The sequence below is a fragment of the Ascaphus truei genome, chromosome 11 (genome assembly GCF_040206685.1).
Source record: "Ascaphus truei isolate aAscTru1 chromosome 11, aAscTru1.hap1, whole genome shotgun sequence".
Taxonomy (NCBI): Eukaryota; Metazoa; Chordata; class Amphibia; order Anura; family Ascaphidae; genus Ascaphus; species Ascaphus truei.
The window spans coordinates 55,719,953-55,841,186 of NC_134493.1; the positions used below are offsets into that span (position 1 = coordinate 55,719,953).

A 121,234-nucleotide genomic window follows, 5' to 3' on the forward strand; every position below is an offset into this window, starting at 1 on the left:
CTGGCGTAGTGCTACAAAGGATCTCTTTCTCTGGTGTAGTGCTACAAAGGATCTCTCTCTCTGGTGTAGCGTTACAAAGGATCTCTCTCTCTCTGGTGTAGTGCTACAAAGGATCTCTCTGGTGGAGTGCTACAAAGGATCTCTCTGGTGTAGCGCTACAAAGGATCTCTCTCTCTGGTGTAGCGCTACAAAGGATCTCTCTGGCGTAGTGCTACAAAGGATCTCTCTGGTGTAGCGCTACAAAGGATCTCTCTGGTGTAGAGCTACAAAGGATCTCTCTCTCTGGCATAGCACTACAAAGGATCTCTCTGGCGGGCTCGACCCACAGATCCCTCCCCTCTACATACATTTTACCACAAGATCCTAAGCAGCACCCAGTATCACCGCTACAAACAGGTGAGCAAGACACGTCCGGCCTATCACTGGACATCGCTCTTTTTTGATCTATATTTACTTATTTATTTATAAAAATGTTTTACCAGGAAGTAAACAATAGATGAAATGCTGCGGACCAAATAGGAAAGTAAGTAATACCCCCGGTTACCGGTGCTCCTGGCTCGGGGAAGTAAGTAATACCCCCAGTTACCGGTGCTCCTGGCTCGGGGAAGTAAGTAATACCCCCAGTTACCGGTGCTCCTGGCTCGGGGAAGTAAGTAATACCCCCAGTTACCGGTGCTCCTGGCTCGGGGAAGTAAGTAATACCCCCAGTTACCGGTGCTCCTGGCTCGGGGAAGTAAGTAATACCCCCAGTTACCGGTGCTCCCGGCTCGGGGAAGTAAGTAATACCCCCAGTTACCGGTGCTCCTGGCTCGGGGAAGTAAGTAATACCCCCAGTTACCGGTGCTCCTGGCTCGGGGAAGTAAGTAATACCCCCAGTTACCGGTGCTCCTGGCTCGGGGAAGTAAGTAATACCCCCAGTTACCGGTGCTCCCGGCTCGGGGAAGTAAGTAATACCCCCAGTTACCGGTGCTCCTAGCTCGGGGAAGTAAGTAATACCCCCAGTTACCGCTGCTCCTGGCTCGGGGAAGTAAGTAATACCCCCAGTTACCGGTGCTCCCGGCTCGGGGAAGTAAGTAATACCCCCGGTTACCGGTGCTCCCGGCTCGGGGAAGTAAGTAATACCCCCAGTTACCGGTGCTCCCGGCTCGGGGAAGTAAGTAATACCCCCAGTTACCGGTGCTCCCGGCTCGGGGAAGTAAGTACTACCCCCAGTTACCGGTGCTCCCGGCTCGGGGAAGTAAGTACAACCCCCAGTTACCGGTGCTCCCGGCTCGGGGAAGTAAGTACTACCCCCAGTTACCGGTGCTCCTGGCTCGGGGAAGTAAGTAATACCCCCGGTTACCGGTGTTCCTGGCTCAGGGAAGTAAGAAATACCCCCAGTTACCGGTGCTCCCGGCTCGGGGAAGTAAGTAATACCCCCGGTTACCGGTGCTCCTGGCTCGGGGAAGTAAGTAATACCCCCAGTTACCGGTGCTCCCGGCTCGGGGAAGTAAGTAATACTCCAAGTTAGCGGTGCTCCTGGCTCGGGGAAGTAAGTAATACCCCCAGTTACCGGTGCTCCTAGCTCGGGGAAGTAAGTAATACCCCCAGTTACCGCTGCTCCTAGCTCGGGGAAGTAAGTACTACCCCCGGTTACCGCTGCTCCTAGCTCGGGGAAGTAAGTACTACCCCCGGTTACCGGTGCTCCCGGCTCGGGGAAGTAAGTAATACCCCCAGTTACCGGTGCTCCCGGCTCGGGGAAGTAAGTACTACCCCCAGTTACCGGTGCTCCCGGCTCGGGGAAGTAAGTACTACCCCCAGTTACCGGTGCTCCCGGCTCGGGGAAGTAAGTACTACCCCCAGTTACCGGTGCTCCCGGCTCGGGGAAGTAAGTACTACCCCCAGTTACCGGTGCTCCCGGCTCGGGGAAGTAAGTACAACCCCCAGTTACCGGTGCTCCCGGCTCGGGGAAGTAAGTACTACCCCCAGTTACCGGTGCTCCTGGCTCGGGGAAGTAAGTAATACCCCCGGTTACCGGTGTTCCTGGCTCAGGGAAGTAAGAAATACCCCCAGTTACCGGTGCTCCCGGCTCGGGGAAGTAAGTAATACCCCCGGTTACCGGTGCTCCTGGCTCGGGGAAGTAAGTAATACCCCCAGTTACCGGTGCTCCCGGCTCGGGGAAGTAAGTACTACCCCCAGTTACCGGTGTTCCTGGCTCGGGGAAGTAAGTAATATCCCCGGTTACCGGTGCTCCCGGCTCGGGGAAGTAAGTACTACCCCCAGTTACCGGTGCTCCCGGCTCGGGGAAGTAAGTACTACCCCCAGTTACCGGTGCTCCCGGCTCGGGGAAGTAAGTAATACCCCCAGTTACCGGTGCTCCCGGCTCAGGGAAGTAAGTAATACCCCCGGATACCGGTGTTCCTGGCTCGGGGAAGTAAGTAATACCCCCAGTTACCGCTGCTCCCGGCTTGGGGAAGTAAGTAATACCCCCAGTTACCGCTGCTCCTAGCTCGGGGAAGTAAGTACTACCCCCAGTTACCGGTGCTCCTGGCTCGGGGAAGTAAGTAATACCCCCAGTTACCGGTGCTCCTGGCTCGGGGAAGTAAGTACTACCCCCAGTTACCGGTGCTCCCGGCTCGGGGACGTAAGTAATACCCCCAGTTACCGGTGCTCCTGGCTCGGGGAAGTAAGTAATACCCCCAGTTACCGGTGCTCCTGGCTTGGGGAAGTAAGTAATACCCCCGGTTACCGCTGCTCCTGGCTCGGGGAAGTAAGTAATACCCCTGGTTACCGGTGCTCCTGGCTCAGGGAAGTAAGTAATACCCCCAGTTACCGGTGCTCCTGGCTCGGGGAAGTAAGTAATACCCCTGGTTACCGGTGCTCCTGGCTCGGGGAAGTAAGTAATACCCCCGGTTACCGGTGCTCCTGGCTCTGGGAAGTAAGTACTACCCCCAGTTACCGGTGCTCCTGGCTCGGGGAAGTAGTAGTACCCCCAGTTACCGGTGTTCCTGGCTCGGGGAAGTAAGTAATACCCCCAGTTACCGGTGCTCCCGGCTCGGGGAAGTAAGTACTACCCCCAGTTACCGGTGTTCCTGGCTCAGGGAAGTAAGTACTACCCCCAGTTACCGGTGCTCCTGGCTCGGGGAAGTAAGTAATACCCCCGGTTACTGGTGCTCCTGGCTCGGGGAAGTAAGTAATACCCCCAGTTACCGGTGCTCCCGGCTCGGGGAAGTAAGTACTACCCCCAGTTACCGGTGTTCCTGGCTCGGGGAAGTAAGTAATACCCCCGGTTACCGCTGCTCCTAGCTCGGGGAAGTAAGTAATACCCCCAGTTACCGGTGCTCCCGGCTCGGGGAAGTAAGTAATACCCCCAGTTACCGCTGCTCCTAGCTCGGGGAAGTAAGTAATACCCCCAGTTACCGGTGCTCCCGGCTCGGGGAAGTAAGTAATACCCCCGGTTACCGGTGTTCCTGGCTCGGGGAAGTAAGTACAACCCCCAGTTACCGGTGCTCCCGGCTCGGGGAAGTAAGTAATACCCCCGGTTACCGGTGCTCCTGGCTCGGGGAAGTAAGTAATACCCCCGGTTACCGGTGCTCCCGGCTCGGGGAAGTAAGTACTACCCCCAGTTACCGGTGTTCCTGGCTCGGGGAAGTAAGTAATACCCCCGGTTACCGCTGCTCCTAGCTCGGGGAAGTAAGTAATACCCCCAGTTACCGGTGCTCCCGGCTCGGGGAAGTAAGTAATACCCCCACTTACCGCTGCTCCTAGCTCGGGGAAGTAAGTAATACCCCCAGTTACCGGTGCTCCCGGCTCGGGGAAGTAAGTAATACCCCCAGTTACCGGTGCTCCTGGCTTGGGGAAGTAAGTTATACCCCCGGTTACTGCTGCTCCTGGCTCGGGGAAGTAAGTAATACCCCCGGTTACCAGTGCTCCTGGCTCGGGGAAGTAAGTAATACCCCCAGTTACCGGTGCTCCTGGCTCGGGGAAGTAAGTAATACCCCTGGTTACCGGTGCTCCTGGCTCAGGGAAGTAAGTAATACCCCCGGTTACCGGTGCTCCTGGCTCTGGGAAGTAAGTAGCACCCCCAGTTACCGGTGCTCCCGGCTCGGGGAAGTAAGTACTACCCCCAGTTACCGGTGCTCCTGGCTCGGGGAAGTAAGTAATACCCCCAGTACCGGTGCTCCTGGCTCGGGGAAGTAAGTAATACCCCCGGTTACTGGTGCTCCTGGCTCGGGGAAGTAAGTAATACCCCCGGTTACCGGTGCTCCTGGCTCGGGGAAGTAAGTAATACCCCCAGTTACCGGTGTTCCTGGCTCAGGGAAGTAAGTAATACCCCCGGTTACCGGTGCTCCTGGCTCGGGGAAGTAAGTAATACCCCCAGTTACCGGTGCTCCTGGCTTGGGGAAGTAAGTACTACCCCCAGTTACCGGTGTTCCTGGCTCAGGGAAGTAAGTAATACCCCTGGTTACCGGTGCTCCTGGCTCGGGGAAGTAAGTAATACCCCCGGTTACCGGTGTTCCTGGCTCAGGGAAGTAAGTAATACCCCCGGTTACCGGTGCTCCCGGCTCGGGGACGTAAGTAATACCCCTGGTTACCGGTGCTCCTGGTTCGGGGAAGTAAGTAATACCCCTGGTTACCGGTGCTCCTGGCTCGGGGAAGTAAGTAATACCCCCGGTTACCGGTGCTCCTGGCTCGGGGAAGTAAGTAATACCCCCAGTTACCGGTGCTCCTTGCTTGGGGAAGTAAGTAATACCCCCGGTTACTGCTGCTCCTGGCTCGGGGAAGTAAGTAATACCCCCAGTTACCGGTGCTCCTGGCTCGGGGAAGTAAGTAATACCCCCAGTTACCGGTGCTCCCGGCTCGGGGAAGTAAGTACTACCCCCAGTTACCGGTGTTCCTGGCTCAGGGAAGTAAGTAATACCCCCAGTTACCGGTGCTCCTGGCTCGGGGAAGTAAGTAATACCCCTGGTTACCGGTGCTCCTGGCTCGGGGAAGTAAGTAATACCCCCGGTTACCGGTGCTCCTGGCTCGGGGAAGTAAGTAATACCCCTGGTTACCGGTGCTCCTGGCTCGGGGAAGTAAGTAATACCCCCAGTACCGGTGCTCCCGGCTCGGGGAAGTAAGTAATACCCCTGGTTACCGGTGCTCCTGGCTCGGGGAAGTAAGTAATACCCCCGGTTACCGGTGCTCCTGGCTCTGGGAAGTAAGTACTACCCCCAGTTACCGGTGCTCCTGGCTTGGGGAAGTAAGTAATACCCCCAGTTACCGGTGCTCCCGGCTCGGGGAAGTAAGTACTACCCCCAGTTACCGGTGTTCCTGGCTCAGGGAAGTAAGTAATACCCCCGGTTACCGGTGCTCCTGGCTCGGGGAAGTAAGTAATACCCCCGGTTACTGGTGCTCCTGGCTCGGGGAAGTAAGTAATACCCCCAGTTACCGGTGCTCCTGGCTTGGGGAAGTAAGTAATACCCCCAGTTACCGGTGCTCCTGGCTCGGGGAAGTAAGTAATACCCCCGGTTACCGGTGCTCCTGGCTCGGGGAAGTAAGTAATACCCCCGGTTACCGGTGTTCCTGGCTCGGGGAAGTAAGTACTACCCCCAGTTACCGGTGTTCCTGGCTCAGGGAAGTAAGTAATACCCCCGGTTACCGGTGCTCCTGGCTCGGGGAAGTAAGTAATACCCCCGGTTACCGGTGTTCCTGGCTCAGGGAAGTAAGTAATACCCCCTGTTACCGGTGCTCCTGGCTCGGGGAAGTAAGTAATACCCCCAGTTACCGGTGCTCCTGGCTCGGGGAAGTAAGTAATACCCCCAGTTACCGGTGCTCCTGGCTTGGGGAAGTAAGTAATACCCCCAGTTACCGGTGCTCCCGGCTCGGGGAAGTAAGTACTACCCCCGGTTACCGGTGTTCCTGGCTCAGGGAAGTAAGTAATACCCCCAGTTACCGGTGCTCCTGGCTTGGGGAAGTAAGTAATACCCCCGGTTACCGGTGCTCCTGGCTCGGGGAAGTAAGTAATACCCCCAGTTACCGGTGCTCCTGGCTCGGGGAAGTAAGTAATACCCCCGGTTACCGCTGCTCCTGGCTCAGGGAAGTAAGTAATACCCCCGGTTACCGGTGTTCCTGGCTCAGGGAAGTAAGTAATACCCCCTGTTACCGGTGCTCCCGGCTCGGGGAAGTAAGTACTACCCCCAGTTACCGGTGCTCCCGGCTCGGGGAAGTAAGTACTACCCCCAGTTACCGGTGCTCCCGGCTCGGGGAAGTAAGTACTACCCCCAGTTACCGGTGCTCCCGGCTCGGGGAAGTAAGTACTACCCCCAGTTACCGGTGCTCCCGGCTCGGGGAAGTAAGTACAACCCCCAGTTACCGGTGCTCCCGGCTCGGGGAAGTAAGTACTACCCCCAGTTACCGGTGCTCCTGGCTCGGGGAAGTAAGTAATACCCCCGGTTACCGGTGTTCCTGGCTCAGGGAAGTAAGAAATACCCCCAGTTACCGGTGCTCCCGGCTCGGGGAAGTAAGTAATACCCCCGGTTACCGGTGCTCCTGGCTCGGGGAAGTAAGTAATACCCCCAGTTACCGGTGCTCCCGGCTCGGGGAAGTAAGTACTACCCCCAGTTACCGGTGTTCCTGGCTCGGGGAAGTAAGTAATATCCCCGGTTACCGGTGCTCCCGGCTCGGGGAAGTAAGTACTACCCCCAGTTACCGGTGCTCCCGGCTCGGGGAAGTAAGTACTACCCCCAGTTACCGGTGCTCCCGGCTCGGGGAAGTAAGTAATACCCCCAGTTACCGGTGCTCCCGGCTCAGGGAAGTAAGTAATACCCCCGGATACCGGTGTTCCTGGCTCGGGGAAGTAAGTAATACCCCCAGTTACCGCTGCTCCCGGCTTGGGGAAGTAAGTAATACCCCCAGTTACCGCTGCTCCTAGCTCGGGGAAGTAAGTACTACCCCCAGTTACCGGTGCTCCTGGCTCGGGGAAGTAAGTAATACCCCCAGTTACCGGTGCTCCTGGCTCGGGGAAGTAAGTACTACCCCCAGTTACCGGTGCTCCCGGCTCGGGGACGTAAGTAATACCCCCAGTTACCGGTGCTCCTGGCTCGGGGAAGTAAGTAATACCCCCAGTTACCGGTGCTCCTGGCTTGGGGAAGTAAGTAATACCCCCGGTTACCGCTGCTCCTGGCTCGGGGAAGTAAGTAATACCCCTGGTTACCGGTGCTCCTGGCTCAGGGAAGTAAGTAATACCCCCAGTTACCGGTGCTCCTGGCTCGGGGAAGTAAGTAATACCCCTGGTTACCGGTGCTCCTGGCTCGGGGAAGTAAGTAATACCCCCGGTTACCGGTGCTCCTGGCTCTGGGAAGTAAGTACTACCCCCAGTTACCGGTGCTCCTGGCTCGGGGAAGTAGTAGTACCCCCAGTTACCGGTGTTCCTGGCTCGGGGAAGTAAGTAATACCCCCAGTTACCGGTGCTCCCGGCTCGGGGAAGTAAGTACTACCCCCAGTTACCGGTGTTCCTGGCTCAGGGAAGTAAGTACTACCCCCAGTTACCGGTGCTCCTGGCTCGGGGAAGTAAGTAATACCCCCGGTTACTGGTGCTCCTGGCTCGGGGAAGTAAGTAATACCCCCAGTTACCGGTGCTCCCGGCTCGGGGAAGTAAGTACTACCCCCAGTTACCGGTGTTCCTGGCTCGGGGAAGTAAGTAATACCCCCGGTTACCGCTGCTCCTAGCTCGGGGAAGTAAGTAATACCCCCAGTTACCGGTGCTCCCGGCTCGGGGAAGTAAGTAATACCCCCAGTTACCGCTGCTCCTAGCTCGGGGAAGTAAGTAATACCCCCAGTTACCGGTGCTCCCGGCTCGGGGAAGTAAGTAATACCCCCGGTTACCGGTGTTCCTGGCTCGGGGAAGTAAGTACTACCCCCAGTTACCGGTGCTCCCGGCTCGGGGAAGTAAGTAATACCCCCGGTTACCGGTGCTCCTGGCTCGGGGAAGTAAGTAATACCCCCGGTTACCGGTGCTCCCGGCTCGGGGAAGTAAGTACTACCCCCAGTTACCGGTGTTCGTGGCTCGGGGAAGTAAGTAATACCCCCGGTTACCGCTGCTCCTAGCTCGGGGAAGTAAGTAATACCCCCAGTTACCGGTGCTCCCGGCTCGGGGAAGTAAGTAATACCCCCACTTACCGCTGCTCCTAGCTCGGGGAAGTAAGTAATACCCCCAGTTACCGGTGCTCCCGGCTCGGGGAAGTAAGTAATACCCCCAGTTACCGGTGCTCCTGGCTTGGGGAAGTAAGTTATACCCCCGGTTACTGCTGCTCCTGGCTCGGGGAAGTAAGTAATACCCCCGGTTACCAGTGCTCCTGGCTCGGGGAAGTAAGTAATACCCCCAGTTACCGGTGCTCCTGGCTCGGGGAAGTAAGTAATACCCCTGGTTACCGGTGCTCCTGGCTCAGGGAAGTAAGTAATACCCCCGGTTACCGGTGCTCCTGGCTCTGGGAAGTAAGTAGCACCCCCAGTTACCGGTGCTCCCGGCTCGGGGAAGTAAGTACTACCCCCAGTTACCGGTGCTCCTGGCTCGGGGAAGTAAGTAATACCCCCAGTACCGGTGCTCCTGGCTCGGGGAAGTAAGTAATACCCCCGGTTACTGGTGCTCCTGGCTCGGGGAAGTAAGTAATACCCCCGGTTACCGGTGCTCCTGGCTCGGGGAAGTAAGTAATACCCCCAGTTACCGGTGTTCCTGGCTCAGGGAAGTAAGTAATACCCCCGGTTACCGGTGCTCCTGGCTCGGGGAAGTAAGTAATACCCCCAGTTACCGGTGCTCCTGGCTTGGGGAAGTAAGTACTACCCCCAGTTACCGGTGTTCCTGGCTCAGGGAAGTAAGTAATACCCCTGGTTACCGGTGCTCCTGGCTCGGGGAAGTAAGTAATACCCCCGGTTACCGGTGTTCCTGGCTCAGGGAAGTAAGTAATACCCCCGGTTACCGGTGCTCCCGGCTCGGGGACGTAAGTAATACCCCTGGTTACCGGTGCTCCTGGTTCGGGGAAGTAAGTAATACCCCTGGTTACCGGTGCTCCTGGCTCGGGGAAGTAAGTAATACCCCCGGTTACCGGTGCTCCTGGCTCGGGGAAGTAAGTAATACCCCCAGTTACCGGTGCTCCTGGCTTGGGGAAGTAAGTAATACCCCCGGTTACTGCTGCTCCTGGCTCGGGGAAGTAAGTAATACCCCCAGTTACCGGTGCTCCTGGCTCGGGGAAGTAAGTAATACCCCCAGTTACCGGTGCTCCCGGCTCGGGGAAGTAAGTACTACCCCCAGTTACCGGTGTTCCTGGCTCAGGGAAGTAAGTAATACCCCCAGTTACCGGTGCTCCTGGCTCGGGGAAGTAAGTAATACCCCTGGTTACCGGTGCTCCTGGCTCGGGGAAGTAAGTAATACCCCCGGTTACCGGTGCTCCTGGCTCGGGGAAGTAAGTAATACCCCTGGTTACCGGTGCTCCTGGCTCGGGGAAGTAAGTAATACCCCCAGTACCGGTGCTCCTGGCTCGGGGAAGTAAGTAATACCCCCAGTTACCGGTGTTCCTGGCTCAGGGAAGTAAGTAATACCCCCGGTTACCGGTGCTCCTGGCTCGGGGAAGTAAGTAATACCCCCAGTTACCGGTGCTCCTGGCTTGGGGAAGTAAGTACTACCCCCAGTTACCGGTGTTCCTGGCTCAGGGAAGTAAGTAATACCCCTGGTTACCGGTGCTCCTGGCTCGGGGAAGTAAGTAATACCCCCGGTTACCGGTGTTCCTGGCTCAGGGAAGTAAGTAATACCCCCGGTTACCGGTGCTCCCGGCTCGGGGACGTAAGTAATACCCCTGGTTACCGGTGCTCCTGGTTCGGGGAAGTAAGTAATACCCCTGGTTACCGGTGCTCCTGGCTCGGGGAAGTAAGTAATACCCCCGGTTACCGGTGCTCCTGGCTCGGGGAAGTAAGTAATACCCCCAGTTACCGGTGCTCCTGGCTTGGGGAAGTAAGTAATACCCCCGGTTACTGCTGCTCCTGGCTCGGGGAAGTAAGTAATACCCCCAGTTACCGGTGCTCCTGGCTCGGGGAAGTAAGTAATACCCCCAGTTACCGGTGCTCCCGGCTCGGGGAAGTAAGTACTACCCCCAGTTACCGGTGTTCCTGGCTCAGGGAAGTAAGTAATACCCCCAGTTACCGGTGCTCCTGGCTCGGGGAAGTAAGTAATACCCCTGGTTACCGGTGCTCCTGGCTCGGGGAAGTAAGTAATACCCCCGGTTACCGGTGCTCCTGGCTCGGGGAAGTAAGTAATACCCCTGGTTACCGGTGCTCCTGGCTCGGGGAAGTAAGTAATACCCCCAGTACCGGTGCTCCCGGCTCGGGGAAGTAAGTAATACCCCTGGTTACCGGTGCTCCTGGCTCGGGGAAGTAAGTAATACCCCCGGTTACCGGTGCTCCTGGCTCTGGGAAGTAAGTACTACCCCCAGTTACCGGTGCTCCTGGCTTGGGGAAGTAAGTAATACCCCCAGTTACCGGTGCTCCCGGCTCGGGGAAGTAAGTACTACCCCCAGTTACCGGTGTTCCTGGCTCAGGGAAGTAAGTAATACCCCCGGTTACCGGTGCTCCTGGCTCGGGGAAGTAAGTAATACCCCCGGTTACTGGTGCTCCTGGCTCGGGGAAGTAAGTAATACCCCCAGTTACCGGTGCTCCTGGCTTGGGGAAGTAAGTAATACCCCCAGTTACCGGTGCTCCTGGCTCGGGGAAGTAAGTAATACCCCCGGTTACCGGTGCTCCTGGCTCGGGGAAGTAAGTAATACCCCCGGTTACCGGTGTTCCTGGCTCGGGGAAGTAAGTACTACCCCCAGTTACCGGTGTTCCTGGCTCAGGGAAGTAAGTAATACCCCCGGTTACCGGTGCTCCTGGCTCGGGGAAGTAAGTAATACCCCCGGTTACCGGTGTTCCTGGCTCAGGGAAGTAAGTAATACCCCCTGTTACCGGTGCTCCTGGCTCGGGGAAGTAAGTAATACCCCCAGTTACCGGTGCTCCTGGCTCGGGGAAGTAAGTAATACCCCCAGTTACCGGTGCTCCTGGCTTGGGGAAGTAAGTAATACCCCCAGTTACCGGTGCTCCCGGCTCGGGGAAGTAAGTACTACCCCCGGTTACCGGTGTTCCTGGCTCAGGGAAGTAAGTAATACCCCCAGTTACCGGTGCTCCTGGCTTGGGGAAGTAAGTAATACCCCCGGTTACCGGTGCTCCTGGCTCGGGGAAGTAAGTAATACCCCCAGTTACCGGTGCTCCTGGCTCGGGGAAGTAAGTAATACCCCCGGTTACCGCTGCTCCTGGCTCAGGGAAGTAAGTAATACCCCCGGTTACCGGTGTTCCTGGCTCAGGGAAGTAAGTAATACCCCCTGTTACCGGTGCTCCTGGCTCGGGGAAGTAAGTAATACCCCCAGTTACCGGTGCTCCTGGCTCGGGGAAGTAAGTAATACCCCCAGTTACCGGTGCTCCTGGCTCGGGGAAGTAAGTAATACCCCCAGTTACCGGTGCTCCCGGCTCGGGGAAGTAAGTACTACCCCCGGTTACCGGTGTTCCTGGCTCGGGGAAGTAAGTAATACCCCCAGTTACTGGTGCTCCTGGCTCGGGGAAGTAAGTAATACCCCTGGTTACCGGTGCTCCTGGCTCGGGGAAGTAAGTAATACCCCCGGTTACCGGTGCTCCTGGCTCTGGGAAGTAAGTAATACCCCCGGTTACCGGTGCTCCTGGCTCGGGGAAGTAAGTAATACCCCCAGTTACCGGTGCTCCCGGCTCGGGGAAGTAAGTACTACCCCCAGTTACCGGTGTTCCTGGCTCAGGGAAGTAAGTAATACCCCCAGTTACCGGTGCTCCTGGCTCGGGGAAGTAAGTAATACCCCCGGTTACCGGTGCTCCTGGCTCGGGGCAGTAAGTAATACCCCCAGTTACCGGTGTTCCTGGCTCGGGGAAGTAAGTAAAACCCCCAGTTACCGGTGCTCCTGGCTCGGGGAAGTAAGTAATACCCCCAGTTACCGGTGATCCTGGCTCGGGGAAGTAAGTAATACCCCCAGTTACCGGTGCTCCTGGCTCGGGGATGTAAGTAATACCCCCAGTTACCGGTGCTCCTGGCTTGGGGAAGTAAGTACTACCCCCAGTTACCGGTGTTCCTGGCTCAGGGAAGTAAGTAATACCCCCGGTTACCGGTGCTCCCGGCTCGGGGAAGTAAGTAATACCCCCAGTTACCGGTGCTCCTGGCTCAGGGAAGTAAGTAATACCCCCAGTTACCGCTGCTCCTGGCTCGGGAAAGTAAGTAATACTCCAAGTTACCGCTGCTCCCGGCTCGGGGAAGTAAGTAATACCCCCAGTTACCGCTGCTCCCGGCTCGGGGAAATAAGTAATACCCCCAGTTACCGGTGCTCCCGGCTCGGGGAAGTAAGTAATACCCCCAGTTACCACTGCTCCTGGCTCGGGAAAGTAAGTAATACCCCCAGTTACCGGTGCTCCTGGCTCGGGGAAGTAAGTAATACCCCCGGTTACCGGTGCTCCTGGCTCGGGGAAGTAGGTAATACCCCCGGTTACCGGTGCTCCTGGCTCGGGGAAGTAAGTAATAACCCCAGTACCGGTGCTCCTGGCTCGGGGAAGTAAGTAATACCCCCGGTTACCGGTGCTCCTGGCTCGGGGAAGTAAGTAATACCCCCGGTTACCGGTGCTCCTGGCTCGGGGAAGTAAGTAATACCCCCAGTACCGGTGCTCCTGGCTCGGGGAAGTAAGTAATACCCCCGGTTACCGGTGCTCCTGGCTCGGGGAAGTAAGTAATACCCCCAGTTACCGGTGTTCCTGGCTCGGGGAAGTAAGTAATACCCCCGGTTACCGGTGCTCCTGGCTCGGGGAAGTAAGTAATACCCCCGGTTACCGGTGCTCCTGGCTCGGGGAAGTAAGTAATACCCCCAGTACCGGTGCTCCTGGCTCGGGGAAGTAAGTAATACCCCCGGTTACCGGTGCTCCTGGCTCGGGGAAGTAAGTAATACCCCCAGTTACCGGTGTTCCTGGCTCGGGGAAGTAAGTAATACCCCCGGTTACCGGTGCTCCTGGCTCGGGGAAGTAAGTAATACCCCCGGTTACCGGTGCTCCTGGCTCGGGGAAGTAAGTAATACCCCCAGTACTGGTGCTCCTGGCTCGGGGAAGTAAGTAATACCCCCGGTTACCGGTGCTCCTGGCTCGGGGAAGTAAGTAATACCCCCAGTTACCGGTGTTCCTGGCTCGGGGAAGTAAGTAATACCCCCGGTTACCGGTGCTCCTGGCTCGGGGAAGTAAGTAATACCCCCGGTTACCGGTGCTCCTGGCTCGGGGAAGTAAGTAATACCCCCAGTACCGGTGCTCCTGGCTCGGGGAAGTAAGTAATACCCCCGGTTACCGCTGCTCCTGGCTCGGGGAAGTAAGTAATACCCCCAGTTACCGGTGTTCCTGGCTCGGGGAAGTAAGTAATACCCCCGGTTACCGGTGTTCCTGGCTCGGGGAAGTAAGTAATACCCCCGGTTACCGGTGCTCCTGGCTCGGGGAAGTAAGTAATACTCCAAGTTAGCGGTGTTCCTGGCTCGGGGAAGTAAGTAATACCCCCAGTACCGGTGCTTCTGGCTCGGGGAAGTAAGTAATACCCCCAGTACCGGTGCTCCTGGCTCGGGGAAGTAAGTAATACCCCCAGTTACCGGTGTTCCTGGCTCGGGGAAGTAAGTAATACCCCCGGTTACCGGTGCTCCTGGCTCGGGGAAGTAAGTAATACCCCCAGTTACCGGTGTTCCTGGCTCGGGGAAGTAAGTAATACCCCCGGTTACCGGTGCTCCTGGCTCGGGGAATACCTGTCTAAACAATCCAAGACCTGAATAAAATAAATGCTCCACTGCGGATTTTTCAAAAGTAGAATTTATTTTTAACGGCACAACGTTTCCACCGTCTGCGGGGTCTTCTTCATGCCGGTCACACGTTGAAACATCCGCAGCGCCCTGGATCATCCATTTTATTTACCAGGAAGTAATACATTGAGCGTTACCCCTAGTTTTCATGTATGTCCTGGGCACAGCGTTAAGGTGACAAAGAATACATGGTTACATTAAGTGAGCAGAGTAATACATAATATATAAATACATCACATGCACAGTTACAGATAATAATATATGTTATAGGCGTATGTAACAGTTACAGATAATAATATATGTTATAGGCGTATGTAACAGTTACAGATAATAATATATGTTATAGGCGTATGTAACAGTTACAGATAATATATGTTATAGGCGTGTGTAACAGTTACAGATAATAATATATGTTATAGGCGTGTGCAACAGTTACAGATAATATATGTTATAGGCATATGTAACAGTTACAGATAATAATATATGTTATAGGCGTATGTAACAGTTACAGATAATAATATATGTTATAGGCGTGTGAAACAGTTACAGATAATATATGTTATAGGCATATGTAACAGTTACAGATAATATATGTTATAGGCATATGTAACAGTTACAGATAATATATGTTATAGGCGTATGTAACAGTTACAGATAATATATGTTATAGGCGTATGTAACAGTTACAGATAATATATGTTATAGGCGTATGTAACAGTTACAGATAATATATGTTATAGGCGTATGTAACAGTTACAGATAATATATGTTATAGGCATATGTAACAGTTACAGATAATATATGTTATAGGCGTATGTAACAGTTACAGATAATATATGTTATAGACGTATGTAACAGTTACAGATAATAATATATGTTATAGGCGTATGTAACAGTTACAGATAATATATGTTATAGGCGTATGTAACAGTTACAGATAATATATGTTATAGGCGTATGTAACAGTTACAGATAATATATGTTATAGGCCTATGTAACAGTTACAGATAATATATGTTATAGGCGTATGTAACAGTTACAGATAATATATGTTATAGGCGTATGTAACAGTTACAGATAATATATGTTATAGGCGTATGTAACAGTTACAGATAATATATGTTATAGGCGTATGTAACAGTTACAGACCAGATTAAGATGTGAGACAGCCTTAGTTATGAAAGCAAGAAATCCAAAAACGAAAAGGACAAATGGAGCAAAAAATGGAGAGCTACAATACTGGGGCTAAATGAAAACCAAATTAATTGAAGAGTGACAACATGGCAAAAGGTATGGTAAGTAACTCCAACGCGTTCCACGCACGTTTCAGCGCTCCAGCAGAGAGTTTCTAGAAATGACACTAAAGTTAGGCCTAATTTACAGAGATTTATCCAACACTTGAGTGACCTGAACCCCGAGAAATCTCCCCTAAAATGGTTAAAAAAGATTGTTTTCACAAAGCAAATGTCACCGCCTATTCTAGCAACAATGGGGTTAATGGAAATGTCACCTGCTAACTGGGATTCAAAACAAATGGTGCAGGTGATTAACTTAATTAGCGCAAATTGGCAGATCTTACATTCCCTCAGCGCAAAGCCGGAATGTTTCATAACAGCGTAGACGTTCCTTTTCTAATGAGGCGCTGAAGGCTAAATGTGAAGCCTTTGTTATCATCTCTCAGAGGGTTTACGGAGATGTACAGTGTACACGTTATCTGTCCCCTGGATATAGATCCCCACAGACTGACGCAAAGCGAGAAACATACGCACAGATCTGATGCAAAGTGGCGATTTGTTACAAACCAAAAAAAACCAACCTGATCTTGGTCAGTTTCCAAACAAGTATTAAATAATGCAGTGACCCCTGATTCTGAGCTAGAAGGTCATACATGGACAACAAGCAGGCATGCTTACCTGATGCTCTAAGCACCATGTGGCATATCAGTCTTTCAAAATGTAATACTTGTTTGAGATATCAACAATTACCAATTATTTACCTTCTGGGTTATTTTCAATGAGACAGATTGGTGCTGCCATCTTTACACCCAAGACCATTGTTGTCTCAACTGGAAGGGAACATTACCAGTCTTCAGTCTTCGGGGGTTGAGAAGGGAAGGTATAACTGCTTAGTATACTAAACACACACTCATAGTAGATATGTCACGCTGATCAGTGCATAATGTAATAATAGTGATACATATCTAGGGTTGCCAGGCGGCTTCTCCGAAAATACTAGCCACAATGGTGAAAGGTGCGACACACTCGAGACACACATACACCTCTCTCCATTCCAAGCTGTTTCCTTCTCTCCTTGGCCCCACCCCCAGGCTCCTGACACTGCCTCCTGACTGTCTGTATTACCCAGAAGCAGCCAATCAGGAATGGCGAAGCTGCCCATCCCCCTAGCAACAGCCCTGCTCTGGGAAATCCCGCGGCCCCCCATGCCGGTCAGGTCATTATTTCCATAGAGGTAATACCGGACACATACATGTCCAGAGAGGTAATACCGGTCACATACATGTCCAGAGAGGTAATACCGGTCACATACATGTCCAGAGAGGTAATACCGAACACATACATGTCCAGAGAGGTAATACCGGTCACATACATGTCCAGAGAGGTAATACCGGACACATACATGTCCAGAGAGGTAATACCGGTCACATACATGTCCAGAGAGGTAATACCGAACACATACATGTCCAGAGAGGTAATACCGGTCACATACATGTCCAAAGAGGTAATACCGAACACATACATGTCCAGAGAGGTAATACCGGTCACATACATGTCCAGAGAGGTAATACCGAGCACATACATGTCCAGAGAGGTAATACCGGACACATACATGTCCAAAGAGGTAATACCAGACCCATACATGTCCAGAGAGGTAATACCGGACACATACATGTCCAGAGAGGTAATACCGGACACATACATGTCTAGAGAGGTAATACCGGACACATACATGTCCAGAGAGGTAATACCGGACACATACATGTCCAGAGAGGTAATACCGGACCCATACATGCCCAGAGAGATAATACCGGACCCATACATGTCCAGAGAGGTAATACCGGACCCATACATGTCCAGAGAGGTAATACCGGACACATACATGTCCAGAGAGGTAATAACGGACTCATACGTGTCCAGAGAGGTAATACCAGACCCATACATGTCCAGAGAGGTAATACCAGACCCATACATGTCCAGAGAGGTAATACCGGATACATACATGTCCAGAGAGGTAATACCGGACACCTACATGTCCAGAGAGGTAATACCGGACCCATACATGTCCAGAGAGGTAATACCGGGCACATACATGTCCAGAGAGGTAATACCGCACACATACATGTCCAGAGAGGTAATACATGTCCAGAGAGGTAATACCGGGCACATACATGTCCAGAGAGGTAATACCGGGCACATACATGTCCAGAGCGATAATACCAATACAAAAACAGGAAGACATTTCCCATGTGGCCATGGGTAGTGTGTACTAGGCCACAGAAAATACAAGAGGTATGAGAAGATGCTGACTAAAAATATGGTAAAGTGACAGTGGTAAAGTTAACATTCTTCATAGTTGTGAATTTCCCGATAGGCCCGGGCCTAGCGCTGCAAAATTTTTGGGCGGCAAACGTTCTGGGTTTTTTCCCCCCCATATACAGAGACCCCGCTCTCTTCTCCACTGAATGCCGTGGGGCCTCTGTAAAGGTCTCTTACCATCTCCTTCTGCTGCCTTTGACGCCGTAACATCACATGGTGGCTCGTTGCCATGACAATGTGATGTCACATGGCTTTGTGCTGTCACAGAAACGCATCGTCACGCGATGTTGCCGCGTCATTTGACTCCGCGACGTTGCAGGAGGCAGCGGCCCGGGGCGTCAAAAAGGTAAGTGCCCATGGGTGGCGACATTTTGAATCCACCACCACTTCTTCCCCATGTGTATAACAGACCTGCACGATTCTGTCTGACGCCAAAATGCATTAGAAGTAGAGGTGTGTTAAGATGGCGCCCACGGTCACGTTTGTTGAGTACTGGACATTCGTGCGCAAGGGGGGGAGATCCCGACAATGGCAGAAGTTGGTGAAATCCGGCAGATAATTCCATTCTGTTATCTCTGAAAGCAAGGCCATGAGATATTAACCCTTTCACTGCCTGAGGGGCAGATGCATTGCAGACATCTCCGGCAGCCGAAGGAATAATAAGGGGAGTCGTGAAAAAATTAGATTTCTGAACAAAAAGAAATAGACAATTGGGGAAATGACAGTAAAATGTGTTGCAGGCGGCAGGGGACTTTAATCACTCGGTATTTACTAGATCTGGTTAATCAAGAAATACCAAAGATTCTTTTCCTGATCAATGTTTGGCTTTGTTGGGTGAACGTATTGGGAATGACAGAGGAGAGGGGTCCCTTACACGTCAGACCTTCACCCAGGAATAATTTGTGTTATTCATGAGCAAGGGAATGGGCCCCCAGTGGCATTACATCTATATATAGGTAACATCCCACTCTCCAGCCGGGCTGCATTATTCAGCGTGTAAGGTAAGCTGCTGGGTATTTGTGTCTGTGGGAACGCTGTGTGGGGTTTGCATTGAATGTATAACATGGACATTCTGCTGGCCATGCGGTTTATTGGGTGTGCCACATAATGTATACATTCCGGCAGCCTGCGGACACTGCCTGCTTTCTAGCAACTCCCCAGGCAATCTGCGACCTTTTATATATGTCTATATTAAACCTGGACTGTCCGTTCTGTAGCCACCAAGATCATGAAGTCTGGAGCGTGTCTTGTGCTAATGCTTCGCCACTACTTCAACCAGTTTTCAGGTGCAAATATTTCTATCAAGTCTAATTTAATTTATTTTGTACATTAATCTCTTGTGTGGCACAGTATCTTGTGTGGCACAGTATCTTGTGTGGCACAGTATCACAGTATTTGTAAAATCTAAGTAGACCACATCCACTGCATTACCCTGATCTAAATTCCTACTTACCTCCTCAAAGAAACTAATAAGGTTAGTTTGGCACAACCTATCCTTCATAAAACCATGCTGACTATTACTAATAATTTTGTTTACCATTCAGGTATTCCTGAATATTATCCTGTATTAAACCTTTAAGTAGCTTCCTCACTATTGATGTCCGGCTTACAGGTCTGTAATTCCCCGGTTGCGATCTAGCTCCCTTTTTAAATATAGGCACCACATCTGCTTTACAACAATCTTGTGGTGCTGAGCCTGTGGAAATGGAGTCCTTGAATATTCAATGTAAGGGTTTGGCTATTACTGAGCTTAACTCCTTGAGAACTCTTGGATGTATGCCATCGGGGCCAGGTGCCTTATTTACTTCAGTTTTATCAAGCTGCTTATGAACTTCTTCCTCAGTTAACCAATTGTTCATTAATATAGAGGTTGTGGCTTCCTCTTGCGGCACTACTATTGCAATTGATTCCTCCCTGGTAAATACAGAAGCAAAGAATTTGTTTAATACCTCTGCTTTTTCCTTATCTCTAATAATTTACCTGCCCATCTCACACTGAAATGGTCCTATATTTTCTTTTCTAATCTTTTTGTTATTAAGGTACTTAAAGAACTTTTTAGGGTTGCTCTTACTTTCTATTGCAATCCTTTTTTCATTATTCATTTTTGCTAATCTGATTGCCCTTTTGCAAGTTTTGTTACATTCCTTATAATTCTGATACGATGTCTCTGTCCCTTCTGACTTAAAGAATCTAAACGCCTTCCTCTTCTTGTCCATTTCCTCCCCTACCTGTTTATTTAGCCACATTGGTTTAGACTTATTTATTTTATACTTATTACCCAAAAGGTTTACACTGATTAGTGTGCTTTTCTAACAATATTTTAAATACTGCCCATTTATCTTCCAAATTTAGTTTCCTGCAAAAATGTCATCCCAATGTATTTTTTGTAGATTATTCCTCAATTTAATCAAATCTGCCTTTCTAAGATGTAAAGACTTTGTTGCACCTGTATAATATCGGTTTTGATGATTTATTTCAAATGAGACCATCTTATGATCACTGTTTCCCAAATGTTCCAGGACTTGAATATTTGTTATTACTTCTACATTGTTTGATATTACCAAATCCAGTACTGCCCCCCTCTCCTGGTTGGCTCCTCAATAATTTAGGTCATATAATTGTCTTTTAGCACTTCCATCTCATTGCCCCAGTCTAGGTCTGGATAATTAAAATCCCCCATTATGCAAACATGACCCAGTTTTGATGCCTTCTCCATTTGCAAAAGTATTTTAGCTTCCTCAATCTCACAGATATTTGGTGGTTTATAGCATATCCCCACAAACATTTTCTTTGTAAGTTTACCTGCACTGCTAATTTCTATCCACAAGGTCTCTACATTTTCATCATTCCCTTCATTAACATCTTCCCATATACAGGCATACCCTGCATTAATGTACGCAATGGGACCGGAGCATGTATATAAAGTGAAAATGTACTTAAAGTGAAGCACTCCCTTTTTCCCACTTATCGATGCATGTACTGTACTGCAATCGTCATATACGTGCATAACTGATGTAAATAACACATTTGTAACAGCCTCTATAGTCTCCCCGCTTGCGCACAGCTTCGGTACAGGTAGGGAGCCGGTATTGCTGTTCAGGACGTGCTGACAGGCGCATGCGCGAGCTGCCATTTGCCTATTGGGTGATATGTCCTTACTCGCGAGTGTACTTAAAGTGAGTGTCTTTAAACCGGGGTATGCCTGTAATAGGTTTTAGATCCGGTTTAACATATAAACATGCTCCACCTCCCCTTCTATTTGCTCGATCCTTCCAAAAAAGGGAATAACCCTCTAAATTAACTGCCCAGTCATGAGTTTCAGCCCACCATGTTTCAGTAATGCCTATGATATCATACTGCTCCCTTGCAGCTATTAATTCAAGATCCCCCATTTTATCTGCCAGGCTTCTTGCATTAGCAGGCATGTTTTTTATTTGCTCTTGCCTTTCTACTCCAATATGATTTAGTTTTTAGTTTTGTATTATCTGTATTTAATACGGGTGCCTCCCTGCTTGCCAGACCACCACTTCCGTCCACTCCACTTCCATGACCCACAGTTATTTCTCCATTCCTATCTATTCTGTCTAGTTAATTGCTTGTCTCTTGTCCCTCCCCCCTCCTTCCTAGTTTAAAATTTCACCCAATCTTGTTAACATCATCCCCCCTAGAACAGAAGATCTCTCTGTTGAGGTGCAATCCATCCCTACCATAAAGATAGCCCCTCTCAAGGCACTGGTAGTATTTCAGAAAACACTGCCTTGGAGATCCTTGCCTTAGGCTTGCGGCCTTGATCCCTGAAATTATTATTTTTAGGACCCTCCATCTTTCAGCTTAAAAGAATGTGCAAACTGTGAGTGAGACTATCGGATGTTTTACTATATACTAAAACCTTTGGAACATATTGCGCTATTGTTTCTCTTTGTTTTCTTCTTGTCCCATTTTTCATATTCGTCCCACCCTATCTGTTACATGTAAGCCTGTCTGTGAGTTACATTCATTCAGCAGGGAGGGCGCCATGTTGAACTTTCTTGGACCTTTGGACTTGCCCCCAGTGGAGGGTGGAATTTAAGTGCTGCCCCAGCTGTGATTCTCCCGCTGCCTGTATATTGCTGAGATTTTTACCTTTGTTGGTAGATCCTATGCAGGACTAAGAGTGTTACACGTCTTACACGTTGTACATGACACGATTAGTAATTAGACACTGGTATAACTTATTTTAGCACTGTAAGTGTTGCACGTTTTACACCGGTCACTAACAGTTTTATTTTCTTTACATATTTTGCTCACACTGTGGAGTAGATCTACGAATAGTATTTTTTTGTTGGTTAAACTAAGAAAAGTGTGTGTGTTTGTTATGTGTTAGTACTGTACGTCTAAAGTACTGTTTAAATATAAATCATATTGTGAAAATATAACCTATATAATGAAAAGTCCGCGCTGTGTCGAATACATTTTTTATTTGATACGTAACCACTTCATTTTGAGCTATTAACAATCTTTTAAGAGTTGAATTCGGTGGAAGATTTTGACTCCGTCTCTCTTATTTGTAAGTACATACCATGAACTTCTATACACAAAGTACAGTCCCGTTCTGCGCCCCCAATATAGCCCTCTTTGATACTGCGGGTACAGATGGTTACATTTTAGGGTAACAGTTAATCGGCGCACACAAGCACAGTATGAGCCATGTGCCATGCTTAGTATACAGGCTCCTAAAGGTTTCCGTGGGTGGGTTGAACCTGATTCTATGATATGAAGCCAGGTGGCAAACGCATCTCCATCTGAACAGGACTCTTCAGTACAGGTATCTGGAATAATAAATGTGTAGGTTTGACGGGTTGTGTTTGTTGAATAAAGTTGAGATTAGGGAAGCCACTTGGCTCTGTGCCCATGAACGTCGTCACATCGAATGTGTTTTTTTGTATTTCCCCCCCCAGGCTGTGGATTGCACACTGGATTTGCCACTGGTCCCCTCTATCTTTGTGCCGCATTGTGAGAGGATAAGTGAAGTCACCCCACGTCTGCAGGTCATCGGCAGAGTTTGAGCAATTCCTGTTTCGCCCTAATCGTCTTATTCCACCGGGTTACACCCTTTCCTGTTCATCATCACGCCCCAAACCTGGATCTTTTCCTGACAACATTTCCTCGTGTTTTTGTTCTCTAAGTGGAATCTACTTTGCGCCTGCGCTTCATACACCTAAACGGGGAACTCTCATGACAAAGTCTCATTCATCTAACATACAGTAACTGAATTGAGCTGTGGCTATATACAGCAGTTATTTGTATCGTAATATTAATGTGCATTTTATTTTCTAAAAGCTGTATTATTTATTGTCTTTGAACACTATTATTGCAAATGACATATAGAATCAACCCATCTCTGATACCTCGCCGGCTTTTCTACCTCGGGTTATTTTAGCAATCGAGGTGTTCTCAAACGTATAAATACCGTGGTTTATTTGCATTATTTATCTAGCATGTGGATGTGTTTCTCAGACAGTTTTACAGTCATGGGGTAGAGAGTGAAGAGAGAGAATATTTATTCAAATATTTATTTGTGTAATTTGTGTTCACACAAAGAAGAGTCTTGACAAATGTTGGCAGGTCTCTACACACTTCTGTGAATAATTCCCTAAAAAATGTCAGGACCTACAATGTGCCTGTACATTTCTCCAGTACCAATACGGCTACTATAACTTTGAGAATAGAGAGAATCCCCTGAGACATGGGCAGAGAGAGTCACACCAATGTAACAGAGTTCTTTCTCCTTGGTTTTTCTGACTTATCACCCTCACTTCAGGCTGCCCTCTTCACTTCTCTCCTCTCGGCCTACGTTCTCACATTGTTAGGCAATGGCCTTATCATTCTGGCGGTGACTCTTGATCCTCTTCTGCACCACCCCATGTACTTCTTCCTGAGGAACCTGTCATTACTGGAGCTCTGCTTCACCACTGCCACTGTCCCCAAGACACTGGAGAACTTCCTGTCGGCGGAGAAGTCCATCTCCTTCCTGGGTTGTGCTGTCCAGATGTATGTTTTCTTCGCCATTGGGGTATGTGAGTGCATTTTTCTTGGGGTGATGGCCTTTGACCGTTATATGGCCATATGCTACCCTCTCAGATACATGTCTGTTGTGACCAGAAAGCTGTGTTATCAGCTGACTATCGGCTCATGGGTGGGAGGATCCCTAGTATCCTTGGGGCAAACCAGCTTCATCTTCAGCTTGCCCTATTGTGGTTCTAACCACATTGACCATTTCTTCTGTGACATCCCCCCCCTGCTCAGCCTGGCCTGTGCCGACACCTTCAACAATGAACTCTCTGTTTTTGTTGCTTGTGCCTTGGGGGCTGGGATCCCATTCCTGCTCATCCTCTGCTCCTATATCAACATCCTGGCCTCCATATTCCGCATGCACTCCTCTGAGGTGAGGCGCAAAGCATTGTCTACATGTGGCTCCCACCTTGTGTCTGTCACCCTATTCTATGGCACAGCCATGTTTGTGCACCTGCGCATACGGACACGTGGTTCTTCTGGCAAAGATAGGATGGTGGCCCTCTTCTACTGCATTGTAATACCCACCATTAACCCTCTGATCTACACCCTGAGGAACACCGACATGAAAACTGCGCTAAGAAAACTTATCTCGCGGACTTTGAAGAGTTATTCTGACATGTAAAAAGGATCAGTTATTAAAGAGCGTGTCTCTGCTTATCAGCGGCTACTGTTATTCTGGGTGTTAAAAGGTTTGGATCTGATTCCAATCGTTAAATCCGATTAAATGATCTTCCGCTCATTATAATATAACATTTGGTCAGTGATATAACTCATAGTGGCTGCTTAGACGTAATGTCTTCCCCTGGGATGCCGTGAAGTGGCGTGTAAATAAAAAGCAGCGTTACTGTGGGTGTGTAAATAAAAAGCAGCGGTACTGTGGGTGTGTAAATAAAAAGCAGCGGTTCTGTGGGTGTGTAAATAAAAAGCAGCGGTACTTTGGGTGTGTAAATAAAAAGCAGCGGTACTGTGGGTGTGTAAATAAATAGCAGCGTTACTGTGGGTGTGTAAATAAAAAGCAGCGGTACTTTGGGTGTGTAAATAAAAAGCAGCGGTACTGTGGGTGTGTAAATAAATAGCAGCGTTACTGTGGGTGTGTAAATAAAAAGCAGCGGTACTGTGGGTGTGTAAATAAAAAGCAGCGGTGCTGTGGGTGTGTAAATAAAAAGCAGCGTTAATGTGGGTGTGTAAATAAAAAGCAGCGTTACTGTGGGTGTGTAAATACAAAGCAGCGGTACTGTGGGTGTGTAAATAAAAAGCAGCGGTGCTGTGGGTGTGTAAATAACAATGTAGTTTTGGGGTAAGGGAGAGAGAGGGGGGGACTCTTGCTACAGTCTATAGTTTTTAGGTGGTGCCAGTGTATAGATAAAGGAGCAACAGAAACTTGCCAAAGCAAGTAAAAAAGACCCCTTTAGGTACAGCACTCGCCAAAGAATGTGGGTAGATGAGGAAATTAAAACGTAACCTTTAATGGTCTTGATAGTTAAAATAATATTGGACAAAACACTACTAAACAAACAGCACGAACACCCCCACGATCTCGAACGTAATGATACAAAAAATTAAATTAGTTCTCTCTTGTCTGGTCTCTGTAAATAGAACTAAGGGCCAGACAATAGGGTTATGCGGGTGAAAATTGAGCAATAGCGCCACCTAGCTAGTGACTCTCTTTATCTAATGTATATACATTAAGGCTGCGTCCCCACTGAGCTCGCTGAGCGGGCGGCGCTTGGCGAGGTGACTTGCATATATATATATATGCAAGTCCCTGCTCACGCATTGCGCGCGCGGGTATGCGCGTGCACACACGCTCACCGGCGCTTAGGTAAATACATTTTTCGTACTTACCAGAGCGCTCAGCGTCCCCCTCGCCCTCCCCCCCCCACCCGCGAGCGCTTGCAAAAATTTAAAGGCCACCTGGCGTTCATGCTTGGAGATCTCTCCAAGCATGAGCGCGCTCAGCGCCAGCGGGGACAAAGCGTAAGGAGTAAATGCCATACATAAATAAATGTTTGGAAATTTGTACGGAAACTCCAGCATATGATTGATATAGGTGGTGGAATCGGGCCCCTTATGACCCAGCTATGGGGTTAATTAGCCCCTCTAGAGAGAATAGTGATAATTAAAATGGGCAACGCAAGTGATGTGTCCTGATATGACTCAGGGCTGGCTACAATGTAGCTCAAAAAACTTTTTAGAGGTTTAATAACCACAGATTGAGACATCTAACTAAACACCTGATGTCCCTAGGCACCTTGATTAAACAGTTGTTGTTTGTACACAAAAAACTGAATCTCTAGAGTGCTAGTTGTGTGATCAGTTTGGTGTATTCCTGAACACCTCTTAGTAATGCTGAATCACATTTAAAATATATTGTCATTAATACTCTATTGAGAACTGATTGCGTTTTCAGCTGGTGTATTCATGAACACCTCTTGAAAATGAAACCACATATATAATTGTTCAATTAGCACAAAGGGAGGGTTTAAATGCAGAAACAAAAATTCCCAGGCCTGTGTATATAGAGCACTGCTAAGTAAATGTTCAATACACTATCCTACTCAGTAAGGTGTATGGGTAAACGCTGCAGGCCTTTGCCATAAGCCGAGAGGGTAGAAGTGTGTGAATACTTTACACTATATACAAAAGCAGTGCTAACAATGTATCTAAAGTTACTAGTTTGTAGTAAATGCTCTCTCCTGCTCAGCTTGGTGTATTCATGAACACCACAGAATTTAACAAAAGATGAGCAGGGTGTTTGCAATGGTAAGTGTGTATATTGAAATGATTCTGCATGGAGGAGCTGGCACTTAGTAATGCACCCAAATGTATGCTTCGTGAATGTGGCAAGTGGGTATACTAAGTAACAAGCATACAGTAGGTAATTGCTTGATTTCAGTCAGAGCTAATTCTCCCTCCTCCCACCTCTAAAGACTATTGGAGTGACGTCACAAGGCAGCGCCCACCGACGATCGTTTCGTGTCTCTTTGGACACTTTCTCAAGGTGGGTGTATAATAAAAAGCAGCGGAACTGTGGGTGTGTAAATAACAAGCAGTGATGCTGTGGGTGTGTATATAACAAGCAGCGGTACTGTGGGTGTGTAAATAAAAAGCAGCAGTACTGTGGGTGTGTAAATAACAAGCAGTGATACTGTGGGTGTGTATATAACAAGCAGCGGTACTGTGGGTGTGTAAATAAAAAGCAGCAGTACTGTGGGTGTGTAAATAACAAGCAGCTGTACTGTAGGTGTGTAAATAACAAACAGCGGTACTCTGGGTGTGTAAAGACCAAGCAGCTATACTGTGGGTGTGGAAATAACAAGCAGCGGTACTCTGGGTGTGTAAATAACAAGCAGCTGTACTCTGGGTGTGTAAATAACAAGCAGCGGTACTGTAGGTGTGTAAATAACAAGCAGCGGTACTGTGGGTGTGTAAATAAAACATAAAATGGTCACGGGAAATGTTACAGGGCAGTAGAGGCTTTTTCTCTAATATCTCAGGAGATAATATACACATTAAATCATGAGGCAGAAACCCCATTATTTCCTATGAACAGGACAGGTTTTTATCCCTATGAAACGTAAATGTTTGGCAGATATCCCCACTACATATTGTATGCTGCAGCATAACAAGAAAGGCAGGAATCACTGCACACAGCAGAATAACAGGAACAGAATAAACGCTCATTGGGAGGTGTCGAGATTAATAAGACTATCAGATATTATATTATTATCCCACGCGCCTTTAAAGATGCCGTCCCACCTAGGGCCAAAATAAATCAGCGGCAGAGTTATATCTGGGGAACAGACACATTTCTTTATAGTATCACACGCCGAGAAATATTGTGATAACATTTATTAGATGAGATGAGAGACGCGGTGAGATAAACACTTGTCTGACAAACATTCTCATGGAGAAGCAGGAATATGTTATTCTGCATAATACAATTCTTATATTATAAAGCATTTCCATTTACTGACACAGCACAAAACATATATGTGTAATGGGTATACGCTTCTATATTACTTCTATACACTCGCTCCCAGAACAGGAATTAAACAAAGATTAAACAATCAGATATCCCCAGGACAGGTATATGAGATAATATATTTATACATTACATTGCAGTAGTGAAGGGGCCCCCCTGGGTAACTGATTTCCCCCCCCTTTCTCTCCCTCGCTCATTGAATCCCCTCCCAGTATATTCTTATTTCCATGTACTATATTATATATACTATTTCTATGTACTATATTATATATATACTATTTCTATGGGTTTCCCCTGCTGGGCCGGGATCAGTACTCCTAGCTCCGGATTCTGACCCAGCCATTCTTACATACAAAGAACGCAGCATGAAGAGGCTCAGTGAAGGTGGCAGTGAAAGTGTGTAAGTGTTTGATCGGGTCACACAGCTGATAAAAGGACAGCCGCCCAGCATCATAGTCCAGGTATATTCCTAATCTCTGCAAGGGAGACTCAAAACATACATGATTTTGTTCTGAGCCATGTACCGCGAAATTAATGTCACCCCACATTCGCAAACACCAGGACTTCTTATTAGATCCGAACCAGGACTGACGTCCTTTCCTGTCTATACTGGGATAGGAAATCCCTACCCTGCAGCTCCCGGATTCACTGATCTCCACTTCCCAGTAATGTTGTCCTGAGGAAAAACTCCTGGTGCTTAAAACCTGAGAAGACACAAATCTCTCTGGTGTATTTGGGCGTAACTGGTTTCTTACTGAGCAGGATACAGTTTTTAGGTCGCCTGATACAGATACATTATTAGCAGCTGTATTTACATCCAGTAATATGTCTGAAGCCTCCTGCATATAGAACCCGCTCTTTACTTTTAGATCAGTCACAATATCAGCAAATCTCTGTAAAGGCAGTGAGATTAGAAACTCATTCAAATCCCCTACATCAGGGACCTTATTATCCTCTCTCTCTCCCTCCTCAGCATCACAGAAGTCAGCATTGTCTGATTCCCGTCCTTGTAAGACAGTTAATGGATCAGTGATGTTGCACAGCTCCTCAATGTGAAGCATCTTCCTGGACAGCTCGTCCTTCTTTATTTCCAGCTGCTGGATTAGATCAGAGACTCGGAGAGAAACCTGCTCTTCCTGCCTGGTGATCTCACTCAGGATTCGCTTCTCTAGGACTTCCAGCTGTTCCCTGATGTCCCTAATCAGGGCAGTGACTCGGTCTGTTACCCCAGCTGCTTTTTCTTGTGTTTCTCTCCTGCGTTCCTGCAGACTCTGGGCCCTTTTCTCAGTCTCCTCTCTCACTGAGGTCAGTTTCTCCAGAACATTTCTCAGTTTCTCCTTCTCCTTCTCCGAGGCCTCATTCAGCGACTCCACGTGGTGTCCCCTGTGCTCCCCAAACACACAGCAGGACACGCAGATACAGGCAGCGTCCTCAGTGCAGTAATACTTCAGGATCTCCTTGTGGACGGAGCATTTCCTGTTCTTTAAGGAAGTGGTTGGCTCAGTTAAGACGTGTTCCTCTGACTTGCTGTGTTTCTTTAGGTGTTTATCACACAGGGAGGCGTCACACAGCAGACATGTTTTAGCAGCAGGTACAGAGAAGTCACAATAAGTGCAGAAGATCACACCCTCCTCCTGCTCTGTCTGAGTAGAAAGGAAACGCTCCGCTATGTTACACAGCTTCAGGTTCCTCTGCAGTGCAGGACGCTCCTGAAACTCTGCTCTGCATTCAGGACAGGTATAAAGTCCAGATCCCCCCTGGGAATCCCACACACTCACAATACAGTCCTGGCAGAAGTTATGCCCACATCTCAGCATTACAGGCTGGGTATAAATGCTCAGGCAGATGGAGCAGTTTAGCTCCTCTCTCAGATCAGCAGACGCCATGCTTGGAAGCAGCAACAGGAAACAAAACTCTTATTATTCAGCACACAGGGGGCGGAGATTATTACTCAGCCCAGCTATGTGGCTGTTAACCCTGTACGTTCCTGGCTGCAGTATCATGTAATACAGGGGTGCATAAACTTTTTGCGCTCCCCCGCCTGCTGCCCCCGGTGCTCACGCCCCCCTTACCTCCATTCCCTGCATGAAATGACGCCGCGGGGTCGTGACGTCACGTCTGAATCTCGGTAAGTAATAAGTTGCAGAGGCCTCACGCGATCCTCCGCCATTTAATTTAAAAGCCGTGGGGAAGAACGGGGGGCCTCTGCAACTACCGCGCCCCCCTACAAAAATCTCGTGCCCCCCAGTTTGCGCACCGCTGATGTAAGCCCTGGAGCCACAGGGGCGACATGGCTGCGGGTCCGTATGACCTGTAGCCCGGCCAAATGGATTATGTTTAAGGGCAAATAAATTCTCGATCAGATGTGGCTGGAGAAGAGGACAGCGAGGGGTTAAGTGATGAGAAGGCTGTGTGAGGGAGGGGAGAACAAGGGGGGAATGAGATGGGAGGAAGGGAAATATTTTAGTGGTTCGGGATCTGAGCAGGTGGTAACAGATTGTTGGCTTTAGAAAATGCAGGGACCTGTGTTATTTATTTCCAAATACACTTTCGTGCTTTACATCTGAGTGCTGTCGTCTTTTCTGTCATTATCGCGTGTGGTAAAGTGTGTGTATATATATATATATATGTATATATATATATATATATATATATATATATATATATATATATATTAGCCCTGTCTCCCCCTCTCCCCCACTCCCAAAATATCTGGGAAATTCCAGCAGAACGGATTTGGATGGTTCCGCCCATCTCTTAGTTATTGATTTATAAAGTGTGTTACCAGGAAGTAATACATTAAGAGTTACCTCTCGTTTTCATGTATGTCCTGGGCATAGAGTTATGATGACAGATACATGGTTACAAATACACAGTTACATCAAATGAGCAGGGTTATACATTATATACAAGACATTGCATGCACAGTAAGAGATAATCATAACAAGAATCACTGTACAGAGTGATATACAAGTAAAATAGCAAAAGTGCATTAAAAGGTGAGAAGAATAAAAAGGCAGATCGTTTGAAATTCTTTGATTTCTATTCCTTCTTTGAGAGTTTGAAGTATGAAACAGATGCCACATACAGTAAGACTCATTCTGACAGTAAAAGAATGTTCTGTAGATATTGTTACGTGGGAAGAGTATTTTAAGTAAAGTGGGTGTGTTCGGATTTATAGTTATGTCTAATAACTCTCCTTCTAGAGGAGAAAAGAGGTCTAATGTCAAAAATAGAAAAGTGGTTATTTAGACAAAATCGACGTTTTGATCCATAACGTGGATCTTATCAAGATGTGATGTTAGCCCATAGCCTGATATACATGATATGGGATAAAACACCTGTGTGGTGCACAACTTTACATAATCCCCAAATCAAGCGTCATTGTATTTTCAATCCATGATTTTTGCATCAGTATGTGAATTTAACTATTTAGATGCTGTGCAAAAAGATAGACTACAAGGAGAAAAAGGGGGAAAACTAAGGGAAAGGGAATTGTGTGTGTTAAAGCAAAAATCAAAACCCTAAATAAACTATCTACACATAGACACAAACAAAACCTTGAAACTGTTAATATATATATATAGCTAAATAATGTGAATTGGTGAAAATCTCTTAAATCATTAACCTAAAAGTAACTTAACAGAGAACTTATAAACACAAACAATTGCAAACTCTTAAAGAACCAGGCTAACAACATCACTCCGTGCAACGACAGTAGTATAAGTTAAAGGCTCCTGTCTGGCAACAGTGTAGTCACATACTTTGTCAATGTTCCACAGATATTTATCAGCAGAATATGTACTTGTTAAACAAGAAATTCTACTTCTGTTTTTCGCAGGATGCATCTTCACAAGGAGTATAAAGTAGTTAACCCTTTAATTTATATACACAAAGCATAGCCATATCAAGGTCAGAAATAAAGACACAAGTCTTGTGAAGAGACCTAATGCCCACATTTTAATTTAGTGTATAATTTATTATAGTATTCTGTTTATATTACCCCTTTGTAGCCCTTTTTAGTCAGCTAGTCATAGAAACCATTTTAATTACCCTTTAATCATCTAGTTTAGCTTGTTTTGGCTTATCTTGCCTATGTGTATAACATGGCCAACATGTTGACCATTCTATACTGTACATAACACCATCCTGGACCAGGTGATAAAATATCAAACTTTTTTCCTAACAGGTGTGAAGCCGGGGTTCCCCAGAGCTGAACCCCCTTAATATCAGCTCCAGGGACCCCAGCTTCCTGAGATACACACCTCCATAAGGGGTGCATTTATCTCTCTGCAGTTTAAATTCCCAGTCACGGCCCCCGTCACCGGGACATTTAAACTGAAGAGAGATACCAGCACCCCCTACGGAGATAAGTATCTCTGGAAGCCGGGTGTCCCAGAGCTGAAATGAATGGGGTTCAAACCAGCTTCAAACCTATTTTGTTTTTCCGCCCATCCCTAGTAACTGACACATTTCTTTACAATATTCACACACCTAGAAATATTGTGATAACATTTATTAAATGAGATGAGAGACACGGTGAGATAAACACTTGTCTGACAAACATCCTCAGGGAGAAGCAGGAATATGTTATTCTTCATAATACAATTATTATATTATAAAGCATTTCCATTTACTGACACAGCACAAAACATATACAGGCGGTGCTCGGTTATCCGTCGCAATCCGTCCCGCAAACCGCCGTCGGATAGAAAAACGTTGCATTGCAAACCCAATGTTAATCCGTGGCAGCGAGCGTCGGATAACGAGTTCCGACGGCGGATAATGCGTTCCGCGGAATGCATTATTTGGCGTCGGATAATCCGCTCGTTGTATTGCGGACCGACGGATAGCGAGGATAATATATGTAATTGGTTAATGCTTCTATATTACTATATTCTTTATTATATCTATACGCTTGTTCCAAGAACAGTCATTTACGACAAATCAGATGTCTCCAGGACATGTATGTAGGATAATATACTGTACTTTATGTATACATTGCATTGCAAAGATTTACCCTCTGGGTAACGAATTAATATATAAGTATATAAACTGGTTATTTTCCCCTTTTCTCTCTGTCGCTCACTGAATCCCTCCCAGTGTATTCTTATTTCTCTGTACTATATTATATATACTATTTCTATGGGTTTCCCTGCTGGGCCAGGATCAGTGTTCCTAGCTCCTGATTCTGACCCAGCCATTCTTATATACACAGAATGCAGCATGAAGAGGCTCAGTGAAGGTGGCAGTGAAGGTGTGTAAGTGTCTGATCGGGTCACACAGCTGATAAAATGACAGCCGCCCAGCATCATACTCCAGGTATATTCCTAATCTCTGTAAGGGAGACTCGGGATATATCTGTTTTCGTTCTGAGTCATGTATCACTGAATGATTTTGAACCGACATGCGCAAACACCAGGACTTCTTATTATTTCCAATGATGGACTGATTTCTTTCCCTCTCTATACTGGGATAGGAAATCCCTACTCTCCAGAGCCCTGATTCACTGATCTCCACTTCCCAGTAATGTTGTCCTGAGGAAAAACTCCTGCTGCTTAAAACCTGAGCAGACTCAAATCTCTCTGGTGTATTTGGGCGTAACTGGTTTCTTACTGAGCAGGAAGCAGTTTTCAGGTTACCTGATACAGATACATTATTAGAAGCTGTATTTACATCCAGTAATATGTCTGAAGCCTCCTGCACAAAGAACCCGCTCTTTGCTTTTAGATCAGTCACGATATCAGCTAATCTCTGTAAAGTCAGTGGGATCAGAACCTCATACAAATCCCCTACAGCAGGGAACTTATTATCCCCTCTCTCTCTGTCCTCATTATCTCCCTCCTCAGCATCACAGAAGTCAGCATTGTCTGATTCCCGTCCCTGTAAGACAGTTAATGGATCAGTGATGTTGCAGAGCTCCTCAATGTGAAGCATCTTCCTGGACAGCTCGTCCTTCTTTATTTCCAGCTGCTGGATTAGATCAGAGACTCGGAGAGAAACCTGCTCTTCCTGCCTGGTGATCTCACTCAGGAGTCGCTTCTCTAGGACTTCCAGCTGTTTCCTGATGTCCCTAAACAGGGCAGTGACTCGGGCTGTCTCCCCAGCTGCTTTTTCTTGCGCTTCCCTCATGTGTTCCTGCAGACTCTGGGCTCTTTTCTCAGTCTCCTCTCTCACTGAGGTCAGTTTCTCCAGAACATGTCTCAGTTTCTCCTTCTCCTTCTCCTTGGCCTCATTCAGCATCTCCACCTGGTGTCTCCTGTGCTCTCCGGTCAGACAGCAGGACACACAGACACAGACAGCATCCTCAGCGCAGTAAAATTCCAGGACCTTCTTGTGGATGGGACATTTCCTGTTCTTTAAGGAAGTGGTTGGGTCAATTAAGACGTGTTCCTCTGACTTGCTGTGTTTCTTTAGGTGTTTATAACACAAGGAGGCGTCACACAGCAGACAGGTTTTAGCAGCAGGTACAGAGGAGTCACAGTAAGTGCAGAAGATCACAGCCTCCTCCTGCTCTGGCTGAGTAGAAAGGAAACGCTCCACTATGTTACACAGCTTCAGGTTCCTCTGCAGTGCAGGACGCTCCTGAAACCTTTTTCTGCATTCAGGACAGGTATAAACTCCAGATCCCTCCTGGGAATCCCACACACTCACAATACAGCCCTGGCAGAAGTTATGGCCACATCTCAGCATTACAGGCTGGGTATAGATTCTCAGGCAGACGGAGCAGGTTAGCTCCTCTCTCAGATCAGCAGACGCCATCATTGAAAGCGTAACAAGAAATGAAACTTAAATTCTCTTTCCACTGATACAACCGGTGGGACGTGTTACTTTTATTCAACACACAGGGTGCGTTTATTACTCAGACAAACTATGCTACTGATAACTTTGTAAATTCCTAGCTGCAATATCCAGTATGTGGAATGAGATTATGTATAAGAATTCGCAGCATCTCACCTTTCTGTGCTCACATGAGGTGTTTAGTCCCATGTGACAGAGGTGTAGCACCTCAGGCGATAAGTAACCTTTTAAGTGACCTGTGTGTTATAAAACTAAGAATTGTCCTACAGTTCTTCCTGGCAGACACAGGGTTAAGCTTCCTGCTCACTAGCAAATGTCTCATAGAAAATCTAATTTAGACCCTGGAGCTGTGAAACCCCTCAGATAAATGTGATCTTCAAAGGTCTAGTGAGTCTGAGCACCTAGCCTCCAACCCAGCATCCAAAGGGTTAATAACCACACTCTCACTCCCCTGCCGGTAACCCTAAGACGTTTCCACTGGCCTCCGGCAGGCCCCTCCACCCTCTGAGCCTTCAGGCAGGCAGACAGCCAGACACACACACACCTCTCTATTGTGGCCCTCAGGCCCATAACTATAGCCTCAGGCCCATACCTCTTCCTCCTCCCCCCAGGCCCATAACTACACCTCAGGCCCATAACTGCCCTTCTAATTTTTTTTGCAAGTAAGATATTATTTTATCCTGAATGTCAGCTGCCTTCTCTACAGGCAAGTTATATAATTCAGAGTTAAAGGGTCTACATTATTCCCTTATCTGCCTTGGATCATACATAGTCAGCTCACATTTTTATTTCAGTGAGTAATATGAACTTGACTCCGTTCCTTTTTAATCTCATGCTAGCAGTTTATCTGCCTTGTCCCCTTTCTCATAATACCTGTGCTTGGTCCATAACATCTTATTTTCTATTTGTTATATTTAATAACAATTTAAGCTGCACCCGGAGATCTATTAATTTAAGAGCTGCTTAAAAAAAGATTGTTTGTTGTGATTCCTTATCATGAATTTTATATACTAATATCCGTCTCTCGAATAACATTTGCCTCCTTTCAAAATATGCTAATTTGATCAGTTCTCCCCTGATCACACATTTGTCAGCGTCTCAATGATTAGCCTCTGATGTATTTCAGGACGATTATTATGAATGAAGTCTTTCATTGCAATCCTTATCTTTTCTGAGATACCTGGGTTCTTTAGCAAAGATTCATCCAATCTACAAGACCAGTTTGGTCTCACGCTCCCTTCAGCTAATAACGTAATTTCAATAGGCGCATGGTCAGATCATGCTCTCTCTCTCTATATCCGTTCAGTCCCAGAACGATTCTCGGCCACTCTATGGATCAGTGTGATCCATGTCTTCCGATATCTCACGGCTTCTTTCAATTCTGCTCAGTCCAGTATCTTTATTGTTGGTATCTAGCCAGCGAGTTCTTGGGCGGCCTCTTCCGCCACCGATAATTCCAAGCATGACGTCCTTCTCCAGCGACTTGCTTCGCATGATGTGACCAAAGTAGGAGAGCTTTTGCCTTGTTATCTTGGCCTCCAGTGAGATTTTCGGTTTGATCCGTTCCAGAACGGCTTGGTTCATTATTCTGGCTGTCCATGGAATGCGTAGCAGATGTCTCCAGCCCCACAATTCAAATGCATCGATCTTTTGCCTGCCTTTCCCAGAGTCCAGGTTTCGCAGCCATACGTTGCTAGTGGGAAAACGATCGCACTGACCAATCTGCATTTAGTTGCCTGGCTTATGTCTTTACGCTTCCAGATGTTGTTCATACTGACCATCGCATTTCTTCCAAGTGTCAGCCGTGTCTTGATCTCAGGGGTGCAGTCGCCATCGCAATCAATTTTGGAGCCAAAGAAGATGAAACCTTTAACCCACTTCAATTTCTTCATTATTGATCTTAATATTAACGTTTGCATTTTTTGCTGTTGTCATGATCTTTGTCTTAATGTTCAGGCGCAATCCAACCTTCTCAGTTTCTTCAGACCATACAATAGGTCCCATTTTAATGTCTTTAACTTTCTCTAGGTAGCTCCGATCTATCAGGAAATCTATCCTGGTATATACTCTGTGGGCATTGGAGAGAAAGGAATAGTCCCTGACCTTCCTGTGCCAAACATGAGAAGAATTTATTACTGATTGTGTTTGCTTCCTAGCCACGATGTTTGCCCAACTGAACAAACAAGTCGGAGATTCAAAGCCAAATGAAAGTTTCCCCCACCACTAGACACCCTTCCTTGAACTCTTCAGTGAGCAGCCTTACAAGAAATTCTCGTTGCCCTGTGTTTGGGGCATAGACATTGACAAAAGTATATATTATTTTTGGATAGAACCTTTCAGCAGAATGTACCTCCTATCTTATCTTGTGGCCAATGTATGGAAGGGCAACTTCTTATTGACAAGTACAGTATATCCACTCCATGTTTTTTTTAAACTCTGGCAGAACTGAAGTAACTCTGGTTGAAAGGATGATCTGTAAATCTAGGGATATTTAACTTTTTGTTTGAAACATGTCTCTTGAACAAGTACTGTGTCCCCCTCCCCGCTCTCTTAAATTCAGCCAGAGATAGTTTTATTTTCTTTACCAAATTTACATCCTTTGCATTTAAAGATACCAGTTTAAAGAACACATTAGGTTTTGGTATTGGGGGGCAATCCGAATGAAGAATTCACTCTTATCTGGCTACTTTAAGAAACCTCTCCGAGAAAGGAAATCTCTTCTTCACTACTCGGGAGTCAGCAGAAAGACACCTAGTGGGCCCCAGTTCCTCTCGTGGTTCCCAGATACCGGACATCAGAGTCTCTCTAACCTTCCCTCACTGCGCTCACAGCCTGAGACTGTATGATGAGCTGCATGGGGAATCCTAATGGGAGCGCAGGTCTTCTAGACCAAAATGTACTTAATCAAGATCAAGACACAATAAGCACGTGTGATATAGTACATGATGGGTACATGCCGCCTGTTGGTTATATGTCATACTTTTTCATTTAGCCATGTTTATTATTTTTACTTAATAACCCTGACAAAGCCAACCCCCAATTAGTTATTTGAGTAACATAAGCAATTAACCTGATAGATTATTCCCCCCAACCTCAAAGCACCCGAGCTCCACAATACATTACCTCTCTCCATAATTCCTCCCCACTCCCCTCTGAGTATGGGAAGATTAAAGGGTTAATACGTCTCTCACATTTCGGGGGCCGGGGGAGTCAGAAAGTTTTGCTCCAGGAAATAAACAGAATTCCTGCAACATGTTATTCTGTTTCATTGTTACTTTTACTTTGTCATGTTTACCTTCTGGTCCTTTACATTTTTAAAGACATCGCTCTCTCTCGGTTACAGATGTCTATAATCACTTTAACAATTCTCTCTTGGAAGGGAATTGGTTAAACTCGACAAATGTTTAAAAGAATACTGATCGACGTCAAAAAGCTGAAATGTGACATAGTTCCCATACAAGAAAAACACACCTAGAAGTGCAGGAATGTGACACACCCGAGATCGAGGGAGGGGGGGGGGGGTTTAGTGTGTTTCTTCCCCAGATTCTATAAAGAAAGATGGTGTAGCAATATTATTAAAAACAAATCTCCCTATTCATGTAATATCCAGGTTTCCGGGTGAGGAGGGCAGAGTTAGTCAGGTGGGACTCGATATCTATTAGGCCGAGTATTCTATATGCAATGTTTATGCTACAAATGCGTATAATGTCTCCTTTCAGAAGGTATCAACCTTACAGACAAACAAATAATAATAGTAATAGCATGTTCTTGTAGAGCGCTGCCGGAGGCACAGTGAGATAAAGTGACTTGCCAAAGGTCTCAAGGAGCCAACACCGGTAACTGAACCAGGTCAGTGCCAGAGTCAGCGTCTTTACTCACTGAGCCACTCCTTCTCCCTAAGTATATAAGAATATAATACTGGGGGTGATATTTATGGCACATGACCAATATATGGACAGATCTCAATGGGTTGGATCACACTGGTCAGGGGAAAAAGAAATATAATAGAAATCTTACAGGAAACACGGGATACACATGATCCCTAAAGACTTCTTCACCCGGAAGAGAGAAACTTTACTTTTTATTCCCATGTACACGAGTTTTTCCACAAATGACTATCCCCTAATTCCAAAAGATATTACTTTATACAGTAGGGTGAGGAAGGCCCAGATCGAGACCATCTTACTGTCAGACCTTAGCCCGACCTGGATAGGACTAGAGTCTAGGGATAAATATCGGGCGAGGGGAGAAAATGGGGAGATTATCTTCCTTTTTACACAAGAATGAACATTTTAGAAAGTACTTGGCTAATAAACCTTATGGCTTATAATTAATTCTGTATATAAAGAAATCCCTGCTCAGCCCTGTATTGGTAACAATAAAATAGGGAGGGAAGAAGGCGGGGGGCCGCAGTGGGGAAAGATTCTGCACCCCTGGCTTACAGAATGCCCAGCCGATCGGAAAGAGCACTTCAGAAGCGGGTTGTCACACGTCGGAGCTACTAGAACAGGCCCCTCAGTCTGTTATGGGGGGCTCCACAGTCCAAAGTTCAGCAAGCTCTGGGTTTTTCATTTAAACTATTCACTTTATCATTCTAATGCTTAACCACTATTTCATGGCAGAGAAAACAGCAGCCAATATATAACCTAAAACATACATACAAATGCCATCCTATATAAAACAAAGATAAGAATCAGAGCCGGCTGCAGAAGGGCTTTTTCCTTCTCAATAAGATTTTTATTTTTTTTAAATAAGATACAAAATAATTTCATGTATAAAAAGTAACAAAAAGTCATTCAAAATAGAATTTTGTACACAAATAGCAGCATTAAAATGTGGAATAAAAGGTGAATCATTCCTCCGTGTTCTATAAACTGCAGACCACCAACATATGAAACACGTGGAAGAGGGGGGGGGGGGGGCTGAAAGCTTCCTCTGACCCCTAAATGCAGAGTACGTGACCCAAGAGTAGCACCAACAGGGGCAGGGGGGGGGCTGCAGTCTCCCCCGCCGAGGCGCTCACTTCAAAAGGGTAGAAGAAGCCGCGGGGAGCTTTGCCGGTGATGGTGGGGGCGGAGCGGGGGGCCGGCCCGCGACGTGAGATGTCTGTGAATGAGACCTGGGTCTGCAGAACGGTGGCGTCCTGACACTGAGGGACAGAGGGACAGGGACAGGTTAGCAAAAAGCAACATTAACCCCCGAACAACCCCACAAAAAAAAAAAAAGAAATATTAGGAGGGTTAAAAAAAAAAAATTATCTTTCGATATTTCATTTTCAAGTACTCTTTGGCAGCCATAATAATGGGTTGATTCCTCCAACCAGCTGAGGTGGGACCAGAACGTCTTAAAACTGCCCTATATAAAAAGGGGGGTGTATCCCATCCCAGGTCAGTTATCTTCTGTCAAAGGCTTCTTCAGGGGTAGGAAGTACCCTATCATAGTGGATTTCAAGAAAATTAAATATTGAAAGGTATATTTCTTTCTTTTTATGATAGAATGCGCCTAATGCAGAAACTTAAGACTGAGATGCTAGGGATTTCCAGCTGCAAAGGTTCCACCTTTCCTGGTTTACACCACAGCGTCCAGATTCGGTAATAGATTTTAGAAGTCAATGTTTTCTGGAACGCATTCGAGTTGATATAACTTCAATGGAAAATCCCTGCGCTCTTAATGACATCCTTTCAAAGTTCCACGCCGTCAAAACCGTGGAGAGGGGAAAAAAACGGAGATTGTCAACAATGCCGGTGATGTCGGGAGAACCCATGGCTCCTGTAGTTACAAATTTGTCAAGTCCGCAAACCATGTTCTTCTGGGCCAATACGGGGCTATTAGGAGAACTCGAGCGTTTTCTCTCTTTATCTTGTTTATGACCCGCTGTAGAAGAGGGAATGGAGGGAAAATGTAGCAGAGATAAAAGTCCCAAGTGATTGAGATCTCATCCCAGGACACGGCCCCACAGGGTCGTGCCATCCTAACGGGCATGTTTGCACCTTCTTGTTGACTGGTGATGCCATGAGGTCTACCTCGGATTGACCCCATTTTTGAACAACTGTAACGGATCAAACAGTTCTTGGTTTAAGCTCGTACTCTCCTGGGTGTATTGAACACCGGATGAGAAAGTCGGTTTTATCATTTCTGTCTCCCGAAACGTAAGCCGCAGAGATGCATGGCATTGCTTTCTCTGCCTAGTGCAGGATGCTGTAACCTTCTTTGAGAACTCAAACTCTGTTCCTCCTTGTCAGTTTATATATGCTGCTGATGTAATGTTGTCGGACAGAATCTTTCATGGGGAATGGCGCAATGTAGTCTGGAGAACTAGTATGATATAAAATATGGCTTGAACTTCCAACACGTTGATCGAAGTTTCCTTTCCTGACACGAATGTATGCATCTGATGTCTTCTCGGCTCAGTCACGGATGTAGTTCCTTTGTCCACATTTCACCTCAGACTACTTCAGAGAAATGTTCTCACGTCAGAATTCCAACCTAAATCCCAGACTCCCGTTGTTACTGAACACAAGACTCTGTTTGTATTGGTGGACCCCAAATCAAAAACGTGCAAAAAGGCAATTCATTAATTCCCACGATCTGGACAGTGTTAAAGACCGACGCAAGCCTCAGGATGGAGTGCTATCTCAGAATAGCACTGAACAGGGAACATTCTACTTGCCTTCCTTGGGCCTAGAATGCCCTGGCTCAGAACTCCCTGTTCCTTCCTGGTATCCTGAATATTTAATGTTGTCCTCATTCTTAATGAGTTTATCTATGGCTTCAATCCTAAAGGATCCCACGTCTGCTTGGGCCTCTTCCTCGTCTGATGAAGAATATTCCTCTGTTCTGAAACTGATGGTTCTTCTGAGCAATCAATGAAATTTCAGGCTGTAGGTCTGTGACCCAAGTCTTTTTAAAGAACATTGAGATTGCAATTTGTCAAACGAATGCATAAGCGAAGTCTTCATCAAGTTCATGAAACAAGTCATCACAATCAGCAGGACTTTTTTTGGGGTAGGAAGCTGCTAGCTTAACTTTGCAGTCTGCACCGAATCTAGACTTGGAGGCAGCTTATCTAGACTTAACCTGAGTATCTTGGAGAGGCTGGTCAGCTTTAAGTTCCCCTGTAATTGAGGATGTAGCCGACATACTGCTACTCACTTCACTAGGGAACGATATCTCCCCCTAAAGTGGCCCATTAAATACATGGCATCCAGATTCCTCCCTAGTATAGGACCTTGGCAGCAACATAGAGGTCGTAAAGCAAATTTTAGTGCCAAAAACCCCGCTCCGAAGGGAAGTCACTCCATTGGCGTCTGAACTCCCCGGGAGAACACCATGCAGCCCGCAGAGAGAGGAGATCCAGGAGGAAGACGCCTCAGTGCTACAAGCAGGGCTGTGAGCGGCTTATGCAGCTTACCACGGCGACTAGAAAGCGGCCATTCTTCAGGTAAGGGGAAGGCAAGGAAAGCACATCCTGCTCCCAACTGGACGGCATGAAAGTGGCCCAAGAGAAACATAAAACAACATTGTCGAAAATAAGCCGGCGGCAGGCAACCTGCCGACGTCCTTCCCTCAGCTAAGGTAGGACAAGAATAACTGACCTGGGATGGAAGACGCCCCCTTGTATAGGGTTGTTTAAAGAAGTTCTTGTCCTAACTTACTTGGTTGGAGGAGTAAACCCATTATTATAAAAACACACATTCCCCCTTGTACGGGAAACATCCCAGGTATTTGTTACTGTGAAGAATACAATGACGCAGTATATAGAACCTGGCAGCGATGTGACAGGTAAGGGGGGATATAGGATCATGTGACCTGCTCACCTGGACGGGGCGGCAGCTGTACAGAAAGCGAGCGCCCAGCACCTGGGACTGAGGGTTCGACAGGAGCCCGACCTCAGCCTGCAGGATCTGGATGTGAAGGAAGACTGGGAGGAGGCAGCTGGAGGAGCAGTCACCTGGAGACTGAGGAGAGAGAGAGAGAGAGAGTGGGAGGCCACATTGAGCGAGAGAGAGGGGACAATAGACTTTAGGGAGAGAGGGAGGGAGAGTATAAGACTACAGAGTGTGTGTGTGTAGGCCAGAGACAGCACAAAAGTACAGTGTTTACAACGCTCTTACCTGCTCACTGCAGTGTAAGGGACGCTCTCACCTACTAGCTGCAGTATTATGGACACTGTTACCTGCCCCCTGCAGTGTTATGGACACTGTTACCTGCCCCCTGCAGTGTTACGGACACTCACCTGCCCTCTGCAGTGTTACGCACACTCACCTGCCCCCTGCAGTGTTATGGACACTCACCTGCCCGCTGCAGTTCTGATATACGATCTGTGCCCAGTTGTTTTCCTGCTGGAGAGTGGCATTCCCAAACACGGCCAGTCTTTGCGGTGAGCTCGCCCCCAGCAGCTCTCTGTCTGCCCGGATACGGAGGTCAGCGCACGATTCGGAGGTTAGACCTCTGCAGAGAGAGAGGCTGCGTCAGAGGCCTGCAGAGCATCGCGACATAAACCCCTGCCCTGGCACAGATCTCACTCTATTCTAACACCATGTAACACCCCTACATAAATCCATGACACAGGGCTGCAGAGCGTCACCCCACGAATCCTTAGCATGTTAGAGCGATGCTCTGTTACCTGATCATGCAGCCGCTCAACGTATTTACTCCAAACTGCACAGGGCTGCGAGAGCAGGAACCGTCTCCCAGGGAGCTCAGCGCAGACAGCTGGGGGCCAGTCAGGGAGAGCAACACACACAGAGCTACAGGCACAGCACACACACACACACAGCTACAATCACAACACAACTCACACAGAGCTACAGGCACAGCGTGCGCACACACACACACACACACACACACACACACACACACACACACACACAGAGCTGCAATCACAACACAACACACACAGACAGCTGGGAGTCAGTCAGGGAGAGCAACACGCAGAGCTATAAGCACAAACAAACACACAGAACGCTACAAACCCAACACACAGAGCTACAATCAGTACACAACACACAGAGCTGGCTGCGAGTCAGGAAGCAATTTACAGAGCGCTGCAATCACAACACAACTCACATACACACAGCTGGGGGAGAGTCAGTGAGGAATACACAGAGAGCTGCAATGACAACACAACTCACAAATACACACAGTCTGCTAGCATACACATCAGATAATCAGCTGGAGGGGAGCTCATGGGGTGTGAGAGAGCAGGAGTATTCACACACTATATAAGAATACAGGTCCTGCAAGGTGTGTGTGGGCAGCAGTATACAGTAGGTAGGTGTATACAGTCTATATATACGGTTACAGGCCTATGTGAGTTATGTAGGTAGCAGTATACAGTCAGTAGGTGTATACACAGTGTATATATAAGTTCACAGGATCCCGTGAGGTGTGTGGGTAGCAGTATATAGTCAGTAGGTGTATACACAGTATATATAAGGATACCGGTCCCTGTGAGGTGTGTGGCTAGCAGTATATATATAGTCAGTAGGTGAATACACACAGCACATATATAAGGATACAGGCCCTGTGTCACTCAAGACTGGGTACCCCACAAGGTATCCTGGGTTTCCACTTCGGGTTTGGACAGAGCTGAGAGCAGCAGAGGAGGAGGACTGCAAGAAACAGTGACATCATCAGCAGGGACACTGACATCAGCAGAACAAAGGAGCAGTAACAGGGGGTATTTCATTACATCAAAAACTAAACCATTGAGAAAGGAATTAAAAACCTTCCTTTTTGAACAAAGCATGGCAGACCCTAATACCCTGGCAGCCATCTTTCCTTCTCCCATTCGCGTTTCCCGCCTTTGTTGGTGTTTCTCATCGTTCCCCTATATGTTTTCTTTGGGTAAGTCCCGGGTGTAGGTCTGGGATGGGTGTTGTCCCTAAGTTCCTACACACGCTCTAGTACGGAGTTTCTTGGTGAGAAGCGCATCAGAAAAAATGTGAAATAAATAAAATAAACTAAGGCGGGGAAAATGTAGCAGAGCAAAATAGTTGACATCACTGGGGAACACTGATTGACAGAGGAGAAAACAATCACGATGAAGGATTCTGTGACATCACTGGAGCAAGATTTGATGACATCATTACTGACTGACAAATTCAATAAAAAGGTCAATAAAAGGTAAAATGATCAAGGTATCTATGACCTAATAACTAACATGGTCAATAATTTAGCTGAACACAGAAATGAGTTGAAGAGATGGGGGTGCGGGAAGATGACATCATCTCCAAGGGACGGACTCACCCTGTACAAGACACTGAAGCTCTGCTGCAGAGAGAGGCTGGACCCAGACACATTGAGGAGAGTGAAACTGACTGTTACACTTGTGATGCCCCGAGTCCCATTGTACCGCACAGTGTACGTCACCTAAGAGATAGAGCGAGGGGGTGAGGACCGCACTGTACAGAGCTGTGCATACTAGCAAACGTGTCAAGTACCAGTGTCATATATCAAGCATCATCTCCAACAAAGTGTAATGGCCAATAAAGATCGTTAATGCTAAGCAATGAGTGAATGTGTGTGTGCGCGACACGGGGAGTGCATGTATGTGTGCGCGACACGGGTAGTGGATGTGTGTGCGTGACACAGGTAGTGGATGTGTGTGTGTGCAACATGGGTCGTGGATGTGTGTGTGTGCGACATGGGTAGTGGATGTGTGTATGACACGGGGAGTGGATGTGTCTGTGTGTACGACACGGGGAGTGGATGTGTGTGCGTGACACTGGGAAGTGGATGTGTGCGTGTGTTTGTGTGTATGACACGGGTAGTGTATGTGTGCGTGTTTGTGTGCGCGACACGGGTACTGGATGTGTGCATGTGTTTGTGTGTATGACACGGGTAGTGGATGTGTGCATGTGTTTGTGTGTTTGACACGGGTACTGGATGTGTGCATGTGTTTGTGTGTATGACACGGGTAGTGGATGTATGCATGCGCAACACGGGTTGCCGATGTGTGCATGTTTGTGTGTATGACACAGGTAGTGGATGTGTGTTTGTGTGTTTGTCACGGGTAATGGATGTGTGCATGTGTTTGTGTGTATGACACGGGTAGTGGATGTGTGTTTGTGTGTTTGTCACGGGTAATGGATGTGTGCATGTGTTTGTGTGTATGACACGGGTAGTGGATGTATGCGTGTATGCGCGCGCGACACGGGTAGCCGATGTGTGCGTGTTTGTGTGTATGACACGGGTAGTGGATGTGTGTGTGTTTATGACACGGGTAGTGGATGTGTGCGCATGACACGGGTAGTGGATGTGTGCGTGACACGGGTAGTTGATGTGTGCGTGTGTGTTTGTGTGTAGGACACAGGTACTGGATGTGTGTGTGTATGACACGGGTAGTGGATGTGTGCGTGTGTACGACACGGGTAGTGGATGTGTGTGCGACACTGGAAGCTTGTGATGGGGATGGTGTGTGCAGCTTGTTACGATTGCATACCTCTGACACAACATTTACACACTGGTCTCCTTGCAGTGTTGCGCTGTTTGTTACGAGGCTGGTTATCTGCACCTGAGGGGGACAGCAGTCTGGGTGCGAGTGTCACGTACTCTCCCAGCCTCTCTATTTCTTCCACATTCTCTCCTAGCATTTGCCCTCTGCTTTCTTCTCTTTCCACATCTTGTTTTCCCTTCTCAGAGTCTCCCCTCTGGGTCTCTTTATTTGCCTGCCCCCTCTCTTTCCATCTCTCTCACTGTCTGTCACACACTGTCTCTCTGTATCTCTCATTCTCTCCCTCCTGTCTTTCTCTCTCTCTCATCTGGCTCTGTATCTCTCTTCCTCTCTGTGTCTCTTTACCCATCTACCTGCACCCCTCTCACGCTCTCCCCCCCCCCATCCCCCCACTTTCTTACTTTTGAAGACGGTATTATTGTCACATCTGCTGGCACCTTCCGTGGAGGAGAAAATAGAAACATATTCATTATTCACAGGAAACAGAAGTACAACCAATGATATGAAGGGTGACTGAATCTGTCTCAATAAGTCAAATTCGCTGGAGTCCTGCTTTTTAATCAACGAGTAACTCAATGGTAATGTCCCCAACCTGGAAGCAGATGACCCCCGTTCCTATCCCAGTGGCGGCTCCTTGTGACCTTGGGCACGTCACGTAATGTCCGTGCCTCAGGCACCACAATGAGTAACCCCATGATAAAGTAGCGAGCATGTGCCTGCGCAGCTAGGTACTATTACTGATACTGGGGAGGGGTGTGGGGGGTAATATCTGAGAACTGGTTACCATGGACATCATTTACAAAAGGATCCCATTATGATGCACTCAAAAACCTCACAGAATAATAATGAAAATAGAACCTTTAATAGGTGTATTTAAAACGATAAAGGGGGGCTATCAAGCAGATAACTAATATATTAAAAACAAATTTACATTAAAAACTATCTATATGTAATTCTCTATCTTTTTAGGCACATTTTGCTTTGAACTTAAATCTTTGCACAACGCGAGCATCATCTAATGCAGGGGTGCGCATACTCTTGTCCCTGCGCCCCCTTGCTCGGCTTTGGCATTAAATGACGCAGTGGGGTCATGTGACGTCACGTTGCCATGGCATTGCGACGTCACGTGACCCCGCGGCGTAATTTGATGCCGGGTTGCTGGAAAATGAATTTAAGTTGCAGAGGCCTCGCGTGATCCCCGGCATTTCATTTAAATGCCTTTGGGGAAGCGCGGGGCCTCTGTACCCGCCATGTCCCCCTCCCCCCCCCGCCGCCAGTTCGCGCACCACTGGTCTAATGGCGAAGGGAGGGGCAACTATATGACCATGAAATTAGAGCAGCTATGTCGCTCAGGAACTTTATTCTTTTTAAATCTTATTTGAACTGGGGGGTCCCCAAACCCATGCGGTGTCCCCTCTACTCCCATCACCCCCCCCCCGGATTCCGGAGATATGATGCCAGTCTACAGACACGGCAACCGGGGTCACCAATAAAAAGCTTCAACATCATCTCTACTCGACGTTATGGCATTTCTACTGGCCGCCAATGAGTCAGGGCCCCGGCTACCACTTTGTGTCCACCAACTGGCCCAGTGGACCCCCTGGTTCGTCGTTCCCGAACCGGCATGGATGCCGTGGAATCACGATTAGCTCAGGGGGAACCCAGCAACAAATAATACTTCTGGACCTTTACAGATTGTATTAACCCTTTCCACCAGGGGAAAATATTAAACAAAACTTGCACGTTATAAAAACGCCATGAATCAGCCAGGTTTGGGCTAGTAAACACGTCACTGCCACATGTTGGTCCTAAGTGGGACTGCACGTTTGAAAGGCATGGTTTAGACTGTCTTTACCTTTAGTACAGAGATGTTCTGGTAATAATAGGGAGCGCTCAGGGAGGGATCGGTCATGCAGCTCTCGCTAAGGTTACGGATAATTCTCAGGCACGAGGTGGTGTCACTCTGCAGGAATTCTGAGAGAGAGAGAGAGAGAGAGAGAGAGAGAGAGAGAGAGAGAGAGAGAGAGAGAGACAACTGTGAGGAAGAGAGAGAAAAGAGGTATGGAAGAGAGAGAAAGAGATATGGAAGAGAGAGCCCCCTATGAGGAAGAGAGGCAGTGATATAGAAGACAGAAACAGCTTTGAGGGAGAGAGGAGGGGGCTGTGACAAAAATAGAGCGAGGGAATGCACGAGAGAAAGAGAGAGGCAGCGGGGAGGAAGGGAGCAAACAAGACTAGTATGTAGCTGTGAGAAGGAAAGACTGCATGCGAGAGAGATTTAGAGACAGCTGTGAGGAAAGTGACATGAAAGAGAGAGAGAGAGACATGCAGACTAGTCATGACAATGACAGTAAGAGAGAGACATAGTGAGATACAGGAGAGGAACTGTCTAGATAGAAAAACTGAGAGGTCAAGAAGGAAAGTACGATTGAAAGTCAGTGTTGAGAAAACAAGGCAAAAGAGAGCGCGCAAAAGCGTGAGATGATTAGTGGGGAAGAAGACATGCAGCTTACATATATACAGAGAGTCAGACAGAGTAGCAGGTAGACTGCGGGAGGTCTCGCTGCGCTCTCTTACTTGCAGGGTTGCTGTCGGAGCAGATCCTTTGCGCTCCCACAGGTGCTGGCTGTCTCAGCTCCCCCAATGTATTAGATGGAGAGATTGTCAGGATGGGGTCACCAGCCTGAGGGCAAAGGTCAGTGGTCAGATGATGCAATAAAGCCCAATGCTGCCCACCCCGGGGCACTTACTGTGTAAAAGCCAGGGAAAGTCGGGATGCTCTGAGATGAGGGTGAGAAGGACGCGCCTCTGTATCTGTCACCAAGGACAGAGAAACTTGTTCCATTCACACTCTGAGGGGTGACAAAGTAATTCAGAGAGGCTGCAAACAGAGAGAGATGGAGAGACTGTAATTTGTGTGTGTGTGGGGGGGGGGGGGGGAGGGGCAATAGGTGAGCGAGATAGAACGATAGAGTGAGATACTTATTTGGGGGAGGGAGAGGCTGGCCAATGAAGAGAAAAGGCATTACATGAGAGTGGGAGAGAGAAAAGCTTTTACACTGGAGGAGAGAGAGCAACGTTGTTATACTGGGGAAGCCAACGGGAAAGAGACTGGTATATGATGAGACAACAAGTGAGGTTGTTATATGGGGAAGAGAGGATGGTTATTATATGACAAGTTACAGGGAGGGTAGAGGTGTTAAACCAATAAGGATAAAGATACTAATGAAGGAGAGAGACGGGGAGGTAAAGGCAATGTGTGTGAGAGAGAAAGAAAGATGGAATTCTCTAGCGGCAGACAGAGCAAGGGGGGGAGGGTGATCAGGTCTGAGACACTTACAGTCACTCGGGATGACACAGAACAGTTCGGGGGTCCTGGGAGAGGTGGAGGGGACCCGCTCTGTGGAGAGTGGGGTGTTACTGCGAAAAATCAGCCAGTTGTACAGACACACACGTCTCTGCACCCTGAGAGAGAGATGTAAAGAGAGGGGACTGCCGTGTTAGTAAAAGGGTTAAATGCACTATTTTTTCTTTATGAAAATAGATGTCACAGCCCACACTATTATATTTGTGTATATAATATGTATGTCTGTGTGTGCCAACACCTCCTACTCAGTTGATCTCCCTTTGGGGGTACCCCAAGGCTCTGTACTGCGACCTCTTCTCGTTTCTCTCTACACCCTCTCTCTAGGTGACCTGATCACATCTCTTGGGTTCAGATTTCACCTCTAAGCTGATGACACAGATTTACCTTTCAACCCCTGACCTTACCCCTGCTGTACAGACCAAAGTCTCTGAATGTCTTTCCGCTATATCATTCGCCTGGCCCTACTGCCCCCTTCTATATTACTGTTGGCAGCACGATCATATAGCCAGTAGCTGCCTTGTCTCACATTTCACTCCTCCCTCAATCACAATGTAGCTAAAACCTGTTGTTTTTTCCTCCATAACATTGCAAAGATACGCCCCTCTACAGCTAAAACTCTAATGCAGGCCCTCATTCTCTCCCGTCTCGACTACTGGAACCTTCTACTGTCCGGCCTTCCTGCCTCCCCTACAATCTATCCTACACTCTGCTGCTAGAATAACTTTACTCTCTCCTAAATCTGTCTCGGTGTCTCCTGCTTAAATCTCTCTCCCTCATACATCGACCGTGGCCCTTTGCAGACGCACTTACCAGAACGCCCTCCTACTGTCTCTGTACGTTCTCCCTACTTACTACTTAGATTGTAAGCTCTTCAGAGCAGGGGCTTCTTTTCCTAATGTTACTTTTAATGTCTCAAGCGCTTATTCCCATTATGTTATATTATTATGTCCTGTGTATTACAGCTATGAAGCACTACGTACATAAAAGCGGGGTGGGGTGGGGTATGTACATTTTAAGTTATGGTGGGTGAAAAAGGCAACAAAAAACCTCCACCAACAGCATAATGGTGAAAGGCAGGGATGCAAGTGAATGTGCTCACAAGTGATATTCTTTATTGGAGATTATATATATATAATTTTATTTTTTGTTTCCCCTGCTTACTTGGTGCTCCCGGGCAGACAGAAGGAGAAGACACTCGCAGGGTCAATCAGGGCGCAGTCGGGGTCACAGCAGCAGTTGAGGTCGCAGTTTCCAAGGGAAAGGTCACAGGAGCAAATCACCACACCTGACAGAAAAACCTCAGTGACATCAGAGTACAACACCACAGTGACGTCATACCAGTTCTAACATTACACCAGTGGCGTCAAACCAGCTGTACCATACCACAGTGACATCATATCAGGTTTAACATTATATCACAGTGACGTCATACAGAGGGATGCCGTGACATCACAGCAACGGGTGACATAGTCACAGCGATATTCCAAACACAGTGCGTCACCGGCAACATATCTGACATCAAAGCTCACCCGGGTGCTGACGTCACTTACCCCTCATGGCCCCGGTTCCTGCTCTGACCTCCGACCCCGCGGCACCGAGAAGCAGAAGCTGCAGCAGCGCGAGCGGCAGCATAGCCATCTCCCGCAGGCCGCAGCATCCGGTCACCAAGGCAACGGAGCCGCGCAGCGTCATCTCTCCGCGCGCCGAGCCCAGAAAACCGAGCAATGGGAGAGCTAAACGTCATTAAGCAGCGCGCGCAGCTCCTCCGTTTGCATGCCGGGAAATGTAGTTTTTTTTAAACCATAACCCCCTGTGGGAGAGCGGAGAAGAGTTCCACTGTGTGTCTCCTGTCTCCACCCGTGGATTCAGATCCTGCAGCTGGGATCAGGGCGGAGAGCCACAGAAAACGCTGAGATATTGATGCAATTTTTTTTTTCGTGGGCGGCTTAAATATGGAACCTACCAAGGCCATATTTACTAAGCGGTGCTAAGCAATAAGGGATCAAGTGATTGAAGTGAATACGGCCCATACGCTTTAATATAGCATCCTCTTAAAGAGACTGGTATAGACTGCAACGCATTCACCCCTGTAGTATACTGTACCCTGTGACCCTATAGAGTGACTGTAATAGGATTATACGCTTAAAATCCCGCAGCGGCCTCTTATGTCTGTCAGGTGCCTTTGTATGTACACTGTATATGGGGTCATTCTATTGGTAACTTGACCTTATAACCTTTCAAATAATTTACATATAAAAAATTATAAGGCTCCCTGCCTCTGACACATCAGTTGCCCCTTTAGACTTTTAACAGATCACATTTATAACCCATTGCGTTGTGAAAGGGGTTGAAAAATCAGAAATTATCATCAATCCCTGTCAATATCCTAAAGCCTAAATAAGGGAGACCGGTGTTCCTGGTGACAAAACAAAGACGTTTTTAGTGGGATATTCTTAATTTAATATGTTTAACTCCCTAAAAGTCTATGGCCTGGGTCATAGTCCAACAGGCCCCGCTGAGCCGCGCTGAGCAGATGAACTTACCCCCTTCATCTGTGATCAGCGCGGCTTTAGCAGCCGCTTCCACATGCGTGTGGAAATGCAGGAGACAGGCAAGTTTAAATTTTGCCGCGGGGGGCCCGTCACGTGACTGCCAAAAGCCAATGGCAGTCCGTGAGGTCGGCGCTGTGACGTGGCGCACTAGCTCCGCCTCCCGCCTGGCTCCCACACGGCATTTAGAAGCGCGCACGCTGACGCTCATGCAGGGATACTGAAAAGCTCCTGCTTGGGCAGGTGAGCATGAGCGTCAGCGCTGCCCAGCGCCACTCCCTGCACCATGTCCGAGGCCTATGAGGTTATTGATGCTGAAAGTGAGTAAGGCTTTTGACTAATGAGTGAGACTTGGTGGATATACAGTGGTGTGAGAAAGAAAGTACACCCTCTTTGAATTCCATGGTTTTACATATCAGGACATAATAACAATCATCTGTTCCTTAGCAGGTCTTAAAAGTAGGTAAATACAACCTCAGATGAACAACAACACAGGACATATTACACCGTGTCATGATTTATTTAACAAAAATAAAGCCAAAATGGAGAAGCTATGCGTGAAAAACTAAGTACACCCTTACTGCTTCCATAGGAATTAAGATGCTGGCGTGTGCTGCCTCTCTCACCCCTCTCCCTCTATTCTCACCCACCTCCTCTCACAAGCAGTGGAGGTGGACGGCGCGGCGGAAGAGGGCAGAGGAGGACCACGGGAGCAGGAAATCGGAGTGCGGCAGGAGACGAGAACTGCGGACCATGTCAGCGCAGCAGGAACCGCATAGGAGGGCTGCTGGGGAAGAGCAGCAGGAGCAGCACTGGAGGGCTGCTGGGGAAGAGCAGCAGGAGCAGCACAGGGGGACTGCCGGGGAAGAGCAGCAGGAGCAGCACTGGAGGGCTGCTGGGGAAGAGCAGCAGGAGCAGCACAGGGGGAGTGCCGGGGAAGAGCAGCAGGAGCAGCACTGGAGGGTTAGGGGAAGAGCTGCAGGAGCAGCACAGGGGGACTGCCGGGGAAGAGCAGCAGGAGCAGCACTGGGGGACTGCCGGGGAAGAGCAGCAGGAGCAGCACAGTAGGGCTCCCGGGGAAGAGCAGCAGGAGCAGCACTGGGGGAGTGCCGAGGAAGAGCAGCAGGAGCTGCACAGGAGGACTGCCGGGGAAGAGCAGCAGGAGCAGCACAGGAGGGCTGCCGGGGAAGAGCAGCAGGAGCAGCACTGGAGGGCTGCCGGGGAAGAGCAGCACTGGAGGGCTGCCGGGGAAGAGCAGCAGGAGCAGTACTGGGGGACTGCCGGGGAAGAGCTGCAGGAGCAGCACTGGGGGACTGCCGGGGAAGAGCTGCAGGAGCAGCACAGGGGGACTGCCGGGGAAGAGCAGCAGGAGCAGCACTGGGGGAGTGCCGAGGAAGAGCAGCATGAGCTGCACAGGAGGACTGCCGGGGAAGAGCAACAGGTGGAGTGCAGGGGAAGAGCTGCAGAAGCAGCACAGGAGGAGTGCAGGGGGAAGAGCTGCAGGAGCAGCACAGGGGGAGTGCCGGGAGGAGCAGCACAGGGGGAGTGCCGGGAAGAGCAGCAGGAGTAGCACAGGAGGACTGCCGGGGAAGAGAGGCAGAGGGGGAGTGCCGGAGAAGAGCGCGCACAGGGGGACTGCTGGGGAAGATTGCGCACAGGGGGACTGACGGGGAAGATTGCGCACAGGGGGAGTGCTGGGGAAGAGCGCACACAGGGGGACTGACGGGGAAGAGCGCGCACAGGGGGACTGACGGGGAAGAGCGCACACAGGGGGACTGACGGGGAAGAGCGCGCACAGGGGGACTGACGGGGAAGAGCGCGCACAGGGGGACTGACGGGGAAGATTGCGCACAGGGGGAGTGCCGGGGAAGATTGCGCACAGGGGGAGTGCCGGGGAAGAGCGCGCACAGGGGGACTGACGGGGAAGAGCGCGCACAGGGGGACTGACGGGGAAGAGCGCGCACAGGGGGACTGACGGGGAAGAGCGCGCACAGGGGGAGTGCCGGGGAAGATTGCGCACAGGGGGAGTGCCGGGGAAGAGCGCGCACAGGGGGACTGACGGGGAAGAGCGCGCACAGGGGGACTGACGGGGAAGATTGCGCACAGGGGGAGTGCCGGGGAAGATCGCGCACAGGGGGAGTGACGGGGAAGAGCGCGCACAGGGGGACTGACGGGGAAGAGCGCGCACAGGGGGACTGACGGGGAAGAGCGCGCACAGGGGGAGTGCCGGGGAAGATTGCGCACAGGGGGACTGACGGGGAAGAGCGCGCACAGGGGGAGGGCCGGGGAAGAGCGTGCACAGGGGGAGTGACGGGGAAGAGCGCGCACAGGGGGAGTGCCGGGGAAGAGCGCGCACAGGGGGAGTGCCGGGGAAGATCGCGCACAGGGGGAGTGACGGGGAAGAGCGTGCACAGGGGGAGTGCCGGGGCAGAGCGCGCACAGGGGGAGTGACGGGGAAGATTGCGCACAGGGGGAGTGCCGGGGAAGATTGCGCACAGGGGGACTGACGGGGAAGAGCGTGCACAGGGGGAGTGCCGGGGAAGAGCGCGCACAGGGGGAGTGCCGGGGAAGAGCATGCACAGGGGGAGTGCCGGGGAAGAGCGTGCACAGGGGGACTGACGGGGAAGAACGTGCACAGGGGGAGTGCCGGGGAAGAGCGTGCACAGGGGGAGTGCCGGGGAAGAACGTGCACAGGGGGAGTGCCGGGGAAGAGCGCACACAGGGGGACTGACGGGGAAGAGCGCGCACAGGGGGAGTGCCGGGGAAGAGCGCGCACAGGGGGAGTGCCGGGGAAGAGCGCGCACAGGGGGAGTGCCGGGGAAGAGCGCGCACAGGGGGAGTGCCGGGGAAGAGCGCGCACAGGGGGAGTGCCGGGGAAGATTGCGCACAGGGGGAGTGCCGGGGAAGAGCGCGCACAGGGGGAGTGCCGGGGAAGAGCGTGCACAGGGGGAGTGCCGGGGAAGATTGCGCACAGGGGGACTGACGGGGAATAGCGCGCACAGGGGGAGTGCCGGGGAAGAGCGCGCACAGGGGGAGTGCCGGGGAAGAGCGCGCACAGGGGGAGTGCCGGGGAAGAGCACGCACAGGGGGAGTGCCGGGGAAGATTGCGCACAGGGGGAGGGCCGGGGAAGATTGCGCACAGGGGGAGTGCCGGGGAAGAGCGCGCACAGGGGGAGTGCCGGGGAATAGTTGCACCTGAGCGGCAGACACCGGAAGTCTTTAGTCTTAACCCATAACGGAGAATTCAAGGTGCAGCTAAACAATCACTTTAATACTATATTCTTCTTATAAGAGAGTTGTGAGGACGTTATGACCGTTCTAGTGATATATTGCCATTAAAGTGTTACATGGAGATAAGGGCCGAGATAATTCCATATATTAGTTTAATGATATATATGAGTTAACTACTGTGTTACAAAACAGCCCGATATGCAAAACACCAGGACGGCAGCCATCTTAAATGTGAACCAAAGGAAAAGAAAGTGTGTATGTCTGTAGAAATGATGCAGGTAATGGAGCGATGCTCTGCAGGTCCCTAGTAATGGAAAGTATAAAAAAGTGACGCTCTGCAGGTCTCTGGTATTAAAACATTGGACAGAGCAATACAGCAGAACTGAAGTGAGGGTTCGAGAGTAATGATCTGCGGGTCTGGCAGGAGAAAGGTTGGTGTGAGCGATGTGTTGCAGGTCTCAGTAGCGATGGAGAGTTTAGTGGAGAGACACTAGGAATCTTTTACAGTAGAAAGTTTGATGGAGCGATGATCTGCAGGCTATGGAGCGCCTCGTGGAGCAATGCTCTGCAGTCTTTGGAGAGTCTTGTGGAATGATGATCTGCAGTCTGTGGCGAGTCTCATGGAGCAATGCTCTGCAGTGTGGAGAGTCTCATGGAGCAATGTTCTGCAGGCTTTGAAGAGCCTGAAGGAGCAATGTTCTGCAGACTTTGAAGAGCCTGATGAAGCGATGTACTGGAGGCTTTGGGGAGTCTGATGGTGCAATGTTCTGCAGGCCTTGGCAGTGTAAATTGATGATAATCCTTTAATCCCCACCAGGGATTCATTTCAAGTCGCGATGCTCTGCAGGTCTCTCACATTCCCCTCTACTCCAGCTGCTTCACTCCCCTTGTGTGTGACCCCATCACACCCTGCACCCCTCAAAGGACAGGTAAAAATCTCCGTCTGTCAGGAAAGAGACGCAAAGATCAGACGCGCAGCCCCTGTAAAGGTGACACGCTTTTGATTTAAATTGAAAGCCCCTATGAGCAGGAGCCTCGTTGCACATACATCATGTTCTCCAGGAACAGCACACGCCTGCCCCCTGATTTCACGTGTAATACATCTAGGGATAAAGAAAGGGAAAACAGGGCAGGTGTGTGCTGCTCCATGAGATGCAGAAGCCAGAAGGGTAATTAATGAGGAGTAGTATTTCAACGCTCTGCAGCCTCTCTTAATTTTCTCGGTTGATCAGTGACATCACAAATCCAAGCTCATGGTAAACCTACTATGAAGGGGGTTATCCTGCCTGGCCCTGGAACTACAAGGACCAGAATGCATTGCAGTCTAGACTTACTTTCCTGCCTGAGATCTGTGTTGATTTGCTGCGGTTGCCGGCAGATTGGCGACTGAGTGAGGCTGCGAGACAGACTCCTCTCCTCCGGCCCCAGGGTTGGCTGCTCCCCTGCTGCCTTGAGCGAGTCTACAGAGCGGTTAGCAACATAGAATATCGGAGTCTGCATGTTCTCATATGAATCGGCGTCTGTAACAACAAAGAAAGAACCCCTGAGTGTATCTGCACGTCTCCCATGGGTCCCCAAACCTCATTCATCCCATTGTCATCCCTCAGCAGACAAGGATTCTGGGTAGTGCCATACATATTAGCACTCGTAGCATCACTTTTAGTTTTGTACATGGGTTCCCTAGAGCTGGGGTGGCCAACTCCAGTCCTCAAGGGCCACCAACAGGTCAGGATTTCAGAATATCAGCACAGGGGTTTCAGTCATAATGACTGAGCCACTGATTGAGCCACCTGTGCTGAAGCAGGGATATCCTGAACCTGACCTATTGGTGGCCCTTGAGGACTGGAGTTGGCCACCCCTTCACGCCTGCTGCATTACACAGCTTGTACAGCTCAGCTTGAGACAAGGCACCTTCAAAGACAGTGCACCCAGTCAGCAGGTCCGCCACCAGGGGGAGAAGATCCAGGACTACGCTCCCAGACTTGATGGTGGAGTGGGGGGCCCGGCCGATTACCGAAGTTGAGCCCTGCTGACCAGTAGGGGCCTTACCTGTGTTGGGTCCCTGCTTAACAACCCATCCACACCCTCCGCCCCTCCCCCTTTGGTCAACAACCCAGGGCCTAAGTCAACACTTCAATCTCGGACCCTGGAAATTGTGATGGACCTGCCACTCAGGGACAGCTATGGCATCCTGGTCTAGTCGGCTTCAGCTTGATCAGTGATTCTGTATTGTAAAGCAGGTAGTGGTAGAAAACCAAACACCACTGTACAATGTACAGGGAACCGATGATCACATCTGCAACACCAAGACCCAGGCTCATGATTTGTGTACCGCTCACATCGCAGAACTAGGGTGATTCACCTGCAGCCCCCGAACCGATGGCCGCCTCAGCAGCCCCCTCTCTCCACAGTGTAGAGGGAGCCGGGATGTTGCTGTGTCGGATCATGACTTCTGCCCACTCCCTCAGCTTCTTAATGGCCATCCTCCACTGTGCTAATCACTAGTTCCCAGTGTACCAAGAGGAGCAGGACAGTATTCACCAGGAGCTCCCACCCACGGCTGCAACACCCCTTCTGCCTGGGCATGATATGTACATGTGTGGGTAATGTGCGGCACTTTTGAGGGCTCAAGTGCCGTACATGCGGCCCTTGAAGTAATGTCGCCTACGACTGTCCAAGACTGAGCACTTTTGAAAAGGTCACAATTTCATCGTCTTCTAAACCTTAAAGGAAATGGCCTTGGACGAACTATTTTTTTATGATTGAAAAGAAAAAATAATAATATTTAAAAATGATCCTGCCCCCCCCAGAAACCTATTTTTGAAAAGCAGACATGGGGACAGGAGAGCCCCTCACCTTCTTCCTGTGCTGCCGTCTCATCGGGAGTCAGGGCCTCTTTGGTCTTTAGGTAGACGGAGCCTTTCATATCCTCATACGACTGCGAGCCTGAGATACAGGGACAGAGGTCAATGCAGGACATCCCTCCGCCTGGGTCACCACACTGTAAACCAGGGCGGTGACATCAACCAATCACACTGCTTCGTTAAGCAGATCTCGCAGACCCTTTTATTGCCCCTAACAGGTAACATGCGTGGAACTTTCAGAATTGAAACTCGCTGATAGGCTTAGGCTGTTGCCATGGATATAAATAGCCTATAATATCACTCAGAGACGAGACTGTTCCATTAACTCGCAATTCATGGGGGGGAGCGCAATATTTGAATACATAAAATATGATGTCATTATTACATTCAGTGGCACATCCTTATAATAAGGTTATATTATTCCTGGTTTAGCTTTACTAATCCCAGTCCCTTCCAAAAATCGCCCCCTCTTACCACACAAATATACTCCAAATATATTTATATTGTCACCTATGGAACCTTCTTTTATTTCTTCGCTTGCATTCTCGTAACAATCTCCGTCTGAAAAAATAAAGATCAAAAGCCCAGTAATTCAGGGCCTTCTGCACCAAACAAGATTCTCTGCTAAAATCTGCATCCCGTCTCTTCCTCTCCGGCGCATGATATCATTTTACCTTCGGAACTTTCTTTATCTTCGATTTCGTCGTTGGCGTTCTCGTAACACCCTCCTACTGGAAAAAAGACAGCGGGTTTTGTCTGTCCGCGCTCTCCTATAGATCTCCTCCAGGGGCGCCCAGCTCCAGTTCTCAAGGGCCACCAACAGTCAGGGTTTAAGCCTATCCCTGCTTCAGCACAGGTGGCTCAATTAGTGGCTGTAAGCCACCTGTTAGTGGCCCTTGAGGACTGGGTTGGCCAGTCCTGTTATTCATTAAACTGAGAGTGCTTCAGTGCCCCAATGGTCACTATCTCAGTTTAATGAATAACCCGCTTGATCTCCCTTTTTGTGTCTCTACCTCTCTTTATATTCCTCACACACACACTTTCTATTCACACTCTCTCTGTTCCTTATCTTCTATTAGCATCTGTTTCCCACACTCTCTCTCTTACTGTTCTATTGACTTATTTCCCCTGTTGTAAAATATTCTCTCTTTTTACCTCTCTCCCTACTTTTCTCCTTCCCTGATTCTTCTCTTTCTCTCTATTTGCCTATCTCCTTCTCCCCCACTCTCTCTCTCTGTCTATACCTCTCTCTCCCTCTCTCCCCTCACCATCAGATTCATGATCCTCTTCGACATATTCATGATCCTCTTCGACGTTTGGTTCTAGATATGAATCTTCGCCTGTGAAAGAGACACATACTGTACTCAACACACTGGATTCTGATTCCCCTTTCTTCCCAATTGGAGGTCTTGAACGATCCTTCGAGGGCGGCTGTGACGAGCTTTGGTGACATGGTGTCTCCCTGCCGCACGCCTATATCTTCAAGTCATCTAATAGTTTCTGTGGCCTTCTTGTAAATGTTCCTTTATAATATCAATGTTCGTTTCTTCAGCACTGTCTTCTTCATACCATTAAACCAACCGAGGTGGACATTTCAGAGCGGCCAACGAACCATTACACAGTAGCTGTACTGTGTCCCATTTCAAGAGATCTCCTGATGAAACGGAGTTAGATTGGAAATAATGTGTTCATGCAGTGTAACAATGGAAAGTCACCATGGGCCATATTTACTAAGTGGTTCATCTTCCAACAAGGGTTAGTAAATATGGCCCTTTAAGTCTTATTCACTTCAATGGGGCCGTAAGGTGTCTTTTAGCATGGAAGGCGTGTTATAGAACAGCACTTCTTAGTAAACATGGTCCTGCCTGTTAACGGAGCAGAAGATTGGAGACAGGTCAGGAGCCACATGCTGAAGTCCTGCACCCTATCTAGGGTTGCGAGGTGTCCAGTATTGAACCGGACTGTCCTGTATTTGGACACTGTCCAGTAAAACATGAGGGGTAATACTGGACATGTATGTGTGTACCGGTATTACCTCTCTGGACATGTATGTGTATACTGGTATTACCTCTCTGGACATAGTGACCTGACCGGCTTTGGGGGCCGTGGGATTTCCAAGAGCAGGGAGAGAGTAGGGCTGTTGCTAGGGGGTTGGGCAGCTTCCTCCATTCTGATTGGCTGCTGCTGGGTAATGCAGCCAACCACGAGGAGGTGTCAGGAGCCTGGGGTGGGGCCATGGAGAGGAGGAAACAGCATGGACCAGTGATCGGGGTGTGTGTGTGTGCGCGCGCATCTCGAGCATGTTGCACTATTCAGCATTTTGTCCAGTATTTTTGGAGAAGCCACCTGGCCACCCTATTTGTCCCAGCGTCCCCTGTGGGAAGGCAGTTTGTAGTGTATGAGAGTTTGAGGCCGCACCTCTTACTGCCAGACTTCCAGTTTGATGTTTTCAGCCCTATAACTGCTGAGCGTTTGTCAGAGTTCCTGGTGCGTGGCAGAGAAAAACATAACCTGGTATTTAGCAGTCTCTATTTCCTCTTATGGTCTGACTGTCAGGGGCGAAACGTCCCGTGCGGGCACAGAAACCCCGGCTTCACATCCCGGCAGTACTGTATATTACAGCGCATACCAGTATATAAGCGTGTGTGGGTCAGTGTAAGTGCGTGAGTGTGTAATATATCAGTGTGTATATTACTGTGTATATCAGTGCGTATGTTACTGTGTATATCAGTGCGTATGTTACTGTGTATATCAGTGCGTATATTACTGTGTATATCAGTGTATATGTTACTGTGTACAGTATATCAGTGTGTATGTTACTGTGTATATCAGTGTGTATATTACTGTGTATATCAGTGTATATGTTACTGTGTACAGTATATCAGTGTGTATGTTACTGTGTATATCAGTGTGTATATTACTGTGTATATCAGTGTATATGTTACTGTGTACAGTATATCAGTGTGTATGTTACTGTGTATATCAGTGTGTATGTTACTGTGTACAGTATATCAGTGTGTATGTTACTGTGTACAGTATATCAGTGTGTATGTTACTGTGTATATCAGTGTGTATATTACTGTGTATATCAGTGTGTATATTACTGTGTATATCAGTGTGTATGTTACTGTGTATATCAGTGTGTATGTTACTGTGTATATCAGTGTGTATGTTACTGTGTATATCAGTGTGTATGTTACTGTGTATATCAGTGTGTATGTTACTGTGTATATCAGTGTGTATATTACTGTGTATATCAGTGTGTATGTTACTGTGTATATCAGTGTGTATAGTACTGTGTATATCAGTGTGTATGTTACTGTGTATATCAGTGTGTATGTTACTGTGTATATCAGTGTGTATGTTACTGTGTATATCAGTGTGTATGTTACTGTGTATATCAGTGTGTATGTTACTGTGTATATCAGTGTGTATGTTACTGTGTATATCAGTGTATATGTTACTGTGTATATCAGTGCGTATGTTACTGTGTATATCAGTGTGTATGTTACTGTGTATATCAGTGTGTCTGTGGATGGGGGAAATATTTTGTAAGCACAAATTCGAACTCCTTCGCTCCCATAGTGGCCAATAGCATGCACAGCGATGTAAAACTATACAGACTGATATAACAACATGCAGAGCGATATAATAACATGCACAGCAATGTAAAACTATACAGACTGATATAACAACATGCAGAGCAATATAATAACATGCAGAGCAATATAATAGCATGCAGAGCAATATAATAACATGCAGAGTGATATAATACCATGCAGCACAATATAATAACATGCAGAGCAATATAATAACACGCAGAGCAATATAATACCATGCAGAGCAATATAATAACATGCAGAGCAACATAATAACATGCAGAGCAATATGATACCATGCAGCACAATATAATAACATGCAGAGCAATATAATACCATGCAGCACAATATAATAACATGCAGAGCAATATAATACCATGCAGAGCAATATAATACCATGCAGAGCAATATAATAACATGCAGAGCAATATAATAACATGCACAGCAATGTAAAACTATACAGACTGATATAACAACATGTAGAGCAATATAATAACATGCAGAGCAATGTAATAACACGCAGAGCAATATAATACCATGCAGAGCAATATAATAACATGCAGAGCAATATAATAACATGCAGAGCAATATAATACCATGCAGAGCGATATAATAACATGCAGAGCGATATAATACCATGCAGCACGATATAATAACATGCAGAGCAATATAATAACATGCAGAGCAATATAATAACATGCAGAGCAATATAATACCATGCAGAGCAATATAATAACATGCAGAGCAACATAATAACATGCAGAGCAATATAATAACATGCAGAGCAATATGATACCATGCAGTACAATATAATAACATTCAGAGCAAGGAGCAAGCGGGGGAGCGGGCGGGGGAGTAAGCGGGCGGGGGAGCAAGCGGGGGATAAATAAATAATGTAATAAAAATAATGTAAATAATGTAATAATGAGACTAAATAATAAATACAATAATTAACCCCGCTCCCCCCCCACCCCCCAGCAATTTCAGCAGCCAATCAATGAAAAGGTCTGGACATTGATTGGCTGCTGAAGCTGACGTCGCGCTGCTGCAGCCGGGAATCACACTTTTGAAAGACTCCAGCTACAGCAGCAGCGACGACGACGCGCTTCGCAGCCAATGGTAGTTTCAACAATGAACACTACCAGTGGCCGCCAGGGGTTGGTGATGGACGCGCGCGCACAAAAGCGTGCACACGTCGCGTAGCGCTATGTGTGCTCCAGCCCTTATATAGGGACGCTTCCCCAATTTGCTGTCTAGTGTCAGGGACACGGTGAAGACGCCGCACGGTGATCGCGGCCTGTGGTCTGGGACCAGACCATCTCCGTTGCAAGAGACTGGTGATATTATCCACGCCGGAATTCACCCCACACGGAGGCGGACGCCATCGCGGACGACGACAACGTTGGATCAGACGGATCCCTTTGTTCATCGGCATTACCCGGGTGCTGGAGCCCCGGGCAGGTACCCAACTAAGTGCACCAACACATCACGGGATAGCGCTACCTACCACACTTTTGGGTGGGCCCTGACGTTGGGGCAGACGAAACTCAGGGTGCCGGTGCCAAGCATCCTATGTATTTTGGGGACACTCATTGGTGGTACGGGGCTGGGCCTATCACACTGTGTGGTACAGGGCACCGTTTTACTGTGTTCAGTTAAGGTTGTTGTTATATACCTGCCTGTGTGTAGTATTGTTACAGGTGGAGGCGCTGCACCGAGACGAACCCGATATCACCCAGGCTCCCAGTGGCGGAGGCTCAGGCCTCCTGGTTGCCATACAGGTAATAAATAGCATTACCGGGTAGTTCCTTCCCAGGTACGGGGCAACAGGGGCTACGATAGAAGAAATTATTCCGAAAGGTGTCAATTGAACTGGATTTAAACCATGAAATGTGACCCCCCTCCCCCCCCCCCGCTGTCGCTGTGACTTCCACTCACCCTCCGACTGATCCAGGAAGGAACTCTTATTTGAGCAGCTATCACAATGGTTTCCTTTAGGAGTAATCTCGGTTAGGTTCTGATATGTGAGTTCCTGTGGCTTCGGGGCCGTGCCTGGCAGGGAGGGGGGCAGAGAGGCAGAAACGGAATTCATTAAGGTCTCATACGCTCCGTTTATGTGCTGTGTTCCAAACGCGCTCAGGTTTCTTATATCATAAAGAAGCTCTTTTTATGTACAGTTATATGGCTTGCTTTGCCAATTGGGGCAGCTACTCCGGATGATACTATACATCTCATATGCACTGACCGTGGCCCCTTGCAGATACACTTACAATAACACCCCCCTACGCACCCTAGTGTCTCTGTAAGTTCTCCCTACGTACCACTTAGATTGTAAGCTCTTCAGGGGATGGGACTTCTTGTCCTAATATTACTTTTATTTCCATTATGTCACGTGTATTATTGCTATATAAATAAAGTAGCAAAGTATCACAGGGCCCATCGGATTTTTAGAACTAGTTATTAGCGATGATTCGACCTGATGGGGTCTTTATCAGTTGGCGAGCCACTTTATCACTTGATAAAGACCACTTCGTGTCGAAACGTCGCTTTAAAAATTGGCTAATAAATAGTTATAAAAATCTGCGCCCCATGTAACGCTCCCCAACTCCTCCTACTGACTCTCTTGCACACTCGCCCTCTTCTTTTGACAATGCACATTTTCATTTTGTGCACACACACACACACTCTTCTCTCCCACAGGCCGTACACGCACACGCTCTGCTCTTGCACACTCACCTTCCACTTGGCTGAGAGTGTACAGATTCCTTGCTGTGCTGACCTTAACGAAACTGAAGTAGATACAGGAGATTGAAATGAGATTTAAACAGCATCAGAGGCCTGGGAGAAACAGGGCCAGGCAATAAGGCACCAAGTGTATGGCCACTAACAGGAATAAGGGGTCTAATCACTTAGCATTGCTTAGTACATATGGCTCTGTGTGTAAACACGCTTTGTGGCTCCGTATACAAGATGTGTGTCTGTATACAAGTTGTGTGTACGTATACAAGTTGTGTGTCCGTATAAAAGTTGTGTGTCTGTATACAAGTTGTGTGTCCGTATATAAGTTGTGTGTCCGTATATAAGTTGTGTGTCTGTATACAAGTTGTGTGTCTGTATACAAGTTGTGTGTCTGTATACAAGTTGTGTGTCTGTATACAAGTTGTGTGTCTGTATACAAGTTGTGTGTCTGTATATAAGTTGTGTCTGTACACAAGATGTGTGTGTATAACACCATTTACCTTATGTGTGTCTTTTTTTTTTCCGTGCGCTCTGTAAAAAAGATAGAAAGAAATCATTTGCACACATACCGTACATATATACACAAGCACACATACTGTACATATATACACATGCACACATACTGTACATATATACACATGCACACATACCGTACATATATACACATGCACACATACCGTACATATATACACATGCACACATACCGTACATATATACACTTGCACACATACTGTACATATATACACTTGCACACATACCGTACATATATACACACATGCACACATACTGTACATATATACACATGCACACATACTGTACATATATACACTTGCACACATACCGTACATATATACACACATGCACACATACTGTACATATATACACATGCACACATACTGTACATATATACACATGCACACATACTGTACATATATACACAAGCACACATACTGTACATATATACACATGCACACATACTGTACATATATACACATGCACACATACTGTACATATATACACATGCACACATACTGTACATATATACACAAGCATACATACTGTACATATATACACATGCACACATACTGTACATATATACACTTGCACACATACCGTACATATATACACACATGCACACATACTGTACATATATACACATGCACACATACTGTACATATATACACATGCACACATACTGTACATATATACACAAGCATACATACAGTACATATATACACATGCACACATACAGTACATATATACACATGCACACATACCGTACATATATACACACATGCACACATACTGTACATATATACACAAGCACACATACTGTACATATATACACAAGCACACATACTGTACATATATACACAAGCACACATACTGTACATATATACACTTGCACACATACTGTACATATATACACTTGCACACATACTGTACATATATACACTTGCACACATACTGTACATATATACACATACTGTACATATATACACATACTGTACATATATACACATGCACACATACTGTACATATATACACATACTGTACATATATACACATACTGTACATATATACACATGCACACATACTGTACATATATACACAGCATTATACAGGGAGAAACACACAATAACATAGTTAAACACACAGAGACAAACACTGACATGGTAAATGACTGAGACACACACAGGGTAACACAAAGCACAATATTGTATAGTTCACAGACATGCTTACAGAATAATGCAGTTTAACTCAATATACCACGTATACTGTTTGCAAAGAAGGGAAGCACGCAAACGTGTACGCAAATAGTGCAAAACACTGCAAATACATTATAACACACAAACTCACAGACACATAACACAGGCACATATACACATTATAACACTCCGGCACATATGCACAATATAACACAGATTCACATACACAATATAACACACAAACTTACAGACACATTATAACACTCAGGCACATATACACACACACACAATACACAGGCACGTATACAGTACATATTACAACACAGATTCACATACTGTACACATTATAACACACCGGTATATATACACATTATAGCACATAGGCTCACATACATATTATAACACACAGGCAAATATACACATTTTTACACAAGGTACATATACACATTATAACACAGAATCACATACACATTATAACACACAGGTACATATACACATTATAACACAAAATCACATACAAATTATAACACACAAACTGACAGACACATTATAACACACAAGTACAGTACGTATACACATTATAACAGAATCACATACACATTATAACAAAAAGACTCCCACACATTATAACACACAAGCAATACGGAAAACACAATATAACCCCCAGGCACATATAGTATACCCTGTACACAGTCAGATATATACACAGTATATCACACACCCCGCCTCCTGTGTAGGTAACAGCCAGTGAGGGCAGCGCAGAAGACTAAATAACACAATGTAACAACCACAATAATCCAGTGTCTGTCCGTCACAAATGTGTGCCAACCTGCCAGGAAACACAGAGGGCGAGCGTCAGAAAGACGAGTGAGGGTGCAACACGTGGGAGTTTGTGTATAGTGAGTGTGTGCTATGAGTGTGTGACTGCGATGAGTTTGCGTGTAACAAGTTCTTCAGTGTAGATTGAGCAGACCAAAAAAAAGAGAATTTTAACTGTATCTGGCCCTTATTAATGTAAAAAAATGGAAAAGATAGGTGGGATAATACCATTTATTGGACACACTAAAGTTAACAGTGTACAAGCACTGGCGGAACAAGTGAATTCACCGGGCTACACGCTACCCAAACAACGCGTGTCAGGTTCGGTCCTGAAGAAGCATCTGGTGATGCGAAACGCGTTGTTCGGGTAGTGTGTACCTTCTTGATTCATGCCAGCCTCCGTAGCGTTCCATCACAGCCACACTCCAGCCCTGCACACCGGATGCGGTGCACACAGGAGCCATGGTGAGACGCGGATCGGGACAGACAGGAGCACCCTTCGTATGTTATATATATGTAAGTCTTTCGCAGCACTTGTGTGTGCAATAAATGATTGTTTTAACCGCACCATCTGGATATTTGTCATCCATACGGGTCATCGCTTCCACCACGAGGGTCTCCCCACACAGAGGGACGGGATCACCAGGGAAAGACACCCTATTGAAGCACAGACTTACACAGGGCCGTGTAAGTCCATTTGTCCACTAAAATTACATTTTCCATCACCCAGCTCCCTTTTGTATGGTGCTTATAATTATATGGTATGTAGTGTGATCTACCTAGTAACCCAGACCAGCCCTACCGCGTCCTATTTCACTCAGGATCACCCACTGTGCTGCTCTTGTGTTGTCCCGAGCTACTTTGCCGGTTATATACTAATCCGTGTATTCTTTCTATGTTTTCTCCACCTGTTTGCGCTCCCCTGCTCCATTCCTTGCACCATTTGAGGATCGTGGGGCCGAACCTCCTCAGGTTGAGCTGCGTCTCATCTACTGGGCCAGTATCATATATATAAAAATATTTTTCTCTTACAGCGCATTACGTTTATTACGTTTGATATCACGTTTTAATACGTTATCGCACCTATTTTACCATATTCTAACATATTTCATCTTATTGTATGGTATACACCTCTATGTTTTAGTTTGGAGCGCCCCAGTTTTTTCCTAGCAATGTGTGACACACGTGCTTTGTTAAATGTCCCTTTGTGTCTTGTATGTACAACTCAATGGGTTTGTGTGCAGTCCTAAATGGGTGCACTAAACAGTGTATCATTGTGTGCGTGTCTAATACTCGCATCCTCCCTTGTACACAGTGTATAGTGCGCTTGGTGTGTCATACAGTATGTGTTTAATATTTTGGCAGGGATAAAAGTCCAAAAAAAGCAAAAAAATGTCAGGCATTCAGTGTCGGCGTGTATATAACGGTGTATAGACATGTTTGGGTCTGTGTGTACCTGTGTACATGTGAGGCTGCATGTGAAGATCTGTATATAACGGTGTATAGACATGTTTGGGTCTGTGTGTACCTGTGTACATGTGAGGGTGCATGTGCAGATCTATATATAACAGTATATAGACATGTTTGGGTCTGTGTGTACCTGGGTACATGTGAGGGTGCATATGCAGATCTGTATATATCTGTGATTAGACAGTGTATGTGTGTGTATTAGTACATCTGTATATGTATTAGTGTGTGTAGCAGTGCGTCTGTATGTGTATCAGTATGTGTGTATTAGTGTGTGTGTGTGTGTGTATGTATGTCTATCAGTGTCTATATGTCAGTGCGTCTGTACAGTATACGTATCAGTTTGTGTGTCTCAGTGCGTCTGTATGTGTATCAATGTGTGTGTGTATCTGTGCGTGTATCAGTGTGTGTGTGTGTGTATCGTGTCTGTATGTGTCAGTGTGTGTGTATGTGTCAGTGCGTGTGTGTATCATTGGATCTGTATGTGTATCAATGTATCAGTGTGTCTGTATGTATCAGTGCGTGTGTGTATCATTGTGTCTGTATGTATATCAGTGTGTGTATCAATGTATTTGTGTGTCTGTATGTGTCAGTGTGTGCGCGTGTGTATGTGTCAGTGCATGTGTGTATCATTGGATCTGTATGTGTATCAATGTATCAGTGTGTCTGTATGTATCAGTGCGTGTGTGTATCATCGTGTCTGTATGTATATCAGTATGTGTATCAATGTATTTGTGTGTCTGTATGTGTCAGTGTGTGCGCGTGTGTATGTGTCAGTGCATGTGTGTATCATTGGATCTGTATGTGTATCAATGTATCAGTGTGTCTGTATGTATCAGTGCGTGTGTGTGTATCATTGTGTCTGTATGTATATCAGTGTGTGTATCAATGTATCCGTGTGTCTGTATGTGTCAGTGTGTGCACGTGTGTATGTGCCAGTGCGTCTGTATGTGTAGTTTTTAGCGTGTCATTGTGTATATAGTTAGTGTGTCTCACCTGTTATGTGGGATAACCCCTCATACCCCATAAGCTCTGTGACATTCAGCTCCACGCTCTCCCGCCGCCCCCCTTGGGTGCAGAGGTACGTCCCGGCGTCTTCTGGGGTGACAGACGTAATATAGAGCTCTGACTTCCCCTCGCTGAGCGTCACGTGGAACCGCCCGGCTCCCTGCCCTCTCCTGACCCTCAGCATGTCCTCCGAGTTTTTAGCCCAGGACAGACTGGTCCAGCTTTCCGGGGCTCTGCAACGTAGAAACACCTCGCCCTCAGGGCCAAAGGTCAAACTGGGCGACCCTGCACGCAAAGAGACAACGGGGTCAAGCCGCGCTGTACCTCTAGGACTGGACTCGCACCGCGTGGACTAAACTGCTTCCCCCCTTCACTGCCAGAGGGGGCTTGCGGCGCATCGTGATGCGCGAGAGGGAGGCGGCGTGGATCTCAACCAATCGCAGCGGGTCACAGCCTTCATTATTAATTCCAACGAGTGCGCTCGTGTGAGGTAATAACTTTCTGTGTTTCATATATCAATAAATTACTAAATATCGATAGGATGATCCCGCTAACGTATCCCAGGTAATGGTCCTCGCGGCCCCCTCTGTGTGCCGCCATGTTCTGCGTCTCTCTGCTGTCCGGCTGTCACCTCCTGTGAGGTCATTTATGGCTCTGCCAGTGACAGGAGCTGGGTGTTGGAAACATCTAATTTCAAAGCTGCAACATGGCCCATTTTGGGTATAATAATAATAATATTCTTGTATAACGCTGACAGTATACGTAGCGCTGTTCATACATTTTTTTTGCAGGCTCGAGTTCCCGCCCCGTACAGCTTGCAATCTATTTTAGGTGGCCGAGGCACAGGGAGATAAAGTAACTTTTCCAAGGTCACATGGATCTGACACCGGGATTCGAATAATTCTGCTTCAAACTCAGTGTCATTGTTTGCAGAGCTCTGGGGATCGGGTTAGCTGCCAGTTTTACTTCCTGGACATTTAAACGACCATCCAATAGGAAGACGGAACGTCATCCCCCACAATGACATCGCAGCGTTCTATTGGCTCGCAAGACCCATGAGATTTGGTGGCCATTTTGATTTGTGTAGAGGGGGAGCAGAAACCCTGGCAACAAAACTGGGACGATAGTTACTGGTTTAGCTGCCGCTGTCTTTGCTCCCTATACGGAAATCAGATCTTACCCCTGCCCGTGATGTTAAGGATATAAGAGTTTAATGAGCGGTTGTCCGCCGAGCAAGTGTATATCCCGGTGTCCCCCAGGCTCAGGTTTCTGAAGATCAGGAGCAACGGGGTCTGGAACTCGCGGATCACAGGTTTCGCCTCCAGCGTCACCCAGGTGTCATCGCGCTCTCCCTCCATCTGCCATTTTAACTTCAGCGGGTAATCTACTTCGCCACAGGGCAGCAAGGCGTATCCTAGCGCGTCACAAGGTGATATGTTAATACATGTACATGCAGATGGTAGCAGGTATCAAAGTGCAGGGTATGAAGTAAAACAAAATGCAATATAGTGCAATATATCAAAAATAAAGATTGAAACATAGAAAAAGGTCAGTGTGACTTTGTAAATGGTTGCTATAGAAACAAAAAATGCTTGTTACATAATAATACATTAAAAATGTAATTCCGAGTTTTTTTTTTAAATGCAACAAGTATTTTCTCATAGTACAGAACTGATTTATTAAAAAAATAATAATAATAATAATACATGTAGCCTATTGCTTGGTCTGCAGCTTTAAGCAAATTAAATAGAGATTATTTGTTTCTTATTTATGTAAAATTTGATTTTTAACATCTCTTTCTATTTTAGCCTTGTTGCTATCTTTTGATATTTCTTTTCTATTATATTTATTTAAAATGTAACTATATGTAAATTGTTATTTTTTGCTGCACAACTGTGATTGGCTCCGTTTTTGCGCTGTGATATCTATAGACAATAAAAGGGATTAAGTTTCCGTGATGAAAGAACTTTAAGTGTTTCGGTTCGGGGTTTTGCTGGAACTTGCCCTCACGGCCATCTTGGTTCCTGGCAGCCTCCTACTTAAGGCTGTACTTCCTACAGGAAGTTACCGAGCAAAGGTTCCTGTTTGTCTTCAGTTCCGGCCATGTTACCTTATATCTCCTGTCCTCTTGCCTGTGGATTCCCTATTGCCAACCCCTGCCTGTGACCCCGACCTTGCATCTCTGGCGCCTGCCTTAATCCTCTGCCTGCATTTCAACTACGATAACTCTAATGGGACTCTGTCCCCTGGGGTGCTGAATATATAGCTTACCTTAGCCATGCAGGTCCGCTTCCTGATCTGAGATGAAAACCGTTATAAGAAGGCCTGATGAAGCTCTCTGTAGCGTGAAACGCGTCGGATATCTGTATGTAACAGATTCCCATACGGCTGAGCAGTGACACTTGTTTCCAGTATCAATTGGACTCCATTTTAATTTCTCCCCACCTCCGTTGGTGACGTCATCATCCTGCATCGGGCCGCAGACGCTAGCTGATCAGGCGAGGAGACTGAGTTCCACGAGTGACCAAGCATTCCATCCTCTTGACTCTTTGTAGTCCAGAAGCGACTGTTACTTTGTGAATTCTTGAGTGTAATACTATCACCTAAACCTTCATTTTTTAACGTTATTGCACATTTATTGCCTTCTCTTTGTTTATATATACGGGTGGTGTTCACTTTTTTACCCACCATAACTTATTTAATGTGCGGTTGAAATCTATCCCAGCTTTAAATTGCACAGCCAGTATAACCATCACTCTGATGAGACCCAAAGGGTCGAAACAGCCATCTGTGGGTGGGTTTACTGGCTCTACACTTCTGTACTCCAGGATGTGTAGAAAAAGCTGTGTGATACGGCAGGCATAAGCTTTTACTTATTTATAACAACATTTATATAGCGCCCTCATCCTGGGCGCTGCACATCAGTTATTAAACACTGGTGGGGTTACATATGGAACCTTTCATGTGATGGGCATACAGTACAGTAATTGTTAAGATATCTTTGTGGGGTGAGCAGGGGTGGGAACATTATGGTCAGGCTATGGGTTAGGTGCATTAAGAGCTTGCTTGGTTGGGGAGCAGGGGTGGGAACATTATGGTTGGGTTATGGGTTAGGTGCATTAAGAGCTTGCTTGCTTGGGGAGCAGGGGTGGGAACATTAAGGTTGGGTTATGGGTTAGGTGCATTGAGAGCTTGCTTGGTTGGTGGGTAGGGGTGGGAACATTAAGGTTGGGTTATGGGTTAGGTGCATTAAGAGCTTGCTTGGTTGGTGGGTAGGGGTGGGAACATTAAGGTTGGGTTATGGGTTAGGTGCATTAAGAGCTTGCTTGGTTGGGGAGCAGGGGTGCGAACATTATGGTTGGGTTATGGGTTAGGTGCATTAAGAGCTTGCTTGCTTGGGGAGCAGGGGTGGGAACATTAAGGTTGGGTTATGGGTTAGGTGCATTGAGAGCTTGCTTGGTTGGTGGGTAGGGGTGGGAACATTAAGGTTGGGTTATGGGTTAGGTGCATTAAGAGCTTGCTTGGTTGGTGGGTAGGGGTGGGAACATTGTGGTCGGGTTATGGGTTAGGTGCATTGAGAGCTTGCTTGGTTGGTGGGTAGGGGTGGGAACATTAAGGTTGGGTTATGGGTTAGGTGCATTAAGAGCTTGCTTGGTTGGGGAGCAGGGGTGGGAACATTATGGTTGGGTTATGGGTTAGGTGCATTAAGAGCTTGCTTGCTTGGGGAGCAGGGGTGGGAACATTAAGGTTGGGTTATGGGTTAGGTGCATTGAGAGCTTGCTTGGTTGGTGGGTGGGGGTGGGAACATTAAGGTTGGGTTATGGGTTAGGTGCATTAAGAGCTTGCTTGGTTGGTGGGTAGGGGTGGGAACATTGTGGTCGGGTTATGGGTTAGGTGCATTGAGAGCTTGCTTGGTTGGTGGGTAGGGGTGGGAACATTGTGGTCGGGTTATGGGTTAGGTGCATTGAGAGCTTGCTTGGTTGGTGGGCGGGGGTGGGAACATTGTGGTCGGGTTATGGGTTAGGTGCATTGGGAGCTTGCTTGGTTGGGGAGCAGGGGTGGGAACATTATGGTCGGGTTATGGGTTAGGTGCATTGAGAGCTTGCTTGGTTGGTGGGCGGGGGTGGGAACATTGTGGTCGGGTTATGGGTTAGGTGCATTGGGAGCTTGCTTGGTTGGGGAGCAGGGGTGGGAACATTATGGTCAGGCTATGGGTTAGGTGCATTGAGAGCTTGCTTGGTTGGGGAGCAGGGGTGGGAACATTAAGGTCGGGTTATGGGTTAGGTGCATTAAGAGCTTGCTTGGTTGGGGAGCAGGGGTGGGAACATTAAAGTCGGGTTATGGGTTAGGTGCATTAAGAGCTTGCTTGGTTGGGGAGCAGGGGTGGGAACATTAAGGTCGGGTTATGGGTTAGGTGCATTGAGAGATTGCTTGGTTGTGGAGCAGGGGTGGGAACATTATGGTCGGGTTATGGGTTAGGTGCATTGAGAGCTTGCTTGGTTGGTGGGGTTCAGGTCAGCTCTCTGGATTTAGTCATGTCGATGGGGACAGTGCAGGCGATTGGATCGGTGAGTGACTTTGGAGGGTTTTGGAAAGACTTTAGGAAGGGGTGACGGTAGGGGAGATCATGGGCATTGGGGAGGGTGGGGTGAGGGAGGAGGTGGGATAGAATGAGGTTAATGGGGGACCCTGGAATGTGATGGAGAAGAGATGTGTTTTGGGTTGGCTTCTGAAGCTGGTTAGGGAGGGGACGATTGGATGTGGTGGGGGAGCTTGTTATATCGGTGCATGTCAAAATGGATAAGAAGCAAAAGGTGACCCTGTGTGCTCATTTGCATGTCATTACCCAGAATCCCTTGCTGCAGAGGAAGCACTGTATGCTAAGAGATAATGGGGAAAAGTAGGGATCCAGACCTGTCTGAGACATGTGAATGTGCTCACATGTGATATTTTTATTTCTATTTTCAAAAAAGGGAAAGAGGCTTTATGTTATAAAGCATTTCCCCAGCAAGAAGCACATTAGTGGTGCACACCTAGGCTATTCAAACTTAACATTTATTTATGCCATGGTTAAAATAATAATACACATATATAATAAACTTAGTATCAAAAATTAGACTGTGTGTATCGTGTTATTAAAAGGTAAAGTTGGTAAAGGGGTGCAAATATAAGACTCCGTTAGGAATACATATCCATCAATGTAATATTGGTCATAGGATATTTATATATAGTAATCCTACAACGATGGATACGTGTATCCTACTGTATGCCATAACTGGAAATGGGCTGACAGGAACACGTTACCAAACAAATTGATCCTACCACAGATGTAATGGGGTTAAGGGTGTTAATGTCTAATTGGATATCCTGACAGCTGGAAGGTTGTATCAGGCTGCTAGCAAGCACCGCCGTGTGCTAGATTGTTACAAGTTTCTATCAGTATCACTTTTGTTTGAACCTGGGTATATACAGCAAGCATTGCTTGAGCATATAAATGTTACTGAATACCTTGCTAACTCTTTGTTAGGACGATCTATTGGGACAGGAATCAGCCTATTTTTGACCTTATGACATGATTGTACTGTAGCAGTTGTATATCAGTGGGTCACCAACATAGGATTAATCCACTTACCTCTCACCATTTATTGTGTTGTGCATTGCACCCGAATATAGGGCACTGGTCACTCTATCTATTACAAATGGTAATCTTTATATTACAAGTAGATGAGTGTAAAATTATACAGTGATGTTAGAACTGTGCCATTATGTTTATGGCGTTTATATATTGTGAGATTAATTAACAACCTATAAAACCACATTAGGCACTATTGGCAGTTATATCAAGGTGTGTATGCCCAAATAGACACAGTCTATGGTGAGCAATTAGGTATACTGTGTTGTTGACCCACTTTCTGTTTCACAATATCTAGTGTCATACGGTCGGGATATCCAATTAGACATTAACACCCTTAACCCCATTACATCTGTGGTAGGATCAATTTGTTTGGTAACGTGTTCCTGTCAGCCCATTTCCAGTTATGGCATACAGTAGGATACACGTATCCATCGTTGTAGGATTACTATATATAAATATCCTATGACCAATATTACATTGATGGATATGTATTCCTAACGGAGTCTTATATTTGCACCCCTTTACCAACTTACCTTTTAATAACACGATACACACAGTCTAATTTTTGATACTAAGTTTATTATATATGTGTATTATTATTTTAACCATGGCATAAATAAATGTTAAGTTTGAATAGCCTAGGTGTGCACCACTAATGTGCTTCTTGCTGGGGAAATGCTTTATAACATAAAGCCTCTTTCCCTTTTATGAAAATACATTTCAAATCAGCACATAGGTAGCACCCGGTATCCACTTTGATACCTCAGGCTAAATTCAAATCTACACAAGTGTTAAATATACTCATCAGTGAGCGATATATTTCATATTGTTGTTGTGATATTTTTATTTGCTTTATATATTTGAAGATTCTTCTGCGCAACATCTGAAAATGGCTACTGATTAGAGATTGTCCCTACATGTGTACCTACCACACACGGGTGGGTTACACGTGTACCTACCACACACGGGTGGGTTACACGTGAACCTACAACACACGGGTGGGTTACTGTACTTCCTATTTTTGAACTTATTCAATGTTCCAATCTTGTTAGTTTCTTGTCCATGCCTTGCACTACATTGCGTTTTGTGTTATTTCATACCCTGGGAGTTTTGCGATACCCGCTACCATTACCGATTGCGGTGTGTTAAGGAAACGTCTGGTTCCCTCGGAGCGGCACTCCTTCCAGAGGGTGGATTTGTATTTTATTCACCGGGTGAGTTTTATTCATTGATGTGATCACGTTAAGCTATAGTACACCCACACTATTCACGTGGATTGGTTATATACCTTGCAATCCCTTACACAAGCGCATCTTTTGCACCTGCCCTTTTTCCTGCACTCCTGTACATAAAGATGGAGCAGGACTTGCTATTTTCAAGTTGCTGCATCAGGACTTTATCCGGAGCTGTGCATATAAATGAGCAATACAGGCAATATCTTACGTGTGTGTGCTTTTTTTGTTGTTGCTTTTTTTAAAATAAATCAGGTCTGTAGTATTAGATAATACTTTAAAAAAAATGTAATTCAACTCTTAATGCCATTTTAAATGAGTTTTCATATACTGACCAACCTTTGATTTCTATAGCAGGTTTTAACCCACCTCCCCAGCAGTGCAAGATCTTTGCCACACTTTCCTGTTTGGGATAATTTGTTGCCAATGTTCCCAGCAGTTTGAGCTGCAAACTGTAAACAATAGATGTCACCTTAATAACAAGAATACATTGTAGCTGCTGAGTTGCACTGACTGAAGGATTGATTGAAACTGAAATCGATCGGCAGCTTAGGTAATTAGCTATCAATAAAGCAGGGGGCACATGGAGTCACACACAGAGCAGGGAGCACAGGGAGACACACAGAGCAGGGAGTCACAGAGCAGGGAGCACAATAAGTTAGAGCAGGGAGCACAGGGAGTCACACACACAGAGCAGGGAGCACAGGGAGTCACACACACAGAGCAGGGAGCACAGGGAGTCACACACACAGAGCAGGGAGCACAGGGAGTCACACACACAGAGGTGGGAGCACAGGGAGACACACACAGAGCAGGGAGTCACAGAGCAGGGAGCACAATAAGTTAGAGCAGGGAGCGCAGGGAGTCACACACACAGAGCAGGAAGTCACAGAGCAGGGAGCACAATAAGTTAGAGCAGGGAGCACGGGGAGTCACACACACAGAGCAGGGAGCACAGGGAGTCACACACAGAGCAGGGAGTCACAGAGCAGGGAGCACAATAAGTTAGAGCAGGGAGCACGGGGAGTCACACACACAGAGCAGGGAGCACAGGGAGTCACATACAGAGCAGGGAGCACAGGGATTCAAACACACAGAGCAGGGAGCACAGGGAGTCACACACAGAGTAGGGAGCACAGGGAGTCACACACAGAGCAGAGGTCACGGAGTCCAACACACAAAGCAGGGAGCACAGGGAGTCAAACACACAGAGCAGGGAGCACAGGGAGTCACACACACAGAGCAGGGAGCACAGGGAGTCACACACACAGAGCAGGGAGCACAGGGAGTCAAACACAGAGCAGGGACCACAGGGAGTCACACACACAGAGCAGAGAGCACAGGGAGTCACACGCACAGAGCAGAGAGCACAGGGAGTCACACGCACAGAGCAGGGAGTCACACACAGAGCAGGGAGCACAGGGAGTCACACACACAGCAGGGAGCAGAGGGATTCACACACACAGAGCAGGGGGCACAGGGAGTCAAACACACAGAGCAGGGGGCACAGAGAGTCAAACACACAGAGCAGGGAGGCACACACAGAGCAGGGTGCATCAGGGAGTCAAACACAGAGTAGGGAGCACAGGGAGTCACACACAGAGCAGGGGGGCACAGGGAGTCACACACACAGAGCAGGGCGCACAGGGAGTCACACACAGAGCAGGGGGCACAGGGAGTCACACACAGAGCAGGGGGCACAGGGAGTCACACACAGAGCAGGGAGCACAGGGAGTCACACACACAGAGCAGGGAGCACAGAGAGTCACACACACAGAGCAGGGGGCACAGGGAGTCACACACACAGCAGGGGGCACAGAGAGTCACACACAGAGCAGGGGGCACAGGGAGTCACACACAGAGCAGGGAGCACAGGGAGTCACACACACCGAGCAGGGGGCACAGGGAGTCACACACACAGCAGGGAGCACAGGGTCCCACAGTAGGGTCACACTGTGGGGAGCACAGGGAGTCACCGAGCAGGGATGACAGGGATTCACACCCTCTCCTACCTGCAGCATGCACAGTGACCGTCTTGGGGTCCTCTGATATTTGAGGGGATGAGGGGGAGCAGAGACAGAGAAACAGGAGCAGCAGCATCCTGCCCTGACCCCCTGCACAGGACGTGTGTGGCAGAGGAGGCAGAGGAAGCAGTGATGAGCACAGGCTCACTGGAGTGTGCACTTCTCAGCAGCAGCTCCCCAGAGAGGTCTCACGGTGCAGCAGCTGGGGCCGAGTATGAGAGACCAGAGGGGACAGGGAGGAAGGGGGAGGCAATTTTATTCTTCCCACCAACCCCAAAACTTACATATCTTCACACTTAAGATCTAAAGCAGAACCAAGAAGGAGAACTGAGTTAGAACGAGACACTCGGGCATAAGAGAGACAGGGAGAGTGGTGACGTTAGAAAGAGACATCTGGAACAGCTGAGAGACATGCCGGCTCAATGCAAAAATTATATAACATAATAACACAATAATGTTTTTTTCTTCTTTAGTGCAGACGGTGTTTAGAATTTTTGCATGCACGAATTCCCTGCCCCGTGCAGCTTATAACCTATATTTTGGTGCCTGAGGCACAGTGAGATAAAGTGAATAACCCAAGGAGCTGACACCGGGATTTGAACCAGGTCTGCTATCAGACTCTCCAACTTTCGGCACATACAAATAGGTACACTTCATTTGCTACGTCACGGTGGGATAGCGGACCTTCCAAATCCGACCACCGCTCCGGACGAGGCACCATACCGCGTGTTATTTATATATATCCATCAGACCATATTACCAATACACTAGGTGTGTTTATGGATTTATTTGTACGTGCTTATAGCCCTAGGATCAACAAAGGACCAAGACGACGACCGAAAGTAAGATGGAGTCAGGAAATCTTTTGGAGCAACGTGGAGAAGAGAGGCTGCAACCACAGTACCTGAGAGATCATTGGGGAGGCCTTTATCCAACAGTGGACAGACAAGGACTGATGATTGATGATGATGATGACATATACACAATACAAGTGGTGTTGCCAACATTTATTACAAAAAATGTGCTAATCAACTGGCCCTTCAACTTTCTAAGCTATATAATTCATTCGTGGAAGGAGAACCCATACCCCAAACTATGATCCATTCTGATCAAGTGGGATTCATCCCAGGCCGCTGATAATACTAGAAGAGAAATTGACATCATTGCAGTGGCCAAACAAACACAGCTGAAATCTCTATTATTGTCCCTTAACCCTGAAAAAGAGTTTGTCAGAGTGGACTGTGGCTATATGACAGAAACACTCAGAAAATTTGGCATAAGTGGTGCTTTCTCCGGGCAATCCTAGCCCTATATACCTGCCCATCAGCAAGAGTACTATGCTTGGTCTCAGTGTCTGAACTCTTCCCATTTAAGAGCAGAACTAGACAGGGATGCCCCCTGTCCCCTCTCCTATTTGCCCTCTCTCTGTAACCTCTGGTCTCTTACATCCAAGACAACCCCAACATGGGGGGTATACAAGTGGGGACCCACATATTCAAAATCTCACTGTACGCAGATGACATTTTACTCTCCTTAACCAGACACCTCACCTCCCTACCTAACCTGTTCAATGAGCTATCCATTTTTAGTAAACTATCTGGTTTCAAAATAATCAGTGGCAAATCAGAAGCCTTGAACAGAAATTTATCTTATACAGACACCAAATTGATATCTTTAATTTTGGGTTCAAGTGGGACAAACAAATAATAAAATACCTTGGGATCTTTTTAACTAACAAATATGAAGATCTATATAAATATAACTACGCCCTCCCCCCTCCCCCTTACTGCAGAAAATTAAGGGCAACCTGTCCCAATGGGCTGCAGACAATATATCTTGGATAGGACGAATTCACTTGGTGAAAATGAATCTCCTACCAAGGATACTAAATCTGTTTCAAACCTTCCCAATCTCAGTTCTACGCGGAACAATTGAAGATCTGTAATCCCATATTACTACATTTATTTGGAGGGGGGGGGGGGGGGGGAAACCCTAGAGTTAGTAGAACTATTCTAAGTATTCAGTATGCCGAAGGAGACTGGTGGTCTTCCATGTATATACTCATACTATAGAGCAGCACAGCTAGGACAGTTGGTGGTGTGGAACACTGACTCCAAATTTAGGAGATGGGTGGAATTGGAGGCGATTCTCTTACATCCAAATGAAATTAATTTGGTGCTCTGGTATCCCCAAAGTAGTAAGAGAAAAATGTAAGACCCCCATTCCACCAATACAACACTCCCTCAAAATATGGGACCAGGTCAGAGAAGAGTCCCAGCCACCCACTGTTCCACAATCCGGAGTTCCTGCTGGGCCATAAGGTGCACACTTTCTAGGAATGGGTATCTAGAGGTCTGGTTAGGTTGAGAGATTTAATAACAAGCAATGGGCCTAAATCGTTTGAGTCTCTATCTGCTGAGCATGACCTGGGCAGTGGACAAATCTTTTGCTACTTTCAGTTGAAAGGTTTTGCGCGCCCTCCCGCCAGTCCTAGCCTTACAATGTTTGAGGAGTTTTGTCTCAACTCCTCTAACCAGTCAAAGACAACGTCCCTGTTTTACTCATCTATTTTTCTCACTGCACACAGGAGACTAGCAAGTTTATACACGAGTGGGAATCGGACCTTGATGGGGTGTTGGACCCAGAGGAATGTGAGGACATCTTCGAGGCCGCTTCAAAAATTTCTATCTGTACAACAATCAAAGAAAATGCTTATAAGGTCTTATACGATGGTACTTAACCCGAGGAGGCTCTCGAGGATGTTCACCGGGACCTCCCCCATCTGCCCTAGGGCATGTGGGCATCGGGTGGATTTCCTACATATGTGGTGGTCGTGCCCTAAGGTAGTCCTACTCTGGGCAAAGTGCACAGGTTGGTTCAACAAGTAGTAGGTTTCACGTGGAGATTAAACCCCTGGTCGGGTCTACTAAACAAGCCCTCTCCGGACCTTGATCGACACATAAATAAACTAATCTTGAACATAGAGACGGCGACTAGATGCACGATAGCCCTACAATGGAAGAAACCAGACATCCCTGCAAAGATCCAGTCCCAAGAGCAACTATACAGAGCAAACGCAAGAGCAAGGGAGGCCAACTCCAGTCCTCAAGGGCCACCAACAGGTCAGGTTTTAAGGATATCCCTGTTTCAGCACAGTGGCCCGTTGAGGACTGGAGTTGGCCGCTCCTGGCCTTGAATATCCACATGCGGGCGGACGAGAGGGACAGTGAGAAAGAGAAAACGGGACAGTGAGAAGTGGTAGATCCCTGTCAGAGCGAGAGGGGACAGTCACAGGAAGACTAGGGACAAAGGGAGATGCAGGGCTGGAATAGGAGGGTCTGGGTTAACCCCTTCAGTGCCAGAGACTCTAACGCATCACCTGCCACTCTGGCACTAAATAGAGTTGACACGTCTCAAGGCGAGCCGGTGTTTAGCAAAGTTATTTGGGGGGAATTGTTAATGTCATGCAAGTAACCCTCCCCCCTCTGCACACCAATAAGTGTGTGATTACGGGCGTGCGAGTTATGAAGGTTTATAAAACAGATCTATCCCCCTAAGACGAGATCGGAGTAATGTAGAGAAGTTGGAATCACTGAGCTATTTAACGAGACCCTTTCCCGTGAGTTTATTCTCTCTGTGCTCACACATCACAGAAATACTGTAGGACAGACAGGGTTGTCTTCTGCGTGTGAGTTTGTGGGGTATTTGTGAATGAGGATTTCCTTCAATGGGTTTGAAGTTCTTGTCAAAATAACTTAAAAACAGAAGTGAGAGAGGCAGCAAGAGAGAGCAATAGGAGGGAGGGGACAGGGGACATAGACAGACAGAGGGAGAGAAACAGAGGAGATAGCAGAGAAAGACAACGTGGGCAGGGATGGAGAGAGTGAGAGACAGAGAGGGCAGGGATGGGGAGAGTGAGAGACAGAGAGGGCAGGGATGGAGAGAGTGAGAGACAGAGAGGGCAGGGATGGAGAGAGTGAGGGACAGCGAGGGCAGGGATGGGGAGAGTGAGAGACAGAGAGGTGCAGGAATGGACAGAGAGACAGAGAGGGCAGGGATGGACAGAGAGACAGAGAGGGCAGGGATGGAGAAAGTGAGAGACAGAGAGGGCAGGGATGGAGAGAGAGAGCAAGGGCAGAGATCGAGAGAGTGAAAAAGAGACAGCAAGGGCAGGGATTGAGAGAGCGTGCAGGGATAGAGAGAGCGAGGGCAGGGATGGAGAGAGTGATAACAAGCAACAGCAGTGATGGGGAGAAAGAGAGAGCAAGGGCAGGGATGAAGAGAGAGAGAGTGAAGACAGAGATGGAGAGTGAGAGAGTCAGATTGAGACGTAGGTCAGGGATTGAGGGAGTGTGAGGACAGAGATGGAGAGTGAGAGACAGACTAGGGCTGGGATTGAGGGAGTGTGAGGACAGAGATGGAGAATGAGAGACAGACTAGGGCTGGGATTGAGAGCATCTGGAGAGAGACCATGAGGGGTTTCCAGTCTGACTGGTGATTGAGTTACTGGCGTCGGCAGGATACAGGTGGTTAGGGTCTGGATGAGAGTTACAGGACCCTATATGATACATTTTAGTACAACACATTGCACATACAGGAGGGCCCCTTGGCATGCGGTGAGTTCCGTTCTAAGGGCCCGCCACAAAGCGAAAATCGCCGGAAAGCGGAACCAGCCATTTTCGGCGTGTGCACATGCGCAAACCGGCAATCCCCCCCCCCCCTGCGCATGCGTAGCCTCCGTTCGGCGCGTGCAACCTGTGTTCTGCGCATGCGCACACTCGTCAACCGCCCATTCTGCGCATGCGCGACCCCTGTCTTCCCCGTTCTGCGCATGCGCAGACATGGCGGCCCCCTTCTTGGTACTGCCGTATCAGCGGATCGCCGAGAAGCGGGGCCTTCCCGTACGTTTACATTGCTCTTCATACACACACTCGGCACAGGAGGGAACCGACCCCGCTCCTGTATAACCCCTGAGTGATACCCAGGGAGGGGTCACGGAGCGTGAAGTGGTTTCCTCCTAACTCCTCCTGCAGCGGCTGCATCCTGTTTGCTCCGCTGGTTATAGGATGTGTTTATGAGGCTGATTATTAAGGTGTCTGCCTGTATACCAAGGCAATTGTGTATTAACAAATGCCCTTATCCTCGCACTGGAGTGCAGATCAAAGCCACTGAATAGAAGCTGGTCTTCTCCAGCACAGAGAAGGCAGCTGGGGAGCAGATGGAGTAAGAAGCCGAAGTGTATAATTACTAAGGTACTGTAACAGAAACGTGAGTGTTTCACGTCAGTGTGTGTCAGCTTGTGATGTGGGGAGAATCAACAGGAGGAGTTATAGGGAGCGATTATATGGGGTAATAGGAGGAGTTATAGGGAGGGGTTATATGGGGTAATAGGAGGAGTTATAGGGAGGGGTAATATGGGGTAATAGGAGGAGTTACAGGGAGCGGTTATATGGGGTAATAGGAGGAGTTATAGGGAGGGGTTATATGGGGTAATAGGAGGAGTTATAGGGAGCGGTTATATGGGGTAATAGGAGGAGTTACAGGGAGCGGTTATATGGGGTAATAGGAGGAGTTATAGGGAGCGGTTATATGGAGCAATAGGAGGAGTTATAGGGGGAGGTTATATGGGGTAATAGGAGGAGTTATAGGGAGAGGTTATATGGCTTCATCCCCAGTGGCTGTGCGCGCTACGGTGTGCGTGTCGCACACAAGGTGCAGCCCTCTGTGGGGCAGGCCTCAGTCGGCGTGTGTGTGTGCACAAGGCGCAATGCGCGACCGCCTTTGCCAAAGGACAAGATTTTTGTCTTTTGGCGCGGCGGCCAAGCATTGGCGGTGGTTCAGCCAATGAGAGTGAAGCAGCCGCGTGACGTCATTGCGCACACAATCCCTGCAAGCGCTAACCCCAGAACCCAACACATCATATATATGTAAGGGGGTCAAAAGGAGCGCTACTGAGCGCTGCCAAATGTATACAACAAAAGACAGGGCAGCCCAATGCTACATCCAATGTGACAAAATACACAGCTAAATACTTCAATACTAGTGATCTCATGAGTAAGGGTCATTTAGTTAAACCCTTTGGCCAAAGCGTTATAAGCTGCAGCCACGTCACGGCCTGACCAGTATGCAGCCACGTCACGGCCTGACCAGTATGCAGCCACGTCACGGCATGACCAGTATGCAGCCACGTCATGGCCTGACCAGTATGCAGCCTCGTCACGGCATGACCAGTATGCAGCCACGTCACGGCCTGACCAGTATGCAGCCACGTCACGGCATGACCAGTATGCAGCCTCGTCACGGACTGACCAGTATGCAGCCACGTCACGGCCTGACCAGTATGCAGCCACGTCACGGCATGACCAGTATGCAGCCTCGTCACGGACTGACCAGTATGCAGCCACGTCACGGCATGACCAGTATGCAGCCACGTCACGGCATGACCAGTATGCAGCCACGTCACGACATGACCAGTATGCAGCCACGTCACGGCCTGACCAGTATGCAGCCACGTCACGGCATGACCAGTATGCAGCCTCGTCACGGACTGACCAGTATGCAGCCACGTCACGGACTGACCAGTATGCAGCCACGTCACGGCATGACCAGTATGCAGCCACGTCACGGCATGACCAGTATGCAGCCACGTCACGGCATGACCAGTATGCAGCCACGTCACGACATGACCAGTATGCAGCCACGTTACGGCATGACCAGTATGCAGCCACGTCACGGCCTGACCAGTATGCAGCCACGTCACGGCATGACCAGTATGCAGCCTCGTCACGGACTGACCAGTATGCAGCCTCGTCACGGACTGACCAGTATGCAGCCACGTCACGGACTGACCAGTATGCAGCCACGTCACGGCATGACCAGTATGCAGCCACGTCACGGCATGACCAGTATGCAGCCACGTCACGGCATGACCAGTATGCAGCCACGTCACGGCATGACCAGTATGCAGCCACGTCACGGTATGACCAGTATGCAGCCACGTCACGGTATGACCAGTTTGCAGCCACGTCACGGTATGACCAGTATGCAGCCACGTCACGGTATGACCAGTATGCAGCCACGTCACGGCCTGACCAGTATGCAGCCACGTCACGGTATGACCAGTATGCAGCCAAGGCACGGCATGACCAGTATGCAGCCACGGCACGGCATGACCAGTATGCAGCCACGGCACGGCATGACCAGTATGCAGCCACGTCACAGCATGACCAGTATGCAGCCACGTCACAGCATGACCAGTATGCAGCCACGTCACAGCATGACCAGTATGCAGCCACGTCACGGCATGACCAGTATGCAGCCACGTCACGGCCTGACCAGTATGCAGCCACGTCACGGCCTGACCAGTATGCAGCCACGTCACGGCCTGACCAGTATGCAGCCACGTCACGGCCTGACCAGTATGCAGCCACGTCACGGCATGACCAGTATGCAGCCACGTCACGGCATGACCAGTATGCAGCTATGTCACGGCCTGACCAGTATGCAGCCACGGCACGGACTGACCAGTATGCAGCTATGTCACGGCCTGACCAGTATGCAGCCTCGTCACGGACTGACCAGTATGCAGCCACGTCACGGACTGACCAGTATGCAGCCACGTCACGGCATGACCAGTATGCAGCCACGTCACGGCATGACCAGTATGCAGCCACGTCACGGTATGACCAGTATGCAGCCACGTCACGGTATGACCAGTATGCAGCCACGTCACGGCATGACCAGTATGCAGCCACGTCACGGCATGACCAGTATGCAGCCACGTCACGGCCTGACCAGTATGCAGCCACGTCACGGCCTGACCAGTATGCAGCCACGTCACGGCATGACCAGTATGCAGCCACGTCACGGCATGACCAGTATGCAGCCACGTCACGGCCTGACCAGTATGCAGCCACGTCACGGCCTGACCAGTATGCAGCCACGTCACGGCATGACCAGTATGCAGCCACGTCACGGCATGACCAGTATGCAGCCACGTCACGGCATGACCAGTATGCAGCCACGTCACGGCCTGACCAGTATGCAGCCACGTCACGGCCTGACCAGTATGCAGCCACGTCACGGCCTGACCAGTATGCAGCCACGTCACGGCCTGACCAGTATGCAGCCACGTCACGGCATGACCAGTATGCAGCCACGTCACGGCATGACCAGTATGCAGCCACGTCACGGCCTGACCAGTATGCAGCCACGTCACGGCCTGACCAGTATGCAGCCACGTCACGGCATGACCAGTATGCAGCCACGTCACGGCATGACCAGTATGCAGCCACGTCACGGCATGACCAGTATGCAGCCACGTCACGGCATGACCAGTATGCAGCCACGTCACGGCATGACCAGTATGCAGCCACGTCACGGCCTGACCAGTATGCAGGTCCTAACACTGCCTGTGAAGGATCATAAGGTACAAGAGTGCCCATTGCTACATACTTCATACATACGGTTATACTATAAATCTTACTGTAGTCTGTCTCCCGTTGTCTGACCTAATGCCCGGTGTGGCACATCACATAGAGCAGGCGTGCGCAAACTGGGGGGGCCTGAGATTTCTTTGGGGGGGGGGGCACGGCGGTTACAGAGGCCCCGCGCTCTTCCCCAAGGCATTTAGGGACCGCGCGAGGCCTCTTGCACTCAACTTACCGAGATTCCGCCGCAGGACGCGTCGCCATGGCAACGCCGTATCAAATTACGCCGCCAGCCATGTGATGTGACGTCACATGACCCGCGGCCTTTTGACGCCGCACTAAGGTAAGGGGTGGGGAGCGAGCAGCCAGGAGGGCGCAGCAACAAAGGTTTGCGCACCCTCTGACATAGAGACGGACCCTGGCCCCCACCTCAGCATCAGGTGTTAGTCCGAGGCAAATAAGGGGGGACATATTCCAGACCCCTGCAGTTTACCACACACTAAAAAAAACATGTAGCGTCCCTGCTAAAAACGTATACGTAGTTGGAGGACGTATCTATTTATACATCATTAGTATGAGAGATATATATATATATATATATATATATATATATATATATATATATATATATATATATATATATATATATTATATATTTATTTTTTATTTATATATATATATATATATATATATATATATATATATATATATATATATATATATATATATATATATAATTATATATTCAATAATAGTTACAAGATCGTTGGGCAGTGGAAGGGTTAATTGCTTGTGCTAGTTTGCTATGACAATGGATCACGAAGCTCAGAGTAGATTCTGATAACTTGTCACAAGATGCTTGTAGCCACACACGTGACACAGGCGAGCAGCTGTTGCAAGGGCAGCGCGAGTGAGCCGAGTGCTGGCGGAAACTGCCGAACGGCCGGTGCGAGGGATCAGAGACGGAACAAGCCGAGCGTCGGCGGAGATTGCCGAGTGGTGGCGGAAATTGCCGAACGGATGCGGAAACGTGTCCCCATTGCGGATGCAGATTTATTTTTTTGCTGGGATTGAAAGAGAGAGAAAAGTTTGGGAAGAGATCGGAAAAGAGAGAGAGAGAAATAAAGAGAAAGAAGAGGGTACAACAGGCAAGGGAGAAAAGAAAAGGAACAGAGGGGGAATAAAGCAAAGGCACAGGATACTCCCAGGTTCATATTACTACTTTAACTGACACATTTCCCATTACTTTCATGCACTTTTATTTATTTAATTTTGTATGCTTTAGTGCAATTTTATTATTGTGTTTATTTTTAGCTGTTATTTAATGCAATATGTCTATTGTTCATATAAATGTGTGTTTGGTTTAAATGTTTGGAGCTGCTGTTTAATGCAAGTTATTATTCATTTAAATGCTCTTATACTGTTTATTTAATGCAATTTATTATTCATTTAATTGCTCTTATACTATTATTTAATGCGATTTCGGTGCAGCGTTTCCGTTTGAACGTATCTCGCTGCACATGCGGGTTATATTTGCATTATTCGTGTTAAACTTGGGGCGGGGGTGGTGTATGCTTTTGTTTATTTTTAATTTGTAATGTGTTCAGTTATATTTCAGTTATATTTAAATACTTTTATCTTCACGCAGATATTCTTCTTTGTTTTTTTATTTCGCTTATTGAAGCTGATCATATTAAAGCCACGGGGGGGGGGGGGGAGGGGGGCCGGAGTGGGGCCGGCCAATCGGCCAACTCAAGTCCTCAAGGGCCACCAACAGGTTGGGTATTAGGGATACCTTCAGCACAGGTGGCTCAGTCTTTGACGGCTGCTTCTACGCTGAAGCAGGGGTATCCTGAAAACCAGAGTTGTTGGGGGCCCCTGAGGACTGGGGTTGGCCACCCCTGGCCTTTGTACCAAGATCATATTTGAATTTTAGTGCTCCAAACTAGTACAAACCTCCGTAAAACGAGTGCCCGGCATACAAAGCTCTTTATGACTTCGTATGACGCATAATTGGGGTTTTTAAAATGACGTCTCGCACAATGCGGCATGTTGATGCAGTTAAAACCGGATGCTGTGTATTCTGTGTTTAAAGCTAGCGTTGCTATTAGTAAATAGAAACGAGCAGTGTGATTTATTTATAATGATGATGCTGGGAAAATAACGCACTTCGGTAACCTACGTAATGAAACATCAAGGCCATTTTCGTTTCATTCATAGCAACTTAATTCTGCGCTAACAATATAATAGACCTTTTCGGGTTATTTTGACGCATGTCAAATATTTAAATGTAAAAAAATATATATATATTTTTTATTTCAGGCGCAAATTGAGATTAAAAGGCTGGTACGCCCGCAAGTGCAATTACATTGGAGATTTCCGTGTGTCCGTTTGACGCTTAGTACGTAGGCCTCGTTGAACGTTGCTTTTTTACGCAGAATCCCAGCGAGACATCACCTATTTATATGAATCATTTTCCGGTGGCCAATTTGTGGCTTTTTTTTTTCTTCTGATTCCTGATATTTTGTGGTATTGTGGGTTCCTTCTCGTGGTTCTAATTCCATGTTCTGTGAGTCTGCTTCTCTGCGCTGGAGAAGGTTATAGTGCCATTAAGCCCTCTCTAGGATAAGCGGTAGGTGGTATAGGGCAAGGGGGTTTAGGGATGTTCTCTACCAAATTCCCCATTGGAGCCAATAGGGAATTTCAGGCCCATAAAGGCCCGTTCTGCTTATACAAAATAAGCCCCGTAGGGCCTCATGCAGAGAGCAGCGCTATTTAAAATTGGAGAGGGGAAAAAAAAGTAGCTTTAATGGAGAGTTTTTTTCTCGATATGCAGAAAGGTCCGAAAACTGCATTTAGAATCCTGTCTGCATATGGAGAGTTTCAACCGGCGATATGAGCGCTGTTGAAACTTGTTGAAAAAAAAACGCGTTTTTTTTTTTTCTCCCCCACCGGCCGCCGAACTCCAGCTTCTTGCCAAATTTTTTTTGAGAAGCAAAATGTTAAAAATCGCGCCAAAAACAGCCGCTAGATGGCGATCGCGCCTCTCTGAATACGGCAGTATTCATCACTGGAGAGATTTAGGTTCTCTCCAGCCGCGCGGCGAAATTTCAAAAAAAAAAAAAAAAAAAATGGCGCTTTTTTTAAAACTCTCCAGTTCCTGCCTTTCTACAGGCATTTCTCTCCAAATACTGCCGCTATTCCCCTTACCGCTGCTCTCTGCATAGGCCCCTTAGTCTTAATGTGACGTTGGGTTAATGCTAACTGGGCCATAAAACGTACGTGAAGCATTGAGAAGGCTGCAGCCCCAGTCTCACCTGCAGCACGCACGCCTGGCGACACGTGCACAGTTTAAAGCCGCGATCGGCGTCTGTAGGGGAGCGTGGGGGGGGGCGCGGCCATGACGGGGCTTATCTGCCCTTCCATTGGTGTGCGCCGACCACGTGATCGCGGCACGGGAAGACAACATTCTTGGTTTCCCTGCCAGCGGTACGTCAATGGGGACCTGACCTAATTCATTGGGGTTATTGCCCCACTAACAAGTCAGCATGGCTTGTAGGGGTTGTTAAAGTAGTGTAAATATTTGGACCTGGGCACTAAGTGCCATTAAACAGGGCCCCACTGGTCCGAGGACATTCTGTCGCTGTTATTCTGTGTGGCCTCTATCTTTATCTGGAGGGGTTACATTGTTTTCCTTTTCTGTAGGGGAGCCAGGAGCAGCTGCTGCTTCCCCTGATTTCTTCATGTCTCTGCCCCACGATGTGCCTCCCGCTTACTGCCCAGAGGAGCCTTTGGATGACCCGGACCTCTCGGCCGATTCATTTTCCTGCGCCTATGACTGCGTCTCCATCTCCTCCTTTCCCGGAGAGCGACTGATGTCGGATCAGGATGACACGGCATCCTTGGTTTCCACGGCAACACTGGTACCCGAGTGCATCTACATCCCCCCAGCTGGGTACCAGCTTCTGTCTGACAAGGAGGTAACTGGGGCGCTGTTCACATGACTAACGCAGCAGTGAAGGGGCTTAGATTGTAAGCTCTGCATGTTATTCGATGTCCTATCGCTCTGCATGTTGTTATATCGCACGCGTGGTATTATATTACTCTGCATGATATATCGCACCGCGTGGTATTATATTACTCTGCATGTTGTTATATCGCACCGCGTGGTATTGTATTACTCTGCATGTTATATTGCATCGCGTGGTATTATATTATATGGGTGCACCCTAATATTTCCTTGTAATGGTGTAAAATGTAGTGGTGTTTCTGTCTTCTCGCCCCGCTCGCCCCATCGTAGCTTTCGCAGCAGAAGATAGCTCTGCAGAGCAGCAGTGAGCAGCTGGACAGAGTGACGGAGCAGAAGGCGGCTCTGCAGGAGGCGCTGAGAGGCAGCTCCGAGGACTGTGCCAACCAGGTGAGCCAGATGTGTCCGATGCGCTCAGCATGGGACATATGTTTGTGTGCTGTCTGTCTCTCTATCTCTCTCATATTTGTATCTATCCACACACACAAAAGTACATGTGTGTGTGTGTGTGTGTGTGTGTATGTACACACACACACACATATATATATTCCCTTTAAATTAGTGCTGTCTCTTTGTCCCTACAGATTTTGCTGTTGCTGGATCAGATCAAGAACTCGGAGCAACTTCTACAGAACCTGCAGAGAACCATGTGTGACACTCAGCAGAAGACAACACGGCAAATGGTGAGGCAGTGCCAGCACCTCATAGTAACACCCACTACATCACGGCGACACCCACTACGTCCGGGTGACAGCTGGCACATCACGGTGACGCCAGTCACCTCACTGTAATACCCAGAGCATCACGGTGGCACCCGGCACCTCACATCGAACCCCGGATAGGCCTGCATGTGACATGGTGGGACAAATGTAGCACATTGCAGCCCTGGGACACACAGCTGGTAGGACGGCACGGTACCAAACACCGCACCGTGACCAGTCTGTGGGAGACACCAGTCACACAGGTCCCATGGCGTATTTGTAAATTCTGATGCCCTTTTCTTCTCCCTCTTCCTGTCTTTCACTCCCCTCTCCTCTCTTTCTTCTCTTCCTCGTCTTTCTATCCCCTCCTCCTTTCTCTCCTCTTTCTCTTCCTCGTCTTTCTTTCCCCTCCTCACTTCACTCCCCTCTCCCCCTCTGATTCCTTCCTCCTTCTCTCTCTCTTCTCTTTCTTTCCCCTCCTCACTTCACTCCCCTCTCCCCCTCTCATTCCTTCCTCCTTCTCTCTCTCTTCTCTTTCTTTTCCCTTCACTCTCTTCTCTTCCTCGTCTTTCTTTCCCCTCCTCCCTTCTCTCCCCTCTCTTGCGCAGTCGGCTCTGACGGCCTCTTTCAGTCGCTTGTGCGAAGAGGTGAAATACCTGAATGACGAGAACGAAAAGCTGAGGTCGCTGAGCTGTGACGCCGCCCCCGGGGAGCAGAGGCCGGCCGCGGATCCCACCTCCCCGCGGGTACGCAGAACTCCCAGCATGCACTGCGGGGCACTGTAGGAGCTTCCGTCTGTTTAGCGAATGGTTGCTTGTCTCCCCGCCGCAGAGAGAAGCACAGCACAGGCAGGAGAGGTTGTGTATAGAGATTGTGGCGCTGCAGGAGGAGCTGAACACAGAGCTGGGAGCCAAGCGAGACCTGGAGGAGCAACTCAGGAGAGAGAGGGAAGCGCACACGGAAGAGATGGGTGAGCCGTGCGCGCGCACCCCCCCCACCCACACCCCCCCAAATATTTATCAAGTGCTTTTGGTGCCCCCTCAGAACTGCCTCTTTTTTTAGTTAAAGCTTGCGTGGCCTCTTGTCGGCTCACAACAGTAACTTGCTGTTCTCTCTCTCTCTCTCTCTTCCTTCCTCACCACATCTTGTCATCCTGGGATCCCAGAGATCATGGAAGGTAAGTGATCCCTGCTTGTACAATAGGACATCTCTAATACGATGTGCCTCTGGTTTGTTACTCTGCCGTGTGTGTGTGTGTGTGTGTGTACAATATTGTAGCCTGATCCCACTCTTGACACCACCTGTGTACTCCATAAGCGGTGACGGCTTCTCTGCAGCACTGTCGCTCCCGCTGTGTCTCCCACTCTGCCTGTGAATATTTTCTGTATGGGTTACCTGTGTGGGTTACCTGTGTGGGTTACCTGTGTGGGTTACCTGTGTGGGTTACCTGTGGGGGTTACCTGTGGGGGTTACCTGTGTGATGTCGCCCTGATTTGCTCGTGTATTTTGTCTCCCTGCAGCGACTCTCTCTAGCGTGAGAACGGAGATGGAGAGGACCCAGCAGGACAGGAGGCAGGTGAGGGCGCGTGTACTGGAGTCTCAGCAGAATGAAATGGTTTGGATAAACAGGGTGAACCTCTTGTCTTTATAAATTTTGCTCTCGTCTCTTTTCGTCTCCCTTTCACTACCACAAAAGACAAAAATACCCAATGCTGACTCCAATGTGACACAATGCATAGTTACACACTTCAATGTTAGTATTCTCGTGAGTAAGGGGCATTTAGTTAAACCCTTTGGCCAAGATATCCCAGGACTAGAGAGAACCACAATCTGGCAATGATGGAGATAAATGCGTTCTCGTTTGAAATATGGGTAAGAATATGGATAAGAATGAGCTATAGGTCACTTTTTTAATAAGACTAGACAGGCCTTCGAGGATGAAATAAGAAATATAAGAAATAGAAAAATAATAAGGATGTTAGTGATTCACACGAGAATTGGAGAGAGCTCCTGTAGGAGTAATATTAAAATAACAGAGGGAGAGATTCCACACCTGTTATTCCCCATCGCATATTTTTTTGTTTTGTTTGTATTTTGTTTTTTGTTTGTTTACAAACAGATAACATGTTACAATTTTGATGAGTGTTTTTTGTTCCACGTTTGCAATTTCTGAATACGCGATGTTTTGTTTGATATGAAAAAATTCAATAAAAAATTTGAAGTTGGAAAAAAAACAAAAAAAACCCTTTGGCCAAAGCGTTATAAGCCTGCAGCCACGCCACGGCCTGACCAGTATGCAGCCACGTCACGGCATGACCAGTATGCAGCCACGTCACGGCATGACCAGTATGCAGCCACGCCACGGCCTGACCAGTATGCAGCCACGTCACGGCCTGACCAGTATGCAGCCACGTCACGGCATGACCAGTATGCAGCCACGTCACGGCATGACCAGTATGCAGCCACGTCACGGCATGACCAATATACAGCCACGTCACGGCATGACCAGTATGCAGCCACGTCACGGCCTGACCAGTATGCAGCCACGTCATGGCATGACCAGTATGCAGCCACGTCACGGCCTGACCAGTATGCAGCCACGTCACGGCCTGACCAGTATGCAGCCACGTCACGGCATGACCAGTATGCAGCTACGGCATGGCCTGACCAGTATGCCGGCACGGCACGGCCTGACCAGTATGCAGCCACGTCACGGCCTGACCAGTATGCAGCCACGTCACGGCATGACCAGTATGCAGCCACGTCACGGCATGACTAGTATGCAGCCACGTCACGTCATGGCCTGACCAGTATGCAGCCACGTCACGGCATGACTAGTATGCAGCCACGTCACGTCATGGCCTGACCAGTATGCTGCCACGGCACGGCCTGACCAGTATGCAGCCACGTCACGGCCTGACCAGTATGCAGCCACGTCACGGCATGACCAGTATGCAGCCACGGCATGACCAGTATGCAGCCACGTCACGGCATGACCAGTATGCAGCCACGGCACGGCATGACCAGTATGCAGCCACGGCACGGCATGACTAGTATGCAGCCACGGCACGGCCTGACCAGTATGCAGCCACGGCATGACCAGTATGCAGCCACGGCACGGCATGACCAGTATGCAGCCACGGCACGGCATGACCAGTATGCAGCCTCGTCACGGCATGACCAGTATGCAGCCACGTCACGGCCTGACCAGTATGCAGCCACGTCACGGCATGACCAGTATGCAGCCACGTCACGGCATGACCAGTATGCAGCCACGTCACGGCATGACCAGTATGCAGCCACGTCACGGCATGACCAGTATGCAGGCACGTCACGGCATGACCAGTATGCAGCCACGGCACGGCATGACCAGTATGCAGCCACGGCACGGCATGACCAGTATGCAGCCACGTCACGGCATTACCAGTATGCAGCCACGTCACGGCATGACTTGTATGCAGCCTCGTCACGGCATGACCAGTATGCAGCCACGGCACGGCATGACCAGTATGCAGCCACGGCACGGCATGGCCTGACCAGTATGCTGCCACGGCACGGCCTGACCAGTATGCAGCCACGTCACGGCCTGACCAGTATGCAGCCACGTCACGGCATGACCAGTATGCAGCCACGGCATGACCAGTATGCAGCCACGTCACGGCATGACCAGTATGCAGCCACGGCACGGCATGACCAGTATGCAGCCACGGCACGGCATGACTAGTATGCAGCCACGGCACGGCCTGACCAGTATGCAGCCACGGCATGACCAGTATGCAGCCACGGCACGGCATAACCAATATGCAGCCACGGCACGGCATGACCAGTATGCAGCCTCGTCACGGCATGACCAGTATGCAGCCACGTCACGGCCTGACCAGTATGCAGCCACGTCACGGCATGACCAGTATGCAGCCACGTCACGGCATGACCAGTATGCAGCCACGGCACGGCATGACCAGTATGCAGGCACGTCACGGCATGACCAGTATGCAGCCACGGCACGGCATGACCAGTATGCAGCCACGGCACGGCATGACCAGTATGCAGCCACGTCACGGCATGACCAGTATGCAGCCACGTCACGGCATGACTTGTATGCAGCCTCGTCACGGCATGACCAGTATGCAGCCACGGCACGGCATGACCAGTATGCAGCCACGTCACGGCATGACCAGTATGCAGCCACGTCACGGCATGACCAGTATGCAGCCACGTCACGGCATGACCAGTATGCAGCCACGTCACGGCATGACCAGTACAGGTCCTAACACTGCCTGTGATTATTCTAATTTCCCTCTCTCCAACACCCCCTCACCCTCTCCCCCATTTTTCTGTTATCTTTTCTCTTCCTCCATTATTTCCCTCTCTCCCTTTGCCATCTCCATTTGTCTGTCTGCTTCTTCCATTCTCTTCTCCCTCCTTTCCCGCTCTCCTTTTTCCCCCTCCCACCCCTTCTCTCCTTTTCTTTACCACGTGTGCTCTCCGCTTTCTCCTTTTCCTCCCTTCTCGCATTCTCTTTTCCTCCTCCACATCTTTTTCTCTCTCCCTCTCCCTCTCCCCCTCTCCCCACAGTCAGAGTTGCAGCTGCAGGAATCGGAGGGTCAAGTTCAGAAGCTCTGGGAGTCTCTCAGCGACCAGGAGAAACTTGTGCAGGAGGAGAGATTGGACAAGGTACTTCATACCCTGGAGTGATTCCACGACCGTGCTATGCTTCCTGTAGTGAATTATCACGACCCTTCATGTTAATCCCATCCCCTCTTCCTAGACTTGGCTCCAAGACGCTCTGAGTGAGGAGAAGAGTAAAGTTGTCAGGCTGCAGACAGAGCTGGGGACCAGCGAGGAGGTGCAGAGGGACTTTGTGCGGCTGTCCCAGGCACTCCAGGTAAAGGGACGCTCGCCTCTAGCACTTTTATTTTCTGTGGAGAACTAAAGTTAAGTGGAGTGGGCCCTCAAAGTTGCAAAGAGAATGAAGTGAGAAGCCTCTCACTTATCCTTGCTGACGATCCCAGCAAGGGAGCGAAACGCGTCGGGTGGACGATATGTATCACTATGTGACTGAAATAAATCTTCTACATTTTCTTTGCAACTTTCAGTGCCCTGCCTTATTCTGCTCAACAATACTACATATGGGGCCCCTCGTAGGAAGCTTCCCTTGAGAGCATCTGGTGTAACATTTAATTTTCTATGTGGTTGCGAGTAACATGAGCGCACACTCGCAAACGTATTCTTGATGACCGAAAAGCGAGAGTCTGGCACTTTTAGGGATGCAGAGCCTTGTCGCCTGTATTGCTGTAGAGCTAAAGAATATACAGCCTGCCGCCTAGGGATGGATGTCTTAACGATACAGAATCTGTCACCTCTCGGGCTGGACAGAATAGGGATACAGAACCTGTCACCTCTCGGGCTGGACAGAATAGGGATACAGAACCTGTCACCTCTCGGGCTGGACAGAATAGGGATACAGAACCTGTCACCTCTCGGGCTGGACAGAATAGGGATACAGAACCTGTCACCTCTCGAGCTGGACAGAATAGGGATACAGAACCTGTCACCTCTCGGGCTGGACAGAATAGGGATACATAGCCTGTCACCACTATGACTAGATGGCTAAGGGGTTCAAAACCTACCTCTGACAGGACAGTTAAAGGATACACAGCTTGTCACCTCTATGGATGGATAGTATAGGGATACAGAGCCTGGCACCTTACACCTGTACATTTGGGGTGGGTTTAAGGATAAAGAACCTGGCACATCTCGGGCTGGGCAGCTGAAGGGTACAGAGCTTAGCACCTCTAACGTTTGGCGGCTTACGTTTTGGATATCTGCCCTATGGCCCACCTACCTATTTTCTTTGGTATTGTAAAATATTATTTCCCCTATTCAGCTCTCCATTTATCTCCTCCGGGGTAGTTTTTGAATTCCATTACTGCTTTTGCCTCTACCACCTATGCTGGTAGGCTGTTCAATGCACCAATGTCCACTGCCTCTGTTACAGGTCAGCCTGGAGAGGATTCGACAAGCTGGATCCCTGAAGCAGGTGCAGGATATTCTGGAGGGGACTCGACTTAAAGATGTCAGCCAGCTGAAGGACACCTAATTGTCAGAGGTCACAGAGGAGACCTCAAGACTACAGAGACACTACTGAGATCCAACCACTATGTATATCATGTATAATGTATATAGCCTACCATATGTATAACTTTTTATTAATATTGAATGATCAAAAACAGAGGTGCTGACAAATATCTCATTGGGTGGAGACTTCAGAGCTGGTGTTTGAAGTGGGATTGAGTGAGGCTGTAACACTGCGGTGCTTAGAGCTTGGTGAGAAGCCAGTGAGGCTGTAACACTGCAGTGCTTGGTGAGAAGCCAGTGAGGCTGTAACACTGCGGTGCTTGGAGCTTGGTGAGAATCCTGTGAGGCTGTAACACTGCAGTGGTTAGAGCTTGGTGAGAAGCCTACGAGGCGGTAACACTGCGGTGGTTAGAGCTTGGTAAGAGCGAGTGAGGCGGTAACACTGCAGTGCTTGGTGAGAAGCCTGTGAGGCGGTAACACTGCGGTGCTTGGTGAGAAGCCTGTGAGGCGGTAACACTGCGGTGCTTGGTGAGAAGCCTGTGAGGCGGTAACACTGCGGTGCTTGGTGAGAAGCCTGTGAGGCGGTAACACTGCGGTGCTTGGTAAGAAGCCAGTGAGGTGGTAACACTGCAGTGGTTAGAGCTTGGTGAGAAGCCTGTGAGGCAGTAACACTGCGGTGCTTTGTGAGAAGCCTGTGAGGCGGTAACACTGCGGTGCTTGGAGCTTGGTGAGAAGCCAGTGAGGCGGTAACACTGCAGTGCTTGGTAAGAAGCCTGTGAGGCGGTAACACTGCGGTGCTTTGTGAGAAGCCTGTGAGGCGGTAAAACTGCGGTGCTTGGAGCTTGGTGAGAAGCCTGTGAGGCGGTAACACTGCGGTGCTTGGAGCTTGGTGAGAAGCCAGTGAGGCTGTAACACTGCGGTGCTTGGAGCTTGGTAAGAAGCCTTTGAGGCGGTAACACTGCAGTGCTTGGTAAGAAGCCTGTGAGGCGGTAGCACTGTGGTGGTTAGAGCTTGGTAAGAAGCCTGTGAGGCGGTAGCACTGCGTGCTTAGAGCTCAGTGAGAAGCCAGTGAGGCGGTAACACTGCGGTGGTTAGAGCTTTGTAAGAAGCCTGTCAGGTGGTAACACTGCGGTGGTTAGAGCTGGTGCGAAGCCTGTGAGGCGGTAACACTGTGGTGCTTGGTGAGAAGCCAGTGAGGCGGTAACACTGCGGTGCTTGGAGCTTGGTGAGAAGCCTGTGAGGCGGTAACACTGCGGTGCTTGGAGCTTGGTAAGAAGCCTGTGAGGCGGTAACACTGCGGTGCTTGGTGAGAAGCCAGTGAGGCGGTAACACTGCGGTGCTTGGAGCTTGGTGAGAAGCCTGTGAGGCGGTAACACTGCGGTGCTTGGAGCTTGGTAAGAAGCCTGTGAGGCGGTAACACTGTGGTGCTTGGAGCTTGGTGAGAAGCCTGTGAGGCGGTAACACTGGAGACCTCGGGTGACCTCTGGAGACCACTGGAGACCTAAAGCTTGGTGTCAGTAGTGCGATTATGAGATACTGTAACGGTGAGGAGTTCTCCCGGGGCCCAGAACTACAGTCTCTACTTAACGTGGTTGTGGAGCATGAAACGGGGGTTCTCGTGTCGAGCACTGGAGATGTAAGGCTCGATTGCTGTGTATCTCACCATTTTTGGGTCCGGCTCAGGAAGGGCCCCCGCTTGCCCATCACAGAAGTTGTTCCCCCCGCATCTCCCACCACATTGGCGTCCCTGGTGAGGAGCAGAGAACTTGGTGTCCACTGAGAGACAAACCCACCAAGCTGTATCTCGGGGAAGCTCCGTGCACATCTTTTACTAACTATTACTTGACTAACTGACTTACATTTGTATTAAATATATCATTTACAAAACCTAATTGTTTTGGGGGGATTTTGTTGCTGTTTTAGACCTTTTCAGTAAGTTTAGCACTGGAGCGGCTTGCAACACATTGTATCTTCATACACTGACACTCGCATGGAAAACACATTTTAAATGAAGCCGAATTGATCGCATGTGTTTTTTTTTCTTTTCTTGCTGCTATGAAAACTAAATGTTATTCTTAAATGTGTATATTGTAAAAAGAAAATCACAGTGAATTCACAATGAAGTTATTGGGATGTAAAAGTACATATAAATAATATAACTTATAAACATACACAGCGTTTATTTACATCTCCACATAGAGAGATTGTCGACCTAAATAATGAGTTTGGAAAAATAATATCTAATATTTGTTTTTTGGCGCTGACAATACTCACGGCGCTGTGCATTTTGAAGGCACCAGGAGTCCCTGAATCAAGGAGCTTACAATCTAATTTTGGTGCTTGAGATGAAGTAATATTTCCAGGGAGAGATCTGATGTTTCAATTTGAACCGGTTTCAACCACTTCAGACGGTGACATGATTATTGACTTACTGCTTTGTGTATGTGTGTATGTATGTGTGTGTGTGTGTATGTGTGTACAGTGCTTTCCAAAATGACAAGAATGCTAATATTAAATCACTGGTGGCTCCTTTCTTGCAATGTAACCTGTATATTGATATTAAGTATCTCTTCAGATTTACTGTCCCAAGCTCATCCTAAATTATAATTCCTTGAACAAAAGGTAACAGCTAGGGGCGGTGCCCTGCGAACCCGATGAATAAAAAGCGCTGGACGTAATCCGGAAGAAAAAGATTAGATCAAAAAAAATCACATATCTCCAGACTAAATGCCGACGCGTTTCGTGCCTGGGAGGGTACTTTATGAAAGAGTAACCGAGTATGCTCGGGGATCCTTTTTATAGCGGGTTCCGGCATCTAATGGATCTAAATATGACCAGGTGAATAGAAAGCTGAACACCTGAAAGCTAATGCAGGTGCAGAAAGTACTGAAAATGGTGATGGGAAGCGGCTATTCCGTGATAAATGTAATCCATTTATGACAACCCTCTGTTGTCTGTCCTTCAACCAGTTTTCAATCCAGGTGCAAATTTCCTTTATTTTGTACACCAACCTCTTGTGTGAAACCGTACCAAAAGCCTTTGCAAAATCTAAGTAGACCACATCAACTGCATTATCCTGGTCTAAATTCATACTTGCCTCCTCAAAGAAACAAATAAGGTTAGTTTGGCATGATCTATCCGTCATAAATCCATGCTGACTATTACTAATAATTTTTGTTTTCCATTAGGTATTCCTGAATAGTATCCCTTTACTAAACCTTCAAGTAGTTTCCCTACTATTGATGTCAGGCTTACAGGTCTGTAATTCCCCTGTTGTGATTTAGCTCCCTTTTAAAATATAGGCACCACATCTGCTTTACGCCAATCTTGTGATACTGAGCCTGTGGAAATGGAGTCCTTGAATATTAAATATAATGGTTTGTCTGTTACTGAACTCCTTGAGAACTCTTGGATGCATGTCATCGGGTCCAGGTGCCTTATTTACATATTTTTTTCAAGCCACTTATGAACTTCTTCCTCAGTTAACCATTTGTTCATTAATATGGAGGTTGTGGCTTCCTCCTGCGGCACTACTATTGCAATTGATTCCTCCCTGGTAAACACAGAGGCAAATAATTTGTTTAATACCTCTGCTTTTTCTTATCTCCAATAATCTGCCTACCCATCTCACACTGAAAGGGTCCTATATTTTCTTTTCTCATTCTTTTTGTTATTAAGGTACTTAAAGAACTTTCCTGATCACCCTGGCAGTGGGCACCTTTGGGTTAATCCCTCCTCACTCTAGGTAGGACAGGAAATTGACTTTTGCAGGTAGGCCATAAAAGGCCCCTCCCTCTACCTGCACCTTAGTCTTTTTCCTGTCCTCACAGCTAGGAGTAGGATTTTTTGTTTTCTAATAGGACTCACCTAATTGCAACTAGTGCAGCGATCCAAGGACCTCAACCTCTCTACCCTGAAGCTCCGATCGACGTGCCCCTAAGGGTGGCAAGACGGAGACCCCAGGAGTCGGGGGAACCTGGTACACGTGGGGGGGCAGGGGGGAGGAGCTGCGAGCCACGTGAAGGCTCAGATTGACCACATTGGCGTCTGGAACGCTGCGGTAGGAGAAACAGTGCACGCGGCCACACGGGAGTGCGCGCGTCACGTTCCGGCCGGCGGGTGCGTGCGCCGACACGCAAGCCGTGCACGAGCACTGTGGTGACGTCACAGGAGCGACGGAGACACTGTGTGTGTGTGTGTGTGTGTGTGTGTGTGTGTGTGTGTGTGTGTGTGTGTGTGTGTGTGTGTGTGTGTGTGTGTGTGTGTAACTGCAGCATGGAACGCTCAGCAGGGAGAAGCCAAGTGCAAGATATTGAATCAAAGATGGAGACTCCTAAAGGATCAGTTCCCAAGACTAGGTGAGTCCTTAGTTTTAGTATTATGGGAAAGAGGGAGGATCTATATACATTAGGGTGTATATTTAGTATTTATTTTGTTTTTATTAAGGTAGCTCGGTGGTTACCCTTCCGGAGGCAGAATCTCCAATGGGTACTGGGGAATCCCTGCAGCATAAGAGAAAAGCCACTAAAAAGACTAAATGGTGCGCTGCCTGCGAGAAGCCAGGTCTGATGGGAAAGAAGCTGTGTGAAGATTGTCTAAAGGCAGCAGCGGGGGATTCTAACAAGCAGATGAGCACCTTCCTTGTACTAATGAAGGAGGCAATTAAGCAGAGCCTGGATGCTGCTGTTCAGCAAGCAGTTAACACTGCGCAAAAAAGGTCAAGATCCCAAACCAGTTTGGATAAGGGAAAAGGCTTTTCATCTGATGAATCAGACATAGAATGCTTTCAGGTGTCAGAAGCTGAATTGGATTCATCAGATCAAGATATTCAGGAGGATGAATCTGAATTTGATGTAGAAATGGTGGATCCGCTCATCAAAGCGATGAGACAGGCTTTAGAATTGGAAGACACTGAAGACTTGACTCAGAGAAAAGATAAATTATCTGGGTCAAGACAGAAAAGAGGTAGAGTTTTCCCTGTACATCAGGTGAGGAAGGACCTTATTCAATCAGAACTGGCTCGGCCAGACGCCAAAGTGTATATATACCAAAAAGATTTGGGAAAATGTATCCGTTTCCACAGGAAGATGTCAAATTTTGGGAAGCCAGCCCAAAGGTGGATGCTGCTATATCCAGAATAGCATGGAAGACCACAGTTCCAATAGAAGAATCTGCAACCTTGAAGGACACTATGGATAGGAAAATGGATTACGTATTTAAAAAGGCATACGTCACAGCGGGAACATCCTGTAAGCCAGCCATAGCAACTACATTGGCGGCAAGAGCAATGCGTGTCTGGATCGCCAACATAGAGGAGGCACTAGACAAAGGCGTAAAAAGAAGTTCTATCCTAAAGGCGCTGTCTGAAGTAAAGTGGGCGACAGACTACATAGCGGAAGCTTCTTTAGATGCGGTCAGATTAGCAGCTAAATCTATGGCCTTAGCAGTGTCGGCAAGAAGGGCGTTGGGCTAAGACAATGGATGGCGGACGCAGCATCAAAGAATAGCTTATGCGGATTACCGTTTGAAGGAGAATTCCTGTTTGGCAACAAGCTGGATGCTATAATAACGAAAGCATCAGGAGGTAAGTAGTTTTTTGCCCCAAGAAAACAGGAACAGAAGATTTGGTTTCCAGCAGTCTGATAGAAATCAGCACAAGGAGACAAAAACATATAGACCTGGCAGATCGTTTTCAAGGCAAACAGCATGGGGAGGTGGTCAGAACCGGCTTTTTCGAGGCGCCAGAGGAAGAGTATCATTTGCCAAGAACAAATTCGCATGAAGGTCAAAGGGCCCAGCAGTTGCCAGTGGGAGGAAGACTGACGCAGTTTTCTGCAACATGGGCCCAAACAATACAGGACAAATGGGTATTGGAAACCATTCGTCGAGGATACAGCATAGAGTTCAAAGACATGCCAAGAAGAAATATATGCTCAACAAGGGTACAGTCCAAGGCAAAAAGAAGGCAAATTAATTCAGTTTTAAAAAAGTTACTACAAGCAGAAGTAATAAGTACGGTACCTCAGGAAGACAGAGGAGGTGGAATTTATTCCAGAATATTCCTAGTACAAAAGTCTTCAGGAGATTACAGAGCAATCCTAGACCTAAGAAAGGTAAATTCATTCTTGAAAATAAGAAAATTCAAGATGCTGTCTTTGAACCTGATCATTCAGGAGGTACAACCAGGAGACTGGATGGTATCGATAAACTTAAGGGACGCTTATCTACACGTGCCCGTATCAAGGAGACACCAAAGATTCCTAAGGTACGCAGTGAACCAACATCATTATCAGTACACAGCACTGCCATTCGGTCTGGTGACCTCTCCAAGGACATTTACAAGAGTTCTAGCCCCATTAGTGGCAGAAATTAGTAAAAGAGGGGTAGAAATATACCCATACCTGGACGACATCTTGGTAAAGTCAAAAAGTCGGGAGAGACTAGAACAAGACCAGGAGATGGTCATAACCTTCTTGGAACAACACGGTTGGTTAATAAACAGAGACAAGAGTCACCTAGTACCCACTCAACTACTAAAGTTTTTGGGGGTGGAATTCAACACGGCGAAAGGAGAGGTGAGGTTGCCAGACACAAGGAGGCAAGACATAGCACTGCAAGCGAGGAAGCTCAGGAAAGCAACCAGAACTTCAGCAGAAGAATGCATGAGGCTTCTAGGGAAATTCGCTTCAACACTAAGCGTCATAAAATGGGCAGCGCTCCATATGAGACCGTTACAAAACAATTTTTTACAACAATGGAACGGGAACCACAAGGATACAAGACAAAGAATCCTGTTACATCCACGCAAAAAAGAGGAGTTAATGTGGTGGGAAGATACCCGAAATCTGGGGAAAGGACGGACACTACACCCAGTACAGTGGGAAAGAATCACAACAGATGCGAGCAACGCAGGTTGGGGTGCCCAAATGGGAGAAACACTGATGCAAGGAACCTGGACAAACCAGGAACAGCATCTTCCATCAAATCTGCTGGAACTAAAAGCAGTCCAAAGGGCTCTGGAGGCTTTCCAAACCAAATAAATGGTGGCAATATAAAGATAAAGGCAACATAGTGTAGTACAGTCTCAACTCTTTCTTTCAAGTGTAAAGGTAATCCACTCACAATTTTTCTCTCATAAGTAAGGCATTACAGAGACACTCCTCTCTCTGATTAGAGCAATGAAACTGGATATCCACAGATGTAGACCCCTTTCAATTCCTCTCCACCACCGCACGAATACCCAGGAATAATAAGAAACACCAAATAGCGCAATAACGTCTTAAAATGTATTGCAGATCATCACAAATAAAACATATGGCTATGCACTCACATAAGGTATAATAGGTACAGTCACTGTACGAAATCCCGATAGGTAAGAGCACTTCACCGGTACACAGTGTGTTGTCCCCCACTGCTTCTCTGCTCCCATCAACGTCACATCTGGTTGACACAGGGCTAAGGGCGGAAGTGCTGTAAGGGGGATCTCCGTCTGCCAGGACTTCACATCTGAGACTTGCACAGGCTGGATGCTGAACCAAAGATTCCACGCGTTTCGTCGGTACGACTTCTTCAGGAACCTAGTTGCCCTATCACTGCTTAGCATATTTATAGGCACAGAACTTGTGAATCAATTAATCACTTAATTGCAATCCATATGGTAATAAAAAATGATCACGTTGGTAATTGTTGGTAATTGTTAGGCATCTACTCGTTACATAGTAGTGCTCCAAAAATGTAACACACAATGATGATATAAAAATGACAATCTATTTAATAAACATAAACATTATATATATATAAAAAATTTAAGTAAAAAAGTTTTTAATAAAAGATACTTATGATGATAATAAAATATTCTAATATTGACATAACATTGCTACACTGATCTAATGATTCAAACCTAGGGGGGAGACAGGAAAAAGCCGGAGAGCTGCAAGTCCATGCCATAGTCAGTCCTCTTCAGCCACCAGGGCCAGGAAAAGTCCTGATGTTACACCGACGTCGTCATCCGAAGAATCCGACGTCCATCCTGTCCCCTCGCCGTGCAGTAGGCGCAGCAGGAGTTTCCAGGTCTCTAGGGATTTCAGCTCACGCCTACTCGCCCACCGGAGTCTTCTCCCGAGGGAATGGCGACCACCCACCAGCACACAGTCTTGCATTCTCCGAAGAAAATTAGGTGACTGATAACCCAATAATAACAAAACACAATCCATGGTGCGAGTGCTCCAGTGCGCTGTGCGATGCAGTGCAGGAGGCGCTCAGACGAAACGACAAAATGTGTACAAGTGCACGCCAGACCCGGATGCCTGGCGGGTAAAAAAAATAATGGCGAACCCCTCAGCGGAAGGCAATAAGGGGTGCCAGTGCAGAAAAATGTAGGGGTGTGCAAATTATCCGTGCAATGTCAAGTGCATGTGGCTGCAAATGACCCACCAGGTTAACTACTCCTGGGGTGCCGTGATAAAATAGCCCGGGCTACATATCCGCACTTCCCGGCCATCACCTGAGGACCAGGTGTAGTCTGGAGAATCTGTCCTTCACAGGACAGACACTACACTTGATCTTAGCCAAAAGGCCGAGAAGCGACAGACAGCTGTTTCAACCTTGATGGGTCTCATCAGTGTGGGGTTGATTAACTGGGTATGCAAAGAAGCTAAAGGATAGGCCAACCATAATACTGAGTTACGTTATGGTGAGTAAAAAAAGTGACAAAACCCCTCCACAGCAAAGCAAATATGCAAATGTAAATGCAACTGTATGCTCATCTGCATGTCTTAGGCAGGTCTGCAACCCCGCCTTTCCCCATTATCACCCAGCACACAGCACTTCCACTGCAGCAAGGGATTCTGGGAAATGACATGCAAATGAGCACACAGTGTAAAACTGTAAATTTTATATATATATATATTTTGTGTGTGTATGTATGTATGTATGTATGTATGTATATATATATATATATATATATATATATATATATATATATATATATATATATATATATATATATATATATAGGAGAGAGCGCACGCCTCATAGTGTAAAACCGTAAATTTATTGAAGGGAAGGGGGGGGGGGGGGGGGAAATGCACTCACAAGGGTACAAAGATTAAAAGCATTTCGTGATCATATCACCACCATCCGGTATTTGCACTTTGTACCCTTGTGAGTGCATTTCTCCCCCCCACCCTTCCCTTCAATAAATTTACGGTTTTACACTATGGGGCGTGCGCTCTCTCCTCTCTCCTTTCTGCAGATTCCTTACGGATGTGGTTAATCCTTTTGAGAGCAGCCGGAGACCCCTTGCACCAGCACCTATTTATATTGTTGGACATTTGCCCAAAGGACTGGTTTACACCTTTCTTTATTTCTTTGTGTTTTATTATTCTTATTTATATATATCACAGTGTATGTTATTAATAGGTTGTTTATATATATATTTTTTTATATATTTACATTCACCTTCTTGAATTTTTGCACAGGCACTTAGTTATTCATTCAAATATATATTCATTTATAATATACATTTAGTTTATTCAGTATCTACTATATATTAATATATATTTCTTACACATTTTTCACTTGTATTTAATACCTTTATTAGGCGCTGCTTTATTGCTTTTTTATATATCTCTATATATGTATCTCCAGTGGAGCACGCCTTTAAATGACACATTTTAAACCCTTCAGCACTTAAGCAGTTAATAAGTAGTTTATTGCATGTACAGTTTGATTTCCTCTACATTCTCCCGACCTCTTCCATTCTCGCTCCGCCCTTTCTCTGCGTTTCCCTCTTCCGCCCTTTCCCATTGCCACACTGCTCTGCCTCTCATTCTGCATCCAGCAGTCTCTGCCTGTTTCAGGTTACCCTCCCTCTCACCCGAGTCCCGATGCCTCGATTCTAACTCCCTGTATTAATCTGCCCCCTGATTCCAGCCTATCCTGTTTCACCTTTGTATCCATTGGTTTCTAAAAACTCACAGGCCACCCCATCGTGTTGGCCAAAGAAAAACCCGGGCTGACCTCTATCTGATAATACTATGCATAGACGCACATACATCAGCGGGTCTAATTGCTTTTCTTTTGGTCAAGTTCAAGGTGGGACTCCAACCCAAGCTAAATCCCTTTTGCGGGGGAAGATTTCCCAGTACAGCCCGGGCTCCATCCTACCCGTACCTGGTCACGGGTTCCAGCGAGTCTCTCTGCAGCTCTTTGGCTTCTATGGACATGGCAAATCGTCGTTGGTTAACTTGTGTCTGAGCATCGTGCGCGACGAACCGTATAAGAACTTGACTGGAGTGGGTTGGTCGGAGGGGTCGGTGTTGCGGGACAGACGGGAATACAGCCTGACCAACTATCTATATATTACCGACAACAGAGGATTTGTTAATCTGGACCAGGAGGAAATCGCTGAAGCGTCCGCTCAACTCAGTAAGTCAGAACCCCCCTTTTATCATCACTTGTAAGTTATAACCACGTCCCGGAGATAAGAGGGGAGACTGAAATAGAAACACTTATCTAGCAATGTACCGCAGTCAAACGCAGCCTAAAGCCTAAACATTAATACCAAAATGTAAGTATGCAGTTGAAGGAGCAATAACTTCAAAAGATACAAATGCAAACATTTTAAAAATAAATCAACAACCTGTTTGTAATATTTGTTTAATTAGACATAAAAATGGATAGGAAGTAAAGTGACAGTGGCTGGGTATACCACAAGAGAGAGTGTCAGTACTTCCACGGATCCACAGTGTGGGCAAAGGTGCTGACAATATGCACTTACTGTAAATCAAAGGGATCATGTCATAGAAATGTCTCTAGTGCTGAGACCACTGAATAGTGGGACTGCTGGCTTTGCGTTTAAACAATATCAGCAGTATGTATACGGGCTGTCACTTATAGTGAGGTCTGACCATAAACATATGGAAACATAGTCACTAAACTCAGGCCTGCGTCCCGACGTACTTTTCGCTGCCGCTTCTCTTAACTGGATCAAAATATATCCAGCTAAATCCATATGTAAAGTTATCAGATCCTTTATCTTCTAATTTCTACATTGTGAACATTATTAGTGTCACAAGCATCTGTGACTTCTTAATGCATTTGTTTCACTTAAGTGCAGCCTACCTGTCTGCATTATTACACACTACCACATGAGGGCGCCAGCACAACATATTTCTTACTCGCTACATAATGAGCGTCCTAGGTCACTATGGCAACGCTCGGGTTTTTAAATCACCCCTGGTCTGCACTTTTTGCCCCAGACGAAGCTCCGTAGTGGGAGCGAAACGTACGTTGGGTTGTTTTAACGTTTTTAAGATCCCCTGCGAGGAAGAAGAGGCTACATGTGGAAACCACACCGGGATGGCAACCAGCAATGGTCCAAAAGGTCAGAAATGAGCCAAGGTCATACAATGTGGTGACACCTGATGGGGGTCATACAATGTGGTGACACCTGATGGGGGTCATACAATGTGGTGACACCTGATGGGGGTCATACAATGTGGTGACACCTGATGGGGGTCATACAATGTGGTGACACCTGATGGGGGTCATACAATGTGGTGACACCTGATGGGGGTCATACAATGTGGTGACACCTGATGGGGGTCATACAATGTGGTGACACCTGATGGGGGTCATACAATGTGGTGACACCTGATGGGGGTCATACAATGTGGTGACACCTGATGGGGGTCATACAATGTGGTGACACCTGATGGGGGTTGCTTCAGAAGGAACAGAAGACGCTTGAGCCCGGATAGATCACTGATGCATCGAGGCAGCGAGTCTCCACTCTCCGAGGACATTCAGTGCAGCAATACACCTGATGATCAGGTACAGGAAATGGACTTTCGTACACAGCAGGCTGAGCGACAAGAACAGAAAGCACTAATGGCCCATTGATATAAGCAATGAAGTGTTATATGGCATTGTTGTAACTCAGGGTTTATTACATACAATGATCATGCCCTTTGCCAATTGTAGCAGAGTACCTGGCAATGATTTTGCAAGAATGAAATAGACAAACATAGTCTTACTGCTGTTCAACAAATCCATTGTTAAAGGCGGTTAACTTATGGCAGCAGCTATTATAGATCTTGGCACCACGTGTTGGATTTTATTGAGTTTTATTTATTTTTTCACTTTAATCACGTTTTTTTCACTATAAAAACAAAATAATTTGTGTGGTGTGCACCATTAATGTACTCTCTGTGAATGACGGTTTGACTCAGTCAGCCTTTCATTTATGTGTTACTAGCTGAGAGACCCGGCGTTGCCCAGGATGTAATGTTCCCGCTCTCTCTCTCTCTCTCTCTCTCCTCTCTCCTCTACCCTCTCTCTCTTCCCCTGTCTCCCCCCACTCTGTTTGTCCCCCATTCACATCAATCCAGTCCCCCCCTCCCTCCTTTACAGCTCCGTTCCCCCCCTTTACAGCTTCATGCAGTGTGTGTGTGTGTGCGTCAGTCATTGTGTGTGCGTCAGTCAGTCACTGTGTGTGTGTGTGCGCGTGCGTCAGTCAGTCTGACGCACAAACACAAACAAACACACACAGACTGACTGACGCTATTCTGGAAGCCAGAGGGTCACGTGTAAGATGACTTAGCTCAGATAGTGTCAACTCGCCCTCTTTTCCAAGCACAACAAGGTCTGTTTCTTTTCTTACTTTATTTTGGAGAGAGCAGGGAAAAACAGTCTCTTGTGTAGAGGTGTAGGTCTAAATCTCTCTGTGTGTGCTTAGTAGTAAAGGGAGGTGAAAAGATAATCCTGCAGCACCATTACAGGGGTTACAGCAAGGTACTCACTCGTCCAGCGGTGTGGTGGAAAGGAAGTGACAATGTATGCTGGGTAGCAAGATAGTCTGGGGACAGACCATCTGTGGGCAGAGCAGAGGGGGAGAAAGCAGACTAGCCCATTTGAGAGAGAGGCTGGGGCTGCTATGGCAACTCACAGGAGTGTCTGGGGGAGCTACAACATGTAGCAATAATGTTGCATCTCTAATACAGCAAGCTGCTGGGAGAGAGGAAATGGCACTGTATTTATCACACAAGCACTGTGTTTGTGTGCAGAACCAAACACATACAGCTGGCACTAATAAGCTAGCAAGCAGGGCTGCGAGGAAAGGGGGGGGGGGGTGAAACAGAAGTGCAGACAGGGGTATTCCTGTTCCATGACAGACGCACACACAGTCAGTGTGTGCATGTGAGTGTGCCTCAGTCAGTGTGTGCGTGCGTGTGCGCCTCAGTCAGTGTGTGCATGCGTGTGCGTCAGTCAGTGTGTGCGTGCGCACATCAGTCAGTCAGTGTGTGTGGGTGTGCGTCAGTGTGTATGTGTGTGTGTGTGTGTGTGCATCAGTCAGTCAGTTTGTGTGTGCGTCAGTCAGTGTGTGTGTGCGTCAGACAGTGTGTGTGTGTGCGCATCAGTCAGTGTGTGTGTGTGTGTCAGTGTGTGTGTCAGTCAGTGTGTGTGTGTCAGTCAGTGTGTGTGTGTCAGTCAGTGTGTGTGTGTCAGTCAGTGTGTGTGTCAGTGTGTGTGTGTATCAGTCAGTGTGTGTGTGCGCGTCAGTCAGTGCGTGTGCGTCAGTTAGTCAGTGTGTGTGCGTCAGTCAGTGTGTGTGCGTCAGTCAGTGTGTGTGCGTCAGTCAGTCAGTCAGTGTGTGCGTCAGTCAGTCAGTCAGTGTGTGTGTGTGTCAGTCAGTGTATGTATGTCAGTCAGTGTGTGTGTCAGTCAATGTGTGTGTGTGTGTGTGTGTGTGTGTGCGTCAGTCAGGGTGTGTGTGCGTGTGGCTGTCAGGGGTTGTGTGCGTGCATCAGTCCGTGTGTGAGTGTGTGTGTGCGTGCGTCAGTCTGTCAGTGTGTGTGCGTGTGTCAGTCAGTGTGTGTGCTTGCGTGAGTCAGTGTGTGTGCGTGCATCAGTCAGGGTGTGCGTGCATGCATCAGTCAGGGTGTGCGTGCGTGCGTCAGTCAGGGGGTGTGTGCGTGCGTAGGTCATGGGGTGTGTGCGTGCGCCTGTCAGGGGTTGTGTGCGTGCGTGCGTCTGTCAGGGTGTGTGTGCGTGCATCAGTCAGGGTGTGCGTGCGTCAGTCAGGGTGTGTGTGCGTGCGTCAGTCACGGTGTGTGTGCGTGCGGCTGTCAGGGGTTGTGTGCGTGCATCAGTCAGGGTGTGTATGCGTGCATCAGTCAGGGTGTGTGTGCGTGCGTCAGTCAGGGGGTGTGTGCGTGCGTCAGTCAGGGGGTGTGTGCGTGCGCGTAGCAGGCAGTCGGTGTGTGTGTGCACATCAGTCACTGTGTGTGTGTGCGTCAGTAAGGGGTTGTGTGTGTGCGTGTGGCAGGCAGTGTATCTGTGCATCAGTCAGTGTGTGTGCGTCAGTCAGGGTGTGTGTGCGCGTGTCAGGCAGTCAGTGTGCGTCAGTCAGTATGTATCAGCCAGTCAGTGTGTGTGTGCGTGGCAGGCAGTGTATCTGTGCGTCAGTCAGTGTGTGTGTGTGTGTCAGTCAGTGTGTGGTGTGTGTGTGAGTCAGTGTGTGGTGTGTGTGTGTCAGTCAGTGTGTGTGTGTGTGTGTGTCAGTCAGTGTGTGTGTGTCAGTCAGTGTGTGTGTGTGTGTGTGTGTTAGTCAGTGTGTGTGTGTCAGTCAGTGTGTGTGTGTGTGTGTGTGTGTGTGTGTGTGTGTTAGTCAGTGTGTGTGTGTGTCAGTCAGTGTGTGTGTGTGTGTGTGTGTGTGTCAGTCAGTGTGTGTGTGTGTGTGTGTGTGTCAGTCAGTGTGTGTGTGTCAGTCAGTGTGTGTGTGTGTGTCAGTCAGTGTGTGTGTGTGTCAGTCAGTGTGTGTGTGTGTGTCAGTCAGTGTGTGTGTGTGTCAGTCAGTGTGTGTGTGTGTGTGTCAGTCAGTGTGTGTGTGTGTCAGTCAGTGTGTGTGTCAGTCGGTGTGTGTGTGTGTTTCAGACAGGCAGTCCGTGGGCCAGTTTGTTGTTGTTTGTTGTTGTATGCCCCCCCCCTTTACTTTTTCCTCTGCCCTGCTGCAAAGGGGGAATGGTGGTGGTACCTGCTGGCACCTCCCCGGTGCTTCCGGCCGCGGGGGGCGTTGTGGGGTGTTGGTGGTACCTGCTTGCGCCTCCCGGTGCTCCAGGCTCGGCCGCGGGTGGGGGGGGAGGGTTACCTGCTTGCTGGCGCTCCCGGTGGTAATACGGGCCCCGAGGAGAAGTTCCGAGTGGGCAGGCGGCGGCGTGTGAGAGGCGGCGGTTATTCTGCGGGAGGTGGCATGAGTTTTGCTGGCGACGTGTCGAGAGGTGAGGTGGAGGAGGCTTGGCGCCGGGGAGGCAGGGGTTTGCGGTGAGGGGGGGTGGGGGGTTTGCGGTGAGGGAGGGTGGGGGGTTTGCGGTGAGGAGGGGTGGGGAGTTTGCGGTGAGGGGAGGCTGGGGTTTGCGGTGAAGGGGGTTTGCGGTGAGGGGGGTCGGGGTGTGTGGTGAGAGGGGACAGGGGTGTGTGTGAGACACTGTTAGAGCACACCAGCCAATGAGAGGTGTGTGGGGGCGGGCCAAAGGAGCCATCTCATTGGCCTGAGGTGAAGTGACGGGCCAAAGGTCCAATGTGATTGCCCCTAGGGACAGGACAGACAGACAAACACACATACGACGGTTTGAGAAATATATATATAGATAACCTACTTTGACATTATACATTATACAGTCAAAGTAATATAGGCTCCTGGGGGGAGGCGATTGGTGCTTTAAAATACATTATGCAATTTGTTTTACCTGCACTAGAACTTGATTGCTATGGAGAATTCCATGCACAGAAATATACCAAATAAACATATATAATAAGATAACGAGTGTAATAAGATAACGAGTGTAATAAGATAACGTGTGTAATAAGATAACGTGTGTAATAAGATAACCTGTGTAATAAGATAACCTGTGTAATAAGAGTGGGTGCAGATCATGGTCCTGTTGCATTGATGTTTGTGTCTCGGTCCTTTGCAGGGTCTCTGCGGTTTGTGGAAGATGGGGTGAAATGGAACCAGAGCCTGGAAGAGAAGTTAGAGCTGCTACTGAAGAAACATAATACCCCACCCACCGATTTCATAGTGCCTGTGATTGTGTATAGGTACCAAAACCATTAACTGCCTGTGTCATTGGGGAACAGCAGCAGAGAGTTTGGGAAACACAGTTCAATGTCGAGAAATGACCAATGATGCACTCAGGATACAGGAAGAAAAAGCCAGCAAGATATTGGGTGAATAGGGAGGGGTATAACAAGGCAGTGAGGGGGCAGCAGGATGTTGGGGTGTATAGGGAGGGGTATAAGGGCAGTGAGGAGGCAGCAGGATGTTACATGTATAGGGAGGGGTATAACATGGCAGTGAGGTGGCAGCAGGGTGTTGGTGTGTATAGGGAGGGATATAAAAGGGCAGTGAGGGGGCAGCAGGGTGTTGGGTGTATAGGGAGTGGTATAACATGGCAGTGAGGGGGCAGCAGGGTGTTGGGGTGTATAGGGAGGGCTATAAAAGGGTAGTGAGGGGGCAGCAGGGTGTTGGGGTGTATAGGGAGGGGTATAACATGGCAGTGAGGGGGCAGCAGGGTGTTGGGGTGTATAGGGAGGGCTATAAAAAGGTAGTGAGGGGGCAGCAGGGTGTTGGGTGTATAGGGAGATTTAAATTGGTAGTGGGGGGGAGGGGCAGCAGGAGGTTGGGATGTATAGGGAGGCGTATAACAGGACAGTGAGGGGCCAGCAGGGTGTTGGGGTGTATAGGGAGGCGTATAACAGGACAGTGAGGGGGCAGCAGGGCGTTGGGGTGTATAGGGAGGGGTATAACAGGACAGTGAGGGGGCAGCAGGGTGTTGGGTGTATAGGGAGGGGTATAACAGGGCAGTGAGGGGGCAGCAGGGTGTTGGGTGTATAGGGAGATTTATATTGGTAGTGGGGGGGAGAGGGGGCAGCAGGGCGTTGGGGTGTATAGGGAGGGGTATAACAGGACAGTGAGGGGGCAGCAGGGTGTTGGGTGTATAGGGAAGGGTATAACAGGGCAGTGAGGGGGCAGCAGGGTGTTGGGTGTATAGGGAGATTTATATTGGTAGTGGGGGGGAGAGGGGGCAGCAGGACGTTGGGGTGTATAGGGAGGGGTATAACAGGACAGTGAGGGGGCAGCAGGGTGTTGGGTGTATAGGGAGATTTATATTGGTAGTGGGGGGGAGGGGCAGCAGGAGGTTGGGATGTATAGAGTGAGCAAAGCAAGGCAGTGAGGGGGCAGTAAGTTACTGTTCTGTACTGAGTGCCTTTTCTGTTGCAGAGGAGCAGATCACATGACCACTCAAAGATCTGTTAACATGAAGAAGTTTATAACGAGGGCCTATGATATCACAGGTAAGAGACCCAGTCATACAGTATGTTACTAACAGGTCTGATTTATATCAAGCTGGGCTCTTGTAGAGTAATTAATTCTGAGCTTTGCTGAATGGAGCCTACCGATTAACTACACTAATTTATTGGGTTACAATTACTTTAAAGGTGACAACATTATTTTGGAAAACACATCTTACAATAAAATGTGCACCATGGCTCTCTTTTTAGTACCAGATATGAGCGGCACAGAAAGACACGGAAGCCATTTTCTCCATACTGTAGCAAAAATATTGACAGTATATAGCATATACATGTATTTACTTAATAATGAGTTATTTATTGTAATATTAGTTTCAAGATACCTTTGAGGAAATAAATGCAGGATACATATTGCAAGCCAAACAATTTGGGAGGTATTATTGGGCGTGAATCCTATGGTGGCCCCGTTCTGTTATTCACGGTGAGTAACGCCCTAGTGCTTCTCCTGCAGGAATATTCCCCGTTGTCTTGCTCATGGAGTCCAGTGAAGGCCTGGACAAAATCTGTAATTACTTTGGCTCGCTGGGCGTGTGTCACATGGTCTCCCTGCAGAGCTACAAGACTGAGAAACCCGAGCGAGATGAAGAGACGGACACGGAGATCCTGAGCTTTCTGAATCTGTGCAGTAACGAGGCCGACAGAGGCATCAAGAAGTGGCAGAGGCTGGGGGAGAGGGATGTGGAGCACAGGAGGCAGGTCAGGGAGCAGATGAGGCTGGAGGTGGAGGTGGAGCGAGAGAAGGTCAAGGAGCAAACGAGAGAAGAGATGAAGAGGGAGCAGGAGAAAGTTAAAGAGGAAAGGAGAGAAGAGATGAAAAGGGAACAGGAGGACGTTGGAAAGCAAATGAGAGAAGAGGTAGAAGAACGAGGCTGCTCAGAGGCAGATACCATGGAAGGGTCTTAGAGGAACAACTAGCACATATTATCGTGCTGCAGTAACATGTCTTATGGCAGAGCACTGCTTAGTAAATATTACCCTTAATATCTACTTTTATGGGTGTGAAGGCTTCTTATCTCTACAGTATATAATCACTAGGTAAGGAGAATGGGGAAATGCTATATCTAGGTACAGGCATACCCCGCTTTAAGTACACTCACTTTAAGTACACTCGCGAGTAAGTACATATCGCCCAATAGGCAAACGGCAGCTCACGCATGCGCCTGTCATCACGTCCTGAACAGCTATACCGGCTCTCTACCTGTACCGAAGCTGTGCGCAAGCGGGGAGACTATAGAGCCTGTTACAAATGCGTTATTTACATCAGTTATGCACATATATAACGATTGCAGTACAGTACATGCATCGATAAGTGGGAAAAGGTAGTGCTTCACTTTAAGTACATTTTCGCTTTACATACATGCTCCGGTCCCATTGCGTACGTTAATGCGGGGTATGCCTGTATACAAGGCTATTGGCTCCAGAAAATGCTTGTTTGTCATTAAATTGACACTAATAAAGGTATTTTAAATATATGCTTCATAGTGTCGATGTGTCACAATACTGTGTGGCAATTTGAACTGCTTTAGTGTTGTGGGCATGAAAAATCCAAGTAGGGTTTGTAAGCTTTATTGTTGCACTAAAAGCACTAAAATCACACAGGCTGTAACATCAGGATGTACAGAGCTGTTACAAAGCGATTGGATGAGCGATTAAACCTAATATGACAAAGATTCATAACATGCAATGAAACATGTGCAAAAAACATTTTCAAACAATATACATCTTTGGCTTTTGTCATCAAAGTGTCCTATTATTCCCAAACTTCAGTTAAAACGGTAATGTTTGGCCAATTAATTCTCACACTATTGTGTGGTATTTACAAGTAGGTAAGTTTCCACTGACAGGCGCCAGTTACAAAGTTTCCCAGACTGTCTGTCACAGCGATCACGCGCTGTCTGTCACAGCGATCGCGCGCTGTCTGTCACAGTGATCGCGCGCTGTCTGTCACAGCGATCACGCACTGTCTGTCACAGCGATCACGCACTGTCTGTCACAGCGATCACACACTGTCTGTCACAGCGATCGCGCGCTGTCTGTCACAGCGATCACACACTGTCTGTCACAGCGATCACACACTGTCTGTCACAGCGATCGCGCGCTGTCTGTCACAGTGATCACGCGCTGTCTGTCACAGCGATCGCGCTCTGTCTGTCACAGCGATCGCGCTCTGTCTGTCACAGCGATCGCGCGCTGTCTGTCACAGTGATCGCGCGCTGTCTGTCACAGCGATCACACACTGTCTGTCACAGCGATCACACACTGTCTGTCACAGCGATCGCGCGCTGTCTGTCACAGCGATCACACACTGTCTGTCACAGCGATCACACACTGTCTGTCACAGCGATCGCGCGCTGTCTGTCACAGTGATCACGCGCTGTCTGTCACAGCGATCGCGCTCTGTCTGTCACAGCGATCGCGCGCTGTCTGTCACAGTGATCGCGCGCTGTCTGTCACAGCGATCACACACTGTCTGTCACAGCGATCACACACTGTCTGTCACAGCGATCGCGTGCTGTCTGTCACAGCGATCGCGCGCTGTCTGTCACAGCGATCGCGCTCTGTCTGTCACAGCGATCGCGCTCTGTCTGTCACAGCGATCGCGCGCTGTCTCACAGTGATCGCGCTCTGTCTGTCACAGCGATCACGCGCTGTCTATCACAGTGATCGCGCTCTGTCTGTCACAGCGATCTCACGCTGTCTGTCACAGTGATCGCGCTCTGTCTGTCACAGCGATCGCGCGGTGTCTGTCACAGCGATCACACACAGTCTGTCACAGCGATCACGCCCTGTCTGTCACAGCGATCACGCACGGTCTGTCACAGCGATCACGCACTGTTTGTCACAGCGATCACGCACGGTCTGTCACAGCGATCACGCACGGTCTGTCACAGCGATCACGCACTGTTTGTCACAGCGATCACGCGCTGTCTGTCACAGTGATCGCGCTCTGTCTGTCACAGCGATCTCACGCTGTCTGTCACAGTGATCACGCTCTGTCTGTCACAGCGATCGCGCGGTGTCTGTCACAGCGATCACACACAGTCTGTCACAGCGATCACGCCCTGTCTGTCACAGCGATCACGCACGGTCTGTCACAGCGATCACGCACTGTTTGTCACAGCGATCACGCACGGTCTGTCACAGCGATCACGCGCTGTCTGTCACAGCGATCACACACAGTCTGTCACAGCGATCACGCGCTGTCTGTCACAGCGATCACACACAGTCTGTCACAGCGATCGCGCGCTGTCTGTCACAGCGATCACGCGCTGTCTGTCACAGCGATCACACACAGTCTGTCACAGCGATCACGCGCTGTCTGTCACAGCGATCTCACGCTGTCTGTCACAGTGATCGCGCGCTGTCACAGCGATCGCGCGCTATCTGTCACAGCGATCTCACGCTGTCTGTCACAGTGATCGCGCTCTGTCTGTCACAGCGATCACGCGCTGTCTGTCACAGCGATCACGCGCTGTCTGTCACAGCGATCACGCGCTGTCTGTCACAGCGATCACACACAGTCTGTCACAGCGATCACACGCTGTCTGTCACAGCGATCTCACGCTGTCTGTCACAGTGATCGCGCGCTATCTGTCACAGCGATCTCACGCTGTCTGTCACAGCGATCACGCGCTGTCTGTCACAGCGATCACACACAGTCTGTCACAGCGATCACGCGCTGTCTGTCACAGCGATCTCACGCTGTCTGTCACAGTGATCGCGCGCTGTCTGTCACAGCGATCTCATGCTGTCTGTCACAGTGATCGCGCTCTGTCTGTCACAGCGATCACGCGCTGTCTGTCACAGCGATCACGCGCTGTCTGTCACAGCGATCACACACAGTCTGTCACAGCGATCACGCGCTGTCTGTCACAGCGATCTCACGCTGTCTGTCACAGTGATCGCGCGCTGTCACAGCGATCGCGCGCTATCTGTCACAGCGATCTCACGCTGTCTGTCACAGTGATCGCGCTCTGTCTGTCACAGCGATCACGCGCTGTCTGTCACAGCGATCACGCGCTGTCTGTCACAGCGATCACGCGCTGTCTGTCACAGCGATCACACACAGTCTGTCACAGCGATCACACGCTGTCTGTCACAGCGATCTCACGCTGTCTGTCACAGTGATCGCGCGCTATCTGTCACAGCGATCTCACGCTGTCTGTCACAGCGATCACGCGCTGTCTGTCACAGCGATCACACACAGTCTGTCACAGCGATCACGCGCTGTCTGTCACAGCGATCTCACGCTGTCTGTCACAGTGATCGCGCGCTGTCTGTCACAGCGATCTCATGCTGTCTGTCACAGTGATCGCGCTCTGTCTGTCACAGCTGATCACGCGCTGTCTGTCACAGCGATCACGCGCTGTCTGTCACAGTGATCGCGCTCTGTCTGTTACAGCGATCTCACGCTGTCTGTCACAGTGATCGCGCTCTGTCTGTCACAGCGATCGCGCGCTGTCTGTCACAGTGATCGCGCTCTGTCTGTCACAGCGATCACGCGCTGTCTGTCACAGTGATCGCGCTCTGTCTGTCACAGCGAACACGCGCTGTCTGTCACAGTGATCGCGCGCTGTCTGTCACAGCGATCGCGCTCTGTCTGTCACAGCGATCTCACTCTGTCTGTCACAGCGATCGCGCACTGTCTGTCACAGCGATCACGCGCTGTCTGCCACAGCGATCACGCGCTGTCTGCCACAGCGATCACGCGCTGTCTGTCACAGCGATCGCGCCCTGTCTGTCACAGCGATCGCGCCCTGTCTGCCACAGCGGTCACGCGCTGTCTGCCACAGCGATCACGCGCTGTCTGCCACAGCGATCACGCGCTGTCTGTCACAGCGATCACGCGCTGTCTGTCACAGCGATCACGCGCTGTCTGTCACAGCGATCACGCCCTGTCTGTCACAGCGATCTCGCCCTGTCTGTCACAGCGATCTCGCCCTGTCTGTCACAGCGATCGCACGCTGTCTGTCACAGTGATCGCGCGCTGTCTGTCACATCGATCTCGCCCTGTCTGTCACAGCGATCGCACGCTGTCTGTCACAGCGATCGCGCGCTGTCTGTCACAGCGATCGCGCGCTGTCTGTCACAGCGATCGCGCGCTGTCTGTCACAGCGATCGCGCGCTGTCTGTCACAGCGATCGCGCGCGCTGTCTGTCACAGCGATCGCGCGCTGTCTGTCACAGCGATCGCGCGCTGTCTGTCACAGCGATCTCGCACTGTCTGTCACAGTGATCACGCGCTGTCTGTCACAGCGATCACAAACTGTCTTGTAGCCAAACACAAATGTAAATACTGATTATCCCCTCAACTCTCACATTATTGCGACTTGAAAATAAATATCTTATACTATATTAGTGAAAGCACTGTATGTTTGCCTGCCTGGATGTCCGGTGTCCCTAGGGGCAATCTCCCTTAGGCCGCCCGCCCCCGCACACCTCTCATTGGCCTCACACACTCACACCACCCCCTTGGTCCGCCCCCCACACCTCTCATTGGCCTGAGGCGGAGTGACGGGCCAAAGGTCCAAAAACAAACAAAAAAAAAAAAAAACACACACACACACACACACACACACGGGGGGGGGGGGGTGTTACAACAGTGTTAACAGCACATCTCCCGCTCTCTTCCCCACCGGTCCCGGAGGCTCCGCCTCTTCCTGTTTCCCGCGCTTTCACCCCCCCCCCTCCACGTGGGAGCTGCCGGACGGGTGAGTGAGCGGTCTTCACGTCCCCTCACCCCCCTTCACCTCTCCTCACTCACTTCCCCTCCACCCCCCCAGGCGCCGCTACAGTCAGCGGGGGAGCGGAGTGATCACCTCCCCTCACTCACTTCCCCTCCACCCCCCCCCGGCGCCGCTACACTCAGCGGGGGAGCGGAGTGATCACCTCCCCCTCACTCACTTCCCCTCCACCCCCCCCCCCGGCGCCGCTACACTCAGGCGGGGGAGCGGAGTGATCACCTCCCCTCACTCACTTCCCCTCCACCCCCCGGCGCCGCTACACTCAGCGGGGGAGCGGAGTGATCACCTCCCCTCACTCACTTCCCCTCCACCCCCCCCGGCGCCGCTACACTCAGCCGGGGGAGCGGAGTGATCATCCATCCCCTCACTCACTTCCTCCTCACTCACTTCCTCTCCACCCCTCCCCCCCCCCCGGCGCCGCTACACTCAGCGGGGGAGCGGAGTGATCACCTCCCCTCACTCGACTTCCCCTCACTCACTTCCCCTCCACCCCCCCCCGTCGCCGCTACAGTCAGCGGGGGAGCAGAGTGATCACCTCCCCTCACTCACTTCCCCTCCATCCCCCCCCGGCGCCGTTACAGTCAGCGGGGGAGCGGAGTGATCACCTCCTCTCACTCACTTCCCCTCCACCACCCCCCCCCCCGGCGCCGTTACAGTCAGCGGGGGGTGCTGGGCCACAAGACGCTGCCTCCCGCCTCAGATCCACGTGGGAGCTGCGGGACGGGTGAGTGAGCGGCCTTCACCTCCCCTCACCCACCCCTCACTACACTTCCCCTCCCTTCCACATCCCCTCCACCCCCCCTCCACCCCTCCCCTCACCCACCCCTCCACCTCCCCTCACCCACCCCTCACTACACATCCCCTCCCTTCCACCTCCCCTCCCCTTCACCCCCCCCCTTAACCTT

At 48.4% G+C, this 121,234-nt stretch overlaps 7 protein-coding genes and 1 pseudogene across 17 annotated transcripts in view; 3 read left to right on the plus strand and 5 right to left on the minus strand.

Moving 5' to 3' along the window:
• The first annotated feature begins 23,018 nt into the window (after window positions 1–23,018).
• LOC142463553 (olfactory receptor 10C1-like) lies at window positions 23,019–24,161 on the plus strand. The gene has a single exon (XM_075566444.1). It carries the CDS (start codon window positions 23,160–23,162, stop codon window positions 24,108–24,110), a length of 951 nt encoding a protein of 316 aa, XP_075422559.1. The 5' UTR covers window positions 23,019–23,159; the 3' UTR covers window positions 24,111–24,161.
• Window positions 24,162–27,648: 3,487 nt separating this feature from the next.
• On the minus strand, window positions 27,649–29,398 carry LOC142463551 (E3 ubiquitin/ISG15 ligase TRIM25-like). Its single transcript, XM_075566442.1, has one exon. It carries the CDS (start codon window positions 29,357–29,359, stop codon window positions 27,791–27,793), a length of 1,569 nt encoding a protein of 522 aa, XP_075422557.1. The 5' UTR covers window positions 29,360–29,398; the 3' UTR covers window positions 27,649–27,790.
• Window positions 29,399–31,816: 2,418 nt separating this feature from the next.
• Window positions 31,817–34,396, minus strand: LOC142463555 (E3 ubiquitin/ISG15 ligase TRIM25-like). The gene is given in 2 exon segments (XM_075566447.1): window positions 31,817–32,747; window positions 32,750–34,396. Coding segments are annotated over 2 exon segments (1,527 nt in total). The 5' UTR covers window positions 34,239–34,396; the 3' UTR covers window positions 31,817–32,709.
• A 4,596-nt stretch (window positions 34,397–38,992) lies between these two features.
• TCTN3 (tectonic family member 3) lies at window positions 38,993–50,775 on the minus strand. 2 transcript variants are annotated; one of them, XM_075566446.1, is made up of 14 exons: window positions 50,650–50,775; window positions 50,261–50,384; window positions 49,073–49,197; window positions 48,483–48,613; window positions 48,310–48,415; window positions 47,588–47,706; window positions 46,134–46,169; window positions 45,721–45,792; window positions 44,526–44,648; window positions 43,796–43,885; window positions 42,901–42,989; window positions 42,569–42,725; window positions 42,092–42,232; window positions 38,993–39,423 (listed from the first exon to the last, which is right to left on the minus strand). In XM_075566446.1, the coding sequence occupies exons 1-14, from the start codon at window positions 50,735–50,737 to the stop codon at window positions 39,217–39,219; spliced, it is 1,608 nt and encodes a 535-aa protein (XP_075422561.1). In that variant the 5' UTR covers window positions 50,738–50,775; the 3' UTR covers window positions 38,993–39,216. The 2 variants fall into 2 exon arrangements, with proteins under 2 accessions (XP_075422561.1, XP_075422560.1); XM_075566445.1 differs by having other exon boundaries at window positions 43,796–43,888.
• Window positions 50,776–55,014: 4,239 nt separating this feature from the next.
• On the minus strand, window positions 55,015–78,186 carry CD19 (CD19 molecule). 9 transcript variants are annotated; one of them, XM_075566449.1, is made up of 13 exons: window positions 77,964–78,185; window positions 70,265–70,498; window positions 69,073–69,369; window positions 66,512–66,619; window positions 64,582–64,612; window positions 64,079–64,131; window positions 63,281–63,394; window positions 59,012–59,083; window positions 58,418–58,471; window positions 58,218–58,304; window positions 57,736–57,825; window positions 56,214–56,399; window positions 55,015–55,822 (listed from the first exon to the last, which is right to left on the minus strand). In XM_075566449.1, the coding sequence occupies exons 1-13, from the start codon at window positions 78,049–78,051 to the stop codon at window positions 55,782–55,784; spliced, it is 1,455 nt and encodes a 484-aa protein (XP_075422564.1). In that variant the 5' UTR covers window positions 78,052–78,185; the 3' UTR covers window positions 55,015–55,781. The 9 variants fall into 9 exon arrangements, with proteins under 9 accessions (XP_075422564.1, XP_075422563.1, XP_075422566.1 ...); XM_075566448.1 differs by having other exon boundaries at window positions 58,418–58,474; XM_075566451.1 differs by having other exon boundaries at window positions 58,254–58,304; window positions 77,964–78,184.
• A 9,104-nt stretch (window positions 78,187–87,290) lies between these two features.
• Window positions 87,291–99,102, plus strand: RABEP2 (rabaptin, RAB GTPase binding effector protein 2). The gene is made up of 11 exons (XM_075566458.1): window positions 87,291–87,612; window positions 90,110–90,384; window positions 90,705–90,821; window positions 91,016–91,114; window positions 91,741–91,878; window positions 91,964–92,102; window positions 92,298–92,309; window positions 92,653–92,708; window positions 95,708–95,806; window positions 95,901–96,017; window positions 97,131–99,102. Exons 1-11 carry the CDS (start codon window positions 87,450–87,452, stop codon window positions 97,230–97,232), a joined length of 1,317 nt encoding a protein of 438 aa, XP_075422573.1. The 5' UTR covers window positions 87,291–87,449; the 3' UTR covers window positions 97,233–99,102.
• Window positions 99,103–105,670: 6,568 nt separating this feature from the next.
• On the minus strand, window positions 105,671–105,797 carry LOC142463734 (U2 spliceosomal RNA; annotated as a pseudogene).
• Window positions 105,798–106,959: 1,162 nt separating this feature from the next.
• The window catches only part of LOC142463559 (uncharacterized), a 23,393-nt gene continuing 9,118 nt past the window's right edge, over window positions 106,960–121,234 (plus strand). The window contains exons 1-4 of one of the 2 annotated variants that reach the window (XM_075566460.1): window positions 106,974–107,638; window positions 113,188–113,311; window positions 114,495–114,568; window positions 115,038–116,036. In XM_075566460.1, the coding sequence (XP_075422575.1) occupies window positions 107,248–107,638; window positions 113,188–113,311; window positions 114,495–114,568; window positions 115,038–115,489 (1,041 nt within the window). In that variant the 5' untranslated portion in view covers window positions 106,974–107,247 and the 3' untranslated portion in view covers window positions 115,490–116,036. Of the gene's footprint in view, window positions 107,639–113,187; window positions 113,312–114,494; window positions 114,569–115,037; window positions 116,037–121,234 lie in introns of those variants that run through there. The other variant, XM_075566459.1, reaches the window with a different exon arrangement.

What these genes read in the sequence shown, in the direction of transcription:
- LOC142463553 (XM_075566444.1), top strand. Translation starts at nt 23,160, where the DNA reads ATGGGCAGAGAGAGTCACACCAATGTAACAGAGTTCTTTCTCCTTGGT.
- LOC142463551 (XM_075566442.1), bottom strand. Translation starts at nt 29,359, where the DNA reads ATGGCGTCTGCTGATCTGAGAGAGGAGCTAAACTGCTCCATCTGCCTG.
- TCTN3 (XM_075566445.1), bottom strand. Translation starts at nt 50,737, where the DNA reads ATGGCTATGCTGCCGCTCGCGCTGCTGCAGCTTCTGCTTCTCGGTGCC. An exon ending in AGGAACCGGGGCCATGAGGG is followed by an intron (nt 50,385 to 50,649) that starts GTAAGTGACGTC and finishes TTTTTCTGTCAG; the next exon opens with GTGTGGTGATTTGCTCCTGT. An exon ending in TTGAGCGGCTGCATGATCAG is followed by an intron (nt 42,726 to 42,900) that starts GTAACAGAGCAT and finishes CTCTCTCTGCAG; the next exon opens with AGGTCTAACCTCCGAATCGT.
- CD19 (XM_075566448.1), bottom strand. Translation starts at nt 78,051, where the DNA reads ATGCTGCTGCTCCTGTTTCTCTGTCTCTGCTCCCCCTCATCCCCTCAA. An exon ending in GGGGTTATCCCACATAACAG is followed by an intron (nt 66,620 to 69,072) that starts GTGAGACACACT and finishes GTTTCCTGGCAG; the next exon opens with GTTGGCACACATTTGTGACG. An exon ending in CACTCTCAGCCAAGTGGAAG is followed by an intron (nt 63,395 to 64,078) that starts GTGAGTGTGCAA and finishes CCTCCCTGCCAG; the next exon opens with GCACGGCCCCGAAGCCACAG.
- RABEP2 (XM_075566458.1), top strand. Translation starts at nt 87,450, where the DNA reads ATGCAGATTTATTTTTTTGCTGGGATTGAAAGAGAGAGAAAAGTTTGG. An exon ending in CCGAGGACTGTGCCAACCAG is followed by an intron (nt 90,822 to 91,015) that starts GTGAGCCAGATG and finishes TTGTCCCTACAG; the next exon opens with ATTTTGCTGTTGCTGGATCA. An exon ending in CCCAGCAGGACAGGAGGCAG is followed by an intron (nt 92,709 to 95,707) that starts GTGAGGGCGCGT and finishes CTCTCCCCACAG; the next exon opens with TCAGAGTTGCAGCTGCAGGA.